General features: G+C 40.3%; 8 protein-coding genes across 19 annotated transcripts; 1 reads left to right on the forward strand and 7 right to left on the reverse strand.

The window, feature by feature from the left end:
* Nucleotides 1-14,110: 14,110 nt before the first annotated feature.
* On the reverse strand, nt 14,111-36,331 carry ncf4 (neutrophil cytosolic factor 4). Its single transcript, XM_054779791.1, has 10 exons — nt 35,684-36,331; nt 35,266-35,350; nt 35,008-35,167; nt 31,218-31,288; nt 30,642-30,769; nt 28,703-28,751; nt 21,246-21,344; nt 18,778-18,929; nt 17,339-17,404; nt 14,111-14,744 (listed from the first exon to the last, which is right to left on the reverse strand). Exons 1-10 carry the CDS (start codon nt 35,863-35,865, stop codon nt 14,537-14,539), a joined length of 1,200 nt encoding a protein of 399 aa, XP_054635766.1. The 5' UTR covers nt 35,866-36,331; the 3' UTR covers nt 14,111-14,536.
* Nucleotides 21,850-45,714, forward strand: pvalb7 (parvalbumin 7). The gene is made up of 5 exons (XM_054779792.1): nt 21,850-22,014; nt 39,705-39,773; nt 39,895-40,024; nt 41,212-41,321; nt 45,258-45,714. The coding sequence occupies exons 1-5, from the start codon at nt 22,008-22,010 to the stop codon at nt 45,281-45,283; spliced, it is 342 nt and encodes a 113-aa protein (XP_054635767.1). The 5' UTR covers nt 21,850-22,007; the 3' UTR covers nt 45,284-45,714.
* baiap2l2b (BAR/IMD domain containing adaptor protein 2 like 2b) lies at nt 45,688-58,066 on the reverse strand. Its single transcript, XM_054779790.1, has 15 exons — nt 58,013-58,066; nt 57,856-57,931; nt 53,517-53,603; nt 51,748-51,809; nt 51,572-51,643; nt 51,403-51,492; nt 51,185-51,316; nt 50,876-50,980; nt 48,608-48,710; nt 47,706-47,913; nt 47,571-47,627; nt 47,527-47,538; nt 47,165-47,480; nt 47,042-47,085; nt 45,688-46,063 (listed from the first exon to the last, which is right to left on the reverse strand). The coding sequence occupies exons 1-15, from the start codon at nt 58,064-58,066 to the stop codon at nt 45,988-45,990; spliced, it is 1,494 nt and encodes a 497-aa protein (XP_054635765.1). The 3' UTR covers nt 45,688-45,987.
* A 513-nt stretch (nt 58,067-58,579) lies between these two features.
* LOC129182708 (extracellular serine/threonine protein kinase FAM20C) lies at nt 58,580-63,268 on the reverse strand. The gene is made up of 3 exons (XM_054779147.1): nt 62,928-63,268; nt 62,780-62,839; nt 58,580-60,942 (listed from the first exon to the last, which is right to left on the reverse strand). Exons 1-3 carry the CDS (start codon nt 63,002-63,004, stop codon nt 60,687-60,689), a joined length of 393 nt encoding a protein of 130 aa, XP_054635122.1. The 5' UTR covers nt 63,005-63,268; the 3' UTR covers nt 58,580-60,686.
* Nucleotides 63,269-63,475: 207 nt separating this feature from the next.
* LOC129182705 (dynein heavy chain domain-containing protein 1-like) lies at nt 63,476-99,942 on the reverse strand. 11 transcript variants are annotated; one of them, XM_054779137.1, is made up of 47 exons: nt 99,814-99,942; nt 99,380-99,426; nt 98,821-99,265; nt 98,535-98,753; nt 98,268-98,477; nt 97,662-97,823; nt 97,381-97,584; nt 97,136-97,246; nt 95,895-96,051; nt 95,537-95,788; nt 95,326-95,469; nt 95,031-95,142; nt 94,155-94,363; nt 93,837-94,080; nt 92,439-92,596; nt 89,389-89,514; nt 89,004-89,280; nt 88,769-88,893; nt 88,484-88,682; nt 88,323-88,414; nt 88,049-88,232; nt 87,827-87,952; nt 87,642-87,739; nt 84,589-87,568; nt 84,416-84,491; nt 82,222-82,381; nt 81,416-81,698; nt 79,932-81,351; nt 79,168-79,255; nt 78,955-79,066; nt 78,654-78,843; nt 78,437-78,539; nt 78,158-78,286; nt 77,881-78,072; nt 76,810-77,229; nt 75,859-76,285; nt 75,637-75,744; nt 74,702-74,878; nt 74,444-74,622; nt 67,704-68,711; nt 67,461-67,629; nt 66,770-66,853; nt 66,429-66,654; nt 66,264-66,355; nt 66,028-66,174; nt 65,339-65,955; nt 63,476-64,536 (listed from the first exon to the last, which is right to left on the reverse strand). In XM_054779137.1, exons 3-47 carry the CDS (start codon nt 99,156-99,158, stop codon nt 64,174-64,176), a joined length of 13,497 nt encoding a protein of 4,498 aa, XP_054635112.1. In that variant the 5' UTR covers nt 99,159-99,265; nt 99,380-99,426; nt 99,814-99,942; the 3' UTR covers nt 63,476-64,173. The 11 variants fall into 11 exon arrangements, 10 of the variants coding, with proteins under 10 accessions (XP_054635112.1, XP_054635114.1, XP_054635115.1 ...); XM_054779139.1 differs by lacking the exon at nt 99,380-99,426 and having other exon boundaries at nt 78,654-78,701; nt 78,774-78,843; nt 99,814-99,939; XM_054779140.1 differs by lacking the exon at nt 99,380-99,426 and having other exon boundaries at nt 95,036-95,142; nt 95,326-95,372; nt 99,814-99,939.
* Nucleotides 99,943-100,457: 515 nt separating this feature from the next.
* Nucleotides 100,458-106,463, reverse strand: LOC129182707 (extracellular serine/threonine protein kinase FAM20C-like). The gene is made up of 8 exons (XM_054779146.1): nt 106,243-106,463; nt 105,697-106,143; nt 104,553-104,725; nt 103,282-103,360; nt 101,815-101,907; nt 101,545-101,660; nt 100,740-100,920; nt 100,458-100,671 (listed from the first exon to the last, which is right to left on the reverse strand). Exons 1-8 carry the CDS (start codon nt 106,407-106,409, stop codon nt 100,515-100,517), a joined length of 1,413 nt encoding a protein of 470 aa, XP_054635121.1. The 5' UTR covers nt 106,410-106,463; the 3' UTR covers nt 100,458-100,514.
* Nucleotides 106,464-111,378: 4,915 nt separating this feature from the next.
* Nucleotides 111,379-116,912, reverse strand: LOC129182709 (dynein axonemal light chain 4). The gene is made up of 4 exons (XM_054779148.1): nt 116,811-116,912; nt 116,343-116,422; nt 116,016-116,099; nt 111,379-112,999 (listed from the first exon to the last, which is right to left on the reverse strand). The coding sequence occupies exons 2-4, from the start codon at nt 116,412-116,414 to the stop codon at nt 112,835-112,837; spliced, it is 321 nt and encodes a 106-aa protein (XP_054635123.1). The 5' UTR covers nt 116,415-116,422; nt 116,811-116,912; the 3' UTR covers nt 111,379-112,834.
* Nucleotides 116,913-123,332: 6,420 nt separating this feature from the next.
* On the reverse strand, nt 123,333-133,865 carry nptxrb (neuronal pentraxin receptor b). Of its 2 annotated transcripts, XM_054780309.1 has the most exons (6): nt 133,463-133,787; nt 132,669-133,386; nt 130,414-130,765; nt 129,693-129,934; nt 127,961-128,140; nt 123,333-125,811 (listed from the first exon to the last, which is right to left on the reverse strand). In XM_054780309.1, the coding sequence occupies exons 2-6, from the start codon at nt 133,380-133,382 to the stop codon at nt 125,566-125,568; spliced, it is 1,734 nt and encodes a 577-aa protein (XP_054636284.1). In that variant the 5' UTR covers nt 133,383-133,386; nt 133,463-133,787; the 3' UTR covers nt 123,333-125,565. The 2 variants fall into 2 exon arrangements, with proteins under 2 accessions (XP_054636284.1, XP_054636283.1); XM_054780308.1 differs by having other exon boundaries at nt 132,669-133,865.
* Between the last annotated feature and the right edge of the window lie 2,786 nt (nt 133,866-136,651).

Below are 136,651 nucleotides of genomic sequence, written 5' to 3' on the forward strand. Positions count from 1 at the left end.
ACACTACTAGGCTTGTTATTATCATGGTTCATGGTTTTAATCCTGAACATGCATGAGTCAAACAGTAGCACATCACATAGTACAATTCACAATTTTGCATGTCCAAAAAGGAGTAGGAAGAAGCAAAGCTTATTTAATCCTACCCCTCATCAGTTTCAATACATTTATTCACCTCTTGTTCTTCCAAGTGTACTTTGTAGGTCTACATGACAATGTAGTGCAATCATAGCCAAGGTTTTTACTTACTAAAAGGAAGCGAGAGGCTTAATAATAACTGATAGAATATATCCACGACCCACAGAACAAAGCTGTGCTAGTAATGTCTTACGCTTGTTTTTAATATTTTACTTTTTATACGGCAGAGTTGTCATTAAAGCTTTAGTTCATCAGGAAGTGACGGTAAGTGACGGTGGGCGTCCCGAGCAGGAGAGCTCGGCTCAGTGCTAGCTGTGAGTTTCGAGAGAGTTGGGAAGTGTGTTTATGTTGGCGTGGATGTAAAGTCCTGCAGTGTTCTCCGCTGTTAATAAAGCCATTAAAGTGCATCGGCGACGTGAGTCTCTCCTTCCCCACAACAAGCGGCATTACAGTATTGACCAGTGTGCACCAGGAAATAAACGCTGTCATTTCTTACAGGCATTGGCTGGACAGCTATGTAGTGGAGCTTGTTTAACCTTTGCCTTGTGGGCAAGCAGGAAGGAGAAACGATGCTGAGAGATGTGTGTGTGTTCTGAGCTGCTGTCTGGTGGCCGCGTTCAAAAAATAAAGTTGGCAGAAGCAACAGGAGAAGTTTCCTTCTTTGCTTCGGAGCTGAATAACACTGACAAGTTAACAGACTAGTAGCGAACGGAAAAGAAGACGGCTTTGTTTGTGTCGAATACAGAAGATGAGGACTTTGATGGATTTGTGGATGAGGATTGATGAAAAATAACGTGAGTACATTCTAAAATACTTCAATTAAGTACAACCGAACTCAGATTTGCTCCCACTGCCGCATGCATGCTAGCATATGTTTTTTTTTTTTATTGTAGCGTCGCTGGGAGCACGTCCTGTTCCCAGCCTAATTTGCGGTAATGTTTTGGTGCAAATGCTCTTAAAGTTACATGTTTGACCAGGAAATAGCAAGCTCAAAAGAAGACGGCTTTTTTTATGTCGAACAACTGACAGTTTGTGTGGATCTTGTGAATGATTGTGACTGAGCTAGGACTCAGTAATTAAAGTCTACACACGACGGCTTCATTGATTGAAAAACGAAACTTTTTCGTGCATGAGCTTCTACTTGAGTTGGTAATTTGGCTGCTATATGCAGTCAGATATTGACCAAGGGAGACAAAATGGGTGGCTGCTGGCCGCGTTGGACAGGTGACTGCTATACACAGGGTCTATAACATGTAAATTTGCTGGGGGGATTTTTCAGCGGCTGCTATAGGTAGGTGGCCGTTCTATAAAGGTGGCCGCTAAGACAGGTTTGACTCTATTTACATTTCCTCTCATTTTAACTGTATTACTGAAAAATAATTGAACAATAAATGGCAACTGTCTTCTCTAACCACTCTGTTTCTGTCCCTAGCTTCTGGAAGGCCTATTTGGTGGCGTCATACACAACACAATGAATAAATGGCTTTACATTACTGTACATACATTATAACTTCAATACCGCCCTCTTTTCACGCAAGACAATCACAGTGGCCATTCGCTCCCAGCTCTCACACACATAGGCCTGCCTTCTTCTTCTTTGGTGTTTGTCTCCTTTTTTCTTCTTTTGGAGTTAATGTCAGCTGGCAAACCGGCTCATTTACGCACGACTGGGCTCAAGTGTGGAGAAGGAGTTTAAAAAATATTCAATAATAATCAAATTACATCTGCAAATAAAGTGGTTGCACATGCATGAGTGGATTAAAAATTCACTCGCAATGTTTCAAATTTTTGCATTTTACCATTTAATCGCAGTCTGGAGCCCTGACCTAGTAAAAAAAAAACAACCCGATTTCGACATTGGGTTTGAGATGTCAGCAAAGACTTCAGGTGAGTTAGCATCCAAAGCAGGGCTTCTCAACTGGTCTCATCCTGAGACCCACAGTTTCCCAAGCCATTAAGTGGGGACCCACTTTTACACAGGTAAAAGCAAGCTCATTTATTTTCATTTCAAAATAGCTCATTTTTATTTTTTTATTTAAAAAAAATATAATATATATTTAGATTATATACACATTTTTTGACATATTTTAGCGCACACTATTAAGAGGACGAATGTCAAGTACAAAAAAACCCCGAATAATATAAATGATAGGAAGAAGATGCCAATCCAAAATATATTTTCAAACTACGTATTTAAAAAATGGGTCAAAATGAGTCTGCGATCCACTTTTGGGTTCCGACCCACCAGTTGAGAAACAGTGATCTAAAGGATTAATTGCACAAAGTGTGTTTTGTTTTTCTGGAGGGGGCGGTTTGGCCGCTGGCGAACCCAATCTCCGTAGGTGTGGAATGAGCTAACTTTGTCCATCCATCCATCCATCCATTTTCTTCCGCTTATCCAGCTCCAGGTCGTGGGGGCAGCAGTCTCAGTAGGGAAGTCCAGACTTCTCGATCCTCGGCCACCTCTTCCAGTTCGACCGGGAGGATATCTTGGCGTTCCCAGACCAGCTGTGAGACGTAATCCCTCTAGTGGTCTGCCCCGGGGCCTTCTCCCGGCTGGGTGTGACCGGAACACCTCACCAAGGAGGCGTCCGAAGGGCATCCGGACAAGATGCCCGAGCCACCTCAACCTCAACTCAATTGGTTGTCAGCTGGGACAGGTAAAGGGACAGCTAAAGGGAAAAAAATGAAATAATAATCCCTTCAAGTTTGACAAATGTCAATTTAAAAAGTGCAGCAAGAGCGCTGAAAGCAAACATGGCCTTAGCTGCATTGGTAAGTGCATTTCAGAATGGGGAGGATTCTTGTTTTGCGCCAGCGACATAATAATCCCTAAAAAGTTGGAAGAATGGTGTAGAATTGTGACCTTTGTAGAACAGGTGGGAAACACGACCAAAGCCAGTTTAGTAAGAAAATAAATCAGAATTAAACACAATGTGAATGCAAGGTAGTTCATATTTTAAAACAGTTGGAAATGTCACGCCAGAGGTGCTTTTAGTGAAAGATGATCCTTCTGCCATCAAGTTGTTGATGGGGGACAAGTGGCGAACATAATAAGGGCTACATGACAAGAGGTGTATCTATTTCCTCCTCAGGATGTTTTGAAAGTGAAAGGTTCCTTGTGTTTACAGGGGTGTAGCCTCTTGAACGTGTCACCTCTTTAAAGATGCGCTGCAAGCAAAGCTGCGCCGTGCGTCCCATGCTGCGGCACGTAGGCCCGGAAACAACTTTGTAATACTTTCACTAGAGTCAGAACACAGAAAATGGACCGTCATGAAAAAAAAAACTCGCACAAAGTGACCTCGCTTGAAAGGCGTCCATTCGTTTGAGATGCTAACACAGCAGAAGAAGCGAGGAGGAAATGGCGAAAAAGATAACATTCATGATGCTCCAAGGGAGAGAGAGAGACATAAATGGTTGACAATGAGAGACAAGATGGAACAAAAAACGGAAGCGTGATAAGGAAATGATGGATGCCACGCGCTCGCCTCAGAGCAGCGGCAAAGACGGTGAAGACGGGCGTCAAGGTTGCACAAGGATGGAGCCTGAAGACGTTCAGGCAGATGGGAACAATGACATGGAGATAATTTCTACCTCTCAAGAGAGCCTCGTCCCACTTTCTACTTTGGGACACTTTATCAATATTTGTGTGTATGTGTGTGTGTGTGTGTGTGTGTGCGTGTGTGTGTGTGTGTGTGTGTGTGTGTGTGTGTGTGTGTGTGTGTGTGTGTGTGTGCGTGCGCTTGGCTTTCTAGCTTTGTGACATCCCATCTTTAATGTGGGGATTTTTTTTCCATCAATTATTATTAGTAGTAGTAGTAGTAGTAATAGTTATTATGATTATTAATTAGTAGCAATTATGATTATTAATACTACTACTACGACTACTACTATTAATAATTGATGGGAAAAATGTTTAATAATATTATTAGTGTTATTACAAGTACTGCCATTATCATCATTATCATTACTGTAGTCATCATCATTATTATAATAATTACTTATTATTATCATTGCCGCACGGTGGTCTAGTGGTTAGCATGTTAGCCACACAGTAACAGTATGGAGATCGGGAAGATCTGTGTTCGATTCTCCCTTGGGCATTTCTGTGTGGAGTTTGCATGTTCTCCCCTTGCGTGCGTGGGTTTTCTCCGGGTACTCCGGTTTCATCCCACATTCCAAAAATTAATAAATGAATTAATTGGTGACTCTAAATTGTCCATAGGTATGAATGTGAGTGTGAATGGTTGTTTGTCTATATGTGGCCTGCGATTGGCTGGCGACCAGTCCAGGGTGTACCCCGCCTGTCGCCCAAAGTTAGCTGGGATAGGCTCCAGGATACCCCCGCGACCCTAATGAGGAGAAGCGGCATAGAAAATTATTGACATTGTCATCATTATTATCGTCATCATAATCCTTATCTTCAAGGTCCTGCTATTATCAGTGTTAGTATTGTCATTATTATCACCATTATCATTATACAAGTAATTATCATAATTTGAGGATAAGTGGCATAGAAAATGGATGGATGGATGGATGGATGGATGGATGGATGATCATTATTATCATTATTATTATTATTAGTAGTAGTAGTAGCCATCCATCCATCCATCCATCCATCCATCCATTTTCCTTATACGAATCCGGGTCGCATTTTCAGTAGGGAAAAAATCATGCTCCATGGCCTAACCAAACTCCTCCCACACCCAAGTTTTTGCCTCGACCACTACCGAAGCCATGTGCCGCTTGACCTGCCGGTACCTTTCAGCTGCTTCAGGAGCCCCACAAGCCATTCATGTTTCATAGGACTCTTTCTTCAGCTTGACGGCATCCTAGACCTCTAGTGTCCACTATCGGGTTTGGGGTTTGCTGCCATGAATGGCACCGACTACCTTGCGGCCGCAGCTCCATTTGGCTGCCTCAGCAATGGAGGCACGGAATACGGCCCATTCGGACCTGAAACCTTCGTCCTCCCCCGGGATGCAGGCGAAACTCTACCAGACCTTCCCAGCACACCCTCACTCTGTCCAGCATCCTCAACTCCAACTGATCACCTGGTGGTGATCACTTGACAGCTCAGCCCCTCTCTTCACCTTCATGTGCAGAAGATGCAGATGGAGGTCTGGTCTGATGATACGACTACAAAGTCAATCATAGACCTGTGTCTACCTGTGTCCTGGAACCAAGTGCACTTTTGGACATGGTTCGAACATGGTGTTTGTTATGAACAAACTGTGGCACAGAAGTTTCCTAGAAGTTTCCACAGAAGTCCAATAACATTAAACCGCACGGGTTCAGATCGGGGAGGCTGTTCCTCCCAATAATGCCCCTCTGTCATTGCTGACATGGGCGTTGAAGTCTCCCAGTAGAACTAGGGAGTCACCCTGTGGTGTGCTCAACAGCACCCCTATGATAGACTCCAAGAAGGCTGGGTACTCTGAACTGCTGTTTGGTGCGTACCCACAAATCAAGACCCTTTCCCCAACCCGAAGGCGTAGGGAAGTTCACTGGGGATGGCTTCAACATGGAGGCACCGAGGCTATTAATAAGCACACAGCAGCTTGCCGCCTCTCCCCTGCAGCTACTCTAGAGTAGAACAAGGTCCAGCCTCTCTCGAGGACTTTGGTTCCAGAATCCAAACTGAGGGTCGAGGTGAGTCCAACTATGTCTAGTCTGAATGTCTCAACTTCTCGCACAAGCTTGGGCTCTTTCTCCACCACAGAAGTGACGTTCCACGTTTGAAGAACCAGATTTAGCTGCCGAAAACCACGCTCGACCGCCATCCAAAGTACATTGCACCTGACCCTTATGTTTGCCCCCACAGGTGGTGGGTCTAAGTGGGGAAGATCCTGTGTGGCTTCATTGGGCTGCCCGGCCAGGCCTGCGAGCTCCTCCCCCGGGCCTGACTCCAGAGTGAGGCCCCGGTGTCCCACGTCCGAGTGAGGTGTGGTCCCTCCTCTTTTTTTTTTTTCCTCATATGGTTTTCTGAATCACTCTGTCTGGCCATAGGAGCTCTTTGCCTTGGGGGACCCTATCAGAGGCATATAGCCCCAGACAACATAACACCTAGGATCACTCAGGCACTCAAACCTCTCCACCATGATGAGGTGGTGATTCACGAAGGAGTAGTGGTAATTATTATTATTATTATTATTAATATCATTATTATTATTCATTGTAGTCATAGTAGTAATATGAATAATAATCATTAGGACTATTAGTAGTAGTAGTAGTAGTAGCAATTATTACGATTATTAAGTAATTATAATTAATAGCCATTATTATTATTATTAATACAACTACGACTACTACTATTATTACTACAACTACTACTACTACTACTAATAATAATAATAATAATAAAAGATGGGAAAAATATATAACATGTTATTAGTGTTATTACTAGTATTGCCATTATCAACATCCTTATCATTATTGCCCTCATCATCATTATTATAATCATTATTATTATTATCATCATCATCATAATCCATATCTTCAATTCTGATCGTCATCAAAAGAGCGCCGCTCTAGTGGCAGCTTATTGCAATAGCTTTAATTGACAACTACTGTATGTATATTTTCTTTTCGTCTTCTATTTCCACTTTCTTCAAGAAACAATAGACAAAGTGTTTCATCCACCTTCCAAGCTATTTGTGTTAATGAGGTCAAGGTCATGTGATCCATTGTACCTAGAGATTGTTGGCCCATATTTGAGAAATGAATCCACAATCTCAGACAATCAGATTCAATCTGTTTTTTGAAAAAAGTTAAATAAATAAGATAATAAATAAATCTGTAATAAAAACGGTTAGTGTCATAATTTTTAAAAAGGGCAGACGCAGCAGGGGCACATCGTGGCAGTCCTATTGGAAACCCTGTATTATATTAAATAATATAAATAGTATGTTTTAGGTCATAGCAACAATCCTATTGATTTCGCTTATCATCGTACACAAAGCGGCTAAAATTACTGAGGTCAAGTTCAAGCTCCTTGGCTGAGGTAAATTATGTTTAGTGAAGTTGAATTTAGTGCATTTTCCATGTCATCTCTCTACCACTGACATTTTTAACCAGTAAACGCTTCTGTCAGAGCAAAAACCATATTGATTATCTATAGGATATCTCTCAAACAAGTATATTACCTTAAATGCTACAATTAACACCTCTGTTCAAATGATCACCGACTCTCCAAGCGTCTGCTATTACAACATTGGTTCTGTTGCTGCTGTGTTGTGTCTTTCTCACGCACCCCAAAATCATGATTAAAGTTAACTACTGTACTGTATAATGGGTGTTCACATTTAGGCAATAACAGCCTCTCAAAGCTTCCAGTAAATCACCCCCAAAGTTAAAGGTTTGTGTTCAGGTTCTGAACTGTTCACTTCACAGCATCCCCGCCCACGCTCACCTTTGAACCTCAAAGAAGATCACCAGGCTGACAAGCGGCACGACATGTTACATGTCAATCATTTGCCGGTTGCTCATCTTTAAGCTGTTTTTGATGAAAACCCTCACTGAAGTCACTTTAATCTCTACACACAATCAGAACAATAACGCATTAAAGCAGTTTACAATAAGACAAGCAAGTTAAGTGATTTTTAGTATTTTTGATCTCTTTTTTTTCTGTCAAAAGATTTTGGACGAAGAGTAAAAGTAACCATAACAGAGTCCGGAGTGTATCCTCACACTGACATCTCAAGCCAAGCTGGAGACGACAAACTGACGGCGGTCTGAGCCTCCTCCACATCGTTAGATCCGACCGTCTGTCTACCTTTTTGTATGTGTGTTTTTTCCCCACTCACATAAAAGCAATCGCCGGGGTTATACTGAGAGGCGTTCCTAATATTCTGGACATCCAGCTAATAAAGTTAGCTTTGCCTGATTAATTATGTCGTCAATTATCACCTGTATGACTCTGCAAATGGCGATAATGTCCCTTCAGAGCGGGTGCGGCCATATAGAGTAGGCCAGCAGCGCCTCATTGTGGTAAAGACACAGAAATGAAGGTAGGGGAGGGAGGCTGTAAAAGGTTAGTAACTGCCGTGAAACTAACTTTTATTATTCATTTAAAGAAATAACTAACTAGAGTAATAAGTATTTTCCTCAAGACAAGCAGTCAGTATTTTGATTTTGGTATTTAAGGTTCCAACTAATGACGTCATTTGAAAAGTGGTGTAACAGCGTCCTCTTTTGGCTAATCTAAAAACTGCACCAAAAACCCAACCTGGAAAATAAATAGAAAAGCAAAAAATAAAAATAAAAAATACATATTTAAAATGATTATTTGACTTGATAAAATTGAAGGAAATGATGTTATATGAAGATTTTTGTGTGCCTATAATGATAATAAATATAAACAAATTAAAAACGTTAATTCAGTAAAAGGTGAAATAATGTTTTAAACTGTCCATTAATTCCTTAGACTGGGCAATGTAATGAAACTGAAATTAAGAAAAGTCATTTTATGAGCCATGCATAACATTATTTGCTGACATTTATATTGTATGAAATATGAAAGCTCACCATTATTTTAGTTTTTTATGTTTCATCCATATTTTTAGACAAGTTTTTTGTCTCATTCACATTTTTTATTTTGATTTATTTGATTGTTTTTTGTTTATTACATTTTCAAATTGAATGCCCATTCCCCTAGCTTTGTTTTATTACTGTGGAAACGTGAAAATTGACTGAATTACTGCTAGAAAGGAAGATATATATTAGTAATATTTAGGTTAAAACACAAGCTACTATTCTCTTATCAAGGCTGCAAAAGGTAAGGAAGTATTTACATCGCTTCTAAAGAAAAAGGATGAAAGCTGAATTATTTCACCTTATTGACCTGTTCCACAAATCGTGGAGAGAAAAAAAAGCATAAATGTAATTCCTCCTCAGCCATTTTGAATGAGGCCATAATGCGGCTTAAGAAAGCAATCTTCACTAACGTACCACAAAGCCACTTTTAAGGCCCTGCTGTTACTGTACGGTGGTTGCAAGGTTGCGAGGGTGGATTCATAATGGCGAACGTTGCCAAAAGAGCGAGAGAAAAGTGGGAGGGAGAAGGCGGCGAGGTTAAAAGAGGGTCAGGGCGGAAAAGAGGAGGATGTGAAGACAAGAGAAATGTCTCCAGTCACGTGTTGATCAGTTTTATGCTTCATGTTTTGGGAGTTGTCACTCTACAGCGCCTCTACTGGCGTCACAGGAAACCTTAAAAAAAAAAAGAATGGAGCGACCATATTTGTTATTATTTAGTTATCTGTTTAGTTAGTTAGCAGGCTAATGGCTACCTGGTTAATGGAGGATGACCAACAGGAGGCTCAAAACAGTAAAAAGTAACTAAATCAATTACTGAATCTGCACCTTTGTCAGATTCTCACTAAAATGTAACATGCCCTTTTCCAATGTACTCCAATTAAGTCGATGGTTTATAAGTAGTTAACAATAATGTTATAAACACTTTGTAAAGCATTAAGAAACAGTAAAATGACTGACTACAATTCAATCGTATATAATAACGTATAGAAATGTATTACGCCGTTATAAAGCACTAACAAACTAGTTAATAAGCACTTTGTAAGCCCTTCATAATAGCGACTTTGTAGTTTTTGTCATTCTAATTCACTCCGTACTTACTAAATTCATCCTAATCTAATTAACTAATTGACAATTAGACAAGTGCATGCCAATGCAACAGGGGGCGCCGTAACACCTCACTACGAGACCATTTCACCTCACTGGAAGCGTCTAGTCCATTCCTGGAAGTCGCAAGTCAACGAAAAAGAGGAATAACGCATGTCGACGTGTTTGTTAATTTTGGGTTTTACTTCTTGCTTCTATACATTTATATTTTAATTGTTGATTTTTTGTAAGAGAATACCTACCCATCATTAAAACTTGTCGGAATTTTTACACAGCAAGTTGCAAAAAATAACAAAAACATTACCTCAATTTTTCTTCCAATTCCAGTTTTTGGTGTAATTTGTTGTTTTAAGATGGTAAAGCTTCTTTTTACACTTGTGTGACATACATGAGGCGCAATTTACCTTCCTCGGGCATCATTAAAGTTATTTGTTTTCTTACTGTTTTACTTGCACTGTTATTTACGTGTTCCATTCAATAGGAAAGAAATAGCATAAGCGTTCTACTACTCATGATTGTTGCACTATAAAGTACTTGGACATTGGAGGCACGTTTCATCGGAGGTATTTGGTTGATAGCTTGCAGGTAGGTCACAAGCTGACATGACTTTGGCCCTAATGACATTCATTAAGAGCTTAATTAGACCGCAATTAATTCAGGGTTGACGATGACGGACGGAGAGAATGAGTGTGAAAGTGACATTGTGGCATAAATGCGCATACATTCCAAACTGTACATTTACAATCCACTGCTAGACTACAAATGCTAACGCTGTTAGCTTACAGCTAGCTTTTAAAGCACAGTGCCACAATCCTCATTATTTCCAGTGTTCCTTGTTGAAATGCATCTTTTTGTGTGTTCTGAACCAGCTTTTTAACATTTTTATATTGTAAATTCTGGCAACATACTAATCCCTCGTTTAACGCGGGTAATTGGTGCCATAAGTGAATTCAGGGGAAGCGAAGTAGGACTCAAGAACAATAAATGGAATATGTTCGTAGTTATGGCATAGAAAACCTGTACAATCTTCTGAAGACATTTTTTAACATGATTAGCGCCCTCAAGACACGTAACACTCCTTCAGTCACCTTCATTTGTATTACCCAAAATAGTAGACATAATCAGAGAAAAATAAATAAGATAACATAGACACACGTTAGCAGTTCCTTGTTGTTTTTTCGAGACAGCGTACGTCCTTCGGCTTAAAATGGCTTTACACTTGTATAACCCAATATAGTAGACAGACTAGTCTTACTAAGAGTAAATAAGGTATGTAGGACATAAATAAAACTCCTGCTGGAGCAGCGTCACAGTTAATGTGTTCCTTAGTGAGGAGTCTCGAGCCTGTCTCATCGAACACTGACACCTAGTGGCTGATGTGGAATACAGTACCCTTCACAATTGCAACGCTTCTGCCATTTGTATTTTAGTTCATTCTGTTCGATGATTTTGCCATTTTTATGCTTGAAAATGCTTAATTTAGTGAAATACGTTTGTTTTTTACTAATAACAACATTCAACCACAAAACATAATTTATTGATCATTTATTAATTAATAGATTTTTGAAATAGCAAGGGCGCGATAATTGAACCACGGTAATAGAAAAACACGAGGTGTTGCCCTGTTAAATCAAAATATTAGCTTACCTTGCGAGCGTACTAGCTTACTTCCAACTACAACCACAGTCATACAAATATTAAAATAAGAATAGAGGTGCTGTAAATTACTCTTTTCAAGACTGCTTTTCAATCAATCAATCAATCAAAGACCATTTTTTAAAAATCTGTATTAAAAAGGATATATATATACTTAAAAAAATTTTATTTGTGTTTTCATTGATCGCCATTAGAGTAATCCCTCGTTTGTCGCGGTTAACTGGTCCCAGACTCAACCGCAATAAGTGAATTTTGAAGTAGGATTCAATATTAATAAACGGAACACGGTACAGGCATCCCTCTATAAAGATTCTTCTTTGTAAATGGGATATTTTTGTAGTTATGGCATAGAAAACCTGTTTACAATCTTCTAAATACATTTATTTAACATTATTAGAGCCTTCTAGACATGAAATAACACCCAAATGGTCTCCTTACATTGGAATTACCCAATATAGTAGATATAATCAGAGAAAATAAGCCATTTAAGACTGTTTACCTTGGAGGGGAGCACAATTGTTGGCAGACAGGAAGTGACGTAGAGACTTCAGAGTTAAGTTTTAGCTTTTAGCTAGTAAGCCGTGATATTATTATGATTAGAATTATTATTAGTGTTGTTATTATTGTACCTGTTGTGAGATAATTTCAGCCTGCAATAAAAGCCGGTTGTTGAAGTCTGGTTCTTGGTGGTGTCACCAAGCAGTTACTGGCACCTAGTGACCCACGTAGGATACTACATTCACAAACCGGTGGTCTTAATGACTTATACTGTATTTGTATGCTTGAAAGTGTTTAATTTGGGCAAAAAAAAAAAAAAACAACCTGTGATGGCGTGAGGGATCGATGTTGGAACCACGACGTAGCGAGGGATGACTGAATCTTACAATGAGCATCATAACTGTTTGAGCAAACTGAACAAACTGCGATACTTTTACCCAGCGCACCAGGTCACTGGTGTGTGTGTGTGTGTGTGTGTGTGTGACAGGAAGAAAAGCTGTTAAAAGATGCGTTGTTTAGACGGAAAGAACACTGTCTTATATGCGGGTCAATATAGTATTTCTTTTCATGATGTTTAACTGCTGTTGAATGATATCCTAAATATAACAAGAATCATCATAGTAGCCAAATATACAAATACTGTAGTAGCCAAATATACAAATAGTAGCCAAATATACAGTCACATGACTTCACCCTCCTTGCATCCAAGCGTGTGAAGCACACAAGGCAGCGCGTCATGCAAACTACCTTATCTTCTTTGTGCCGTGTGGCTAGCCAATGTGCTCGTGCCTCCTGAATATCCATGCAATTTTCACTTTCCGCGCGCACACGCTAATCGCAGCGACAGCAACGGCGCACCCACATGTGCACAACGGCATCGCATCATCCTGAATACGTGAAAAAGGCATCAATTTACGCCTCTGTGTGCCCAGGGAGTCTAGTTGACTCACTTCAAATATGATCTGCATCACAGAGAAAGCTTATACCCAAGCAAAAATGAAAATGATGCGTGATTTCCTAATAAAACATGAGCAAAATTATAAACTGAACAACCTCTGACGTGGAACATGATGCTTGGTGACTTTTAAGTTGTTTGAATTTCAAAATAATGGAAACCCTGCGTCAAATTATCGCCATCAGAAACTCTTTTTTTGTCATTTGACTTATTTTAAGTCACATTAACGTTATTACCTGCCATACACATGTAAAAAGAAGTTAACCACTGTATAATAAAACTAAAATAACGTAAAACTACACAGCCTGGTAGGTGCTTGCAGAGTGACACTGCCACCCAGTGGCGTTTTATAGGTACCGTGTGTTTGTTTTCAGTAACATTTTAACATTATTAACTGTCCATTGTACAATAAAACCAAAATAAAGTAAAACTACTCACCCCGGTAGGTGTTTACAAAGTGACACTGTCACTAAGTGTTGTTTTATATGTACTGTGCGTTTGTTTCAAGTAACATTTCAACATTATTAACTGTTATACACGGGTAAATAGATGTTCACCCCTGTTTGATAACATTTAAATAAAGTAAAACTACTCACCTCACCCTGGTAGGTGTTTGCTGGGGGATGCTGTCACCTAGTGGCATGTTTATAGGTACTGCATGTTGTGTTGTGTTTATTAAGTATTATGTTAGTACCTGTGTAAGTAATTAAAACGTAATGAACAGTATTGTTCACTTTGTAGTGAGTAGCCAGACCGTTTCCTATAGCAGCGAAGTAATTAAGTCTGATTTCTGGCTCTATGGTTATCATCACACTTTACATGTAAGCCATCTCTGGTGCCCTTCTGTGGTGGCATCGCACAAAATAACTAAGGAAAAAGCAAAGCACATAGATACTTGCAGACTTTTGCATGATGATGGTTTTCTTGGACTCATACGACGTTTTCCATGTTCTTCTTTGGAGGTTTCTCTGTATTGAATGCATATTAACGCCATAAGGCGTGTTGCCTTTTAAAGGAGCGTGTGAGAGAGTATGGCGTCCCAGTGAGTTTGTTTCGTGTCAGTAAATGTGTGAAAAGAAAGGCCGCACCCTCAAAAATCAAGAAAATTGTGATTTTTTTTTTTAAGTCACCACAATTTTAATGACTCTTGATGGAGAAATGACAAAATGTAGCGTTTTTCTTCCACAATGAAATCTTTATTCAGAAAATAACTTATCATGCCATATAACTTGACTTTTTTTTTTAACCGCCAAAAATGCAGTGTAGCCCGAGGGCTGAGAGCTAAACGTGGTTACAGTGAAACGCCAAAGCCAGCATTGAAAGCAGCTTCAGCCTGGTGATTTGTCTAAGCCTGGTTTTAGCACGTTAACACGTACAAAGCGTCTCGCGCAAGTCCGTCCAGCAGCAACAAATGCTACATGTTTGAAATGTGCAAGGCTGCTTTAGGCTGTAAACTGAATTAAGTGAGTGAAATGCATTATGCCGATATTGCTTCAAGATGTGGTGGCTTTACAAGCATTTAAATCCACAAAAATCTAGTTTTCCTTGGGGGAATGTTTGCGTGAATATCTGTATGATAATGCAGGGTACCTCACAGTCTATGTTGGTTTCACCAATCATGACTTTGGCTAAAATGAAGCCACACTGTCAAGCTTATCCATCCACATTGTACACAGAAAGGTCAGAGGCCAAAGTCACGTGAAGTTCCCACGGAAACTGATTGACAGGCCTCTGGACCGCCACCGGCTGACCTCTGCTCTCTTTGATCATCAGCAGCACGTCCTCGTCGTCCAGGATGCGGATCAAGTCACCCTCTGGGTCGCGGTAATTTACTGCAATGTCGTCCACCTTGAAGACGTCCCTGAGTGAGACATGCACATGCGTCACAGTCAGTGGTTGCCATGGTGATATGAACACGTAAATGCAAAGGCATTTATTGTAAGCTTCATTTTTAAAGGTTGGATGAAAATGTTATTGGGTTTGTCACTGTGAGAATTGGTTATACTCCGAGACCTGCACACACTGCAAATTACAGTAAAATATTGTATGTTGACAGTTAATTTGATTGTGTTCAGTGCATCCATACATCCATTTTCTATGCCACTTCTCTTTAGGGTCGCGGGGGCATGCTGGAGCCTATCCCAGCTTACTTTGGGTGACAGGCGGGGTACACCCTGGACTGGTCGCCAGCCAATCTCAGGGCACATATAGACAAACAACCATTCACACTCACATTCATACCTATGGACAATTTAGAGTCGCCAATTAACCTAACATGCATGTTTTTGGATGTGAAACCCACGTACACACGGGGAGAACATGCAAACTCCACACAGAAATGCCCAACGGAGATTCAAACCCAGATCTTCCCGATCTGTGACTGTGTGGCCAACATGCTAAGCACTAGACCACCCTGTGTTCAGTGCAAATTTAGATAAATATTTAAGACTAATTATCACATAATATGGTATTAATAAACACTTTCAGAATTTTATTTTTTTTGCTTACTGCTATTTTAAATCTTCTATTTTTTTCTTGTTTAATTCAGTATTTTTATTACATATTTTATGACATATTCATTTATTTCAGTTTTTAATTCTGTATTTTCATTATGTATTTATTTACTTTATGTTTTTAATGCTGTGTGTTTATTACGTATTTATTTATTTGATTATTTAATAATATTGTTTTAATTATGTATTGATTGATTTCATTTGTCATGCTGTATTTTTATTATTTATTTCATAATTTTCAGAATATTTATTTCTCCAAATTGTTGTGAATGCACCTCGATTGCTCCACCTAATAAACATCCAGCGTTGTTAGTTGAGGAAAACAATAGTTATAACGTCAAGCATTTTTAAGTCATTTGCACAAAATTCATGCATTTTTGTGGTCTTGAAAAAGCAACGTTGTTCAACATAATCCACCACAGGGTACAATGGATACACACAGAAAAAACTAGAACAGAAGACACAAGAGTGATGATGGTGGGGTCAGGCTAATCACGTTAGCACAGCGCTTGTCGTCTAAAACGAGCCGCTAACGAGCTAGGAACAGATATGCAGTGCAGTAATAAGCATTTGCATGCGGCCATGTTGGCGCACTGCTAGATGGGGGGGGGTCAGAGGGTGTAGAAGGTCACTCGGGGGCTCATTTGATGATTGGCAATCTCCAATTTACGAGCTCAAGGTGAGTGTGTGGCAGTACGATGGAGAATTAATGGACTTCTGTGCATATTTTTATATTTTTAAGTTTTTTCAGCCTCAACAACAACAGTTGTACATTTCATAGGTATTCAAATATATACTCCAGTAAAAGTGGCAATGAAAGTGGCTTCGATATGGGAACCATATTTGGTAACTTCAGTTCATTTAGTGGCAGTACAAACACAACATTAAACCCAGCCAATCAGTAAAGACATTTATGATAATATTTTTTAAAAACCCATCGTAATTATACATTTCTAAAGATATTCGAACTTTATGAAAGCAGTTTTGATATATTATCATATTTGGTAACTTAAGCTCACTGTAAAGCAGTAGAAACATGTGACTAATCTCATCCAATCAGTAAAGAAGGTTAAAATAGTATTGAAAAGATACATTATTACGTACAGTGGTGTGAATGAGTGTTTTCCCCCTTCTTGATTTCTGTTTTTTTTGTGCGTTTGTCACACTTAAATGTTTCAGATCATCAAACAAATTGAAATATTAGTCAATGACAACACAACTGAACACAAAATGCAGTTTTTAAATGTAACTTTTTATTATTAAGGGGACAAATCTACATGGCCCTGTGTGAATTCTGCAAAGATGAAACTCATTGCAACGCTCGATTGCATTTGCTGCTGCTAAGGTTGGCCCAACCAGTTATTAGTAGGGGCCAATCACTTTTTCACACGGGGGTCATGTAAACTTTGGATTTTTTTCTCCCTTAATAATAAAAAGATTCATTTAAAAACTGCATTTTGTGTTCAGTTGTGTTGTCATTGACTAATATTTCAATTTGTTTGATGATCTGAAACATTTAAGTGTGACAAACATGCAAAAGAAATCAGGAAGGGGGCAAACACTTTTTCACACCACAGTACAGTAATTATATAACAGTTCGGTGTTGCAACAGAAAAAGAGCAACAAATGCAAGGAAAACATTATGCACAAATGTATGCACCTACGGTATATTATATTTTATATATAATTTTATATATATTTGATATATATTTTATTCCCTCATCCTTATAGGTCTGCTATTTTTCCACTGATCTGCACAAATGTAACTGGATTATGTGTGGCAGTTTGTGGAATAATAGTGGAACAGTTGCATTCAAGCGCTCGTCACTTTCACGCTCCATTACTCTGCACAGGTTGCAATTATTCCTGGTTTGCCCCCAAAATCTAATCTTTCTTTGTAAACCTTCTTCCAACAGACATAAAGACAGTGATTGACACCCACCTCATTCGAGACACCAGGTCCTTGTGTGTTGGCTGGATGCTGAGGTCCTCTTGAACACACACGTCTCTGCACACAACACACATAATTCAAACAACACGACAGGGAAGAAGGCGCAACATTAGGTACACCTGCACAATCTAACCAACTAACCAATCAATAGATATGTTTTTACAAAGATAATCATGCAATAATCATTTAAAAAAAGATATATCTATGTTAATTATTGTGGTTGTAGTTTGCAGTGGTGTACAACTGAAGGCACTCTCAGAATGTTCTTAAATTTGATTTATTTATTTATTTATTTATTGTTGTTTTAAGCAAGCGATTTAGAGATGTATTAAATTATGCGTTTATTTATTTTTGTATTTTAATTCCCAAGGTTCAAAACAAATAGAGACCTGCATCTACTGCAATAAATAAATAAATAAATAAATAAACACAGAAATAAATACATGCTGCTTTCATGTATTTTGTCAGTTACACTAATATAATGTGTACAGTATATGTGCATTCCTCTTCAAAATAAAAATATACTAAATACAAAATATAATGCCATATTTTCTCATTTAAAAAAAATTGTATTTTGTCTTCTGACACTTTCATAAGAATAAATATAATTATAATAATAATAACAACAGCAAAAGACCTCAAGTTAAATAATAATAATACAATAACTAATGAATAAGCTAACCAACATATTAGAAAAATCTTGTAGTGGAGCTGTACACCACTGCAAACTACATCCACAATAAAAAACATCTTAAATAAATATCAAAACTATGCAATATTGTCGTTGTAAAGGCTGAATTCTTATATTGGATTTTATTGGATTCTGCAGGTGTAAACCGCCTTTCCACCCGGACTAAAACCAGGTTCCGTAGAAAGAGAGTCGAGAGCGCTAGCCATGGAGCTAAAAGCCTGAGCTGTCACCTCGATGTCCAGCACAGCTCTCGAGGCTGTACAGTGCGAGCATTTCACTCACAGTGCCTAGAAATGGATGTGCAAGGATGTGCACCCCGCTCGTTTTAACCATCAAAAGACATTCTCAACACACACAACAAACTTCCGGCCTTCAAAATAAGAACGCTGATTACCACATCCTGTCTAATTGTGTAAAAAAAATAAAGGTGAGCCAAAAAAAAAAAAAAAAGAATAAAATAATTTTAAAAATGGTGAGAGAAAATGTGAATCTGGGATAACTGACAGTGTGGTGCAAGAGGAGATGGCAACAGCTAGCGTTAGCACTGGTGTTACCGACAGTGCTAGTAACGGTGTTAGAGATTTTGTTCCTAAATGTTTTCTGTGTTGAGGAGCACCTGCCCAGCCCTGCCTCTTAAGACGTCAGGGAGTGAGGTTTACCAACGTTCTCTTGTATAGCTGCACCAGCTGGCATCCCTGCACAGATGTACCTAATAAATTGCTCAGAAACTTATAAACACCTGGTGTCGACTCCGTTGGGGGTGAGCAGGTAGCATCGCAGACAGCTGTAGGTGTAGCCTTCACCTTCTCCCTCAGATTCACTCTCTGGGAGGGGCTTGATGATCTTCACAAAGGATTCTGGGAAAATACCCGTCTGGTCGTTGGTGGTGCCCTACAAGGAAATAAGAGGTGAGGGATGTGCAACTGGATACCCCTTTTGACTACCGCAATTTCCGGATTATAAAGCACATCGGTATATAAGCCGTGTCCACGTCGTAACATGGGATATTTAGTACACAGGAAGATGTTACACTGAAAGATGTTTTAAACTTTTAATTAAATAAATGCTTTTACAAACAGCGCCAAACAGTGCACGTAACACGGCTAGTTAAACAGTAGCCTACCAGAAATGTCATTCATCGGCGTCTTCTTCATAAAACCACTATAGTCAACTTCTTCAGCATCACAATTGAACAACCTCATAATTCCTTCATCACACACTTTGTCAGTCCCGCTCTGTCTTTTTTAGTCGCAATCGGTGTCACTTTCGCCTCGAGGCAAATTAGCCCTTTAGCTTGAGCTTTCCTCTTCATCGTGCAGTAGTCCAGCCTTTCAAAAAACGTCGGTGATCGTGGATTTTTTGACACACTATAAACCTTGGAATCCTACCTCTACTCGATGTTCGCACTGTCACTTGTTCCAACTCATTAGCTCCGATGATGAGACAAGACATTTTTTTCATGGGAGTTCAACATCTGCCGCGGTCCTAGCAGTCCAAACAGAAGCTGTAGTAATTCTACACTTGATCAAACTTACTTAAGATTAGTCAGAACACTGCATAAGACTTCAAAATGTGATATTAGCGTCCACTTCATCCGTCCAATTTACTACTTCCTGAAGCTGCACCTTAAGCATCATGGGAACTGTAGTTCCTTTAGCCATAAATTAACCGCATCACTGGAAAAGCCATAACGTTCAAAGCATGAGAAAAAATTATCAGCTTATACAACATCGACATACATGCACTTATGTCAAAATTCCCCCGTTCATGTCGACATTTATTGTAATATTGTCATATAGCGTGAAACAACATCAACATAACTACTGTCCAGTTACACGGCATTAAAACATGCTGACTTCCTGGCAGCATTAACCTGGATTCCACAACAGCAACTAACAAAATGCACCCATTGATTTTATTTTAAGATTTTTTTTTTTTTTAGATTAGCCACCGAAATGCATTAGTGCATTAGTGATGGTAAACTCGATTCCTTTAAATGACTTTTTATGAGTCACTCACCAAAGTGAATCGAGTACTCGATTAGCACTCAATGCGGCGTCTACGTCACCCAAGAAACTCGTACATGCGCAACAAGTCCACCAACCCAACTTTCTAAACCAATGGACCAACGTCAGGTTCACGGTTCACTTGTCGGCCCCCTCATGCCGGCATTGGCGAGTGAGTCTAGGTTTGTGAGTGCCCGGGTTCCTCGAGTGCTCGGCTCGGCGTTAGCAAGCGAGCAGCTCGGACAGCAACAGGAAGTGGAAAGTAGAGTTGAGTTGAGGCAAGGAGCAAATCTGTTACTCTTTTCACCACATCAATACATTTATACAAATGCAGTTAGAGCAGTGCTTCTCAAACAGTGGGGCGGGCCCCCCTGGCGGGGGCGTGGAAGGCAGGGAGTACTTTCAGTGTTAGTGCAGACCTGCCAACGTGTACAAATGTATTGGATTCACCATGCAATTTGACTATGCTTCACTGCTCTCCATTTTGTTGCGTTTCGGTGGTTTCAGTTTCAAGTTCAGTCTGTACTGTACAGATAAATAAAATTATCCATTTCTCAGTTGTGTTTCAAATCAGGGGGCGTGAATACATTTCTGTCCTATGGGGGGGCATGACCGAAAATAACTGACAACCACTGAGTTGGAGTTGTTTCCTTTTTAATTAAGCTCGCGGCAGCAGGGTAAGTGAACAAATTTAACAGATACCCGCGAGAATACCCGCGAGTCCCAGTTCAATTAAAAAAAAAGTGCAAGTTTTGAACAACTCGGTCAATACTCGATTATCTCAAATTTGCATCATTGTCATTGTAGTCAAGACAGCAGCTGTTAGACAGAGAGCATTACATATTATAAGGAAACAAAAGAATCTCAATAAAAATATGCACAAATGAAAGAAAACAATGTCAACAAATGTTTATCACCCATTCTCCTTATGTTTCTGGGCAAAGTCACAAATAAATGTGCAAGCAATGGATAGTTCTTACTTACGTCGACTTCAGCCGGCCAACCCGAGGGTCATCTGCATAAATGGGGTTTCTCTGTATTACACGCCAGTGTGTGTTGGCATTAACACTATGGAAAAGGTGTGTAACTGTACATGTATTCTAATGGGATTTTTCAGTATTGAAAATTCAGTACCAAGTTCCCACACACCGAGAGAACACCTTCCTTTCAGGTGTGGAACCGTCCTGACCGTCAGTCCTACCTCCAGCCAGTCGGCGTTGACTCGACGCAGCAGGAAGATCAAGTCTCCTCTCTTTACGTTCAGCTCCGCCTTGCTGCTGCCGCAAAAGTCAAACATCGCCTGAAGAGAAAGACATTTAGGTGATCACTTTTTTTCGACTGTTTTCACAGTGGTTAACTTCTTTTTACACTTGTATGACAAGAAAGAATGTTAAAAAAAAAATGGGATACATGAGGCACAGTGTCAACCATCTCTGCATTGTTTTTGTTATTAAAGTAAAACCTGACATTTTGATTGCTTTTACGCCCTCTAATATTAGAAGTGGTTAATTACATTATTAAAGACAGTGTTGCTGTTTTTAACCTGCTACTATTAAGAAAGGTTAACTTCTTTTTACACTTGCATGACTGCTATTTCTATCTTTATTATTTCCTATGGGAGAAGTTGTGTTTCGGTTCGGATCACTGATGAAAAGCGTGCATGTGAGCAGCTTCTCTCATCAGGACCACCCTTTTAAAGATGAGAGCGCAAAGGGAGCTAATGAGTGTCGTCGGGCTGGCGATGCAAGGCGCATCATCATCACATCAGGTGCAATGAGCGCAACAGAGGCAGAGGCAGAGCGACGGCCAAAAAAAGAACAAGGAGCCAGTAGGAGGGAGGTGAAGAAGAGGAGGAGTATAGTGAAATTTTTACGCAGAGGTGCAAGGCTGACAGATCACTGCTGCCTTTGCTGTCCGCTTGGATCGCAGCAAGTGAGGAGATTGGGATCAACTTCACGGGACGATGTGTGGTGAGTGACCGCAGGAGAGTATGTTATATTCATTTCATTAAGAAAAACACTTCTTTAACAGGATGTTATTGTCTGTGTGCCAGTATCTGCTATAGACAATTAATGATACTTTTCATATGTTTTCGTTCCCTCTCCTTATGTGGAAGCGGAAATTCTGATGAACCTAAATACAGCATCAAATGGCCTGAAACTTGGGGGTGCAGTGAGGCAAAAACCCAAAAAAAAAGAGTTAAATAATAGATTTTATTCAACAGGTGGGAGCCGATGAATACTTTCTGTCGCTCTGTAACCACTGAGGGTGAAAGTAGGCAACATTTGATGAATATAATGACCATATCAAGGTTTCAAATGGACAATTTATGGCTGATTTTGGGGCTGCAGCTTTAGAGCAAATGCATGCAAACATGTGCTTTGTTCAATATTTAATTTTAATGTAATTAAAATACTATGACTGAAAAACACTGCACACACAAGGACTTAAAAATAGCCAAAATATCTTTTGAATTGTTAAAAATTGCAATTATTCTCTGTGTATATGAAAACAGAGACAAAATATGCACGGTTTATCCTGTTATTGAATGCACATCTGGGTAGTTTCAGGTAACAAAGTTTGCACACACGGCAAATTAAGGGTGTGTTCAAAGAAACTGGTATTGGAACAGTGGCCACTAGATGTCAGTAATGTTACTGTAATGATCAGAGCCACACACACACACATACACACACACACACACCAGACTTGATCGCCGGAACAACAGGCTTTTATAGCAGGTTTGACTATATCACACAACAGGCTACTGTTGCTGCAGTCCACGCCAAGCTAAAACTTAACTCCGAACCCCCGACATCACTTCCTGTCCGCCTGCCCCTCCGGTCCCCTAGGGAACATATACATAGCAACACACACGAGCACAAGTTTTTGTGTCTTAAATGGCTTATTTACTCTTATTATGTCTACTATATTGTGTAATACGCGTGTATGTGACTATAGGGATGTTAGTTAATTTCTAGAGGGCTCTAATAATGTAAAAAAACTGTATTTAGAAGGTCGACAACAGGTTTTCTATGTTCTATTGTACCTACAAAACTATTCCACTTACAAATAAGGAATCCGACTTCATGGAAATTCACTTATCACAGTCAGGTCTACAACCAATGAACTGGGATAAATGAGGGATTACTGTATTTTAGAAGCGTTTAAGGAAATATGAAAATAAATGTATTCAACACAGCAGATGACACTTTGGTTTGGAATATTTGAATTACGTCACGTAATATGTCACAAAAGCCGCCCAATTAAGTCCTTGCTTCATGCATATGTTCTTTATTGTGTAGCCTTTGGTCCCGTGACAAAAATGCCAGTGTGAACACTAAACGAACCACACCAAAGTCCGCATGAAGTACTGTATCTCTTTTAACATTATTGGAACACAGCCTAAAAGAATAAGGATAAATAGATAGAAATTCAGGCTGGATTAACAATCCTTGCAGATAATCTTGACTGTGTCAACACAACACACAATACACGTCAACACACAATAAATTAAGAATGTACGACTTCGGGCATACATTTTGTTGTGGTGTGGACTTGTGAGCGGCCATGTAGTAATGTGGAAGTGTTGAGAAGGAGAATGAGCACAGGCGACACTTAAGTGAATAATCCTTCTCCTCTTGGTTGTTTTGCTTTGTTCTGTTGTGTATGAATCTGTGAATGATGATACACATGCTTAATATTGTGTTTCTATTTTTAATTGAAATAAAAAGACTGCAAATTATACGTACTGCATAATACGTACGTATTACACGTCCCCGCACCCTAATCACAGTTTAGGGCTTGCGGGCTATGCTGTGATCAGGGTTCAAGCTAGTTAAAACAACAAAAACAATTTTGTTAGGAATGGTAATGGTTTAGAAGTACATCATATTTTTACACTTGCACAATTCAACATACCCGAAAAGGTGTAGGAAGAACCAGAGTTTATTTAATAATACCCCTTCTCCATGTCTTAGCAGTCACTGATCGCTTCTACACTTCCTGTGTTTAACATATACCAGGTTAAAGAATGTCTTATAGCAAAGTTAATGGAGTTTGTAAATAGCTTATTCAGCAATAAATAATAATAAACAAATACATTTGTAAAATAGGAGGCAAGTTGAACACAATAAGAGATAAGCAGCACAATACATTAAATACTTAAAACACATAAACAAATACTACTGCATCAATTCGTACAAGTGGATGGTCTAGAAGAGAAAGAGGCAAAATGATGAAAAGGATCACATTAAATAGCAAATGATGTGGAGAAATGATGATTCCAGATTCAGAGAGCACACGCATGGGCCATGTGATTGTGATGGTGTCCACATTACACACAGGTCTTATGCCAGTGTAGCTGATAACACGGGAGGAGAACAAGATGATATTGCTTCAACAGAGCAACGGGTGGCCATCTTTCTGTCATCCATCAAGGGGATCGGATGTGGATTTCAACATCAATTGCAAATGCATTCCAAAATCAACACCAAACGTGTCATCATCATAAAGACAAACAAACAAAAAAACAAGGTAGCTGTGCTGGGGCAGAGAAGCAAGCTGAAAGTAACAAATGTCTACTTGAATGAGCATCTGACAAAACGCAACACCGACATTGCCAAGAAAGTGTGTGACTTAAAGGGATAGTTACGATTTTTGGACATGAAGTTGTTTGACATCCCCATCAGCAGTGTAGTACATCAGCAGTGAAGGCATTTTTGTGATGCAAATGTTTACTCTTTTAAAGGCACATTGTTTTGAGAAGCCAAACTCTTAAACTAAATGACCCAGCAACTGAGCGGAACTACGTTCCTCATCACAGAAATCCGACCAGAACTGGACTCGCGGCACTGAGTGGGGGGTAAGTCACTGTTCATGTGCTACACTGCTGATGGGGATGTCATACAACTTCATGTCAAACAATCTGAACTATCCCTTTAAGATAGCAGGGGAAAATCCAATGCAGTTGGAGTGCCAACTTAAAAATCTATTGTATATCAAGTTAAATGAAGGACCAGAGAAAGTCAAAGTACTTGTTGTCAAAGACATCGAGGACCTGGACAAACATTGTAGATGACATCATCTCGACTACAAGGAAAAGAAAACTCACAGACTTGATGCAGCCTGAAGTCATCAACAATCGACATTAACTCTACAATAATAATATAGATGATGCCAAATTCAACCATATTAAACCCATTTATTCTAATGTATTCATTTTCTATTTATTTAATTATCTTCATTTATTTTTATTTGACTAAAAATACATTTATTTGAACTTGAAAACAAAATGCATTCTTATTTTATTACTTTTATTAAATTTTAATCTTATTTTATCCTTATTTTTAACATTTGAACCCCTTCCTGCACCTTCCTTCTTTGCACATAGGAAGTGGACACAATTTTATATGACAAAATGTAAGCAAACTAAATACTGTAAGTGTCAACATGTAAAAGATATGGTGTGAATGAATTACCAGTAAGCTCTGCTTCTTCGTACTCCTTTTCAGAGATGTTGAATTGTGCAAATGTAAACACATGATGCTCCTTAAAGTAACTTGTTAAGCATGTCTGAAACAAACCATACCATGCCACACCAAATGACAGTGTGGAAGTTATGCAATACAGGAAATCAGATGCCTTATGCTGTAAATGAGCCAGACTGTAACAAGATCAGTTTAGACATAATTGACTACAAAGGAGTTTATATACAGTTGTGTGCAGCTCGTTTGCATACGTAAAAACTCTAAATGACCCCTGGGTTCAGCCCTGCAGGTGCAATCATCCTGTGCAATTAGATGACCCGACCTTAACGAGCTTGTAACAGCCTCCGTCAGTTGATGAGCAGGAGCAAAAAGGAGGGGGGAGGAGGAGTGCCCTTGGTGAAAAGCAGCATACTGTACTATCACACAGGCTCTCAACTGGAGCTTTGTCTACAGCTGGATTGTTGGGCCCCAACTACCTTCAGGCCAGCTTGAAACGGTGAGCCAGGTTACCATGGTTACAGCACCAAGTGAAAAGAATTCTCACACTTTTGACGTTGTTAAAAGGATGTGCAGGGAGGGAGCAGCAATAGCATTTTTACAGAGGCAGGAATCTATTGAAAATAAATAAATGTAAAATACAACAGGAGGAGGTAATGAGACCCCTGGGATTCCAAACACCTTGGTGGTTTCCATATTCTGAGTGACACACAGTGACAGAAAGATCAGACCAACAAGGAGACCAACTATCTTGTGAACCACTACACTAAGACTTTGCTTAAAAAGAAGCTCCTAATGTATTACTGTTGCTGCCAAGGCCACTGATTCCTGCCCAGACTACCTCAGATCTTAGGGTCAGCATACCCTGGTAGGGCACATGAGTTTTCTGGGTCCATCATTGTCCTGCCCCCAGAACACATCAAGTCCTAGGGCCACTTGCAGTCCCTAGGATCATCACCCCTTTCCAGACTGATCCAAATCCTTGAGGCCATTAGGTGTGCCCGGCCACCTGAGGTCCCTGCCTGAGCCACAGACTGCTTCAAGCCCTAGAATGAATTTTCCCATGCCAGGCGACCTGAGGTCCATGGGTGCATCATCCCTACCTGCTGGCTGCCTGAAAATTAGCCCTACCAGGCCACCTGAGGTACCTGGAATCATCGCCCCTGCCTCGACCACTTCAATTGCTAGGTTCCAGGCACCCAGACCACACCAAGCCTTATTGGCCAGGCCAGCTGGGAGTTCTGGTATCATCAGACCACCTCAAGTCCGAGAGTTAATTTGCCCTGCCACCATGTCTAGCCTGCAGAAGTCCTAGGGCCACATCAGCTCCCTGGGTTCATCACTCATGGCCTGCCGCAAGAATCCGTCAAGTGAAAGGTTTCATTAGTACTAGTTGGCCTCCCTAAGTTGTATGACATCCCCAACAGCAGTGTAGTCCATCAACAGTAACTTGGTCCCAGAATCTTCATCCGCTGTGGAACACATGCATAAACATGATGGCTGCGACGCTCGCGGCGGATGCATCTTCATCACATACACAACAATCGACAGCCAATCCGACCAGAACTGGGCTCACGGGACAAAGTGGGGGGTAAGTCACTGTTGATGGACTGCACTGCTGATGGGGATGTCATAAAACGTCCATGTCAAAAAATCCAACTATCCCTTTAATACAAGAGTTTACCACAATGAAACGTAGTGAAACAAAGTAGTGCTTGGCTCAAGTGCAAACGCTCACCCTTGCACCATCTTGAGGCGACAAGTACCTCTTCCCTGTTCTCCTCAGCTTATTCAACGTCTGTTTCCCATAATTGAGAGAACACGACGCAAGACGAGCACTAACACAGAGAAGCCCGCTGAGGAGCACTCAGTTCTCCGAGCTAAAATAAAATGTTGAGTAGGCTGGCAGCATCGTGGGTAGATTACACTGCTGTGTGGGAGGGAGAGAGGCTGAGCTTAGTTTGCCCATGAAAGACAACTAGAGTGTGCAGACGCTTGGGTGTTGGAGCGCATTCATTTCTGTGCCGCAACGGTTTGAGAGAAGTGCTTCTCCTACGAGGGAATAAGGCAGGAGTAGCTCAAAAGCTGCAGAAACACTTCACCTGCAGACACAAAGTCAGTCTGTGCACAGTGTCACACTTACGTCCACAACTGAGCATCACTCACAGTGTCAATGAAGTCATTTTTGGCAATAACGGTGGCCTAAAATGGTAAAAAAAAGGCCTCAGAGATAATAATAATAATACAAATATGCAATGATTTTGTTCTGCTTTTATTGACCATAACAGATTCAACAATATGTTTATTATACTGAGCTTTGAGTACCAAGTACCTGTAATACACGGCTAGGTGTAATACTGTTGTTTTATCATTTGGAACGATTTGGCATACAATTTTGGACATAAACCAAAAAGTGAGCATTACTGTCTAATATTATGTTGCTCGATGAAATGACTTTACGAAAATAACAATAAGATCTAATTGATTCAACAGCATGTTTATTATACTCAGCGTTGAGTACAACCTCAAAGGACTAAAAATATCTAGTTTTTTATTTTTAGTACATTTTGTAAATTTTCTAAAATAACATTTTCAGTGTGGTCATAGTGGAGTATTTTGTGTAAAATTTTGAGGAAAAATCTTCATTTAATACATTTTGGAATAAGGCTGTAAGATGTAGGAAAAGTGAAGCGCTAGGATTACGTTGCCAAACATGAACCTCACTGACTACTACACTGCCTTTGTAAAGACCACATTTGTGATGCCAATCTTGTATTGGATCTCGTTAGACTTTAGATAATAATGCATGCACAGATAATAATATGCAAAGATAATAATAAGGCTCAATTTTGATTCAGCCTAATTGACTCAACAATTTACTCCATGTAATAATGGGTTTCAGTACATGGCTAGGTGTAAATATGTCGCCTTTTTCCATGAATTCATGCAGGACAAAGAGGAGGAAACACTTAATATTATTATATTTAACCGACAAAAATATTTGTAATGAGTATTGTGTTATTGCGTGTGTGTGCATGCATGTGTGAGTTGTAGTCACGGCATGCAGTGTTGTGCATATGCATTTTGCATGGTTGCTGGCCAAAAATGGAGATTTGTAACCATAGCAACAATAAAAAAAACAACAACAAAAAGTGAAGTAAAGTACACATACCTCTGCCCGGGGGGAAGAGAAGAGGTCCGTCTTTGGTTTGACTGTCTTCCTAAAAGACAACAAAAACATGACAATGAACTACTACTACTGGAACTGCTAAAAGAAGCCCATTGTATTGTGGGTATTGTAGTTTTTAGGCTAAGAATACACACCGCAACGCAAAAGCAACATCTCTTTTTAAAAATACAGAAAAAAGCTTAAGAGTGAAAAGACACTCTTATAACTCCTTGTAAAACCAGCTTAGTATTGAGGGGCACAATAATTACAGTAATTGGTTTAAATTGATTGTTTTGAAGCAGTGGAGTGCAAAACAGAGTGCACTACTTGGCTGCAACCCGCAGGGGTGCTGTTGATTCAGTCTCAAATAGCTTGCTGTCTAATGACGTAGTACATGACAGCATGAGAAGCTGAGCTCCCTCCATGCAGGCCTTTGCCATGGAAAATCATTGTAATCAATATATATAACTAATAAATAATACTGTAATAATACATCTAAAATAAGACAGAGTCCCTTCAACGGCTAAAAAAACACGATGCAGCGTTAAAAAAAAGAGGAACAGTGAGAATTTCTTGTGATATAACAACACTGGAAAGGTCCATGTGAATAAAGGCATGCTTGAGAAAGGGGAAGTAATGAGAGTCAATTTTTGCATAATTTCCTCTTCCCCCTTCCCTGCTTTCGACATGTGGTCCTGGTGAAACACAAATGAGCTAATCAGGCGGCTTGTGAGGTCATCATCAAAGAGGAACTTACATCTCAACGCCTCTGCGACTTATAAATGAAGAGTTTTGAGATGGCATCAGGTCAAAAAACAAAATCAGTCTGAACTACAGCACTGTTTATACTGTATTAAGGTTAGAAACTGCAGGGGCTGTTGGAGGACCAAAAAAACTGGTCAAAACTGGTAAACCACACTGGTACGACCAGGTCTGTGCATGCATTCAAATGAGGAAACCTTGTGATGGAACATAGGTGATCATTTAGATCTCACTATATTGTACCTAGTTTTATGGTGTTTATTGGCTAGCGTTAGGGCTACTGGAACTGCATAAACCTTTGACTTGTATATAATTTATGAATTCATCCATTTATGAATGAATAGAGCATTGATTGGGAGTTGAGCCTAGCTGCATCAAGGTCATCTATGTGAACCACGACACTACAGATGGTCCATCCGTCAATCCATTTTCTATACTGCTTATACTATTCAGGGTCGGGACAAGAGCTGGAGCCTATCCCAGCTGACTTCAGAGTGAAAGGTGGACCACACCAATTCATAAAAATACTTTAAAAGTTAAACTTTAAACATGAAGGTTTTCGTATAATTTCAAAGTTGATCACATTTTTTCCCAAAAATGCGCCTCTGAAGTCACATAAGCTAAAAAGAGTTTGAAATGCCCACCATCGTGTGTGTCATAGCTTGTACCACACAGCAATTAACTCTTTTCTTTGGCTTTTTGTTGCTTTTTTTTGAGTGACAGTAAGCGGACTTACATTCTAAGTCGATCATCATTTATTTCATTTTTTTGTTACTTTTTATTATAAGGGTGTTAACTTCTTTTTTACACTTAAGTGACACGACTCAAAATGTAGAGTGACTGATTCTATGGTGTTTTAGGCTCTGGTTTGCACAGGTGGTTGGGCTAACTTTTCTAGACCAGGGGTTGTCAAAGTCTGGAACAGTGATCCACCCTTTGGAGAACGACTGGTTCCTCTGCTCGTCCTCCATTTACTGATTTTCTGAAGTATATTTTTTGGAATTTTATGCTCACCCCAGACTCTGTTTACTCTTTAAACATAGCTGAAATTATTTTAGCAGATTTAAAAAAAAAAAAAAAATGTATTTCTTGATTTTTCTCAAGCTGCTAACACTTTGAAAACCCCTGATTGATACCAGTGGTGCTTACTTAACAAACATGGCAACAAGGCGGGGCTTACACTTTGCGGGTGGGTGGGCGTAGACGCCTGAGAGCTCGAGGCTGCTGTTGGCTGTCCATCTCTGTCTGGTAGAAGAACATCCTGAGGTCTTCGTCCAGCAGCAACCACGTCGGCAGACCCAACAGCCTCTGCAGGAGAGAGTAGGGAGCAGTAGGACAGGGATAGACCCATGGGGAATGGAGGAAAATGAGGTGGTCAGCAGGGACGAGAGAGGTGGAAAGAGATGGCGAAGACATGTTACAAGAACGTAGGTTGCGGCAAAAGCGAGGCAAGCGAGTGGGAGCAGGGCTGAGAGATGGTGGTGTGCTTTTTGGCTGCAGCACAACACTTTCTGCTTGCAACATGTCAAAAGTCCCACAACTACAATATACTGTCAGTCAGACAGTGATGTGGGCAACAGGCGCAGAAGCAGAGAAGAGAAGAGAAGAGGCGACGCCTACGTGAGCAGCAGCTTCATCTGCAAACTGCTGCTCAAATAAACGTCCAAGTCAGGGCTCCATCCACCTACAGCATCACTCAGCCCACTTAGGCTCCATGTTAGAGCGAGCGCATGAAGACTTTGCTTTAGAGGATTACCTTCATGTACGTGTTGAGCTCCGGGATTCTGCTCTCCGCAATCTCCCGCTTGTTGCCGATGAACACTTTACCTGGAGACACAGGAGAAGCACTTCAGCTCACATTCCGATGGAAACCGATGGCCATGAAAAGGCAATTAATACCTCTCTGAGAGTGTCAATCGCAGCTGTTTCAATAGCTCTTACAGTGGATGTTCTACAGATGTACCACAACTAGCTATTGCCCCTTTTCTACAGCACACAGCTCCAAAGCAGGTACTACTAGCTATCGCTGGATTCCAAGCATCCTGCCTCGATACCAGATGGGTGATGTAAAATACTACTGCTGGTCACTCATTGGTCGTGCAGAATCATCATTGTAATATTTGGGCACAGTACACAGCCAAAAAATAAACACGCATGCTAACATTTTCTTGTTGCCCTTAGTCTCCTCTTGGACAAAGTTTGCCTCGATTGTTGTTGCGTTTCTCATGACAACTGATTTCGTCATTGTAGCATTTGAGGATACATAGCACGTGCTAACGTTTTCCTGCTGCCCTAAGTCTCCTTTTGGATAAAATTTGCCTGTATTGTTGCATTTCTCATGAGGACTGAATTTCTCTTGTAGCATTAGAGGATACACAGCTGTAAACAACCAAAAAACATATACTAATGCTTTCTTGCTGCCCCCAGTCTCCTGTTGTATAAAATTAGCCTCCATTGTTGTTGTATTTCTCCTTCCGACTGATTTTGTCATTGTAGCATTTGAGGATACATGGCTATTAAACAACAAAATATAAATAAACATGCTAACACTGTCCTGCTGCCCTCAGTTTCCTTTTGGATAAAAATTAGGGATATCCGATATTGGCTTTTTTGTCGTATTTTCCAACTCTATCCATCCATCCATCTATGACTGATTTTGTCAGCGTTTGTGGACACAGGGCTAGAAATGACAAGTAAAATCCCACGCCTGCTAACATCAGCTGTCACTGTGCCTTACAGTATCTCCATACACTGCAGTATCAGACTCCACAGTCTCCACTTGGCTGCAGCAGCCTGTTATCTAGTTGCCCTCAGTCTCCTCTTGGATCAAATGTGTCTTATGACTTAAAAGTAAATTTCTCCCCCATTGTTGTTGTTTGTTAGAGTGCCTCGATCAGAGCCTGGTAACTGTAAACCCAGGAATGCAAAGATATTGACGTGCTAACTTTGTGAAGGTCTTTTAAATCACGCTCATGACTGAATGTTCCGCACTCCTGTTTCTGTGCTAGTGTTGAATTGAGTAACTGGAAGAGTTTTGCCATAGCAGAGCTGCGTGTGGATGTAGGCCTTAGCTGACGTCATGTTTGGTCAGCATACTAGCTGGATTTAATTCATCAACAAATCAACCAAAATATACCGCAAAAAAGGTTCCTGACATCCAACTGAGTTGTGGAGTGTGAGTGTGAGTGTGCTGTATTTTGCAGGTCTAGATTTACTGTCTTCTGTCAACCATGTAGGACTCCTAAGTCGAGAAAGGATGAGGCGCTGTCTAAATCAGTCCACAATTCATCCAAGACCATCTAATGCTGTTGTGAAATCAAATTTAGCACAGCCTTAATGACCCTTAGCCCTACTCTCACTTATTATTCCTCCTGCTCTCGTTCCCTTCAAACCAATAACTAACTTAGATGCAAGCTCACTCATTTGAATTGAATCAAACTGTCCCCTTGCTTTCCATATTATATTTGTGTAATATCCCAAGAAAAAATCTAATATGATATGATGTGAACCAAGCAAATGACTTGTTTCAAAGTGTCCTCAGAAGACCATGCTGTATGTCTTTTTTGTCTTCTTTCTCCCCCCCTACAGTCTCCTATTTCTGTCTCCCATCACTTCCCTCTCCATCTTGATGAGCTCTGGCGCCGCAATTACACCCATCAGCTCCAATATTATCCAGCACATTCCTCCGTGGCAGATGCTAAATCATAAGTTTGTAGGAAACTTTTTCTTTTTTCGTTCAGCAAGATAATGTAGTCAATGTCGGTGAACAGGAACATGGTGGTGAGGTAGAATGCGCTCAATAAAGAAGATGCATACAATCTGTAAAATAAAAAATAACGTCCCTTTTTTTTTTTTTACCATGTGGATGCACAAATCAGCATGTAATGTAATAGCAGGATGAGATAATGAAGATGAGTCATGTTACATATAAACCCACGCTGGTGAATAAACCAACAGCAATGTTTAAAATAGCTTTATAATCATGTGTGAACCGCAAAACTTTGAAAGATGTGACTTATCCGGTAAAAAAAGCCTTACAAAAATAAACAACATACCATACCATACATGCCATAAATGTAACCTAATATAATGCTTCGGAGTTCATGAGAAAGTGAAATGAAAGCTCATTTATTAACAGGTATATTGCACAACACAGCAGCAACAGAACCACTCTTGTAGCGGTAAGGGGCAAACTGCTCAGCCAGCTTTAGTACCGCTGAGGAGTTAATTGCAAACAACAGTACGGCAAGTGTAACACGCACGGGTTTCACACCAACAGCGGAGCAGTGCTTTAAAGAGCATGCAGAGGTAGATAAACAATAAGGTTTCGTACAGCTGTTAATTTTTGACTGTTGGATTTTGCTTTTAAAGACCACGCACCCAGCAAATATAGAAGCCTCAGCGGTCAATGGAAGAGAGGAGTTAATTGATGCATTTACAGTATGCAATTTGTTACCAGCTTCAACAAATCCACTCGTTATAAATGTCATACAAAAGCTACCTTAGCATGGATGCGACTGAATCATTATGCGCTAATGCTAACAAGAATAGGCGGCATTTCGGCTAAGGGGGTTAACTCATGTTGGTATTATTGTACATTAATTGGAATTTAAAACAAAAAACTACATTATGGAGGTCAAATACAGCGTCTACCTCTATAGTTAGTAAGCCAATTCAATGAAAACAACACAGCGATAGCTACGACTAATTAGCTAGCAGTAATACAATTTAATTAAATGTAACTAAAATGTTTATTATATGTTATTGAATACAAATGTTCATTTCATTAAATGTAATTAGATTTAATCAAATTCAATACAAATTTAAATGGAATAAAAATTTTATTGAAAAAATGTTATGTAATTAATTTTAATTACCCATCCATCCATTTTCTATGCCGCTTATCCCAATTAGGGTCTCAGGGGTATGCTGGAGCCTATCCCAGCTAACTTTGGGCAAGGGGTGGGGTCCACCTTGGACGGGTCCGTTTTAATTACATTTAATTTAATTTAATTTAAATCTAACTAACATTTTTATTTACAATTTTTATTACATTTACATTTGTATTCAATTTAATAAAATGTAATTAGATATAATTAAATTGAATACAAATGTCAATTGAATACAAATTTCAAGAAAAAATTAAATATAATTAACATTTTATTTAATGTAAATTACATTTAAATTTGTATTTACATTTGTATGAAATCAAATTAAATTAAATTACATTTCACCACCTTTGACAATAGAAACACTACAGAATGACTCGAAATATGCCACAAAGTCAGGAAAATTGCCTCATACGTCAGTGTATTGGCTGAAACCCAAACGCTGCAGAGCAGTGTGAATGCAGTTATTGCATGAGCAGAACACAACATGATTTAGAAATGCTGGTGAAACATGTGACAACATGTGGTGTTTCTGTTCCGTCAGTAGCTTGTCTCCAGTCGGAGTCTTTTTAAAGCAACAGATTCCCCATTATTTTCTGTTTTTCTTACACACAAGCACCTCTACCAGGTGCGCCTTGTCTAGAAAAGGTTGCTTACCTGGAAGCGAGGGCATCACGCAGGTGTTGGGTGAAGGTCTGTCCGGGTCCTCCGGAGAGTATCTGGACTCCAGGATCTGATGGAGGCTGAAGAACTCTCGGTAGCGCCGGTAGATTAGATACCTGCTCCATCCTTTGGTCTTCACCTCGATGACAAACCTCTGTTGACAGAAGACATTTAGTTTTACTGCACAGTGTTATCAGACATATAATAATTCTAATTTGTGAGAATATTGATAATAATAATATAATAACTTACAAAATAGTCAATGAAGCCCTTTTTCTCCTCAATATCCGCAATGGTGGCGCTGATGGGGACGTTATGAGGCAGCTGGTCAAAGTCACTGCACAGGGAATAGTTGAGTTTGACCCCACTGAGCTCACACATTCTTAATCACATACCTATTTCTTTTTCTAAAAACCTCTAATAAGCTACTAAAATGTCACAAAATTAAATAGTATTTAGAGAAATATTGAAAAATATTTTTGCAACAATATCTTTGGACGAAAGCAGTGTGTTATGACAAATACAACACTTAACAAAAGACATTTTTGTGACAAGTCCGAGCAAAGCAAGATACTGTAAAATCCAATTCCACCCAATTCAATAAAACCATCATTCTGTGTTGTTTTTTTTTTGGTGGAACTTTTAAAAGAGCATATTTGAACAAACTCACCTCTTGGAACGAAGTTGCTGTGGTAGAGTCATGACTGGAGTTGGGATCAAATGTTTGAAAGACAACGAAATAGCAACCAAACAACGGTACCAGAGAGAGACGAACTCTGCAGAAGAAAGAAGCACCAGGAAGTGAGAGTTCCTTAAAACATGACCAGGGAAGTCCCGCGTGCGTCTGGCCATGTGGGTGGAGGGGTTAGATGGAGGGTGGCAACCAATGTTGATAACAAACAAAAAAAGAATAAATGTTAGTATGAATATAATATTTTTAACTCATATTAAGTGAACTTATCATTTACTTTCAATATACTTGTCAAAAGTATATATTGTGGTTAACTTTTGTACTCGTCAGATGGAGATTTGCATCCTTTTTGGTTGAAGTACGCTATTTAGTGTATGTCAATATGCATCATTATTATGGCAAAGGTACACTACGCTATTGTTGCAGTTAACGTTTACAACTTTGTAGCATAGTTATAAAAATGTCGCAATCTATAACTTTAGTAAGTAGTTCGTAAACATAATCAAATTTATGTGACTAAGTCTATATAGACTAAGTAAATGTAACAAAACACATAACAGCATAGCATAGCATAGCATAACATCATTAGATATATAGATACTGTAGATGAGAAGAGAAATTCATTAATCATTTCCAGCAGCTCTGGAAAAATGTCACGATAATCTTAAACACTCGAAAAATAAAAACAAAGCAAGATAGGGGAGATATGATAAGAATGAATAAATAAATAAATAGTAAGTAAATAAATAAATAAGTACAGAACAGATCACTTCAAATTCTGTCCAGCCTTGTGTGTGTTTTTTTATTGCTCCCCATCAGTTGTGTTGAAAAGCGGCACGGCGAGGGGAAGGAATGATCTGCTCAGTTTTCAGTGGATCAGGACAGTGATAGTAATCTGCCACTGAAACTGCTCTTCTGTTGGAAGAGCAGCATGTATAAAATTAACAAACTTCAGCATATTCTGAGTAACTGACTTAAAAAATCTGCCATTATTCGCACATTTAAATTAAAATCCTGAGCATAGAATCTCTGACAAAATAATATATATTTGCTGTAGAGCAAAGTCAAAAACAGCTTTCATACAAAATATAGATTTTTGTACCAGCGACGCTCATACAAGAATAAGACGTCAGTATATTATGAATAACCAAAAAACTAGGCTGCCCTTATTCAATTGCAGTGTCAGTGAAATAACGTTGTGATGGGACGTTGTATCTGGGTTCCAAATTGCACAACAAAGCACAATCGAATATGGCCAAAAATCCTTTGCAATAAAAGTTGCAATTGACTTTGTGATTCGTTTCGCCTTTTCCGAATTGGGTGGAAAATTAGTTATCACCTGCTCCATGGTTCTCTGGTCAGCAGCAACTTCAGCTGGCTGTTTTTCCTCCTGGTTCGGGAGGAACTTGTATGACAAAGCTTGCATATTGTCTGGCTCTTGTCCAGCTAATTTTTACCTTCAACTACGTGAAAGTCAAAGTGCTTCCAGACGCTCGCTTAAAATCCAGCGTGTTCAGGTAGGAGTTTAAGCTCAGCCATTCAGGTAGCATCTTACACTTAGTGTAGCTCTTACACTTAACTGTCAGGGCAGCACTTCCACTTTCAGTCTTTTTGTTCCGTTAGCATCAATTATTGACATTTATGAATAATCGTCAATGTCCGCATCACGATGCATCTAAGAATCGATGATTTCCCCCAACCCTACAGTCATGTGGAGAAAAGCATACAAATAAATGCTATAAATGCATCAGAACTGAAGGAAACACCATTGCTGTGTATATACAGTGAGTTAGCTATGTGCGAGAACCGCTTCATTGTAGTAGATTACACTCAAGTTATTGGTGTCCAGTCAGTCAGTCAATGCAGAGATGCAAACAACGAGATGCAAAGCAAAGGACAAACGTGACTGAAAAAAATATTTGTCTGTGTTGTGTGACAGTGCAAGAAAACATTTGACACAAGCAAAGAGCACATTTTGAGACGAGTTGATTTCTTGAAGCTTGCAAACGCCTCTTGCTGTGAATGGTAGTAACAAGTCTATTCATTCATTGTCAAGGACGAGAGATTTCTATGGCCTCCCGAGCTTGTTTGTGCAAGTGAAATAATTGAATAAATGAAGTGTGTGATGCATTGCGGCAAAATACAACAATAAAAATATTGTTCATTGACTGTCTCACCTTAAAGAAGCGCCTGGAAAATAGTTTAGAATAAAATAACACACATCTTTCAATTACAAAAACAACACTGGATGAATCTAGTTGAAAGAAAAAACGTGTCAGATTTGCAGTGTCATTACATAATAAGAGGCCGGCTGCGTAACAGGCCAAACAGCCAACATAACTTGGTGGATTTGTTTTTTAAAATTCGCCATTCGCCCACACACGCCCTCACATGCAAAGCCTTAACGTGCGTGCACACTAAATATACCAGCCTGGGCGATTGTGCATATTTGGCAAACTGGTGGGGGCCTTCCTTCTCCTACTCAAGTTGCTAATGAGTCTGCAATCTCAGAAATGTTCAAAGTAAATGCAGTTTTTTTTCCTATGGTATTTAATAACATAATATTTGCTACAGTCAAGATGATTTTTTTTATCAGTTAATTACATTATGTACAGTATATACTGTATGTATCTGTACATTTATAATCATATGCTTTAATGACCATATATAGAAGTAATGCAATTGGAAAATTACATCTAAATTAATTCTATGAATTTATTATAATAAATAATTAATTCATGAATGAATGATGTTAACTCTCCTGTCCTGTAGATGGCAGTAATGCACATTACAAAGTGCAAGCACGTTGTTTTGGGGTCTGGTGGATCACTGCCCCCTTGGCCCCAGTGTGGAACATAACTGCAAAACCTGAAAAGATAAGATGAACATCTGCGTTTACAGTAATCCCTCGTGTATCGCGGTTAATTGCTTACAAGTGAATTTCCACAAGGTTTCCTTCTTTATACTGGTAATATTTTCAGAGTTATGGCATAGAAAACCTGTTTACAATCTTCTAAATACACGTTCTGTTCTCTTGACATGAAATAGCCATTTTTATGCTTGACATTTAGGTTTGCTTCACATTATTTGACTAAAAACAGGCCGGATTCAACCACAAAACAGCATGATTTATTAATAAATATACTTGAAAAACCCTGAAGCCGCGAAATTGAAACCGCAATGATGACTGTACATCTGTCTGAATTATTGCAAATAATTATTTTCAAAATGTACATTATATGTTTTTATATAGAAATATCACTAGCATAGCAATATACGATTTTTACTATATAGATTTTTGAAATCCAGAATTTCCAGCACCGTCGTCTAGTGGTTAGCATGTTGGCCACACAGTCACAGTCAGGAGATTGGGAACACCAGGGTTCGAATCTCCGTTGGGCATCTCTGTGTGGAGTTTGCATGTTCTCCCCGTGCGTGTGTGGGTTCTCTCCGGGTACTCCGGTTTCCTCCCACATTCCAAAAACATGCATGCTAGGTTCATTGGCGACTCTAAATTGTCCATAGGTATGAATGTGAGTGTGAATGGTTGTTTGTCTATATGTGCCCTGCCATTAGCTGGCGACCACTCCAGGGTGTACCCCGCCTGTCGTCTGAAGTCAGCTGGGATAGGCTCCAGCATACCCCGCGACTCTAATGAGGAGAAGTGGCATAGAAAATGGATGGATGGATGGATGGATGGAATATCATAGGGCCCACACATACCCTTATTACTGTATACCCAATAACACACTTATACCTAGTAGTAAGGAGACCTTGCCAAGGCTGCATCAGGTGAGTCACTACCCCACTTGGCCCCGGTGCAAGTGGTACATATACTGATATATATATATATATATATATATATATATATATATATACAGTAGCAAAGTTTAATGGACTTAAGTAATGTAGTTTTTTGCATAATCTCAACTAAACAACCATCAAAACATAATCTCACACTTTTTTTAACAATTGTGTTCCCCTGTGTCCTGACTTTCAGCTGACAGGATGGTGATGACGGACCTGTTGAAAGCGGAGGAGATCAAGAAAGCTCTTGATGCCTTTGCAGGTTGGATTTTTGTGCTACCTAGGGTTGTTTGGGAAAGAGCTGACAGAAACTAACTGGAGGAGGCAGGCATCTAGTGACTAAACACTGAACTTCTTTTTCCTGCTTATTTTTCATTTTGCAGCAGAGACGTTCAACCCTAAAAAGTTCTTCGACTTGGTGGGAATGACGGCCATGTCAGCCGAAAGCGTCAAGCAGGTCTTCCGGGTCCTGGATGTGGATGGAAGCGGGTTCATAGAAGAAGAAGAACTCAAGTAAGAATAAAACCAGAAATTTGTGTTTCTTACATAGAGCGGACACTTAAATGTTTCAGATCAAACACATTTAAATGTTAGTCAATGACAACACAAGTGAACACAAAATGTACTTTTTAAATGAAACTTTTTATTATTAAGGGAGAAAAAATGCTTCCCCTCTTAAAACATAATTTAATTGAGATTAATTGAGATCGATCAGTATGGAAAAGGTTATAAAGCCATTTCTAAAGCTTTGGGACTCCAGTGAACCACAGTGAGAGCCATTATCCGCAAATGCCGAAAACATGGAACAGTGGTGAACCTGCCCAGGAGTGGCCGGCCGACCAAAATTAACCTAAAGGCGCAGCAACGACTCATCCAAGGGGTCACAAAAGACCCCACAACAACATCCAAAGAACTGCAGGCCTCACTTGCCTCAGGTCAGTGTTCATGACTCCACCATAAGAAAGACACTGGGCAAAAATGGCCTGCATGGCAGAGTTCCAAGACAAAAAACACTACTGAACAAAAGAACATTAAGCCTTGTCTCAATGTTGCCAGGTAACATCTTGATGATCCCCAACACCTTTGGGAAAATATGAGACAAAAGTTGAACTTGAAGGTGTGTGTCCCATTACATTCAGCATAAAAGTAACACCGCATTTCAGGAAAAGAACATCATACGAGCAGTAAAATATATTGGTGGTAGTGTAATGATCTGTAATGATAAAAAACATTTTGGAGTGGCCTGACCTGAATCCTATTGAGATGCTGTGGCATGACCTTAAAAAGGCGCTTCATGCTGGAAAACCCTCCAATGTGGCTGAATTATAACAATTCTGCAAAGATGAGTGGGCCAAAATTCCTCCACAGCTCAGTAAGAGACTCATTGCAAGTTATCGCTTGATTGTTGCTGCTAAGCGTGGCCCAAACAGTTATTGGGTTAAGGGGGCGATCATTTTTTCACACAGTGTCATGTAGGTTTGGATTTTTTTTCCTCCCTTAATAATAAAAAGTTTCATTCAAAAACTGCATTTTGTGTTCAGTTGTGTTGTCATTGACTAGTAGTTTAATTTGTTTGATGATCTGAAACATTTAAGGGTGACAAACATGCAAAGAAAAAAGAAATCAGGAAGGGGGAAACACTTTTTCATACCACCGTAAACCTGTGTCCACAGAGACATTACTTAGCTGTGCCTCTGTAGGTTCGTCTTAAAGGGATTTTCTGAGGATGGCAGAGACTTGACAGACGACGAGACAAGAGCATTCCTCAAAGCAGGCGACAAAGATGGTGATGGCAAGATCGGGATTGACGGTGAGTTGCTCGATTTGATCCCAAATTTCTTGCCCCAAAAGCTGCAAATTTCCAGTATTAAACTTCCAATTTTACACAGTACAGCTCAACAGTTTTAAGGCACTTTCTCATGCAATAGCATGACAAAGTGTCTCCAACCCTTTGAGTGGCCTGTCACGATGACAAATTTTGCAGGTCGCTAATTGTGCTACAAATTATCGTCGGTGATCGATATTATCGACAATATTGTGAGACCATTTTTTTCATTTTTGTCATGAGACGTGTAAGTCACATTTGACCCACTAGGTGGTAGTATGGAAGGATAGTGTACCTGTGTGAGCCACATTAGCTTGACACAGAAGATGCCTGTATGTACTGTACGTTGTTGGCTGGGTTGCAAGCTGTTGACAGTAAAAGACGTACGAGATCAACCACATTGTTTTTCTTAATGTTTCACAGGAACATCACAATTATATGGCATAAAATATATGCCATATAACCGCATTGAATGGTTGCATTTCTTTTGTAATGCAGCGAGCGACACTGTCTGTGACCGCACACCATTTTGCACTGTTTTGTTTATATTTACTTTGCCTCATTAAGCACTGACTGTCGGGACAAAGTCTCCGCTGCCCAAGGCACCTCCATCAACAGTTTTTTCTTCCAATTGAGAAAACTGTCCGTGTCGGTCGTTGGTGTTCATGCGCTCACCTTGTTCATTCTGTTTAAAACCAAAATATTCCCACACTGGGGCTGTGGGCTGCGGCATTCGCCTAAGAAACCATCGCTTCTGTGGCTTCATTCAGGTTAGCGTATGCTGCCTCACGAGGCTAACTGCTGTCTAACTATGTCTAATCACTACAACACACGATTAACTCTTCATTCCTTTTTGAGTTCATAGTCTATACTCACCCATTATCCAACTACGTTCTGTTATGTCTGTTTTATTTGTGAATGCTATGTCTAATCACTACTACACTTATCAACTCTTCATTCCTTTGTGAGTACAGTGTTCCCTCATTTATCGCGGGCATTGATCTCCAAAATAGCCCAAAATAAGTGAAATCCGCTAAGTTGTCAACTATATTTTTGTACGTGTTTGTTTTAAGGCTGTAAAACCTCTCACCATACACTTTTTACACTTTTCTCAGACAGACATTAACATTTTATCACATTTTTCTCTTGTTTAAACACTCTCAAAGTTCAAATTTCGTTTGAATTTTAATGATCAATTTAAGAGATTTGACACAAGAAATTAAGATTGGACACAAGAAATCATCCTCCATGAACTAATGATTCATTTACAGTATTCCATGCGCCCTACAGCCGCGTAACGTCTGCCTTCATTCAGCATGTATAATGGCTAGCAGCTAAAGATCATACAACAGGAAATATGTGTCCTGCACGAAGAAGATTGATTGACAATGGTCTACAGCCAATCAAAACTCAGAACACAATGGGCCAATCAGGACTGTTATGGCTCAATGAGTATACAACACCCTCTACTGGTAGCAGTAGTAAATACAATAACAGACACATGCAACAGAGCACTGATAGATCACTCCAATACAGGGGTGCTCACACTTTTTTAGCCTGCAAGCTACTTTTAAAATGACCAAGTTCCAAAGATCTACCTACTACTATAAATACAAAAAGTATATATATTTACTATATTTATTTAAAAAAAATATGAGTAGGTATTTATGTATGTTATACATGTATGTCAGGAGTGCACGCACTTTCTCAGCATGCAAGTACAAGTCAAAATGATCTACCTCTTTCTATAAAACATATAACATATACAAAATGTAACCAGTAAACTCTGAAATTGTATTGTAAATATTTATGATTAGTATTTCACATTCACATTTTCAAAGTTTACAGGTAATCAAAGTAGTTAATATCATAACTCACTTCAATATGGAAATAAAGATAATTACACATAACTCCTAAATAGTTGTGTTCATAACCTGAGTACTGGTAATATGTCAGTCAAATTATGTAACATTCATTAGGGCACACAGTTCATGTATTACATCCAGTTAGCATTTGCTATCAAACATTAGCGATATACAAGAATTTAAAATGATTATGCAAAAGACAAAGCAGCCGAAGTCAAGGCAACATATTGAAAATGTTTCACCAATGGGCACATTTGTAATTTCGTCATGAAATAATAGTTTAAGAAGCGAACGTGTAGAAAACACTGATTTCTGTAGTAGAGTTCATGATGCGAAACAAAGCCAGTAAACGATGCACTTTTTTTCTACGTACCTAGCCGCTACAAGTGAACAGATAACTTTTGTTATAGATATAGACATCTTACCGCAGATTAGTTCATCCATAATCACAATAATAAAGATGAAAGTTGCATATTCATGTGTAGCAAGTGGGGGAGCAAGTGCGAATCAGGAGGGGAGCTTAATGTGATGTCATATGACAACTACAAAGTGACGTTTATGCGATCGACCCAAACTACCTTGGTGATGTACTGGTAGCTCGCGATCGACGTAATGGCCACCCCTGCTCTAATACAACAGGAGGACAGAACACAATGCGCGTTCATATGCTGTTAGAAAAAGAACCGCGGAAGTGCGAATCCTTGAAAGGTGAACCACGATGTAGCGAGGGAACACTGTACATAGTCTATACTCACCCATTATCTAACTAGGTTCTGTTCTACCTTATTGTCAATGCTGTTTATTCACTACTACACTTATTAACTCTTCATTCTTGTGAGTTCATTGTCAGTACTCGCCATTCTCCAACTATGTTCTGTTTATGTCTATTTGTATTATTATTTATATATGATTTATTATTTTATAGTTATTATTTATTATGATTGTCATATGAAGTAGTTATGGTGACAAGAGACTACTATTTTACCACATTATTACATTACCTTACCATTTTCCGATGTATTTTAAACCAGCCAAAGCGCATTTGGAATACAGGAAGTGAACAAATATATTGTAATTGATGTGAAACGGATGGGGGGTAGGAGTAAATAAGCTTTGCTTCTTCCTACTCCTTTTGGACATGTGGACCTGTGAATTGTAATATGTGATGTATTCCAATGTAACTTGTGTGTCCAAATAAATTAAAACACAACCATAACCATTAAACCATAACTGCTAGCGCTCTGTACCCACTCACTAGTAGCCCTGCCTCCACAAAGAGGCTGAATGAGATTAGGGTTCACTCTCTCTGTTAATTCCACTATAGAACCAATGCGAATAGACAGATGCAGAGTGAACCCTGTTGTCATCCAGACTGTGTGGTACAGAGAGACGAGTAGTTGAAACACACAAGCATACATGCACATTTGAATTTATCGAGGGTGTCATAATTACCGACCTGTTTTTTTTTTTATGGTTCAATTAATCGATTATCGTGACAGGCCTAGGTACCGTCCATTGCACTAGAGGATTGGGGATCACACATGTAAGGGCACACAATAGCCTGCTTCACTGGGTTCTCTGTCAAAGCCACAGGCAAATAAATGCATGGCTCTAATGCAAAAGAGGTAATCTATTTACAAATGAAATTAGGGAAAACATAGCAAATTAACACAAGGTTTGTGTACAGTACTGTGCACAAGTCTAGTTTTATCGTTTTAAGGGCCTTTTTCACAGCAGTAATTTTAACATACTGTAAAACAATAAATATGATACAAAGTTAGCCAGATTATGCCCCAAAAATATGCATGGAGAACCCATAACATTTTGGTGAGTATGTGGATAAAGATGTGTGCATTGTCCACACTGCTGATCTATTTGTCTTCCGCATGAACCAGGAAGTAGCTTGCTCAGTAACAAACAAAACAAAAGTGTGACACTCCACATTTTGGTTGATCGTCTTGGTGGAGGTCTAGGTTGTACTGTAATCTCATTGTGGCCTTTTGCACATTACTGTATGTGCTCCCTATTTTGTTTCATTCAATATCTTCCTCAACAGAGTTTGAAGCGATGGTGCATGAGTAGGAGACAGCAGGGCATCCTTCACCTCCTCTTCATCCTCCCTGCATCCATAGTTTGTACCAGTCACCATCAAACTCCTCTCATCTCATCTCCCCGGGGGGAAGCCTACGCATGGAGTACGACCGGCCTACCCGCCTCCCTGCCTGCTCGCCCGCTACAACAGGCAGCGTCCCACAGGAGGAACGTTACCGGATTTTAATTTAATGTTACATTCAGTATGAAATCTGTATGCTGTGTCAGGGTCCACAATCCTCCTTGATGAGCGCATAAAGATAGCTTGGTGCTAGTGATGTTGTATCCCAGCTCGTGCTTTCTTGGGTTCTTTTGTCATGTTTATTTAATGTTTTGTTCAGTCTTCCTACCCTCATCCACCATCCACACAACAGTGAAATGAGAAAAGACTGTAAGAACTGGTAATAAAAAGTATGGAGTAATGTTTTTTTTTTACTAGTTGTTTACTCACATTCAAAACAAACTCTTCAAATATTACAACACATGATCACCCCTGAAATGACAAAGGAGGATGACAAATGTCTGAAACACTGTGGATGACAAAAATTTGGGCCTACAAGTTGCCGCTAAAATAGAAATACAGTGTTGATATCCCACAAAATTGTCCTCCATGTGTCAACGTTCACATTACAAAGGGTGGTTTTTCCCCTGATAATGTTGCCTCACTTACAAACCCTGGGACCTGGCATAGTGCATCAGTGGATCCGAGGGGCCGACCTGTCATTGGTCTTGGTAGGGCGAAGCTTCACGGTGGCGAATGGGTTTGTGCCTCTGAAACGAGAGTGTGACGGAAAATGTCACACAATCCCTCACAAGCTTTTGGTGTTCACTACATAGACACACACACACACACACACACACACACACCTGTGAGGAAAAGTAACACCATACACTGGGTTTGCATGCCAACTCAAAGGTCTGTTTTGTTTCAACTCAAACAACTGCTGCCACACACAAGCAGATACACCGGAGTAAATATAAACACATGAAGGATTTATATACACTATACAGACAAAACTACACAAACAGTATTAGTTTGTGGAAGCTAACCCTTCTACACCTGGACCGAAAATTTGTTAAAACATGCACCCCTCCTGTATTGCTGGTACTATAAAATTTTTGTGGCAAATATACCACATGGTGGCACTGTTAATAAACCCCAGAAATCGGATTTACTTTCAAGTTTGTGTCAAACACCCTCTTTAACTTTAGGGTGTTTATCTGAATCACCACAAATGTTGGTATGCACTTATAGGGGACTGACAAGCACATGTGTGTAAAATTCGAGCAACTTTGGTTGAAAAACATGGCCGCCATCAAGGAAAATGTCTGCCGGAGCACAAGTGGGACTAATTTGGTTTTTGGTTTCGGTTCTCGTTTTTCTTATCAGGTATTGCCCATCTTTTGTCCATAAGCATTTGTGGAATGATTGTACAACCTTGAGGATATTTGTATAACATGTATGCAAGAATGTCTTCCAGAGCATTTTGAGCACAACCCATTGGGGGTGCCACATATGTCATTTACAGTGTGTATAACAGTTTTCTGGGAATACTTTCTATAGGATTTGGGACCGTGTCTGTGGGAGTTTTTGTCAATTATGTTCAGCCATGTCTTTAAGGTCTTGCTTTGTGTTCCCACTACATAGAAAAACAGATAATTGTCAATAATATGATAGTAAAATGAAGAATTAAGATTTAGGATTTTGTCCATACAGTGTACTGGGAAGGTGAATGAAACAAGAGCTACCTTGGAAAAAGAGGATTCTCAGGTGGGCCATTGGGTGATAAACCCTATAAAAATGATTAGAATTATATTGATATTATATTGAAGAGAATAGTGAACATTGTTGATCTCAGTGTCATTTAGCACCTGTGCGTCACCCTCACTCTTCCTGTCAGGGGTGGAAGAAAGCGGTCGCAGTTCAGCGGACCCCCTTTGGAGATTGAGACTTTTAGGAGGAGGGGGAGGTGGAGGTGGAGGAGGAGGAGAAGGTTTTGTCTCCATCGTCGCAGATTCCGCCTTCCGCTCTGGGAGCGGAGAGACCGACCGGATGTCCACAGATGCTCTGCGGTTAGGCGAGGCCGGCGGCGCGACATCACCATAGCTCCTGACATCTGATTGGTCGTTGTGTGTGTCGCCGGAGTCTAGCAAGTTGTTCATGCTGCTACTTCTCAGAGAAGTGCCACTGAGGAGTGAAAGGTGGTGTCAGTAGATGCAAATACAGCATGCACATCAAGAGAGTGCTAGAGAATATAAGCATGTACAATTATGTCACCTGCTTGTGTCTAAATCGTCAATTGGGCCCACGTAAGCAGCAGGGAACCAGCCCTGCCTGGGGGAAAGCAAATGAATAAAACACATCAGACAAACAAAAGAAGCTCAACAATTCCGTTGTAGTCCAGAAACATACCGCAGGCTGCTGTCGGTGCGCCCGTACAGCCAACCGTTGCGTGGCTCCTGGACCAGCACAGTGATCATCTCCCCCTTGTTGAAAGGCAGCAGCTTCGGGTTGGATGAGGAGGGATGAGACACCAAGGCCCTCATGGGTCTGCCTCCACCCAGACCCAGGGACTCTCCCACAGACCCGGAGCGAGAGCGGCTGGGGAGGGGCGACGGAGCTGGAGGATGGTGCAAGAACAGAGAATATTAGGAATGAGTAGAGGACCTTCTTCAGAAGCCTCGAGTGATCCAGTCATGAGAACACATGCTCATCTAGTTTGACCAGCAGGAGGCAGCAGTGTACCTCCTGTGCCAGCAATAAACAGACTTGGTGTAGTTGATACCAAAAAGACCTCACACAGCACCAGCTGTTGTCAAGTGGCATAGTGTTGGCTGGTTGAGGGTGCAAAATTTCATATTTACTTAGACATAGAAGCAGAAATAGCCGTGGTCATAATTTAAATCCTAACGTCAGAGTTGCAACGGGTTGAACCCCCTGCCCCTCTGGTGTCAATGGCATGATGTGATGTCAAAAATAAACACTATAAATGGTATTGCCGAACAAGCGAGAAATACGGTGCCCCTTAAGGGTCAAAAATAAGCATGGACATCGTAATAGATTAATCGAGTATCTTGAAGCAATTGACACAAAATGGAGTGCACAACTTGGCTACAACCAGCAGAGGTGCTGTCGCTGATTACTGTGGGATGATGGATGTACATTAAAGATAAATCTGCCTGGAAACAAGAGTTCAGAACATTCAGAGTATTGTCCATAGGTTAGGGTACCAGCAACCCACCCTAAAGCATTATGACTCAAGCATGAATATTCTACCAAACAACTGCAGATCATGGTCAGAGGTGGAGGCCCACCTCTCGAGGGAACTTTGCCCAGTGCCTGTTGCTCCCGCCTGGCCCAAGACATGTCATCATCTCTGGCTACCGTCTGCAGCAGGGAGCTCACAGAGCCTCGCAGCTGCCGAGACAGGATATGATGATGTCACACATTTTGCCATATACCGTAATAACGCAAATATATAAGACGACAACTCTTTATTTCTGCAAATATATTTCTAAGACAAAATAATAACTAAAATAAATCCATATATCCATCCATGTTCTACTGCTTATCCTGTTCAGGGTCGCAGGGAGCTGGAGCCTATGAGGTGATTTCAGGTGAAAGACAGACTACACCCTGGGCAGGTTGCAAGTCAATCACAGGGTACAAAGACAGACAACTGTTCACACACCATCACTGAGTAAGTTCTGAACCCACGGTGCCTACAATTGTCAGTCAGGCGAGTCAACCACAAGACTGTCAGTGATTACTAAAAGAACATTGTTTTTTAATAATGATAACAATAAAATAAATAGTGACTCACTTGGAGAGACTGTGTTTGATGCCGCGACGTGGTTTGCATATCGAGACCCCAAAAAGAATGAGTTGACTCATCTTTTCAAACCTTTTTTTCACGGAAAAATCGTTTTGGTTTATATTGATTGTTCTTGGGATTTCTTGGATAGTTTGGACGATTGCATTTTTAAGTTACAATATATAATAATATATTACATTTTAAGATTTTAAGGTCACATGAAGTTTAATATTTTTGGCTTTAAGATGTTCAAATGACTGAGATGAAACAATCTTGTCTGATAGTCGTAAGTACCAACTAATAACGCCTTTCTGCGGCCTTCAAAACCAGCCCCTGAATTGGGAGACAGTTTCTGTTTCACTTTTCCCAAATCTTTCTTTCTGTACTTCTCTAGTCTGTGATTTACAGTATACAGTATATTAACAGTATCGGTCAGTGATTTGCAACTTGTGGGGAGCTGTTTTCAGTGGGTCGCGGGGTCGTTGCCAAAAAAATAACATAATGACTCTGATGAATGCAACTCGCGGTGGTGCTATTTGCTTGCTACGCCTGCATGCTATGTTTATGGGAGACTTGGTCAAGCTTGAGCAGGAGGGGAAGGATATTGAATAATGCGGCGTTCGTCTGACACACAGCTCGCCTGTAGAAGGGCATGGCACAAAGCAAAAGCTCACATTGTGTTGCATGGGGGGTTTCCACCCACGACTACCAGGCACATTATGACGGTACTGGGAGGCATTCAATGCCAATTTCGATGTATTTACCCAAGAAGAAGGGTGGCCTACAGAAGAAATGGTCCTTCTATTACTATTAAACTTCCCTATTGAGTGTTGAATCAGAGCAACTGAACTCACTTGATTTCTCACTTGATGTTTCACTTCTCATCCAGATGCATGCGCAAACGCTGATTCACCTCTCCAGAAGACATACTATCCACTAACTTTTTCTACTACTAATTTTTTAATTTGTGGATAGAAACATATTGTTGCTAAAGTGATCATAAAAATTGTTTGTGCTAGCCATGTTATTTTGCACTACCTCGAAATCAAACTGCACTTTAATGTCTTTTTATTAAAGGCACTGTTTGCAACTGGCTCAATGCTTGCAACACGTTCAAAAGTTAGCGCCCTCTAAGCAGCTGGCTACCCGTTGCAAACCATCCCTTTAAATTTCAAATTTAAACAAATTAGTGTAATTTATGACCAGATTGTGGGTTCGTATTTCCATTGAAACATCTGTGTGTGGAGTTTTCCTATTCTCCCCGTGACTGAGTGGGTTCTCTCCAGGGACTCCGGCTTCTTCCCACATTCCAAAAATATGCATGCTAGGTTAATTGGAGACTCTAAATTGTACATGGGTGTGAATGTTTGAGCGAATGGTTGTTGTTGAATGTTGTCTATACTGTATGTGTCATGCTATAGGCTGGGGACCAGTGCAAGGTGTACCCCGCCTCGTTGTCAAGGACATCTGGGATAGGCTCCAGCATTCCCGTGGCCCGAATGAGGACAAGCGGTATAGAAAATGGATGGATGGAAATGTAATTTATTAAGTAAATAAGATATCTGAAAAGTTTGCATTCAAAAATGCATCCAATTTAGATTGCCGCTTGTAATTGAAGGGTGATGTTGGGTCCCTCAGCCAAACCAGTTGAGAACCACTGGTATAGATGGTATAAAGCAAGAAAAAAAATCACTGCAACTAAGAGGGCAGAGAAAGCGAACCATAGCTATGTCTCATACCAGTGCTGAGAATAATTAATAACTTGTACCTGTGCCTCTTGGTCCAAATTAGTAGGGGTTCGAGATCCAGACCCTCTGGTCTCATTGACTTTCTCCTTCCATCCGTCTGCTTTTTGCTGAAGAGACATGCCTGTCTGAATGCAGATGAAGAAGGTGCTCACCTCATTAAATGGTGACCTGGATCAGGCAGCTAAAACATCAGCAGATAATTAAAAAAGGCCTGCAGCATTTCGCTTATTTATGCAATGGCCCTCGCTTGTTTGTGACTTTGACGAATTGCTTCTTGAAATACATTCGATTAAGTTTCTAATGAGCAAGCAAGAGCTGTGCTCGTATACCTTGTTAACCAAGAAGAGCAGCGACTGAGTGAGACCACAGTGTTTCTCTGCCAGGAAACGATACCTCCTTTCCTCCTCCTTCAGGATCTCCTGCTGGCTCTGCCTCAAGTATTGCATGTAGTCACTGCTCTCCTAACAACACACAAACACGTTTTGATTAACGTGTGTACGTGTCCAAACCCGATTCATGATAATGTGCATGGGTTTGTTTTGCGGACCAGAGAGTCCCTGTAGGCGCCTCGTCTTAGCTGTTTTTCCAAAGCCTCCGCCTGGTTCCTCACCTCCAGTTCATACACTCGCCGGCTTCCCTGCATTGACACAAAGCGACTACATGACCCTCCGAAAAAAGAATTTTTAGTTGAGCTGAAAAGTATTTTTGGGCCTCACGTCGATATACTCCTCATCCAACTTGACGTTCTTCTCCATGGCTTGCAACACCTCCACCTGGAACCATCGAAACTGCACCAGGAATAGTGGAAATAAATCTACAGTATATCCAAACATAATTTTGATCCAAATGGGAATTATTTAAGCATTTTGTACATGTAGTAGTGTGTACTAACCACTCCCTCCATCTCAGCAGTGAGTCTCCTTTGCGTCTCAGATATCTGGATGAGAACTTCCCCTAAAAAGGACAGCTTTTAATATTACAATGTAAAAAACTCCTGATTTTAATTTTAAAAAAGCGTCTAATGCAGGTGTAATTTTTTTATGTTCTTCATTTTCACATATAAATAAGTTAAATACTGCAAAACACAAAAAACACACATTTACATTAACTTTGATAATGAAGGTATGGTGAAAATTAGAGCATAATAATCCATTGATTTGTAAGAATTATGTTGTTGGTGTGTGCAATTGATTGTTTACTAATTGTGTATTGAAGCTAACACGATGCAGTACTTGGTTGCAACCAGCACTACGGTCAGTCGAAAGAAGAACATGATGACATCTGTTAAACATTTAAATAAAGGGTGTTTGACTTCAGACGTTTGATATTTTCTTAGATTTTATGTCATTATATCATAGCCACGGCTGCTGATCCAATGTAATTCACAAAAAAAAGATATGCATTTTAAAAAATTGATAAAATGGATAACAATGTTATCCATTTAAGTCATTTTGCAGCTGGCATACAGTAGTCATGCATGGATTGTGAATGATTGAGCACCTCTGAAAAATGTCCCCATACCCTATCAATAATTTAGAGTGCCATTCTATATGGCCACTAGTCAAACTGCGCCGCTCCAACCTTCTCAAGTTCTCTCCACCAACAAGAGGAATAATTGTGTGCCTTACAAAACACATGGAATTGAACACAACAAAGTCCCAGAGGCCAGAGTGAAAGTGACACTAGTGGAAAAAGGCACATAAAGTCTAAAGTGGGTTCGCAATTTTGACAAGAAATTAGGGGTGTAACGATTCATTCACTACATCGATTTATATTCCTACGATTGAACTACATCAATCTGGGTTCTCAAGTTTCCATTCAGGACGACACACACACATATATACAGTATATATATATATATATATATATATATACATACATATGTATATATATATATATATATACACATATATATACATATATATACATATACACATATATATATATATATATATATATATATATATACATATATATACACATATATATACATACTGTATATATATATACATATATATACATATATACATATATATACACATATATATACATATATATATATATATACATACAGTATATACATATACATATATATACATATATATATACATATATACATATATATATATACATATACACATATATATACATATATACAGTACATATATATACACATATATATATATATATACATATATATATACATATACATATATATATATATACATATACATATACATATATATATACACTGTATATTATATGTATATTTATTTGCTGAGGAATTTGTATAATGTCCCTCACCTTTGGGTGCAAAGTGCAGGTTTGGAGTGCATTATTTAAAGTAAATAATTAATCATGGCAAGCTATACCAACCTCTGTTCATCCTGATTATGTACTGCATTTGTAACTATTTTTCTGTATTCAATGATAATTTATTCTTAAGTATGTTGGCATTATTAATAATTTATACCTGATTCCCTTACAAAAAACAATGGGATACTAGGAAACGTCACCTGCACTGTCCAGTATCCAGGTCACAGTCACACTGGTTTAAATTTTGGCTAACAAGTTACTGAATCGTTTCGGATCATATCTTTAAACGTTACACCCCTACAAGAAACCTGTTTTTTTTGTTGACGCACTATATCAAAAACTTACCAAGAGAGCGAGATGATAGTGTGTGAAGCGCCTGGTCGCCCATCTTGGCTACAGCACTGAAGTAGGCCTCACTACAACCTGCTAATGCTGTAAACACACAAAAAATAGTATATAAAACACCTGTTTGCATGTCAAGTAGATTCATACAGTATAGAAGAAGTACACACAAAACACCCTACTACAACAAAACACTTTGACGACAATAATTTTATACAACTGGCCCAAAAATCTAATAAAATACACACTTTTAGCTTTACTTAAGGAGATTTCACAAAAATGTGGCATTTGTCATTTAGGAATTAGGGGCTCAAAAAATTGACCTTTTATACTACAGTAATCACTCCTTTATCTCTCGATTTTTAATATTATTAGAACACTCTAGATATGAAATAACACTATAGTCACCTTTACACTCATATTACCCAATATAGTAGATATAATCAGAGAAAATAAGCCATTTAAGACCAAATAAGACTCCTGTTATTGTGTGTTGCAATAAATGTCTTCAAGACGTGTAGACAGGAAGTTACGTTGGGGATTCAGAGTAGAGTTTCAGCTGGAGTACAGCTATTACAGCAGCCCGTGTTATTATTATGATGATGATGATTATTATTATTATCATTATGTTCTTATTGTGCCTGTTGCGAGATAATTCAAACCTGCAATAAAAGCCTATTGTTCCGACGATTACGTCTGGTGTTTGTGTTACTAGTGACACCTAGTGGCCAGTGTGGACGACAGTTCATCAAGGTAATTTAATGCCTTAAAATGCATTTGTATTATAGTTAATTTTGCCATTTTTATGCTTGAAAATCCTTAATTTAGGTCAAGAATACATAGAATTTGTTTAAATTTGCATATTTTTTGACTAATAGTAGGCCGTAGTCAGCCACAAAACAGCAACCATTTATTAATTAATACATTTTTGAAAAACGCGATAGAGTGAGGGTCCGATGTTCGAACCGGTCACGAAAGGCCTAAAGTTAGTATTATTTGCACATAATACTACTTCATTTTGTTCTGGAGAAAGCACACAATAGCAAATAAAAAAAGTCACAGTTGAAATGACTATACTAAAAGGATGGTTTGACAAAAAATCCAATATCGTCCTTGAATCGTATCGGCAACCATGAATTGTGATAAGAATCAAATCGTTAAAATGAATCGTTACATCCCTAGTGAACGACTCTAAAAACTTTCAGCATATCAGTATGTGGAATTAATTAATGGAAAAGATTGAGTAAAGAACTCAAACAATGTACTAAAATGAGCAATTTCAAGAAACAGTACAAGCAGTTGATGTTTACAATCTTGAACCAAAGGGTAAATACCTAAACAATGCTATGTCAAGTGACTACTGCACTTACTCCTTAGCCTTCATTGCTTAGGACAGGAGTCGGCAACCTTTACCATCAAAAGAGCCATTTTGCCTCCTCTTCCAGTAAAAAAAATATTCTGGAGCTGCAAAACATTACACGGCTTATAAACTTAAATGTTACCTGATATAACCACAAAATTCAACCAACAAGTGCGCCTACATGTGTAGGCCTACTCTGAAATAATTTCAACACTGTAAGTCTTTGAGTGTTTCCCATATTTGTGTAAAATTAAAACAAAAAGTCGCCAACCTTAACATAAAAAGTCCATCAGAGCTCACATCTCAGTGTTTGCACAATACCATTTATATCTGCGCTGAATTGTCATCAATAACCATTCTATTGGTCCTGTCCTTGACTGACTTTGCAAAGCATTTTTTTATTTTCTGAATTTCCGGTTTATTTTCTTAATTCGGAGGATAGATGCTCTGATATTTTTATGAACAATTCTCCATCTGTGAATGGCTTCCGCCTCCTCAGTGCTGCGAACTTGACCAGACCATTTTCTCGCTAAATCTGACGACTTTCCAAAACCTCTTGGTGACTAATATTTTCTCAAAAGCAACTAGCGACAAATGTATGGACGTCGTTGGGAGATTTTTCTGGTATTTGGAGACGGAGAAGTGAAAGAACATATTGTTCCTCCCGCTATGTGCCTCTCCTAGAGCCACCACCTCGGCGATTAGCGTGTCACAGGTTCCGAGAACAGACCTACAGCGCGCTTTTCTTTATGAAACTATATTTCTATGCTTTCGTTCCTGCGCAGTAACTTGCTTCAGACTCAACTCAAAACTCCCTCACCTTTTTTTCTCCCCCGCGCAATGAGACTCACTGCATACACTAGCCTACCTCACCCTCTCTTGCTCACCCAATCAGCAGTCAGAACGCAATCTATATGCATTCATGGACTTGCAGTGAGTCGGATATTTGACATTCTTTTCGAAAATGCACATGTAAAAAATCACCGTGCTCAGTAAAGGGAGTCGCAACAAGAAGGTTTAAGAGCCGGGGGTTGCTGACCCCCGGCTTAGGACAAATTAAAGTATTACATTGTCTATATGCACTCATCATCCAACGATGTTTCTGACAACTATTGACTTCTTCATTACTTATTACATATTTATTATTTATTTATTCTGAACGCTATATCATTTATTTATATTGATTTACAAACATTAACTCCGTTGTAACACATTGTTATACTGTCTTTATATTTTGTTTATTTTTATTTCAGAATTGGTAAAGGGTATAATTTGAATACAGGAAGTGACCAAATGTACTAGCAATTGATGTGAAATGAGAAGGGATAGGATTAAATAAGCTTTGCTTCTTCCTACTCCTCTTCGGACATGTGGAATTGCATTCCAATGTAACATGTATGCATGTTCAAAATAAATTAAACCATAACCATACTTGGACAGACATGACCAAAGTCTGTCATTTTGTCTTTGCTGGTTAAAACAATGCTCCATGAGATAAGATGACTGGATTAGTCATTATATAATATTCTATATTTATTCTATATATAATTCCATGGTATATTTATATGTATTTATAACTTATTTGTTGTTATCAATGAGATTGTAGAACCGTTAACATATATTAATAACTTATTTCAGACTGGAATATTTCCTAACAAAATGAAAATAGCTAAAGTGATTCCAATTTTCAAAAATGGAGACAAACATCAATTTACAATTTACCTTGAACTTAAGTAAAACTAAAATAAGGCTATTTGGAAATAGCAGAAAGGATACGTACGATCAAATACAAATAAACAGAGTGGACATTGAAAGAGTGAAAGAAAATACATTTCTGGGGATCATAATAGATTAAAAAATAGTTGGGAATCTCATATCAGAAATATACAACAAAAGGTGGCGAGAAATACTTCAATATTGATTAAAGCAAAATTTGTTCTTGATCAAAAATCACTCCACACTCTTTACTGTTCTTTGGTATTACCATATCTAACTTATTGTGTGGAGATATGTGGCAATAATTATAAAAGCAACCTTCACTCACTCAATGTACTGCAAAAAAGATCAGTGAGGATAATTCATAATGCAGTGTATAGAGAACATACAAACCCTTTATTTTTACAATCACAGATATCAAAATTTGCTGATTTAGTACATTTTCAAACTGCTAAAATAATGCATAAAGTTAACAATAACTTGCTACCCAAAAATGTCATACAGTATTTCTCTATAAGAGAGGAGAAATATGATCTTACAGAAAAATGTAACCTGAAACACTTATATGCGAGAACAATGCTGAAAAGCCTCAGCATTTCAGTGTGTGGAATTCAATTATGGAACAGATTGAGCAAGGAACTCAAACAATGTACGGAGACGAGCAAATTCAAAAAACAATACAAGCAGTTGATGTTTGCTAAATGCAAGAGTCTTGAACCTGCTTTATCATGCTTGTCTTCATCTTATTTATTATTATTATATTGATTATTATATTTATTGTCATGTCGTGCTTGTTTTTATTATTATTTATTATTACACTGATTATTATATGGAATAATATATGAAATACAGGAAGTGAATAATGTACTACACAAGATGTGGAATGGATGGGGAGTGGGGTAGGTTGCTTCTTCCTACTTCTTTCGGACATGTGGAACTGTGAAATGATTCATGAGATGTATTCCATTGTAACCTGAATGCATGTTCAAATAAAATTAAACCAAACCAAACCAAATCGGTAATGGCCATACAATAATTCCTAAATGGTCATGCAAAACCTCTTCACTTAAAGCTAAAATTCTAGACTTATAGACCAAACTGCACATTACATACTAATCAGTGGCCACTAATATTTAATTACAAAAAATAGAAAATAACATTCATTAGAACTGTTTTTTTTTTCTGCTAAAGTCTCTGTTGCATTCATTCACTTACAGAGACACACACTACACACTACTAATTTTACATGTACTTAGAGTCCATTACCTTGGAAAGCTTTGACGTAGCTGTTTCCCAGAGCAACAAGCTTCTGGAGGCCCGGGTTGAAGTGCTCCATCAGGTTCTGCAGTAACACACAAATATGCATAATTCTAATGATGTTAAACTGAAATGTGTGAAGGAGACTCAAAATGTTGCTACTCACTGAATAGACAGATAGGGTTGATCTGTGCAACTGGTCACTGCTGGTTCCTGACATGGTGCTCGATGGGGAAGCAAGTACGAAAGTCAAAAAGAAACGCTTGAAGAAAGAACGGCAAAGAGAGAACAGGGAAAAGGAGTCCGTATTCACATTCAAACTTGTGAAATGAAGTTTCTGGAGGTGTCCTCTAGAGATGACCTTTACTTCAATTATGAGAAAACCCGTGTCTGACACAGTGAGGCCCTCTTTATCCCTTTTCACCCCCTGTCCTTTAGCAGGTTCTCTTGTGATCAGAAGTTCAGTGTATGGAATTGGCGAGCGAGCAGTGAAGGACAAGGACAAAAGAGAGCAGCTGCAATTGATCGGGGATGCCAGGTGAATTATTGATTAGGAAGGTTGAAAGGAAAGGAGACTGAGGACAGCCAGACGGCCAACGACGTACACTCATTATGTTTTGGCTTTAATATATGTTTGCACACACAGAAAGGCTTTGAAGTACACACAAAAAAACGTAAATTCAAAATAATCGTGACTTTTTATGATTGATGAAAACATTTAAAATTAAGCTAGACTACCGGTCCAAAGTTTTAGAACACCCCCATTTTTCTAGTTATTTATTGAAGTTCAAGTCGTTCAAGTCCAACAAATAGCTTTAAATGGTACAAAGGTAAGTTGTGAAGTGTCAGAGGTTAAAAAAAACAACAAAAAGGCCCATTTCATGGACCACAAAATGGGTCAACAATTTAAAGCTGTTCTGCAGAAATGGAGGTTGATCAAGCCTCGGCAGGTGGTAAAACTAATTCCTGCTAATTAATAAGTTCTGGAGTACTTACTACTTCCTCTGTCTGCATAAAAACAGTGCTCAAAACACACTGTGGTACTACAGTATACCCTTGTGGACATCAGTTGAATAGGACTGTACTGGAGAAAGTAACTTGTTGCTATAAAAATGGAAAGAAAAAAGGAATTCACAATGGAAGAGAGGCAGATCATCTTACCACTTAAAAATGTAGGTTTTTCCTCCAGAGAAATTGGAGTATTGTAAAACTTTTGACCGGTAGAGTATATCAGCATCAATCATTAGCTTTTCTCACTGATTGGCTGAGAGTAATCATATGGTTACACAACCTTATAATGAGGCATCCGGACTCCATTTCAGCTTACGTTACCAAATATTTAACATATAAAGGGCTGCACAAGCACTTTAATGTCAAATCCTCTCATATATTATTGATACTTTTCACACATGGATACACACTTGTTTTGTAATCATTTTTCTTAGCGATAAAAACAATATGACATTGACACAAAATGATGAATAGATCACTTCCAATGAATGAAACACCTAATTCCTTATTTTTTGCATGTTTGTCACACTTAAATGTTTCAGATAAAAAAATACATTTAAATATTATTCAATGACAACAAAAAATGCAGTTTTTAAATTAAACTTTTTATTATTAAGGGAGAAATAAATCCAAACCTACATAGCCCTGTGTGAAAAAGTGATTGCATAACTTAACTGTGGTTTATCACACCCAGGCCTGATTACTGCCACACCTGCTCTCAATGAAAAAATCACTTAAAATAGGACCTGCCTGTCAAAGTGAAGTAGACCAAAAGATCCTCAGAAGCTAGACATCATGCTGAGATGTAAAGAAATTCAGGAACAAATTAAAAAGAAAGTATTTGACATCTGTCAGTGTTGAAAAGGTTATAAAGCCATTTCTAAAGCTTTGGGACTCTAGTGAACCACAGTGGGAGCCATTATCGACAAATGGTGAAAACATGGTACAGTGGTGAACCTTCCCAGGAGCGGCCAGCCAAATAAAATGACCCCAAGAGCGCAGCGACGACACATCCAAGAGGTCACATAAGACCCCACAACAACATCCCAAGAACTGCAGTCCTCTCTTGCCTCAGCTAAGGTCAGTGTTCATGACTCCACCATAAGAAAGACACTGGGCAAAAACGGCCTGCATGGCAGAATTCCAAGATGACAACCACTGCTGAATAAAAAGAACATTAAGGCTTGTCTCAATTTTGCCAGAAAACGTGCTGTGGCATGACCTTAAAAAGGCGGTTTATGCCGGAAAACCCTCCGATGTGGCTGAAAAACAATTCTACAAAAAGGAGTGGGCAAACATTCCTCCACAGCAAGAGACTCATTGCAAGTTATCGCAAACGCTTGACTGCGGTTGTTGCTGGTAAGGGTGGCCAACCAGTTATTAGATTTAGGGGACAATCACTTTTTCAAACAGGGCTATGTACGTTTGGATTTTTTTTTTCTCCCTTAATAATAAAAAATTTCATTTAAAAACTGCATTTTGTGTTCAGGTGTGTTGTCATTGACTAATATTTAAATTTGTTTGAATATGTGAAACATTTGAGCGTGACGAACAAGCAAAAAATATATATATATTTCACACCACTGTATTTACTGTATGCGATATAATTGGTATACAATATGAACTGGTTGTTATGCAGTGAAACTCCCTTTTCAAAATCATAACAGCCCTCAAAACACCTTTTGAACAAAGAATGGCCTGGTGTCCCATTACTTTTATGCATAAGTGTAAACATGAAATGCAAAAAATTTAATGCAAATGATGCCTCACTAAGCAAATATAATTACTTCCATATCATATAAGGTGTGACTGCTCAACATAGTGGGAGTTTACATGTCCATGAGAAGGTTGAAGTCGTCGTAGAAGACCCCATCACTGCTCCCCTCACTCTGTTGCTTCACACAATGACTTACGGTCTCAAGCACGGTTTTCAAGCGCCGATCCAGAGCAGCCAAGTGGGGCTCGGACAGCAGAGGGGCAACGCCATGCAGGGGGTCGTGGGAGAGCGAGGCCCGCATGACGTCACTAAGGCGATACTGCGGCAGTGACAGGAGGCGCAGGCGCAGCCACGTGGAACGGCGAACTCTAGGGGAAAAAAAACACATGGTAAATGGTAACTTTGGCTGGGGTGTTTATTTATCTAAACCGCAAAGAGGATGGGAGCATTAATTGGAAACAGGCGATAATTGGAGAGTTTAAAAACTCATATATAATCACCTTAATTTTCAAACTTTAATAATGATTTGTAGTGTGTGTGATGTAGCTCATTTAGTAAGTATATTGCACAACACAGCAGCAACAGAACCAATGTAATAGCAGTAAGGAGCAAACTACTCAGCCAACATTAATAGCGCTGATGAGTTCTAGCTGCTGGATGCTGACCACTCATGATACTCTAAATGCAGCTACTGCCATCTTGTGGAGTTAATAAAAAAAACAGAAAACTTTTGACCCCGCACTAATTAAGAGACCCTGACGGTTACTCAAACATGCATCAAATTAAATTCAGGTATGTGTGAAATACTGTAGTACAAAAATCACTTCACACAAATGAGGGCAAAAAAATCAAAAAAGACAATCCAATAAAGTTTATTTTTTTCATAATTTGCCAGGGGCCCTTGGAATTGTCGGTGGCCCTGGCCAACAGCGCTCATCATAAATACATTTAAAAAGCTACAGTTAATCCATGTGATCGGTATCGGTATTGACCGATCTCACACATACATGATCGGTATCGGAATCGGCAGCAAAAAACCCTGATCGGAGCATCCCTATTAAGAATAATAGTGTAAAGGTGACTGTAGGGATGTTATTACATGTCTACAGGGCTCTAATAATGGTAATGGTAAAGATTGTATTTATCAGCCACAAACAGGTTTTCTATGCTCTAACTACAAAAATGTTGAATTTATTATTGAATCCTACTTTGCAGAAGTTCTTCATGGACCACGCCATGTGTGTTGCAGCTTGAGACTTTATGTGTGTGAGTTTCTCCGACGCCGCACAGACCAACGTGTATTTTCCATTCCTCCATTCACCTCATGTACTACACCTCATGTAGTTCTCTATTTCACCTCCAGATGTTTCTTCCTCCTCAAGAACTATTGACACATTGCTTAAATCTTTGTTATAACTACTGTAAACATATTCTGTCTCGTCCGTTTGTTTACTGCGCCTTCACCGACGTCACTTCCGGAAACTGCCCTTTTCAAGGACAGATATTAGAAATGTTTCCCGCCGCTTACTTTAAATGTAATTTTTATTAATTTACCGTTTGCTTTCAAAAGACTAACAACGTAGAACATAAAGGCAAACAATATAGCACATATTTAAGCAAAGTTGATAAATCATGCCAGTGACCCTTTCAAGTTTTTATTGATTTCACGTTTTGCTGATAGCAGTGGTTAACTTGTTTTACACTTGTATGACAGTTAAGAACGTCAAAATATCCCCTAATGTGTTACCTGTACTGTTATTAAAGTAATATTGTTTTTACAATTAATTATGAAGAACTATCTACTTATTTTTACACCTTTATGACAGGTAAAAATGAAGGCTGATTAATCATCTTTCAAATTCATTAATCATGATTAATCCTTTTCACTGTATTTTGTATGTTAAGATAAATGACAGGGTGTGGTTTTACATACAGTATTTTATGTATTGACAGCTACAAATGAACTGAAAATGTCAATCAAGCTAAAAGACAGAACACATAACTGAAAATCTAGCTGCCTCACATTACTCTTAATAGTGTCAGAACATTTGATCACACTTTAACGGCGTTATTATGAGCAATGTTCAAAAACACCACATAATAGAGTTTAATAGAAGAGTTGAATGCTTATGTTTTACATAAGCAGAGGTGATGGAGGTTTTTACAGCAAAAGAAAAAAAAAATCTATAATTTATTGTGTTGTACCTGCAACACTGCTCCAAAGGTACTAGGATCGAAGGCTCGTCCTTGGAGTGACGACCGAATCTGCAGTGTGAAAAGTGTGGACACAGTAATGAGAGAATAAACTCACAGACAAAAACACAACACACATACATAAACAAGAAATACTCACGCTCGTCCGTTGTCAAGGTGCAACAGGAAAGTGTTGTTGCCAAACTTCTCGAAGGTTTCATAGTGATGTCTGTCCATGTTGCCTAGGGGAGGAGAGAGAAGAAACTCCTTAATGAGGCATACCAACTGTTATAGTGCACATTGGAATTAGTTTTTTGATTAAGCAATTTACTGCAGACAAACACTGAAGAGAAATGGGCTGTTCATCAGCTGACCAAAAGTTTAAAACCACAGCCTTTATAAGCTAAAATCATGGCAAAAATGTGGATTCAGTGTCATTTCTGTCAGGTATTCACACTGTCATGACCTCTTGACGGCAAAAGCAAAAAAAAAATGTTCTCTTTGAACGCAGTTGGATAAGCAAGGACTCTCACTGCTGAGGTTGGACGCAGTAAGACATTTTAAGTCATTTTAAACTTTTTCATTTCTAAGTTTTGTTTTGAAAATTGTATTTGTATTTTGAGGGGGTTTTGTTTGTTTTGTTTTTTTTAGCTATGGTCTTTTGATCAGCTGATGAACAGCCCATCCATCCATTTTCTATACCGCTTCATCCTCATTAGGGTCGCGGGGGCATGCTGGAGCCTATCCCAGCTGACTTCGGGCGACAGGCGGGGTACACCCTGGACTGGTCGCAGGGCAACCATTCACACTCACATTCATACCTATGGACAATTTAGAGTCGCCAATTAACCCCACCTGCATGTTTTTGGGAATGTGGGAGGAAGCCGGAGTGCCCGGAGAAAACCCACGCACACACGGGGAGAATCGAACCCAGGTCTTCCCGATCGCCAGGCTGTTCCTGTATTGGCCAACGTGCTAATTACTAGACCACCGTGCAGCCATGAACAGCCAATCAATTTTTTTCCCTCACTCCCATTTCTTCTTTTTGCATTTTGAAGCTCTACTTTGAACCTCCTTAAGATCTAACAGTGCAAAATGTAAATTCTTGCATTTTTTCATCTAGTCTTAAATTTATTGATCAGGAATGTGTGTCCTCAACTAACCTCTAGAAACCCCTGAAAGACAAACGAACAACTTTTAAGGCAGTAAGTCCAAAAAAGTTGAGTTGTTTGGAATAGAGAAACAATAGAGGTACAGAGGAGAAACAGACATTTTATTCTCTACTAATTATCACCATGACAGGACAACAATTTTAATGAAAAAAACAATGCAATATAAAGATCTATTATGCCAACATCATGTCTTCAAGGTGAATACAAAACATTGTTCAGCAAATCAATGTGGGTCTAGCTGTCACACAGCTTACTCACTAACCGAACCACCCTTAAACTACACAAGGAAGGGTCTGAATTGCAGGGAAGTGGAACGGTTGCGACTGAGCTAAAGTCAGCTAGTCCCTCCTCTCCCGTGTTTAAGTCTTCCACATAAATTGGGCACTGGTAGATGGGAAGAGCGCTCCTGGAAGGCAGGAAGTTAAGTTCTTTCACTCTGGCCATAACGCAAATGAGAGGCATGGAGCAGGGCTGAGGGGAGAGAGTGTTTTCTAACGCTCCAATCTGTGCCTCCCATGATGCTCCTCTCAGCTGCAGCCCGCACAAGTACACAGCATCCCTTGGAGGAATTTGAAAGAATGCATCCTCACGATGGACCTGGATGGACAAGATGAAAAGTTATCTTCTAAAGATGTGAAAACGCATGGCTAGGCTATGCTTGGGCAAGAATAGGTAGACATCAAGGATTGCTGTTTTATGTTTAAGCAAGGCCACTGTAGTTGAAATTAACAAGGTCACGCCATAAAACCCTTTGCAACATACAGGAAGCTTCTAGTAAAAGAAAACTATTAAGAGATATCCAAGTATATGTCCTGCATGCTGTAGCTGGACTGCAAGGATATATCAGTACACAGTGAAACCTCTAATGTAATGTTTTTTGCTTTTTCTTTGGCTTTTTTCTATTTATTGCAAAAGAAGCACCAGCCTCAACAAGGAATGTGAAGCATAAAAAGACACATACAAGAAGTTACGTGAAGTAAGTATACTTCACTTAGTTTTTTTTTTTTTTGGTGGAGCCCTAAATCATTGGCAGCACCCCAAATATATGACATCCTCACCTTCACATGATGCCTTCTTCATTCGTTATCAAGTGTTTTATTGTTTTCAGGTTTTTACCATCAACCATAGTAAACTTCTTTTTCCACTGTAATGATGTTAAGAATGTTCAGTTGTTACTTAATATGCCTGCAGTTAATAATGGCTTTATAATGGTGACAGTTTGGCACTGCAATAAATGATTTCTATTTCCATTATTTCCCATGGGGAAAATTGTTATGTTCAACCTTAGTGGTCCCACTGTATTTGTTTATAAGCAGGCTATGTGTTGCAATTTAAATAATTCCCCACTGCTAGTAAATAAATTCAGTTTGAGGACAATTTGATCTGGAATAAGCATTACCTCAAAATGCAGAGTAATATCGCTGATGTACTTGTGATGTAGTTGAGCGGCCCTTCTCATCAAGGCCACCAGAAGGCCCCTGGCATTAGTGAAAGCAGACAGCCTGTAGGCGCTACGTGGAGCGGAAGTGTTGTCACGCCACAGGTAAGCACTGAGCAACTCTGCCCGCCGCTCCAAACGAGACAGTGCGGTGAGGTCAGGGAAGGAAAGGATGATCGCCGCCATGTATCGAAGTGGCTGTCTGAGCTGAGACAGCAGCGAAGACACTAAGCCACTGAGCGCATTCCACTCAGCCAGGAGGAAGTCATAAAGGGGGCTTTGGAAAACAGGGCCCGCATTTCTTGTGCGGATGTTATTTTCGTGTGTGAGGTAGTCCTGTAGAGCCTGAAGTCGCTCTCTGGCATGGCTAAGTTTTGGCAGAGTCGCTATGTCCCTGCTGGAAGATGTGGTTATTCCTCCAGGCGCCTGGGAGACCTGCAGCAGCGTGATCAGTTTGTGACTATTGATCTTGATGATTTCAGCTGGCACATCAGCACTGTAACCCAACAGAGCAGGATCACTGATGTCCAGAGAATTCAAGAGATGTCGATTCAGGACTTGTATCAGTTTGGACAAATCTGAATGAAAGAAACAGGTAGAAATGAACAGACTGAGGATGCGCAAAAAAGAATAATTGCAAACTGCGTTACCACGGTGCTCAGCGCTGCTGATGATATTTGCAAGCATTTGCGGCCCACTGTCCAGGAGTGGCTCTGTGCTGAAGCAGGTATCAACATTACTCCGGACCACCTCTGAATCTATAGACTCCAGAACATGGCCACCATACACAAGGTTGACTATAAATGTGTTTAAAAAAAAAAAAACTTAGTAAACAATGAAACTGGGTGAACATGCAGCAGAGCTTGAAGTGTTCATGTTGTATCACCTGCTATATATTGTAACGCTTTAGTCTTGTCGTGGCAGAGACTGGCAATGGAAATGAGAGCATGCGCCAAAGCTAGAAGGTCTGCTTGGTTCCTTTTAAGTACAAAAAAGCCATATGCATCAGAATGAAATTCTAGTGATGTTGTCCACAGTTACAAGGTCTTACCAGCTGTACATTCTGGCCTGGCTCAAGTATTTGTAGGCCTCTCTCTGTATTAAAACCGTATGGAAAGTTGCACAGCGCAGAAGGAGCTCCATGTTGTCAGCCATGATGCCTGCAGGCGTCTGACGCTGTACAATAGATGACAAAAGTTGCAAAGAGCAGCTCAGCTCTTCCTTCACATCCCAGGAAGTGTCACAAACCAGAGGCAGGGCACGCATTCGCACTGATGCTGGTACACATTGACATCAAGACCATACATGTATCATTTTAGATTTTTTTACTCAAATAAATCAGGACAGTGAAAAAAAAATTGCTTGAAGTACCATTTAAAATGAAAAACCTACCGGGTATGGAGGAGGAGGAGGAAGTTTCTTCAGTTAAAAACCACATTCGGAAGTTTGGGTGAGGATTTTTCATGTGTCCTCTTCCTGTGTGGTGGATGAAAGGCTCAAGTAAATATACTGTATGTACTGGAACCTCTAAAGTCGAAATACCCCTTGGGCACTATACAGAATTTCACTGACATTTTGAGGATAAATATGTGTAAATAAGTGTTAAATTAAGAGCGGGTAACTTATTTTTACACTTGTTTATACAGAATTTTATACACTGCAGCAAAAATCAGCATCACATTACACCTTCATCATTCCTAAAAGTTACCACAGAATGTTTTACTGTTTTAAGTCTTACATAGTCGTAAGTCTTAATATTACAGTGGTTAACTTCTTTTTACACTTGTACGGCCAGAGCCATCATTTTAAAATGTCACTTAATAATATTTAGTAACAGTTAATAAAGATTTTATGATGGTGACCGCTTGATCCTATCTGATTTCGATTTACATTGTTTCCTAAAATGGATTACTTTCCTGTGTAGTCAAATGCAGCAATATAACAACCTTCACTGACTCTGAGTTTTGCATTCAGAGGCAGGAAGTGCATCATGGGAATCGTAGGCTTTGGCTTTACAGGTAAATTGCTTTTAGCTCACACAATAAAAACCTCTGTTAGTCTTAACAATCTTATGTCATCTTACCCATGGAAGGAGATACCAGCTGATTAAGGTGTGCCACTACGTTAGCATCCCATTGCTCCAGCAGGTGGCAGTCATTGAAAACCAACCAATGGCCGTCTCTAACTGCTTTACCTAAAGTTGAGATGGTGACCTCGCTGTCACAACACCCTCCTGTAAAAATCACTTTCACCTGTATAAAAACATTGTTACAGTATTTTTCCAATAAAAACACACAATGCATTTTCTTTGATACAAAAGCAGTACCTCCTTTGTGTCTGCTGCAATGCAGGCCAACTGCTTCACCAAGAGGAGAGGTTGAATGCTTGTCCACTTATCCTTAGATAGGCAGGGCCATATTAGTATGATGGGTCCCTCATGGTTGACAAGAAATGGATGAAGAGCCTTAGGGTTCCCGCAGTGGGGTGCATTAATCGCTGCTGTATGGAGAGGCGGGCAGGGCTGGCAGGTAGCCATGGCCTTGGCAAGTTCCTCCATGCAGTGTGGGCTAAGGGTCTTCAAGAGGAGAGCCCGCTGCATCAAGGACAAATGGGAGTGAGAGTCACAGGGAACTGGTCCTGTAACAACAGAGGAAGGGGACCGCAGGTACTCTTGCCACAGCTCATGTGAAGAGGCCAGAGAGTCAGTCAGTCCTCTAAAAGATGACATCTTCTCCAAACAGATGATGTCTGGGTGAACATGAGGAGATATCCAACTAGGTATCTCTGTCGAGGATGGTGAAGCATGAGTTGCAAGCTTTTGAATATCATTGATTCCCTTGAGGAAGGCTGTCCTCTCAGGTGGAGAGCAGAGCTGGTTGTGTTGCATCACGGCCAAAGTTAGCAACAGTTTGAGAACAGCACTGTGACTTTTAAACAGACGCGGCCTGTAGTGGAACAGCAAACTGCCAACCATTTTGTTCCTGATCTCTGGTATGACTCCCCCCAAAACCTGCCCGGTGGCATACGATACAAGCGTTCTGCCCTTCTCAACAAAGGCCTCGTGCATCACTGCCAGGAAGCCAGATAAGGGAAAGTAATAGGCTGGGGAGAGGCGAGACACCTGCTGCAAAGCCTGATAAAAGAGCACAGCCAGCTTGACAAGCTGGTGAGGAGCATCCAACAGGGGCTCGAGGTATTCCTTCACCTCATTCACCAGTTGGATCTCAGTCTGCGTGTATGTCATTGATTCTTGGACCACAGCCACATGTGAGAGGAAGCCGGACTCCTGCATCAGTGTGGCATTAGACTGCAGGATGGCGTCCAATACGGAGTCCTACAAAAACATAGTGTACAGTCAGTCACATTTACAATTCACTAATTAGGATTTTTACACAGTAATCTGTTTTAGTTAACTGAATTAGAAACTGATTCCGGGAAAGTGCATCTGTCAGTGGCTTTCATAGTGAAAGGCACACTTCTTTCATGGGGGGTGCCACAGGACAACAAGAGAGACGCTGCAGCTAGAGAAAGATAAAGAACATATTCTTTAACCCACTTAGCTAACTTAAGTTAAAGGGATAGTTTGGATTTTTGGACATGAAGTTGTATGACATCCAAATCAGCAGTGTAGTGCATCAATAGTGACTTAACCCCCACTTGAAGTTCTGTTCGGATTTCAGTGATGAGGAAAGTAGTTCCGGTTAGTTGGTGAGGCCAGGTAAAGAGTTTGGCTTCTCAAAACAATATGTGTTCAAAAGAGTAATACATTTGCGTTACAAAAATGCCTCCTCGAAAAAAATCAAACCTCACAATCGCTTGGCGTTACTCTCTCTCCCGTCAAGTCACTGCGTGCTGTGGCCTTCATTTTTGTGATGCAAATGTATTACTCTTTTGAACACATATTGTTTTGAGAAGTCAAAGTCTTTACTTAAGTGGTCCCACCAACTAACCGAAATTACGTTCCTCATCACCGAAATCCGACCACAACTTAACTCATGGGATCAAGTGGGGAGTAAGTCACCGCTGATGCACTACATTGCTGAGGGGGGTGTCATCCAACTTCATGTAAAAAAAATCCAACCTATCCCTTTAAGTTAAAGGTAAACTGGATCAATATGTTCCAACTGCAAGTATTGATTTAGTTTATTATTTATTTAACAGGGACAATGTGCAAACACTAGAGATCAACCGATATGTTTTTTTCAAAGCCGATACCGATACCAATTTTTAGTAGTCAAGGAAGCCGGTAATCGATATTTGGAGCAGACATTCATTTGTGAAAATACTGGCGACTAAATTTTAAATAATACAAACTCCTACTTTTAACTTACTTGAACTCAAATTATTTTGCTTATTCCATGCAGTAAAATTCATTACAGTACAGTAATAACCAGACAAAGCATAAATTAATACATACCAAGCATTTTTACTCTAGATCATTTACTGCAAGTGAACAGAGCTAACTTATGTTTCTAAAACGTTATTGGGCTTACAGTAACGTTACCAGTAGTTGTGAATTGGGATGGAATGGTTATTACACTTTTAAGAGAGTCTGATTCCTTAAAGGTCATCCCAAATTGTCAAAAACACAAAGTGAGGAATTAGAACACATTTTTTGCATAAAATACATATACATTTCATAGATGCAAGTCAAGTAATTTCAATATAATAAACTTTAAAGACAAGAAATTTTGGAGAGAATGCCAGTACGTTGTGTTGTGGGAGGGTGCGTAATGTAATGGCACGGACTAAGCTTCTTCCCTCGTAAAAGTTTTTCTCCTCTCCACCGTGTCTGTAAGCACAGTGCATGCAGAGCTTTCACTGCTGATTGGCTGCTACCCCGTGATGTGGCTTTGCGTGGAACCAATCAGATGTGGTGCTGTGGGTGGGTCAGTGCTGGAGACAGAACTGAAGTTCGGCTGCATCAGAGCCAAAATAACCCAAAATTAATATCTCATTGAAAAAAATAAGACCAATGCCAATATGTGCCTAAATGCCGAATATCGTCTGATAATATCGGCCGGCCCGATTATTGGTCGATCACTAGCAAACACATTAATCTTTACAAAAAGAAGAAATGGTTTACAACAGATTTGGCTACTGCTACTTTCCATCTGCAGTCCCTGGGCAGGTAGGTTCAAACAATAAAATACAATCAATATCAATAAAATCAATCAATTACAATTAATAAAATACACTCAACATTCATACAGTGTATCCAACCATATAGCCTACCCATAACAGCCATTCACACAACACCTCATGGGGTTTCCCCTAGGATTTTTTGAAGCTGTGATGGTGGGCTGCATGGGAGGCAGACTGCCGCCGCTATGTCGCTCTGATAGGATATTTTTTTTTTTTTTTTTTTTTACTGTCGGTAATGTCAACAACAAATGCATTAATTAACTTTAAATACCTTTCTCTTGGCCTTTTCTCCTACTCCTTATCTGTCAAGTGCCAACAGGGCAGAAATGTGATTACGGTCGGTGTAAGTTTTTCAAAATAAAGTGTAGTGAAACGATTTTATGATATTTGATAGATATTTTATTTCAGATTAATTGTTGTCAATATGTAAATAATAGGCTATACATGTATCTATATTGCACAGGGGTGCTCACACTTTTTCAGCCTGTGGGCTACTTTGTCCCAAAGACCTACCTCCTACTATAAACATAGAGAATACATATATTTATTTATTTTTATTTATTACGTACATTGTACATGTATATCAGGGGTGCACACAAAATGATCTACCTCTTATTATAAAACATACAGCAAATATAAAATCTACCCGGTAAACTTTGCCACTACTATACTAAATAATAATTAGTATTTCACATTCACAGTTTCAAAGTTTGCAGGTCATCAAAATAGTTAATATAGGTCAAAATAGTTAATATAGGTCAATAATTCACAATTCAAATCAATAGGAAAGGAAAGGAAGGAAGAAAGGAAAATAAATTGGGCCAATTTGACCGAGCAAGACTTTCACCTTTACCGTATCCAGTCTGATATTTTATTGAGTAAAATTGAATTGCCAAAAAGTACAGTTACATGTCGTGATATGAATTGTAAGAATGCGCAACATGGCCTTGAGTTGTGCTCCCTGTATGAGACAATTGTAAAATCTCTTATTATCTCAAGTAAGTCTCTCAATGGAACGAAAAAATATAAAGCCAGGCCAGGCTGGAATGAATATGCAGAAGAGCTTCATGCTGAGGCCAGAAGAGCTTTCAAACTGTGGGTTGAAGCACGAAAACCTAAGCATGGTACCTTATTTGACTATAAGAAACAGGCAAATGCAAATTTTAAATATATCTTACGACTTATTAAGAGGAATGAAAATACATTGAGATCAGACTCACTCGCAAAAAAACTACAAAACAATAGTCTTATTGACTTTTGGAGAGAAATCAAAAGATTGAACACTTCTAAAACATCTTTACCAACAAATATTGGTGGGGCAAACGGACCAGACGAAATCACTCAGTTATGGCAGAAACATTACTATGAGCTGTTTAATTGTGTCAAAAGTAATTCCTTTGTGGTGGACAATGTAGACAAAGATGAAGATGTGACTATTTCTGTACAAGAAGTCAATGAGATTGTGATGAAGCTCAGTACTAATAAGGCCTGTGGTGTAGACAAGATATCCACTGAGCATTTAAAATTCGCCAGCAGAAAACTCTATCCTCTGCTAGCAATATGTTTTACTGGGTTTCTAATTCATGGTACCTTACCAAAGTCTATACTGTCTGTTATTTTAGTGCCCATTGTGAAAAATAAAGCTGGAAAAATAAATAGTAAAGATAATTATCGTCCTATAGCTCTGACAAGTACCTTATCAAAGGTCTTGGAAAGGGCTATGTTGAATAGAATGGAGAAGTTTATCATGACATCTGATAATCAGTTTGGCTTCAAATCCAAGCTTGGCACAGATATGTGCATTTTTGCCTTAAAGGAGATTATGGATCTGTACAACAGACACAATACTACCATTTTTGTTTGCTTTATTGACGCCTCAAAGGCTTTTGACCATATAAATCATGAAAAGTTATTTCACAAATTGTATAATAGGGGTGTCCCAAAATATTTAATAAGAATGTTAGTGTTTTGGTATGCTCAACAATCTATATCTGTTAAGTGGGGAAACTCTGTATCATCCCCCTTTCATGTTGGTAACGGCGTGCGACAAGGCAGCATTTTGTCTCCCTGTCTTTTTAATTTGTATATGGATGATTTATCTAAGCTGCTGAATGAATGTAGGACTGGCTGCCGGGTTGGTGATACTACCATAAACCACCTGATGTATGCTGACGATTTAGTGATCTTTTGTCCATACAGTGCTGGTCTACAGCAGCTGTTAAGGGTTTGTTCACAGTATGGCCTAGACTTTGATATTAAATATAATTCAGAAAAGAGTAACATCATGATTGTCAGGAGTAAAGAGGATATGAAATTAATTTTCCCTGACTTCTCACTGGCAGATAACATGTTAAAAGTCTATGATGAGGTGAAATATTTGGGCCATTATATATCCGCTGACCTGACAGATGATAGAGACATTTATAGACAGTGTTGTATGCAATATGCACAAGCTAATATGCTTGTTCGTAAGTTCTCTATGTGTTCAGTATCTGTTAAAACTGCACTTTTTAAAGCATATTGTACTCCTATGTATACTGCCCACTTGTGGCAGCATTATAAAAAAAGCAGTATACATAAGCTTCAGGTGGCATACAATGATGGCATGAGGATGCTGCTTAAGGTGCCCCGCTGGACTAGTGCCAGTCAAATGTTTGTCCAGGCTGCTGTGCCAACTTGTGCTGCTGTGTTACGAAACCTCATGTACAGATGTATGTGTAGGTTAACATCCTCTGCAAACAGCATCATATGTGTACTGACCAACCCTGTACAAAGCTCAGTCAGGTTCTTTTCTAGCTTGTGGAAACACTGGCGCCTTAATTTATATAGCAAGAGATAGCCATTTTTAATTTTTCTTTTTTGTTTGTGTGTTTCTGTCTTGTTTTTCATTGTTCTATGGACCATGCATGTGTCTGAAATAAAGTTGATGATGATGATGATGATGATGATGAATAGGGAAATAAAGATAATTACATATAATTCCTCAACAGTTGTGTACATAAAATCAGGAAAATAGATGCATACCATTCATCATGTATTCCGTCCAAATTAGCATTTGCTATAGAACATTACAGGTACTGTATACGAGAATTTAGGCAACATATTAAAAAGCTTGGAGCAGAAACCCTGCCTCAGACAGTAATTTAAAATGATTATATCACTGTACTTCAAGTACACAAATTACCATAAATACAGTTAATGTTGACATTGCTGGTTTCCTAGTAATACTTTTCTGATGTTTCGAGAGAAATCATACAGGCCTATCTGGAAGATTATTCCATTCTTTGATGACTCTAAATGAAAAGGCTGTCTGTGCAAAGGTGCAATACAGTATATTCGGGTACATACTGTATGAAAGGCACTTATTGTACATAAAATGTTGAGACAGTAAATTAAAAGCACTGATAAAATTCGCTGAATATGGATGGATGTGTAGCATCACACATTTTAAGCATAAATATTTAAAAATGTGTAATATTGTGTTTTTTGTATTGTTTTAAATTTCTAATTGCATTATTATATTTTATTTGGGTTTTGCTGAGTGTTTTATTATATACTTTAAATATTTATTGCTTTATGTTTAATTATTTATATTTTAATTGCCCTTATTTTATTTAATTGTATTATTATTTCATTTGATGCCATCCAAAGCCAGGACATTCTAAATACTCAATTGAGTCCAATATTACATCTGTGATCGCATTATTTGCTCATTCTGGCAAGACTTTATTGAGCAAACAAACTGACTTGCCCATTGGCATTGGCGGCTACCAAAGTTGCAAAAAATGGAGTGAAGCCAACATCTAAAAATTAAATTATTAAAGAGCAAAATGAGAAATTACAGTAAGGGTAGCAACATATGATGAGGAAGTTAGGCTTGTGAGATGAATACTAGTCATGATAAATGCCAGCCTGACTCACCTCCTCTGTGGCCAGTTTCTTCTGCAGCAGCTGCTTGTCATTCTGTATCCGCAGGTGCTGAATCAGCATTGCTTTAAACTCCGACTGCAGTAGCTGTGTCAGCATGAGCTCCTGGATCTGATCCGAGCTTGGCGAGAGGTCAACCACGAACACCTGAGCCAGTATGGATGGATGCACAGCTGAGCAGGAAGAAAGCACCATCAGGCTTCGACTTGGCAGAATAGCTTATTTGAAAATCCTGCAGTTGTTGCTTCTTACCGCTGCTGAGCAGTCGGGCAGGTAGGTGGGTGCTGAGGAAGAGGCAAAAATCACGGTGTGTCTGGTGGGGGGTCTGTTTTAACCCAGGAGGGCAACACCCACCGGAACGGGACAGTCTAGCAAGGAAATGTGGACTGGCCGTTGCACGTTCTACATGAGTAACCAGGACTTTCAAACCTGCAAACGGAAAGGATTGACCTGAAATTTCAACACAATTACTAAACACAGCTCAAACAAAAGTGAGTTCAGGCCTCACATTTCAGCAACCACTAGTACTATCTTCTCAAGGAACAATAATATAGAACTGAAGCTTAAATATAACTTCAAGTTGTCCATATACTGCTTGGAAAGTAGTATAGATTTGCTGTCCTCTGAAAATAAGTCAACACACAGTCAGTCAGGATTGTATAAATAGCTGGCATCCCTCCATCACTTCCACCTTCCTCTGCAAGGCACTTGTCCTCTTAGTGGTGTGTTTGGGCTCCTTATCAAGTTGGAAAACTGCCATGCAGTGCAGCTTCTTCAGAATGTCACAGTACATATGCCGGCAGCACTCATGCAGCCCCAAACCATGACAGGACTACCACCATGTTTGATTGTAGGCAGGACAATTATCATGCTACTCACATGTGTTGCCAGCTATTTATATAATAAATAAATTTTATCTATACAGCTGCACATTAATTACTCTATAGTAGTAAAGTTTCAGAATATAGAACATATGCTTAAAAATGGTTGCTGAAATGTGTAGGCTGTACTCACTTTTGTGATAAAATATGAAAATTGAAATTTGAAATAATTATTTCCTCATATAGTGGCCAGAGGCATTTAATGTTTCACACCTGACGAACTGTAACGTTTGGTGGAAAAAGTGGCCAAAGTAAAGGTTGACACTACTTGGAGAGTTATGGTATGTTTAATTACAGCTAACAAACCTTTCTCAGCAGCCAAGCTCAAGTGGACCAATAGCCTCGGATCATCAGCACTAACCACTATTTCACACTCTAATTCTTTCCCAAGACTGGTATCGTCTCCTGTTTCGCCTGTAAAAGACACAGATAGTGCTTTTAGTGCTGTTTCTACTGTATTAATTAAAGTTGCTACACTGAAGATATGCATTGATGGAAAATAAAGGAACAAATGGGCAAAGCATTAACCTGTGATGACCCCATTATGAGAGCTGATCTCTAGATGATGCTGTGTATCGGCCAAGAGTGGCCAGTGTTTAACCCAGCTCCTCCTGCAGCCCCACAGCAGCAGCTTCATCTCCAATCTGGTGGATGAGGTATCTTGTAGTGGCCAGTCATGCTTAATTCCCAACGCCCGACACAGAGGCTGCCGCAGCATCTCAGACAGGGCGACCGGAAAACTAGTGATGGACTCAGTAGGTGTGATATCAGGCGAGGCAATCAGGGAACTTCTGGGGTCTTTGGGGTTTGTGTCGATGCTTCCTGTCTGACACAACTCCTTCCACTTGCTCAGCAATTCAGTGCGTACATCAGCCGCAAAGGGACCCAAATATGACATAATGGCAGCCAGGATCATAGCGTCTCCTGGTAATCTTTGTCTCTCAAGCAGTGATTCCTGAAAGAAAGAAATAATAAACATTAAAATTAAGTTGTAGGTCATTTTATATAACGTACCATAAACGCCTCAATTAAATGCAGTCTCTTTTCATTGCTGGGTCCATGGTCTACAAAAGCAAACAACCAGCGGGTCAAAAAACACTGGCATTAACCACTAGTTTTTTTTAATTAACTTCACAAGGTATCAGTCGGTGCATTTGAAGTATCGAGAATGGTCAGCATCCAGCAGCTTTATCTCCCGCTACATGGTGTTGGTGTGAAACTCTGAAAGCTGTGTTGTGCAATATTAACAGTTAATTAATGACCATGTGGTCAGAGAGCTATGCTTTCCTTTCCACTTTCTCATGCACTCCAAATCATTATTAAACTTAAAGCATGAAGTTATTATATAAATGAGCGTTCACAGTTCAGAAATTTTAACAATCATTACCTGCTCCCACATAACAGTAATTACCAGGAATTTAGGAAAATAAATTTAGGGCTACAATTACAGCATTTAAGGTTTTTAACTTTCAGTGTTACCTGAGCTGCAGCTCTCCATACTTCAGCGTGTCTCGCCAACAACTCTACAGCATAAGCGGCCTTTCTCTCCAAGTCCTCAGCTTCGTGTAACAGCAGCAATTGCTCGTTCAGCAACTTTTGCACAGGCTGCAGCTTAACTCGGAGATCTTTGAGACGGTGATTTATGTCCTCCATGTAACTCTTGATCTGCTGCAGTCGAGCTTCCGCCTCCTTCGCCCGCCCATCCAGCTGCTTCCTGATTACCAGCTGGTGCCTCATACAGCCACATCTATACACGGCCAGAACCCAGCGGGACAAAGCCTCGCAGGCCCTGCTAACCTCGCGCACACACTCTGGCACAAACGTGGGGTTTGTAATTAACTGACCTAGTTGTCGCATCTGTCTGTCTGTAATGCCGTAAAAGTCAAACAATTCCAGGCACTGAGGACATAGAAAGAGCGGGATCATTGCAAGTAACAAGCAAAGAAAGTGCATCTGTAAAAAACTGACATATTTAAAAAGTATATGGTGGAACCTCTAAAGTCGAACAATTCCAAATTCAAACAAGTTTTGAGGGGCAAATATGTCTTGCGCAAACTGCTGTTCTGCGAGACGTCACAGCACGCTCAGAGTTCAGCATGCAACATGTTTTGCTTTTTCTGTGACGTTTTGTAACCATCTTCAACAAAATGTAAGACGGGAACATGCAAATAAGAGAATATATGTCAGAAGTTACATGAGGTAAGAAAGAATATTAACAATTCTAAGACTTTTAGATTATATTGATGTTTAAATTTTCCCCCAGACTTGTCAAACTTTAATTATACCCTTTGAACATGCCCTTTAATCGCTTCCCATTAATGTTAACAGTGTTTTACTATTTTAATATTACAGTGGTCAAGTTATGGATTCATTCAATTTCCATTACTTCAGATGGGAAAATGTCCAGCATCTTCAAATATGTATTGTGTGTAACCTTGGAGATTACACTGTAGTACCTTGCCAACACTGACGGTATTAGTCATGCATCAAGACAAACAATGTAATTGAATCTTTGAGTTCTGAATGAAACTTGAAAAAAAAAAAACATACCTTATACAAGTTGCATTGCCCAAAAAGTCTTTTTGCATTGTCCCAGCCAGGTGGGCGGTCAAAGAGCACACAAATGGCATCCATGACCATCACCACGCCATCGGGTGGCTCTCTGTAGTGGCGCACCTCCTCTAGGTCTAACGGGTCCAGACTTTCTAGCACGGTGAGGGCTGCCACAAAAAACGGTCTCAGCTGAGAAGAGGGAAAATAATTTCTTAGCAACTGGCATTGTCTCATTGTACACAGGTATTTCCATGTGTTTTTCTTTCATGTTCACCACTTTCTCAGATGCAGCAATCTTAGCCTCAAGAATCTCTATCTTTCTCTCCTGTGCGGCACATTTTTTTTCAGTTTTCTTAAGTAGGCTGTTCTGATGGTCTATAGCTCCTTGGAGCTCATTAGCACGCTGCAAAAAGACATACAAAGGGGCGAATGCCCATCTATAAAATACTGACATGAGTAATGCAATTTAACCATGAAGAATATTCCAGAACAAAAGACAATAACAGAATTTCAACTTTTAAGTATTATGCATTATGTTGTGCTTATACATTACCTGCTGTATCTCAGCAACCTTTCTCTGTACTCTGATTAAATCTTGTTTGTACTTCATGGCGATTATGTCCAGAGCATCCAAATGAGATAGACCAGCGTTCAGTCTATGAACATAAAATATTTATTATAGATTTTACACATCAGAACATATAAAACAGATAACACGTTTGCCTGTTAACTCAACACAAATAACATACATGCATTGACAAATAACTTACCTGTTGGTACGATCATCCAATTCCTTGTGCAGGACTTTGCAGATGTAACTAAAGTGGGAAATGAACTCCATATAGGTGTAAGGGCTGAAAGGCTGTGTCATTAGAAGGACAGATGCATACTGATATGCAGACTGATGGATGCCTGCCATTACTGCAGCCATGCCAGCCTGTGAGGAGCCTTGTATCTTGACTGAAATAATGGGGAGATACACTTATCTTACAATCATTAGTTGTTAATACAAAACACTTATCTTACAATCATTAGTTGTTAATACAAATAAATAACACTTTGGCAGTTTACCATTTTGGCCAATTTTTGTCAGGAACTGAGCTGCAACTTCCACTAAAGACTGGTTGTACCAAGGCTTATACAGCTCAACACAGCAGAGGCCCAGTGCTTTGGTCATTTGTGCCTTGATGGCAAATCACAGGAAGCTTTGATTAGAAGTCTGCTAATGGTAAACAGTATGTATTGAACATAAAACCTTTCAATGAAGTGCAACAATTTAGAAACCTTGCATTCATGGTTCCCACTGTTGGCTGTTGCAACAAAAGGCATCAACAGGAATACATGCACATCTCTGAGGTTTTGACACAAGGACCTGTGTTTAAAAAGAACGAATGCAGTTAAATAAATTTGAAAAAGCAGGTAACAATTTGCTTTCCCCTATAATTGTGTTTTATAACATAATACATTCACAGATAATCACTGCAGTACTTATAATTATACAGTAATACATTTATAAAATACAGCGGAACCTCTAAAATCGGACAGGCCAAATGTGGTTTAACAAATACTTTCTGGAAAAATGTTCCTCAAAAGTCAAACAAAGACTTAGTTCAAACCATTATCGTCAAGAAATTTGTTTTATCATATCCACAGAGCTGAAACTTATTGTGACATAGAAAAGGGTGCTGGCTGCACAGCAAAATATGATCAATGCAATCATTACATATCACAAGGCTTTATTGATTCCAGCTATATCTATAAGAAATCTTATTTTCCATTATCTGTCAGGCGACTTCAAAGGGTGAGCAGTTTTCCTTTTTTTAAATTTATTAAACAGTGATATACTTCTCTTTAAATGTCTAAGACAGTCAGGATTGTTTTTACAATGTTAGACTGTCAAGATTGTTGACTGATTGTTAAAACACTTCTAGAAAAAAATAACCAGGAAGGCAACCAGCTTCACAGAAGGGATTTGTTTGACTTTCAGGTTCCACTTACACAAACTAATGGCACGACTCAATATATAACGTACAAAATTCAACTCTTACTTGTCAAAAATCCAGCTGTCCAAGAGGAATTTTTTTGTTTTATTCACAGCAGTCACTCGAGAAACAAGCTTGGCCAGCTCCTGGTCTGTGTATAGCCCCGGGTAGGCTCTGAGGGCCACCAGTAGCTCATCCCTGACAGAGGAGCTTATATTCTCATGGACCAGGATGACAGTATAAACTTCACTGACCTGAGTTCGATTCCCGGCATCTTTTAAAATTGTGTGCAACTGGTTCTCGTTACCGGCGTGTACCTCAATCAGATGGCAGCCCGTGACATACGCAGCAAGACGCACAGTTGTCTTACGTCCTGTGTTTCTGTCGGAGGCCATTAGCACTCCATGACCTCCAGGTATGAGCAGAGCCCTAATGATATGCAACAGCTGATGCATCCGTTGTCTGTGTACAACGTATTTGGACGTAAGGGTGACGTCAATCTCCTGTTCTTTGTTGTCCTCTTTCATGTCTATGAGAGCAGACAGGTCCTGCACGAGTGCATCGATATCTCGTGGCTGATAAGAACAGTTACATTTGAATATAGAATCCTCAAAATGCTGTGGGCCATATGTCAGTTTAGCGGTAACTTCCTGCAAGTGCTTAATAAACTGGGATTGTCGTCTTGGAACTTCACAGGAATTTTTTTCCAAAAGAATGGACAATGGTTCTGTCGATGCAGTCGGTTTTGGTTCTGAAGCTGGGTCTAAGTGTGCAGTATGACTAGCAGAGCTTTGCAAAAAGATGGTGTCAAGGTAGGACTCATTAGGCAACTGCAATCTAAACTGTGCACTAGCTTCCTTGGTAATGAGTGATTCCAGTGTTTTGTTTTCGTCCTCTGAGCTGATCCGGTCACCAAATGTACGTTTGCACTCGTGCATCCACAGATGCGCAATGTAAAGCTCTGTTACTAAAGGGTCCTGACAGATAGGGGAACATTTAGATTGTAAATTTGCATCTTGTGTTTCAGTTTTTGGAAGATCAGGCCGCCACAAGCACAGTCCCTGAAACACTTTCTGCAGGTCAATATGGGAAAACATAAAACATGGCTTCTGTGGAGTGGGTTGGAAATGGTTGCAAACATCTTCATACAAGTTTTTAGTGGCTGTGATGATACAGTTCACCATATCAGTCACACTTGGGATGAGCGACATATCCTTGAGCCAGAGTTTTAGCTGAGGCGAATGAATGGACAGTATCAACTCAGTGGTTAAGCTTGGGAGCACAAAGATGGAGAACAGACGTGACAGCCTGGAGGATATCACGTTAACGTGGGGATTGTCCAGTTCAAAGATGCAACAGGTGGCCAAGTAGGTAATGGTTCCAGGACTAAGCACCTTGAAGTGGTGAGTATCACATGCAATAACCCCCGATTTTGAAATACTTTGTCGTAGAGTCTCTAAGATCTTGGAAATCTTCCCAGTCACATCTGTTAACAAGAAAATCCGATTGAACTTGTTTAGACTTCCTAAAAGGTACTGTTTCTTACTTACCACATGGCGCTTCATGCAAGTCATCCACATAAAGCAACAGCCCAGGATGGTTGCTCATCACACCCTTGGTGTTTTGACAGGTCCTCTGGTGGCTAATTCCGCACAGCAAATGCCGCAAGTCTGTGGGACCCCGCATAGAACTAGCAGGTAGTTTAATGTGCGGCTTATCAAAACGCAGCAGGGTGTTACACACGGTAGTTTTTCCTGAACCTGGCTCTCCTGCAAGCAACACTGGCTGGTTTGCCTCCAACATGACGGTCAGCAGACAGGTATACTTCCAATACTGTGTAAAAACATGGATATTCTAGTTAGCACATTCCCATTTGATATTGTATTGACCTGAATATATATATATATATATAACTATTATTCCCATGAAAAAAATCTGAAAAAGACTGGTTGCCCTATATTTGGATTCTAGGAATTTATACATGGCACCAAACAACCCCAAGCGAGTCAGAGCTTTTCTACTAACACACCAGTGATATGGAGAGATGTGGACACGACACAGAGACACACTTGAAAAAAGTGGCTCAAAGATTGGGCAAGTTAGTTTGGCAGCGTTACGATGCCAATTTTAAGATAATGGTGGTCGATAAAACAGAGTCATCAAACAACTGTCCAGTAGATAACAAAATATTATATTACCAAATGAGTCTGACATACTGCACTGGAATAGACTGATGCCCCGATATTTTGGACTGTTGTTCACCCAGGTAAGCGAGGGGTCATCTTATATTCAAAGACATCTTACATCTGCGTTAATACGGTAAATGTCTTTCATCGACAGAATGAAAAGAACAAACCTTGGGAGTGATGGACTTTGTCAACATTGTGTTGTTGGAGTATATCCTGCTGTCAATGCTAAAGAAGAACTCAAACACAGTCCCTTCATCTGGAAACACAACCTTATATCGACAATTAACAAGCTCTTGGCGGGCAACAACGTCAAATTGTGGCCAGAGTCTGAAGACAAACAAACAAAATATGTTAAAGACAATTAGTACCGTAATTTCCGGTCTGTAGGCTGCTACTATTTGATGCCTGTGGCTTATACAGTGATGCTGGTAATTAATTGCTAAAACAACTACAGTTCCCATCATGCTTAGATTGGTGCTTCAGGAAGTAGTGAATTAGATGAGTTAAGTGGATGCTCATATCATGTTTTACAGTCTTATGCAGTGACTGTGTTTTGACCTGAAGAATCTTAAGTTTGATCAAGAGTAGAATTACTACAGCTTTCCGACTGCTTGGACAGTGGCAGATGAAAAAAAGAATCACATCTCACCATAGGAGCTAACAAGTGATGCTGGGAACATTGAGTGGAGGTAGGATTGCAAGGTTTATAGTGTCTCAAAAACTCCACTATCACCAACGGGTTTCGAAAGGCTGGACTACTGTGTGATCAAGAGGACAGCTTAAGCTAAACAGATCATTTGCCTGGAGACGTAAGTGACACGGAGAGTGACAACAGGGGGACTCCGATCGGTCAGCCACTTATCAGTATCGACCAATTTCCGTGAAAAATCACGAGATCGGCATATGCCGATAAATGCCTTTCAACACCGATCACAAAAGCCAATCACCTGTAGCTAGCACTATTGCATTCTGCAGCAATCCTTCGTGCAGTGTAGTGTCTTGTCTTTGGCAGCGTCATCCTCCCATTTTCCCCTCCCACAAAACAATAACAATCATGTCTGCTTTGTGGAACTTAACTGCCAACACATGCCACGGAAATTATCTTGCGGGGGTGTAGCATGTTAAAAAGCCTTAATACGGCATTTGAAGAATGAATAATTGACGGAGTATGGTGAGTTTTGGAGGCTCACGTTGTGATCATCATTCAAACGGCAGCCAACGCAGCCATGTAGCTAACATTCATGCGTATGTGTGTGACAGTCAGAAGGCTAAGCTAATAACCCGAAAAATAATTGAATTCATCTGCCGAGATGACCAGCCTTTCTCAGCAGTCGAAGACACAGAGTTCGCCAAGTGCTTTCTCACATACTTGGAAGTTCCACCAATGTAGTCTCACATCCAAAGTCCTTAAAGAAGGCGTGTCATCCGCTGGAAATTTCAGCAGTGACATATGTTCTCTTCAAAAAGAAAGTCGAATATGTTTTTGTCTACATTAAGGTGATTTTATGGTTCCTTTTTTCATATCATATAGCCAGTAGCTGGGGTGCAGCTAGGAATTCTGTGTCCCTTGGAAAAAAAAAAAATCACATTTGACTTATTTTTAGACAAGACATGTCACTGAAACATCAGGTGACCACTCTTGAAGAAGATTGCTAGTCAGCAGTCGAAACTGTCCGGTATGAAAAACCAGCCAAATCTGGTCTGTAAAAAGAACTGTTTAGAATGAATGAATGAATGAATGTTTTCAGTGTATTTTCCAGCACACTTAAATGTAGCAAATTGTACATTTAAATTAGAATTACTAAGTGAGTGATAATAATATCCACTTCATGTTTTATCTTCCTGTTTATTTACACACACACACACATTATTGTGATGTTCGGAGTGTCCCTGAATGCATCTTGCGTTCTTGTAATGAGAATGAGGACGTGTTCTTCCCAGGATCAACGGACTAGAGATGTGTGTGAGTTGGAGATATATAAAGTATATGGTGTTGGAATTGTACTGCTGTTAATGTGTTGAGGTCAGAATCAAGTTATAAAAGAGCATCGGACTGTGTGTGACTGTGTGGGGAAACTCCACTGTGTCTCTCTCTCGTATGTCTGCCGTCATAACAGAAGCCTGTTTGCTTTGGTGCGCATGTGTTAATTAAATTAAATTAACAATTAACGAGTTATTTTTGACAACCCTAACCAAAAATCTTCTTGTTTAACATCTTTCTTTGTACTATATATTCCATGTTACAACGTGGACACCTGTGGGTTATATACACTGGTGCGCTCTATAGTCCGGAAATTATGGTATATGGCAAGAAACATTAGCATAGTTCACAGAATGATCTATAAAAAAAAGATGATCTACCTTGAATGAAGATTCCCACCGAATCCCCAAACATAAGCCAGGAGAAAAATCTCTTTGTTTATTGTGAAATCTGCACCTGGAGAGTCATCAAAGGCATATCTGCTGGTAACAATGATTTACAATATTTCTAATTATAACTGCATATACAGTATTTTTAAAGCTGGCCACTATACCTCCTGAGTCTTTTTGCTCTTCATCCTTTTTCAGCTCCTTGGAAAAATGCTGCAGGAGCGCACGCAGGATTCGAATGAACGACATGATTTCCGTCAGCCCATATGTGTAGGATTGTCCTTTAGTAGAAATCCCATTCTTCTTCAGTGCCCTGAGAGTGCTTGAGAAAAGATCTTCTGCCAACTCAGTCCACATTTTCAAAGTCTCTTGATCCAGAATGTGTCTGTAATAGAGCAAATCCATTTCGCTCTTCCACACGTCTTTCCAAAGATCAGTGCCGGCGAAATGAATGAGGCTGCAGTGGGTCATTGCAGAGGGGCTTGCGTGACTAAGGTCAGTGGTTTCCACGAGTAACTTGAAGTGTGACTGGGATGGCACCAGTGTTTCACCAGATGGTAGGGTTAAAGATGGTTCCTCATAATTGCTCAGTATGCCCATGTGATCAAGCCAGCCGGGTTGACCCACTGGCTTACCATCCATTACAAGCCATTTCTCTGCTTTGGTTTTATGATTTAGACTCTTTCCATCTAAATTTCCAGGCTTATGTCTTCCTGAATCTCTCAATGCCTTGGCCATTGCTCCATCTTGCCACCCTATTTTGTCAGAGAACCTGCCAAATAGCTCCTCGTGAGACAAGGCATTTGGAAATAGAACCACAGTGTTGACAAAGCTCCAGTTTATAGCAGAGATTTGCTCTATACATGGGTTATCCGTTTTAAGCATGCTCTTACCAGAGATATGATCTGTTTTGTCTGCCAGTTTACTGAGGGCTCCCGCCAGAGTATTGTAACAAGTTGTTTTTCCACTCCCAGAGGGTCCGACAAGTATAACTGCCTGAGAGAATCTCAAGGTTTGGTAGAGTGTAAAAACCTGGCAAATTATTTCTGAGTTAGACTGACACAACTGCTGTTCTAATTCGTCTTTCACTGCCTCTTTAAGTCCATAGTCTTGTTCTTCCTTTGTATATTGTAGGATGAAGGGAAGCTGACAAGCTATTGGAAACATGTCTTTGAAAATGGAGTTGAATTGTGATGCTTTCTCAGGTACGTAAATAATTTGCGACAAGACTGAATGAATCGCTTTGACAAAAGCTATCTCCTCCAATAATCTGGGTATAATTGCTTGTTGTTGATCCTCGTTAAACTCCTCCACATTGTCATTTTCTGGAGATGTAAGAACAGCTTGTATGACCAGAGACTGTCTACTCTTACCTGAAAATTTTGGATCCAGAATGATTTCTTTTAATTGTTTTTTAGAAGCAGACAAGATACTCTGCAAAAGAACAAGGTGACCACCCTGGCCTTGTGCATTGAAGTCAGGCAGACAAAGGCAGTCCTTGGTGAAGCTGATAAGAGACACCAGACGCTGGCTTAAAGACTTTGCCTCTGTAAAACCAAAGGAAGTCAACATTACCTCTGTAATGATCCCATAATTGGGATGGATTAATGCCACGGGTCTTGTTGAAAATCGCAGACTTTGTGAAATCTCAGAGGTGTGTTCCTTTGATGATATGAGAACACATCCATAGTTAGGGCTAGCAGTAATGTTTACCCCTGAAAATACGATTTCTAGATCAGTCTTTTCCTGCTTTTTCACCCCTTGTTTCTTCTGTCTTGACAATCCAGAAAGACTCTGGTAAATTTCTTCTAGCTGTTGAGCCAATGATGCTTGGACACCTTGAGGCAATAGGTCCACAGAATCCAGCACAAACCACGCTCCAGTCAAAAGAGCACCGAGCAACATCTTTTGAAAAATATCACGCGCCATGTTTGGACAACAGTGTAGCATCACAACGAGCCGCCCCAGTGCTTTCCCTAAATGGACTACAGTCTTTGTCTTTCCTGACATGCGAGGTCCACTTACAAATCCACACCGATAACACATCACAGCGAGGAGAATCCCCATCATCCCCTGATCTGTGCAGGGGGTATGCACCATTCTCCAGCACTCTGGACCAAAATACTCATAACCATATTGGAGTCTATAGTCCATAACATGCACATAACATTGTGGCTCATCAGTTTCTTTTAGACCTGGATCTTTTGAGGTGGTACAATACTTGAGGGAACTTAGCCACTCAAAAGAGGACTCTGGAGGACATTGTACCTGCATGAGTTGTGTTAGCTGCTGTGCATGCTTGATTGTAAGGAGCACTAACATACGCAAGCATGTCATTGTATACTTTGAAGACCCTGTATCTCTAAGATACTGACACAGATTTTCCAGTTGTGCACAGTTTAATCTTTTGATAGTACTCAGCTTTACTGCGTTTGATTCCTGAAACGCCAGATGAAGGACACGGTACCATGTTATTTCCACCACCACAAGAAGACACTGAAGGGGATATTTAGAAGTCAGATCCAGCAAAGGTAATCCATTCCCATGACCTACTTGGCTATCATCACATGCAGAGTTTTCGATGGATGGATCCAGTAGTTTTTGTTCATCAGCACATTGCTTCATGAGTTGTTTCATGGTGAACTTGAGTTGTTCCTCAAACATACTGAGCCAAAGCAAGGGATTGGTATTCAGTTCCAAAGGAGAGAGAAAAGTAATGTGCTCCTGGAGACTGCCAAAAACCCCAAGTACCCTCTTCTGCTTGTGGCAATCACATATTGCCTTCAGATCTGTTGTATTAGATGTTTCTTCCACTTCAAGACACTGTACCCCTTTAAAGAATTTCCGCACAAAAGGTAACAGAGAGGTAGGTGTCACTTTTACAGACAGCAGTTGCACTACTTCCCCGTCGCTTAAGAAGAAGAGTCTTGGATAGGCGCTGCAGAGAGAATGAAGGTAATTGGCTATCTGGTTGGAAATAGCCTCCATTATCGAAAGGCCATCAATGAGAATTTGGCTAAGGCTTGCACCATGGAATTTGTCGTTGGTCGTTTTGGGACGAACAAGGTTCAAGACATTGGGGTGATTTGAGATACAATGCAGCATAGTCTTGAAAGTCTTATCCACTGATTTAAATTGTGCCAGCTATGAAAAAAGAGAGAAGCATCTTAATTAAAGACAAGCTACCGTTGTATCTTGTAATCACACTGGCACATACCAGATCCCATCTTTGAACACCCAAGGATGTCTCTTCAAAGGTATTTGACAAGAAGATCCATTTTTGCTGATAGATTTCAAAAAAATGCAACAACTTCTCTGTAGAATGGAAAGCAGATGTTAATTCTTAATATTCACTCTTTACTAGTATAGATTCTGCTATCTATTGTTGTTGTGGATACTTACCAAGATCTTGTAGTGAGTGCATCCACTCTTCTACCTGCAGTCTGAAGTCAGCACTGTGCCGGGACTTTTGCATGTTTGTCAAAGTCATCAAATCATGTTCTATGTCAGTGAAGATAATTTCCAAACCTGATTGTCGTGAAGCATAATAAACAAATCAAGTTAGCATGTGGTGGCTTTTACTTTCAGTACTGCATTATGAATTTCCTACCAATGAAGTCTTACCAATGAAGATTTTGACATCACAATAGGTGTCAGAAGTGAGATCCTCTTCTGATACCTCCCGTTCACCATTATGACGACAAGGACCTGTTAAGTTATGCAGCTGGAACATTCTGTTTATCCATTCCTCTTGAATTTTTTGGAAGGTCTGTTCCATTTCATACTCATGTTGTGCATCGCTGCATATCTGAAAGATTTTAGAAGAACAGTACTTTGATCTATTATGATATTTGTCAAAGACTTCTTAAACTACTGACTTCATTAAACTCTCTCCCACCTTGTTGATAAATTTCTGGTGTACGTCAAACCGCTGATAAATCAGCTGAGCAACAGTCACGTTTTTATCAGAAGCACGCATTAGCCCAACGCCTGTCACATAGAATGAATATTATCCTTTTCACAGAGCGGTTCTACAATGCAATTTTGGTTCCAACTGACCTTGGAAAAAACTGTTCCTGTGTTTTGGTTTGATTGGAGGGCTCAGAAACCTGGCCAAGACATTAAACTGACGGTTTAAATTTTCAAGATTTTCTGAAGTCTCCTGCAGCACTGCATCGTCAGCAGGTATGGTGTTTGTCAGAGTTGCAACTTGCTGCTGCCACTGGGAAATGTTCTCTTGAGATTGTGATACATCAAGCTGATAGAAGAATAGTTTTAAATGAGTTTTAACAGTCATGCACAAAACAGAAATATTGGCTTTTATGGTTGCTGCCTTGCTTTTACCTTGATGAAGAGCACCTTTTTCCATCCATGTAAACGTCGTCTATATAGCGCTATCAGCTCCCAAAGCTCCTTACGGGCGGTCAGCTTATTAATGTCTGTCAGATCCGTCAAGTCCACTGGATTTTCTAATGAGATGTGGAAAAACATGCATGTCTTTTTTCTCCACATACATTGCGAGAATGTTGTATAATGCCAACCATTATACTGAGTAGTACAGCGATTCATTTTTCCTGACCTTGGATGACTTCTCCAGTCTGGCAAAGTTGCTCCAGATTTGCTGTGATAGTCTCCACACGCAGACACATGTAGTTCAATTCGGAGGCCAGCTTGTCAGCGTTTTGCCTTGGATCAAGGAATGGCCCAGAAGTAGCCTTACAGACCATACTTTTGAGATCAGAAGCCAACAATGGGAACATTGTGTCCAACGCATTAGCCACAGTAGGAACACGGGAGAACACATTGCTTTCTGCTTGGTTTAAGTGGGAGTAATAGCTATTCCATATGTCCACCATCTAAATAGAAAGCATATGATACACATTGTATTATAAAAGTACGAAACGTCCATGATAAATACAGTATGTACAATTGATTGCACTGTCTTCACTTTAATGCCAACAGACCTTTTGCTCCAAATTCAGCCCCTGGGTAGTCATTGCTCTATAATTCTGGCATATATTGTCCCGAAGAGACTGAACATATTCCAAACGTTTCTGAGTTTCTGCCAGCATGTTCATAGACTTCCACACCTGTGGACATATTTGGTTATGAAACATCTTTTAGCCATTACACATGTTAAAAGTATAATCCATTTTTGGTGATCCAAATAGGGAAGGTTTATTGTTGGTAATGTACTATACACACCTGATATAAATTTTAAGACCAGTTGAAAAATTACAAGAATTTACATTTGTAGAGCTTCAAAATGCAAAATGAAGAAATCGGAGTGAGTAATAGGCTGAAATAGGCTCTTCATCAGTTGATCAAAAGTTTAAGGCCATAGCTCAAAAACAAAAAACAAAACCCCCCTAAAATATAAATACATTTTTTAATCACCTAAAACATTTGTTTCGGCATGCTTGATGCCAGTGTTTCTAGGAAACTAGTGGGAATGTTGTTCCAGGTGGTGAAGATGGCTTCATGGATGGTATTCACTGTCTGGAACTGATGTCCATTTTTGTAAACTTCCCTTGCCATCCATTCTCAAATGTTCTCAGTTGGATTCAGATCAGCGGAACACACAGGATGGTCCAAAAGAGTGAGGTTATTCCTCTGGAAGAAGTCCTTTGTCAGGTGGGTATTTTTAACTGCAGCGTTGTCCTGATGAAAAACCCAGTCATTACCACACAGATGAGGGCCTTCAGTCATGAGGGATGCCCCCTGCAACATCATCACATATGCATCTGCCGTTTGACGCCCATGCACAAGTTGAAGTTCCATTGTTCTATTGAAGGAAAAAGGACCCTAGATCATGATGGCGCCCCCTCCACTGTGCTGTGTGGAAAATATCTCAGGTGGGCTCACCTTCTCATGCCAGTAACGTTGGAAGCCATCAGGACCGTCAGGGTAACATTTTTTCTCATCAGAGAATAAAATGTTCTTCCACCTTTCAATGTCCCATGTTTGGTGCTCTCATGCAATTTCCAAACTGGTAACTTTGTGAAAGTGACAAAGACAAAAGAGACGTTTTTGTTCTTAATAAATTGCTTAGTCAAAAAATGTTTTGTCTCACTCCCATTTCTTCTTTTTGCATTTTGACGCTCTACTTAGAACCTCCTTAACTCATTCAATACCAAAGATGTACAGTCAAACCTGTCTTAGCAGCCACCTGTCTATAACGGCCACCTGCCTATAGCGGCCACTGAAAAATCCCCCGCATAAAATTTGCGTGTTGGAGACCCTGTGTATAGCGGTCACCTGTCTAAAGTGGCCAGCGGCCACCTATTTTGTATCCCTTGGTCAATATCTGACCGCATATAGCGGCCAAAATAACGACTCAAGCAGAAGCTTTATGTGACGGTCACCTGCTGCTGCGCCCCGTTTTCTCGCTCTTTCTCTCTCTCTCTCTCTCTCCCACAGCTAGGCGTGCAGCAGAAGCAGGGACAACTGGACACACCGGCAGCTAATTAATCCTTCCCCTACTTAACTCGGAGTAGGGGCAGCTGTGAGACGCCAGTTTCTTCCATGACAACTCGGTCTACGCACTCGCGGCACACCAAATCGCTCAAGCCCTTCCAGATTCGGCGTCTCCACAGCTGGGTATTCCAGTTGTCCCTTGACCTAGCCTTTTGCAAATTCTCTTGTGTTTTTGAACCTTTTACCCTGGGGCTCCACAAGCTGCGGACCCCAGCGCCTTCAGTTCACTCCTGTGATTACCTCCACGCTGAAAAGCAATTAAAGAACTGCCATCCACTTACCTTCCTTCGGCATTCTGTGGTCCTCCGCACACGCATCCGTAACACTTTATGCACGAAAAATAATAAACTCATATTTGAAAAACGAAACATGTAATAATGTTTTAAATGTGAAAAGATTATATTAAAACTTTTTTTATTAAAACTAAAATTTTCTTCAAAAAAGTTTAAGATCAGCCAACCAAATCCAAATTCAAAAACAAAATATTAAAAACAAACATAACAAAAGACAATACTAGCACAGCTTCTAATCACAGACATGTCTATTGTGGCCACTTTTGCCGTTTCCCTTCAGCGGCCGCTATAGACAGGTTTGACTGTATTTATACGTTTTCATAAACCCGAACGCCCGATCCCAATGACGTAATTATACGTTAAGAGGCAAAAAGAGGTGATGACTGCAACTGCACACTAATGGATGTCACATTTAGAGCAGTTTAAAGCCATAAAAACGGCCACAAGGTGGAACTTGGCATGTGAATTTGAATGGAAAAAAAATACATGACAGCAAGGAGGAAGTGGAAGAATGTGGAGGAGTGTACTCATTTGAGCCAGAGTAAACATATAAGATAAGTTTACGTTCATTTAAACAGATATTTATGTAAGTTTATCTTCAATTATAGCAAGATCCGGTACTCGCGAGAGTACCGTGGGAGACTCGTACAATTCGCTCTGGATGTGAATGCGTCGCTCGCCAGTGTAGCTGGTCACAGCCGCTCGTCGCCACCCGTGTGCAGGGTTTACTACGCGTTGGCAATGAGTCTTCGGCAATCGCAGTTGTTTGTTGCCTCCCATGTGCGGCACCCATTACACCTAGGTGCACCACCATAAACTACCCGGGCGGCACTTCCGCTTTCCGTTTTTTTTTTTTTTTTGGTCCGTCAGCATTGATTATTGACATTTATGAATCGATTAATAATCGTCAATATCCGCACTGCGATGCATCTAAGAATTGATTATTTCCCCTACCCCTATGTTCTACTGCTGATTACTAAAGAACGGAAAAAGGTAGAAACAAACTTTTTTTCTGACAGGAGTCTAACCTTTCCTTGGTAGGTTCCATGTTTATATAGCCATAGAACATAATATTTTGTATGCCTTGATAGATCAGTCAAAATTGTCTAAAATGGCCGGTACTGAAGGGGTTGTCGTTGGCTGGGATTAAATGAGTTAAGATCCAACTGTGCAAAATGTAAATTCTTGAAATTTTTCAACTGGTCTTAAATATCGGAGTGTATAGATACAGGTAGCGTCCATACCATATCGGCGTATTTTGCGAAGTCATGCAAGTCTTTGGGCTCCATCCTGAGATCGGTAATAGCTTCCTCCAAGTCACACAAGAAACTTTCTGAATGCAGTTTCATTTGCTCAAATACCTGTTCCTGTACTTCCGTTTCAATCAAAGTCAACTGCTGCCCTGGGAAGCAAAAACAGTAAAGGATGCAGGAAAAATGTTGGTTATAGGATTTCCTCAAATTGTCACTTCCACTCTAATAAAATCCATGGCCCAATTAATAGCCTAGTGTGTCCTCCACTTAAATAAACACCTCACCCTAAATAGATGCCTCTATTTTTTTCTCAGAAAAAAACAAACTTTATTTTACACTGGTTGACAGCCTATACAGAAAAGATGGCATCTGTAAAGGTGAATGCTGCTGTATGTAGGGCGAAACATTCAGACTGAAAAACTGCTAAATATTTCAACACTGACCTGAAAAAAAGAGACTTCATAAAAGAACAATATAGTATTTATATTTTACGATACATTTAATATGGTAATACATGTAATTTTAATTAAGTGCCACCACTTTACTTTTTAATTTTTTTTTTTCAAGAATTATATTGTTTGTCATTTAATATTACAGTGTTCCCTTACTGCATCGCAGTACACCTTTCCCAGAATTTTTTTTGCGCTTCTTTTGTTTTTTTTATTACAGCGTATGAACGCTGCTGCTGGCCGAGGCTGGTGCTTTAAGAAGAACTGCATTCTAGGAAGTTGAGTGACTCTCTCTTTCTCTCTCTTCCCTGTCTCATCTGTCTGCACCGCCCATTGTTTTCTCCGTCCTGACTCGCTGTCGACCATTGTCAATCAATTTTGCACTGCCGTGTCTCCTGTGTCATCGCTACAGTACAGTGGAACAGCGCCAGGACAAAGAGGCACTGTTACAAGAGTGAAATACGCATGAGTGAAATTTGAGTGTAATTTCTTGTGTCGGACCTGCAGGTTGATCACTAAATTCAAACTAAGGTTTTAACTTTTTTGAGTGTTTAAACAAGAGAGAAATCTGAGAAAATATTATTGCCTGTCTGAGAAAAGTGTATAAAGCCTATGGTGAGGGGTTTTACAGCCTTAAAACATATATAATAATTGTAAAAAAAAAAAAAAAAATGAAGTTGGCTACTTTGCAGATTTCACTTATTGCGCGCTATTTTGGGAACCTATCCCGCAATAAATGAGGAAACACTGTATACTAAAACTAATTGTATACAAATACGGCCACCTCCCTAATAATAATTGCCCTAATAGTCACCCTGTGCTCTCTGAAGTTGAGTACATACCAAAGCTGAATATATGATTAATCTAGCTATTCATGTGAACCAGTGTCTGTTTGATCAAATATTCATATCTGTCAAGGAAGTGGGTTTCATTTGCTTACCTAGATGTTCCTTCAAACGGGAGCAGTGGATGATAAATAGTTGGTTGGAAGTCGAGATCAGTGAGGGGACTGTGTGAACTCTTTCCATCCAGTGGCGTAGCTTTTCAATCAGCTCCTGATACAGTGTAGCAGGTTGACCTTTCATGTTCTCCAGAGAGGTTGGACTCCACTGGGTGAGGAACACATGGACGTCCACCAACCACTTGTTACACTCTAACTGCTGCTGCATCTCTGACTCTGCTTCCTGTCCAAAAGGGAAACAATGCTAAAATGTGTTCATTCTGGAAAGAGAAATGGAGACATTATTTTATTGCTTGCCTGCATCAGCTCAGCCTGCTCTCTGCAGACGTGTTTGGAAACATCATTTATGGCGATGTGCCACACAAGTTGTTCTTTGGATAGACGGTAGAAGGAACCAGGTATCCTATGGCCCCGCAGAGCCATCCTGGTCCAGTTAGGGCGCTGTTCTCTGATCCACTGACAGCAGCTATAATGTGTGTGACCAGGCATTGTGTCCTGTATTTCACCTGGGAATGTGAGACACATTAGGAGACTAAAGCAAACTGGAAATTACAAACATTTGTGCACGCTTCACACCATCAGCCGACGCATTGACAATCAAGACACTAATGAAGTGAATACTAGTTGTAATACTAGTTGTAAAGTTGCATAGTACAGCATCTTATAGCATATACAGGAGAGTGCAGTACATGTGTTGCTATAGCAATTCTATAATGAACAAATACGGACAACCATCACATAATAGCATGAGAAAGTGGGTATTGTCATTCTAGGTCAGACCTGCACCAAGGCCGAAATGTTGATGACGAAAAGTCAGACGGTACCATTACAATTCTGGATAGTTCTTTTGACCTAACCTCTAAAGGTTATGAGCACCTATTATAGCAATGTGATGTAACTAACAATCATTGCGTTCTTTCCATGACATTGCCTTTGAAGAAGAAAATCCCAGATTCTGACAGTGTTTGAAGAAAAATAATTCCCTTCCCAAAATTAGCTGCATTTTGTTTCTTGCCCAAAGCCTGAGCCCTTCCCAAAACTAGCTGCATTTCGTTCTCGCACAAAGTCTGAGATGCTATCACAGGCTGTAAAAATGTGTTTTATTACTTTTTACTGTTGAATAACATTAATGTGAATAACACCCAACATGTTTTGTGGGACAGAAAAAGATACCTAACGAGTCACTGAAAACAGGAGATGGACTACAGCTGAGGTCAGGTGTTTTGTCCTGACAACCAAGGCTGCTGCTGTTGACCTCCAGGAAAAATCCACAAGTGTCACACATCTAAAAGAGAGAGCATGAGATTTTTTATGAACTTTGTGTATGTTTTCATTTACATTAATGTAATAATGTCAGATAGTGTCAGTTTCCATTAGATTTACAAACTGGGGGACTTGAACAGAAGCCACAAAACATGACGTCAGCATTGATCACTGTTTATTATTTTGATTTAAACATGCACGGCACCTGGCATATGGAGTCAGCAACACTCTGAAGTGCCTGACTGACGGTTTCTTGGAAGAGATGTAAAGGTGGGTCAAGAGACAGCTGACTGTCATCACTGAAACACAAGTCAGTTTGGAAAAGGCATCCATCCAGAGATGTTTCTCTCTGACAAATACGAAAAGATTCCTTCATCATTCTGTCCCACTGAAATGAACCAACTCTCGCTATTCACCTTCAGAACGTCAAGGAAGGACGTGGTGTTATGTAGGATGATGGTAATGAGACTCTGCACGATGATTTGATCGATGAGGGTGGCAAAGTTCCCCAGCTTCTGCATGATGCTCTCGGCGCGCGCAAACTCCCTCTGCAGCTCATGCAGGTGAGCCTGATGTAGGTGAATGGGTTTGCAGCAATGGTGTTGCTTGTCGGCATACTCCAGGTGCAGCTGCAGCTCCTGCTGGGCCTTGAAACTCTCCTCTTTGGCCTGGAGTAAACATTTGGAACAACATATGCCACAACTTAATGGACTCTCTCCATCATGCATTCTTTCCAGCCCACTTTACACGGGCTTGAGAGCTTAATAAAACTACCTTACTAAGGATGGCGACACGACACTGTGATAACCTCCTCAGGCTGTGCAGAACATCTTGCATACTGGTGAGCAGAACTTTCTGAAATTCCAACAATGTGTATGTTTTTGACTCTTCCAGAGGCAGCAAGTGTGTCGCTTTGAGTTCCTCTAGGGTTCTGCAGAAAGGTATTTTACCATTATTATAAGAGAGTGATGTGAACATTGTGTGTCCTATTCAGATGTTCTGTAGCAGCGGCTTTCAAAGTGTGTGGCAGACCTCTACCGAAGAGGCTCCAGTACACTTCAAGGGAGGTGCAGAAGGCTCGAGAAAAATAAAGATAAACATATTTTAGGGACATCCGATACCGGCCGGTATTGGCCTAAAAATCTGTTTTAAGTTCATTAATTTTCCAAGTTTTGCTTTTGGACTGTTAAAGTGCAATTTGCCGTGAAATCGCTGGCTGGTTACGGGTGGGGGGAGTAAGGCGTCTTCCCTATACTTCTAATCTCTTTTGTTTTTGCTGCGTTCAAGTCGCGTTCACATGTGCCATGCTGAATGAGCCCAGTTTATAATTTTACTGATTGCATTAGTCCAGAGTTTCATACTTTGCACTTTATTTAGTTCTTATATAGATGTCTGTGGCACATAGAAATGTGCAGCTTTCCAAATTGTATTGTTGCCAGCATTACGTGTTGATAGTAGGACATGTTATTTCTGTCATTTTTTGTCATGACTATTCTGTTGAGACAAAATGTTGAAAAAATAATTGTCACTTTTTCTACATTGTATGTTGCAGTATTTGTCTGACTTTGCACAGAGTGTTTATTTATAAAATCCAGTGGCATCACAGTGTGTTCATTCATTACATGAGATATGACCTGACATTAGTTTGAGGGAAGAGCTGCTGCCAATTGGTTAAGATCGGTATCAGAAATTAAGTGCTGGACAATAACGGTTAGCTAACTTCAATCATGTGTAAGGCAAAATGATTGTTTTTAGTTCGTACGGTGAGCGAGTAAACATAGTCTGGGGTGAGCAGAACATATGCTCCAGATAATCTATTTTTGGTGGATTAGGGAGACCCTACCCGTATTATGTTCTCTGAGAGGAACCTTTGAAAGCCCCTGATCCAAAAAAAATTACGAGAAAAGTATATCAACCTTTGTGACTCATCGTTTGCACAAACTCGAGTCTTCACTTAATATTAGAACAGACCTCACACAGTACTCGAAGCATGGACTATAGAAATAAAGACTTACTTGGATAAAAGCAGGAGGCCATTTCTATACTGAGGGATGTTTGGAAGCAGTTGTGCCTGCACTTGCTCAAAATTTCGATTAAAAACAGTCTCACGGACATTTTTATACCACCTAGTACAATAAAGAAAAGTGGGGTTACAAAAAAACATTGCATAACCTCACTGGCCACAACTCGGTATATAACCTAATAAAACAGCAAGTAATACAACTGTACTCAAAATACTAATCTGATGAGTGTCACCTACCGAGTGAACGCATTTCTCAATCTGAATGCCCTAAAAAAGGGGAATGCCTGCAAAGCTGCCCACAGCACCGACTCCCTGTACCACTCTTCCAAACTGATGAGTCCACCGTAACCTTTCTGTGTCACATGCAGCACCGTGCTGGCGGTGAAGACATAGTGCTCGGGACCAGCCTCGCTAGCTGGCACCACTTGTAGGTCATAGGGTCTAGAAAAGAAGGGAGATCAAAAAACAAATTCAATGCTGCACATTCGGTACTTGACCCGTTTGCTGTTTGTGTGTACCTGTATGTGTCACTCTCTGGTTCTTTCAAGTAGAACAGCTTCAGCTCTCCCACATCTCTATTCTTGACAAACATCTGAACGATCTCCATGCCAGTGACAGGAACCTTCTCAACAAGGCTCGCCTTTTTATGTTGTTTTTTAAAATCATCCGTCTCTGTTAAACTGAAACAATCATCATTTTTTTAGTCAATCAGCTGCTACAGGCCACTAGAATCGGAGCCAGGCGGGACATTGACCCACCAGAACCAGCAGATGGAGCTACACTGAAAAATTTTGCCCTATGTGGCAGGAAAAGTCCACATTGTAATGTGAATTACTGCCCCCTACAGGAGTGGTGTGAAACTGTATCACACAGCACATGGACATATTTGGACTGTGCTTCACTGCATGCAACTCTACTTGTTTATTTCATGTATTAATGTACATTAATTGTTATTTGCATGTGGTAAATATGCCCTTTAACTCATAAAGATACATATCATTAATTTTTTTTTCAATTTTGTACTACAAGGAGAGTAAAAAAAGAAAGAAAAAGCCCAAAAAAGGATAATGTGACATTAAAATTCCTGTTTAAAAATTTCAAGCACCCGATATTATTGTAAATACCTCTGTGCTGCCACATCATCAGCTGCGGTGACAGGGATGTCAGCACATGATAAAGAGGACTTGGCTCTGTTTTTTTCTGTCCATTTTATCTCAATGATTCCTTTCCGCGATGCTGCGAGACGAGGGCTGCCGGAGGAAATACTTGGAGCGATAAAGGGAAGATTGAGAAAATCTCTTCTTGCAACTCTTGTGTCGTCTTTTTCTGTAAAACTGAAACAAATAACAGTGAATCGTGATGACAATGTGAATGTATGCCAAAAATCACACCTGCTGTAACTCTGTGCTGCTGCTTCATCAGCAGTCGCAGCAGGGATGTCCGTGCACGATGCCGAGGCCTTCCTTGGTGGTTTTTCTGTCCATTTTGGCTCTAGGATGGTGTTCACTGAGCCTACACTCACAGCAGAACGAGGACTTTCAGGTGGCACGATGGCGGGAAGACTGAATAAGTGGTTTATGGTGACTCTGGAGTCATCTTTCTCCGTAAAACTGAAACAATGATTACAAATACATATAAATGAAGCACAATTTTCAAAATCAGACGTGTATTGTGTACCTCTGTGCTCCTGCTGCTACATCAGCAGTTGTATCAGGATTGTCCGTGCATGATTTCACAGAGGCTCTTGATCGAAGCCTTTCAATCCATTTTGTCTCTGTGAGGACTTTCCCTGATTCTGTTTGAGCCACAGGACCAGACGTGTCAGAGGGGACATCAAAAACAATGGCGGAGGGATCGAAAAGGTTCCTGCGCAGCGAGGATGCCGAGAGGCAATACGGCACGGGCCACAGTGGCGGTAAAGTGGCTTGACTGTTAGCAACAACAGGAGAGGGGTCCTTTTTTTTTGGCTTACAGGTTGGCTTTCCTAAGTTTGCTGTGCGTCTCGGAGGTTCCATGGTGGGACCTTAGCTGGGAAGTGGCAGCAAGCATGCTGCAGTAATATTGTCAGCAAAACTCCCAAAATGTGTCTTCATGGTGTACTACAAGCATTTTCGCTGCTCTTCTGAAGGGAAAGCACATTAATTAGTGATTAGTCCAAGTCCCCATCATTAGCAATAACAGTGTTTAACCATGTATAATAACACGATCTTGTATTTATCCATTAATGGCTTGTTACCTTATACTCTGTTGCATACAGTAGTAGTGTATGAAGGCTACAACCACCTGACACAGTAAGTGGAGAATAACATTGAGGACACTCTAGTTTAATTAGTCATCTCTCGCCAATACATATATGCAACATGACAGTCAATTAAACATTGATAATACACAATTTGGTTAATGTAGGCCAAGCTTGCACATGAATTTGCTTGTAGAGTGTAGCAAAAATGTCATCACGTGTTCTATTTAACATTTGCTGAGATTGATAAGATCACAGGGAGTTTGAGCGAGTATGATCAACGGAATCTAACTAAATAACCCTTGAACGTTACTTTCAAAAACTTTTTAAGCTAAATTAGGTGAAGCTTGTTAGCTAGCCAAGCTACCTAACGCGTTGCCTTATGACGGCACTACCACTTGGAACAATCTATAGAGTAAAGCACAACTTACCGTCTTTAATAACAGCTGTTCTGTATATCCGGCGACGTGATTCGAATGAGCAAAAGTCGTCGTTTGAGTGTTTATTAAATGTGTGTATACGTCACGAAAGCGTCCTCGCTGCTTCATTTGAAGGGAAAGTTGAACACTTTTTTCTTACCTGCTCTGCGGTTGCCACGGGAACACGCACAACTTGCAATTCCGTAGCTGGCCGTGAACGTCACTTTATGACGCCAGGAGCTTTGCGCTTGAACTGTATAAACTTGGACAGAATTCTTGTTTGGATGTACGACGGGACATAACACAACAGCAAACCCACTAAGAGGACAAACACCAAAGTAAGTCAAGCCATTTAAGTGATTTACCTGCCGTTTGTTATTTTATAGAAGTCATTCCACCAATTGTGTCCATATTTTAAAGACTAGTTTTAGTTTTATTATGTAAAAATCAAGTATGCCACCATTAACAAGCTACATAACACTAGCTATGCATGGTTATAGACGACCACAATGTATACCACTAGACATCAACTGGGTTTTCATTCATTCAAATGGATGAAAGCCCAAGAGTCTAGAGAGTTGGTATATTTCTAAACCATTGTCCATCAATTATTGGCACTATTTTGAGGCCATGCAGCTGTCCACAATAATATATATTGTCAACCTTAGGGGGACCTCTGGGTACCAAACATGTATATCCTTCTTTTTTTATTCTCAATACTGTATAGTTTTAAAAATAATCATTTTAATTATGAACTTACTCATGAGGAAGTCCAGTATGACCATATCCATGAAATCCACCAGTCTGCTGCCCTTGTTGTACGGTGGTGTTTTTTTAATGGTGGAACAATAATCTGGTTCTGTCTCCCATCTGTAAAGTACACCAGATATTGTGACCCGACATCCCTGTTTATATGAAACAACAATCCAGCCACTCACTTTGCCAGCTTGCTGCGGCTGTAGGAGCGTCGCCAGGGGGACCTCCAGCTCCTCCGGGTGGCCAGGGAGAGGTCGGGCAACATAAGGGCCAAGGAGGCCTCCAGGTTCCTTGGCCGGCCACATATGGCGTGCTCTGTTGAACAGTAGTAAGAGCACTGGCCGTAGAAGCACACGTTCCCCACTAGGGGGAGCCGCAAGTGCACAGAGAGGAGAGATGACGTTTCTGGATGAACATGCAAAATATGCAATCTACATCAGTGGTCCCCAACGTTTTTGAGCCCACTGAGTTTGTATCTGTTTTTTTTCTGTCAAACTACTGTAGAGACTTGTTTTGATAGAGGTTGGCGCCCAAAAATCTTTGTAATTGAATGGGGACATTAATTCGGGATCAATGAAGTGTCCATTGGGGAAAGTTTTGAATAGTTCCTTTTAAATTTAATACAAAACGGATGCCAAAACGGACATATCCCTGCCCACAAAACATCAGGGATTTGCCGCGTTAGCTGCTGGCATACTTTCGGTCAAACTTTGCTTTTTCTCCCCTTTATCTCCATTGGACTGGGGAGGGTTTTTTTTCCAATCTTCATGCATACACTGGCCCACTTTGACCCAGAGGTGACAGCAAAGTAAAATAAATTATTAATTTTTTAAAAGGTGTGTGTGTTGATTTTTCTATTGCGTCTGAATTTTTATTTTTTGCGGCCTGACTCGGCTCTTCCCAAAGTCAGATACTGGGCAGCGGCCCAGTGGTTGGGGACCCGTACTTAACTACTGCTTGGTGTTAAATGCAAAAACTAAGAACTACCGGGGGAGTTAAAAAACGTCCGGGCCAGCTTGTGATCAGTTGTGATGTCTTTGATCTCTTTGACCACATCCACTTGCCTCCCGACAACAGGAGGAACTCTTCTGTAACCTAAAATCCTGCAGAGAATAGAAAAGGGTGAGATGAAGTGACAGAATGAGCACACAAGAGAAAAGAAGGGGCGTCATGACGAAATGACAGCGGGGTGTTGTGTAACACGCAACGCTCCACTGTGCAATTGTCGCTTTCATGCCCAAGCGAGTGACTTTATACCTGTCCAAGTGAAAGGCTGCAATTTCAGCATTGTGTCGCTCAAAGTCAGAGAAGTAGTAGAGGTTGTAATCGGTTTCCTCATCTCTCTGCTGCCTGCAAGCACAGAGAAGATATTTACTTCAAGAGGAATTCAGAGGGATTTCTTGTATTCAAAACGTTTTTTTTCAAGCAGACTATTGGCAATGGTAGGAAAGTATTTTTGGCCTGTAATTGGTATTTTTACTTACCGGTAAATATCCTTGGCTTTGATAATTTTGTATGCTTTAGTTCAGTGATTCCTGACCACTGCGCTGCAGCATATTTTATTTAATTAGTCTGAGAATATTTTATTTCCTACAAATAATGCACCTTTTTAAATCTGTGCTAGTGACGTAGTGACAAGCAGAACATTTAAATGCTTTTCCACTATATGGCAGAAAGTACATCATTAACCTGTGTATCCACCTGTTGCCATTCATACTAGAGAATAAATCATGGCACTGTGATGGAAATGTTATATTTTAGCATTAGGCCAATTGATTTGAACAAATACAGTATTTCTGCTAATACATAATATGACTAACTGTCTTCCCCTTCTGCAGAATAAATACGACAAAAAACAAATTTGTCGTTGAGCAGTATGTTTCTTCTCTTCACCGGTGCTAACGGAATGTTTCCATCACAGCACACTTGGTAAAATATGTGCCTTGGCTAAGTAAATGTTAAGAGAGCCAGCCCTACCCAGTGAGGCGCCCTAAACAGGATTTTGTGTCGGCCCCCTACAACACTTAAATAAAGAAATTCAATGGCATTGTTTTTACTGTTGAGTTTAATTTATAATGTAAATTTTATGGAAGCTTTTATGAATGGTCGTTTCCGCCACTAAAAGAAACAAAAAATATCTCAATGAAAAGTCCCAATTATGAGATAAAATGTCACAATTATGAGATAATTAGTCATAATTAGATTAAAAGGTCAAAATTACGAGCTAAAAAGTCATAATTATGAGATAAAAATTCAAAATTATGAGATACAAGCTGCGCATGTCCCGCCTTCTGCACTTCAGCCTTCGTCACATGGCACTCGGTTGTACAAAACATCATAAGGCATGCTAGATGTAAGCCTATCGTGCAAGGCCTCAGTCAGCTGGCATACAATTTTTCTGTTTTTATGGCTCTTTTTTACACTTCTTCCAAAAGATGGAGCCTTGTCTTACATGACGCAAGCAGTAAATGATTAACTTTGTGAATCTTTTGCTTTTTCTTTGGCCTTGTGAGGCGCACCTTTGCATTATGCCGTCTCATTCATCATTACAGCCGAGCGCCTTGTTATTTTCAAGTGATAGTCGTTTCACGCTTAGACAAGTCTGTTGAGGTGCCCTTAAGCAAAACATCAAACCCCTGGAACGGTGTGGATTTTGAACATAATTTTTTTACAGGGTTAGTTTCACATGCTCTGTCAAATCTCAATTTTCCAGAATCAACATACTTCATGGGTTTGAACATGGCCTGCCCATAGTTTGGGAATGACATCACCAGCTTCAGCTGTGTACCTCCACTCTTCTGCACTGGAAAAACAAGGATGAGAGTGATGTTACTAAAATAGACAAAAAAAAACACTCAGGCTTTTTCTCCCCTAACACAACACCCCACAAGGCCCAATGTGAAAGATACATGCGTCATCCCCATGATCTGACTCACAACTTGCGAACCTAACCCACATATGATCATATTTGAAAGATCTGACTCATACCTTGCTAACCTAAGCCACGTATGATCACCTTCGAAAAATTTGACTCACATCTTGCAAACCTAACCTACATATGATCATATTTGTAAGATCTGACTCATACCTTGCTAACATGACCTATATATGATCATATAGTTGACGTGAGATGTCACGGACGAGCCAAAGAAAATGGGCAAACAGTCACCTCAATCAATTCCATTTAAGTGTGGTGTTCAGAGGCAGATGATAGATTTGGCAATGTTCTTCCCAGTCCATCGACTGATAGTGGTCTACTTCCGAGTCTTGTGCTTGTGAGAGAAACTGTGTAGCATTCGTAGATTTGTTGTACACAGTTGGATGGTGCATTCAATCGCTTTGTAATCACCTTATCAAGGCATGTAACAAGATTCATTTTGGTACCATTTCAGTCTGGAAACTTCATATCAGTTTCAGTCTGACTAAATAAATATTTCTTTTAGTCCATGTTTTCATACCAAAGCAAAACAGGTAGATTAATTTCACCACGGTACGGTTTGACAAGCCCCTGATCAGGCTTGTGTTTCCACCGCGGAGCGTGTAGACTGTAAATGGTATTTGTTGAGTAAATAGAATGTGCATAATTCCAAACTGCCGACCAACAACAAGCGAACTGAAACATACTGAAAAGTGTGACAATTCAGGTTGAATATTTTAGTATCTAACTGAAACAATGATGCAAGTAGCATCAAACATGAATGCCTCTGCATTGGAAAGTGTCAAAACAGCAACAACTAGCAAACCAAAACATACAATTCCAATCCAACCAAGGGGTACTGAAAAGTGCAACAGTAGGGTTTGGATATTCTATTACCCTTGACAATAAAAATGATGCACGACCCAGCTCTCCATTCTGCCTTGGCCCTCCAAGAACACTCAAACACCCTTGACCTCCACTGTGCTGGTTCTGGTCGCTCATTTTATTAAAAAGACTTTTGAGTCACCAAGTCATCGTGACGCCCCTTTCACTTGAGAGTCAAGGGGACCTGTCGCACCTGCACTAACGATGTGGTGAGTGGCGAGCTGTTGGATCACAGAGTCCATGTTGGGGTCCTGATGGGGGTAGAGTTGCCAGCGGGAGATGCCCAGGTGAAAGCGCAGCCAGGGGGGGTGGCTGTTGCTGCTGCTGTTCCAGTGGACGTCGTAGCCTTCTTCACTCGCACTTACCCTGCAAACATTGAGTTATGCAATTTAGATTCACCACTCATAGATTGCAATGGTAAAAGGTCATCTAGACCAGTGGGTCTCAACTGGTTTGACTGTGGGACCCACCATCACCCCTCGCAGCAAGCGAATAGCACAGATAAGAACACTCGGTGCAGTCACGGACATTGGGTCATTACATTATTATGTAATGTATTATGTATGCAGAATTACTATTGCAACAACACATCATCAGTAGGGTAAAACTAACCTGTCTCATGACAGTCTAACTCCAGCCCACGTTCCTTATTAGTGGGTGAACAGTCCAACACTTGGTGAATTGTGTTTCACAATGATGGCAAGAGCCAACATCGAAAGCTCAAAAAGTGATATCACTATGAACGCTTGGCTGCCACAAGCCAGTTATCTCTGTGGTACCTTTTCTAACACCTCCTGCTTGAAACCCAAAAAGTCACAAGGATCGCGATGCCCTGCTTTCACAGTCTGTACTCATACTGAAAATCAAGATCAAGCGAGCTTTTGCCCTTCTGCTCCCCGGAAGGATTCTGTACTCTGTGAGACCCGTGACCCACTTTTGTGTCATGAACCACCAGTTGAAAATAAAGCTGACGAGTATCACGGTAAATGTGCCTGGTTTTTCAAAAGGTGTGACTAACAGGAAGAAAACTTCTGACTTGCTTGGGGACAAGTGGCTTAGTGCCACATGTTGTATAAATTGCTAGCTTAGGGGTCACCAACTGGTGGACCGGGGTCAAGTCCGTACCCTGACGCTATCCTACACGGCCCTGGAGCTATATTCAAGAAATTATTATTTCAAGTTTTGATGAGGCACTTACATTTTGACTGATGTAGTTTTTCTAGAATTTACAGTACTGGTTGATTAGATCAGGAAAGCAACTTTTTGTAGGGAAAATAATACGGTCTTAAGTTCGGGTCAGTACGGTAATTAAATGCCCTCGCTATGTGACTACTGACCATATCTGAGAGCTCCTTTCAGACTTCATCTTTGGTTTGACTTTCAACAGCCAGTCATCTTCAGGTATGGCCGAGATGGGAACATTGTAAAGGGGATGGTCAAACAGCGCCGCTAGTTTCGACAGGCCAGCCGCCACTGGTTCAACAAGGGCCTCTTTCACTGGTGTAATACCTCCACCTTGAGCTGACAGGAGTTTGTCACGAAGCATTCCAACACGGTCCTTGGTATCAGCTGGTAACTTGGTTGGATGGTCGATAACCATAGAGTCGCCGCTTTTGTTGAGCAGGTGTTGTGAGACACGTGGCCCTGGGGCCAGCAGGAGGTCACAGGGCTGGCGGTACAAGGAAAGTGAGGCAAGCGCCAGCAGGAGGTGCAGGACAATGGAGAAAAGCGCCAAGGACAAACAGATTGTCCGGGAGCGACGGCGTAGTCGCCACATCATCCTCCTGTAAAGGAGGGAGAAGACATAGAAAGTCTGAAGGGAGGACGAAAGGGAACAGAGGGTGTTTTTTTGCAAAGACAAAAGTAGGAAAGTAGGAACTTACTTTGTCAGTAGAACCTTCTGCTGCTGCAGTCGAATAGGAGCATTGAGTATCAGCTGCCAGTCAGCCTTTAGCCAGTTGTTTGTACTTTTCTCAACAAGTGCATACTGGACACAGTGCCAGGTTAAAGTGATCTCAGTACCAGTCAATTGGTTGGTCTGAACTGGCATTTGGTCAACACTCAATTTACTAAGAACAAGTTATCATGAATAATATCTGTATGAGTTGCTTTACATGCTTCACAGCTAAAAACCCTTGTTGCATATCATGAACAGAAAGTAGTGCTGCAACAATTAATCGAACGATGATTGATCGATTATCCAGTTAATCAACTATAACAGTGTTCAATTACTCTTTTTTTTAAATGTAAAAATGTAAATATCCTCTGATTTCAGTCCCTGAAATGTGTTTTTTAATTTCCTTAGGTCAGCCATGTAATCATACCTATTATCTTTGTGTTTTGGGAAAACATGATATCCCCAAACATCAGCTTTAACTTTGGAAAACAGCGATCAACATTTTTGCTTCTTTTCTGATATGTTGCAGACCAAACCGCTAACTGTTAAGTGTTTTGTTCATGGCCTAACAGAGGACATGATTAAGATACTAAAAATAAATAAATCATGAGTTCCAGCGCTAAACGGAAGTATTTACCACAATATAAGATGACGCTGAATATAAGACGAACCCTCTTTTTCAAAAACTTTTTGGAAAAATATTGCCCACAAAAACATTTAATTAATATATTTTTTTAATGTTTTCAATATTTTATCAGTGACGTGTGGTCAGGTTCATGGCTGGTGAGGCACTGACTCCTTTGGAGTTTTTTAATGTTAATACAGGTTGCACATTACGTGAATAACCAAAAAAAGAGAAGAATAATTCACTTTGGTCTTATACATTGTTGTAAAAGTCTGATGCCTCCTGGTGAGTTTGGCTATATAATCCTCCATCTTGGCAGCCAAATTCATTTATTCATTCAGCAGAGCATAAGAATATATCGAGTGCATTTGATTTCTGCTAGCTAGGGCTGCTGTTTCTGCAACATTATATTATCGGCAACGTGACAAACAGAAACTGGCAGGCACCATGTGCCAATTCTGTGTGCACTCAAGACGGGAGGCAGGGTTTTCTCACTAAGCCGAGAAGTCACGCTCGCCTGTATTTGATCAGAAAATATGCAAATTCAGTGATTTTTTTTCTTAAGAAAACGTTAAAAACGATAGTAATGTATCTTCTGGATGATTCCAAATACAGATCAAATATTACAATTTATTTTATGTTTTTTGCCTCCCCTGACCGCACATCGCTGTAATTTATTAATCATATTTCTTAACGGCTCGACAGTTATTTGATGCTTCGTTGATCCCCATTATCTTAAAATTAGTATCATATAGTAACGCCTCTGTTGTTTGCTAACTTTCCCAACATTTTGTGGCACTTTTCCTCCCCCTACTGGCGGGCTTCATGTCACTGTTGTTTTGCATGTACTGTATACATTTCTAGACACTGAATATAAAACAGTCTTTCTTTCGAAAAAATACTTGTTTTCACTCTACTTTGTGGTTGAACTCTATGGCACTTGCTGCGTATTGAATCACAATAACCTCTTGGTTAACCCTCGAAGAGGATGGAAATCCATATTTGATGAGCCTCAAGCTTGTTAGACTCCAATTAAAGCACACATCCTTGTCAAAATCCAGTTTGTATTTGCCTCTGTCATGCTCCCAATCTCACATTTTACAGGACTAGTTTCATTTCTTTAGGTTTTGGGCGTCGCAGCAGGAAGCTGTCGTCTTCACATCTCTCTCCTGCGCTAATGATTTGTTTTTCCCTTCACATGCCCTGTGCACATCTTAGATTTTTGTCTTTTTGTGGAACATCCTCCTCTTGTGTCCCTTGCTGGTGTATTGTAAACAAGCTCGTTAAAGCCTTGAGTCATCCGCCCGGCAGCTTTCATCCCTTCACTCTCATCTCCAAAAACTACTGCAGTCTTTCAATCTTCACCATGAAAGACACAGGCTCTAATGGTCAGAACGGAAGACGCACAGACATATTAATATTAAATTGTGTTTCTCTGCACCACAAAAGAAAGCAATCCAGAGATGTTCAGATAAAAAATGTATCTCTGTTCTGGTCTGATGCTCTTTTTTTCACGCTATACTCATATCTTGAGGTGACTTTTGGGACTTTTGCTCCAGTTCTTCCCCTCCAGAACCAGACCTTGGATCATGTTAAGTTGTTTTCTTTGTACCATCTGTGTTTTTTTGTCAGCCCCATGCACTCAGCAAACACTCTGTGGCTGCTGAGACTTTCCTTCCTTCTGCTCACTATCTCAGGTGCTAAGAGTTGCTAAGATACAGCACTAAGAGAGAGGCTTGGAATGAAGACGCAGTATGTAAGGACACTGAACTCATAAGTCATATTAAGTGGAAGAAAGTGGGGTCTGGCCATGATTTTGAAATCAGGAGACATTTATGCCCTTGTACTCCGCCTGGTTCAGCTAGCCCCACATTCCGCAGAATGAGAGTTGAGCGCAGGCAGCCATCAACCTAAAAGCTTGGTCTGTCAACTCATTGTCCAACACTACTCATAAAGCATTAGAGAGTGAGATTTACCAACATACATCGGCACAGCCACACTGGTTGGCATCCGCTACACCCTTCACGGGACCAGGTACCATTGGCAAAATCAGTTACTGTACTACCAAGAATTAGTTGCAGTACCTACCTTAGTAACAGTAATCAGAGGTTAGATTTGCCATTGTAGAATTGTAGGATACAAGGCTCAAAAATGGAGTAATGTACTTCACCGTCTCCACTTGGCTGCTGCTGCTGCCCGTTGTCTTGTTGCCTTCAGTCTACACTTGGATAAAGTGTGTCTGCTTACTGAGAAGTAAATACAGGAGGCCCTCATTTTCTTCAGTTGTTGTTGTTTGGTAGCGTGTCTCTTACTGGCTTATGTGCTCAATGTGATAGGGCTTTCGCAGTTTACTCCATACATTTTCAAAGTGGGAAAAAAAAAACAACAGGCGCAACTAGAGCGGGGTAGAGCCTAGTCGGTGTTGTAAAGAAATTTTGTTGTGTTTTTTGAAAGTTCCACGTAAAGATAACATTATTACATGACATATTAGAAAGATCAACTCTACAGTAGGGGTGTCACAAGATCTCGTGAGATTGAAACATGACAAGATTTCTTATTCAGAAAAAAAAAAACTGTCTTGTGAGCACTAGGCCTGGGACGATTATAAATCAATTAATCACACAATAAATGAAAACTAACTCCATTATTTTGCCGGCCTCGATACATTGCCATGTGTATGCGTGTCTGTTTTCCTTGTGTCTTGCCTCCAAACTGACAGGAAGAGAGTTCACTCTGTGCATTGGTTTCAGCACCTTGGCATGTTTGTTCCATAGAATGACATGAACGGAGACAGTCCTTTTGTCTGTCATACAGTCTTGTTGTCTCTGTGGGTGGAGGCGGAGCCGGTAGCATACACACAGTGCAGAAGAGTGTATCACATAATAAAAATTACATTACTACATTGAAATATCTGTCGTATATTTTTTAGGTTCTTTCATTGTACTTTTCTTGAAAGTAAAGTAAAAATCTTGTCTCATTTTGTTCTCATAGACCCGACCCAATCTTGTGCATTGTCTCGTCTAGTGACATCCCTACTCTGCAGTAGTGCCATCATCTGCCATTACTGTTTTGACTATGATGTACTGTACTCATGTATGTCTAAAATATATCCTCCATTTTCCCCCGGTGACTATTTTCGGACATATTAGTGATATTTTCCAAACTTCTAAGATTGTTTTCAGGCTCCAAAATGCAATTTTCATTGGCCAAAATCAGTTGTTTAAATGGTAGCTCCATTGTTGTGCAATTTTGGTCCAAAGCAAGTAACGTTTGTCAGACAGAATAAGTGGTCTTAATTTGCATAACACCCCTCTTCCCCACCCCCACCAAGTTGCCACTTAAGAACTAACTTTGCATCCTGGTAAAGTTTTTTTTCCTCCACTAGCGGTAATATGTCCCCTAACGTAACCTGTCAGCGTCAGCGCAGTGTGCAAGAGGATGGTGTTTTCACTGCAAACCAGCAGAGCTTTGAGTGTGACTCCCAAGTATGAATATTTAACAGTGATGCGATAAAAGACGGTGGGAGGAGATATTTAAAGAGGGGAGGATATGAATTATGAATGAGGTGTGTCAAATTGTCGGCGGGTTAACGGGGGCGGGAGTGGACAGGGCTTATGTTTACCATCACAGGACTTATTGGAATCAGAGAGTTGTGATACATAGTAAAGACCAACTATTGGACCAAAGACCAACACCAAAAACAGCCTTAAGGTACAGATGCAGTGCAGTTCTCCAGTCATAATAATAAATCTACACAAGTGGGAGAGTAATGTCAACAGGATGTGTGTTCTTTGTAGAGTGCATAATAAGACCCGACTTAGGGTTGTATCATGTTTGAGTACACAATATTGATTCTGTAAACATTAGTGCCCCTCCGCCCCAGTACTGGGTCACAATGCCATTCTGACTGGCATGATGCAAGACAATTTTCTTTCTGCAAACAACCAGAGACTGACACTTGTTTGTTCTAAGTCAAAATCAATGCATATTACACTGCTTTTGTAGATACCCTGCATGTAGTTGTTTGTGGCCCTGGAAAAAGTACATCAGTTCAATACGAGTTTAATATGAAAAAGCCCAATGTGTTCCCATTATGCATTTCATTTGAGAAAACCATTTCATTGGAGCATAGAAAGCATAGAAAATGGCGCTGCAATGCTGCTTCTGTCCACCATAGAGAGCCAGAGGACCCAGAGCCCAAAGCCCAGAGGGAAGGTGACGTCATTGCAGCACCCCAATGAAGGCGTTGCTCAGACACAATGGCTTATGGGAAAACTTAAAAATGCTTAACTCATATTGGGACATGTTTTTATATTTGTATATACACCTTTTGAGTATTAAGTTGCTGTGTGATGAATTTTGTGTTGTTAGTAAATTGTTCTTGGAAAGATGACACTGACTCAGACTGTTACGTTGTTTTACTGGTCTACTGTATATACTGACATGCAATGGGTTGACAAGCTTATGAGTGCACTGATAGCTCGTGATTGGCTCCTACCAAAGAAAGAGCTATCTTTTCCTCACTGCCTGACTCGTCTGACTCAATTTTGGGCAAAATTGTTGGGGGGGGGGAGGGAGAGATAGGTAATCATCGCTAATAGTAATACAAAAAGCAAGGTGCACAACACTATTTGGTGTCAAAACCCATTGCAATAGCTCAGGGGGTTTTTCAAAGTGCAGCACACTGAGCCACCCCCGCCAAACATTGTATATTGACTCGAAAAAAAGATTTGGTAGGAAATTTTGCGGAATTTTCCTCTCAACTACAAATAAATTAAATTCATTTCACCTTTAAAAAAAATCTTTATTTGTCCTCAAGCTGCTAAACCTACACTGGTCTCACACAGTTAATATACTGTGACTTTTAAAGTTGGTGGTTAAAAAAATATACATTATATAATCTTTTTAAAAAGTTAATTTTTGACAATGTTGGGGTGAGAACTGAAGGTGAACTTAAGATGACAGCAAAGTTCTTTGCCACTAATTATCAAACCGTTACTGAACATTTCACTACTGTCAGGTACTTTGATCATTGGCGGGTTTCATCTTGTTTGGTCTTCGTAAGCCTTTGCTGGTTATTCCTGGGTGGTAAGTACATGCGCTCGTTAATTTTTCAAAATGCAGACAGTAGATAACAAACATGCTCAATGCAATGACTAATGACCGCCGTGGTTGTGTAACTGCTTTTTCATCCCCACAACCATGCACCTTCTCCATCATTTTTTTCCCTGCAGTGCTAGAAAAACTATTCATTTTTAATAGAGCAAGTAAATAGAAGGATCTGAAAAATGCTGTTTTTCAGAGTTTATTATCTGTCCTTGTGTTATATCAGTTCTCTCTCTTATATAGTTGCATTGCACTGACTCACATGGCAAGTGTCCTCCAGTGCACACACACATACAGTACACACAGGTTATAACAAACACCTTTATACAGCAAGAAAAAAAAAGGTAGATCAGGTCGTTTGTAAGAAGATGACACGTTAAAAGTCTCATCAAACTATGTACACATTTAAAAAATATCAAAAGGTCGTATTAAAGGACAAGTGTACAAAAAGACATGACATGGAGATTTTACTGTTGCAGAAAAGGTGGCGATGTTTGGTAAGGTAAAAAGAAAAAAAACTGTGTGCGTTTGTGTGCGAGTGTCCAGCACACACACACAAACACCCAAACATGCCCACTAGACACTCCCTGCAGAGGAAAGAGGAGAAAGGAGTTTGGAGACCCTGGCCGGCTGTAAAAGTTGAAACCAAGGAAACGGCTAAAAGGAAGATAAGGCAGGAAGCTATTGAGATGTAACACTTCTTCTCTACTAGTCCAACAAGGTGAGATGCTGTGTCATCCACCTCAGCATGTCACCCACGATAGCCAGAGTCTAACGAGAAGCTGGTGTTCTTTCTCCTAAATTGGCGCCCAGAGAGGTGTCTGTGTGTGTGTGTGTGTGTGTTGTGCTAGGAGCACTTCCAAACGCACACTGCCAAACTCCCGCCAAAGAACATGTAGAGCAGGTTCTTCACCTCATGCGTCACTTCAAAGCCGAAGCCTTCGCCAATCACCACATGCCACGAGTTGCCAAATTTCTTGTCCATGGACTCCTTGATCATTTTGGCAGCGCTCTGGAGGGCGCCGGGCGAGAAGTAAAAAAAAAAAACAAAAAACACCAATATTACATTTAATCATTTTGCACACAGTTCTCCTGTGCTGCTCATTTCTGCATATGAGAGTCATGCATTGGTGGCTGACGGATAGTAGAACTAAAAATAAAGACTATCCTAGAATTTCATTAAGTCTTCCTAAATTATCTTCATGGGATAACTTGCGCTTTTATTCAGAAGGGAATTTTTTTGTCTATTAATATTCCTATAGGTGGCGACGACGCCGATATGTTAAACATCTAAGCCCTCTCTCTTGTCAGCCTGTGTTGAGTGTTGGCCTGTAGGCTTATTATATATATCAGCTGTTTCAGTGCAATTTACATCTAAGTTGTCTATTTGTCATATTTAGAGGTGTTGGAAATCGGCATGTAAAATTGCTAATGCAAATCACTAGCGTGTAGATAGGATATCTGATGTAAAATTAGCATCAACCTAGTGCAGGGAACCTTTACCATTAAAAGAACCATTTTTGCCTCCTTTTTATCCAACTTTAGGATAAAAAAAGTCCAGAGTTCACATATCTGCACATCAGTGTTGTTTGCTCAATAACCTTTATGCCATTTTCTGAATCATTTCCTGTTTATTTTTTTTATTCGGAGAATAGATGCTCTGATATTTTCATGAACAATTCTTTCATGTATTCATCTGTGAACGGCTTCCCCCTGTCATGTGCAGCCCAGTGTTGCCAACTTGGCGATTTTCTCGCTAAATCTGGCGACTTTCCAAACCCTCTTGGTGACTTATTTTCTCAAAAGCAACTAGCAACAAATATAAAGACTTTTCCTGATGTTGTTGGGAGATTTTTCTTGTACAGTCAAACTTGTCTATAGCGGCCACTAGAGGGAGTCTGCAAAAGTGGCCGCTATAGACAGGTGGCCTCTATAGACAGGTTGGCGTCCAGTTTGAATGTTGACCAGTAGAGAAAAAAAAGAAAAAAAAGGGAAAAAATAATAATACTGACAAGTAGAGGGCACTGTGGACTGCGGATAAAAGTTGTACAGCACTACTAGGCTTGTTATTATCATGGTTCATGGTTTTAATTCATCCTGAACATGCATATGAGTCAAACAGTAGCACATCACATAGTACAATTCACAATTTTGCATGTCCAAAAAGGAGTAGGAAGAAGCAAAGCTTATTTAATCCTACCCCTCATCAGTTTCACATCAGTTGCAATACATTTATTCACCTCTTGTTCTTCCAAGTGTACTTTGTAGGTCTACATGACAATGTAGTGCAATCATAGCCAAGGTTTTTACTTACTAAAAGGAAGCTACAGGCTTAATAATAACTGATAGAATATATCCACGACCCACAGAACAAAGCTGTGCTAGTAATGTCTTACGCTTGTTTTTTATATTTTACTTTTTATACGGCAGTGTCATTACAGCTTTAGTTCATCAGGAAGTGACGGTGGGCGTCCCGAGCAGGAGAGCTAGGCTCAGTGCTAGCTGTGAGTTTCGAGAGAGTTGGGAAGTGTGTTTATGTTGGCGTGGATGTAAAATCCTGCAGTGTTCTCCGTTGTTAATAAAGCCATTAAAGTGCATCGGCGACGTGAGTCTCTCCTTCCCCACAACAAGCGGCATTACAGTATTGACCAGTGCACACCAGGAAATAAACGGTGTCATTTCTTACAGGCATTGGCTGGACAGCTATGTAGTGGGGCTTGGTTAACCTTTGCCTTGTGGGCAAGCAGGAAGGAGAAACGATGCTGAGAGATGTGTGTGCGTTCTGAGCTGCTGTCTGGTGGCCGCGTTCAATAAATAAAGTTGGCAGAAGCAACAGGAGAAGTTTCCTTCTTTGCTTCGGAGCTGAATAACACTGACAAGTTAACAGACTAGTAGCGAACGGAAAAGAAGACGGCTTTTTTTGTGTCGAATACAGAAGATGAGGACTTTGATGGATTTGTGGATGAGGATTGACCAAAAATAACGTGAGTACATTCTAAAATACTTCAATTAAGTACAACCCAACTCAGTTTTGCTCCCGCTGCCGCATGCATGCTAGCGTATGTTTTTTTTTTTATTGTAGCATCGCTGGGAGCATGTCCTGTTCCCAGTCTACTTTGCGGTAATGTTTTGGTGCAAATGCTCTTAAAGTTACATGTTTGACCAGGAAATAGCAAGTTCAAAAGAAGACAGCTTTTTTATGTGGAACAACTGACAGTTTGTGTGGATCTTGTGAATGATTGTGACTGAGCTAGGACTCAGTAATTAAAGTCTACACAAGACGGCTTCATTGATTGAAAAACAAAACTTTTTCGTGCATGAAGCTTCTACTTGAGTTGGTAATTTGGCCGCTATATGCAGTCAGATATTGACCAAGGGAGACAAAATGGGTGGCCGCTGGCTGCGTTAGACAGGTGACTGCTATACACAGGGTCTATAACATGTAAATTTGCTGGGGGGGATTTTTCAGTGGCTGCTATAGGCAGGTGGCCGTTCTATACAGGTGGCCGCTAAGACAGGTTTGACTGTATTTGGAGTCGTGAACGTGGAAGCACATATTGTTCTGAGAGGTGAGTGTACAGTCAGCTGCCGTGGCACACTATCTGCCTCTCCTGGAGTCACCATCTTGGCAATTAGTGTGTCACGGGCTCCGAGCACATAGCTACAGCGCGCTTCTTGTTATAAAACATATTGCTATGCTCCCATTAATTACACTGGCCCGTTAATTACATTGTTTTATTTAACAGCGCAGTAACTTGCTTAAGACTCAACTCAAAAATCCCTCACCTGTCTTTTCCCTCTCCTGCACAGACATGCACATTTCCCCACTTCGGTGTTAAAAAGAAAATCACCGCACCTGGCGAAGGGAACTGCAACAAGTAGGCTGAATAGCCGCAGCCTGCCGACCCCTGACCGGGTGCATTTACTTAAATCCATGTAATTTATGTTGTATCTTATGAAAGCCATAAGTTACTTGCTAACTAAGACTAAGCTGCATTAAAAAAAAAAAAAAAACAGAACACACATACCTCATTGTTGGTGGCGAACTTTTCGCAGGCTGTCACACACAGCTCCATCGTCTCCACCCTCATTTCCTCGGGCATGTCCGTGTGCTAAGGACAAATCAATATATTCTTATAGGAGATGACCGAAGCCATTGCAGACATAAAACTTGAGACCAGTTTTGATGACACAGTGTTTCTTGTGTAGTGAAACCATAGCAAGTACTAAGTTACGGTATTTCACATGTACAGTATATACTGTAGCATCACTAGCAGGGGTGTTTTTATCCCATTGTACTCACTTTAAAGAGACAGTGCAACATCCATCCATCTACTGTAAATTGTGTGTCCTACCCTGATGAGAGGAAAGCTGTGGAGTCTTTTGTAGTCGGCTTCTTCTTTCTTTCCCTCGCCGGTTCCTGCCATCCCGTTTCCTGCAAATAAATGAAATTAAACCTCCACAATGTACATTTGTTATAATGGCAGAGGAAGCCTCCAAATGCACCTAATAACACTTAACACCACACGATGGGAGTAAACTAACCTAGCTAGCTAGCTACAGCAATAAGTGTACCTATCTGGAAATAAATGTCATTAATTACCACACGAATAGCACGTTTGTTTTAAAAATGTAACACACCAGTTTGTAAACAAGAGGCGGTTACTAGCTAGAACATTGTATACAAGCTACCCAGATAGCTTAGCTTGTAGCTCCATAGCAAAATGCTTGACGTTTTCGTTGTCGCAAACGCTTGGTAGCAGCTCACGGTTTGATAATGTCAGTTAAAAACTGCTGCGCTGGGTGACACCGGCGCGACATACTTAGGATCCGTTTGGACCGCTCAAGTTCCAGTTCCAGGTCGGTTGTTACGGTGACATTTTAAACAGAGCAACACGTTCGGAGGAAGTCCCGCCCACTGAGACACGCCGCTTTGCTATTGGTTCTTTTGTCTAGTCAATCAGCATTTCGGCATCTACTTTTTTGTTGTATTTTTATTAAAAATATATTTTGTATACTTTTTTTTACACGCAGCTTTGGAAATATCTAAGAAACCACCTCACATTTTGACTGCCAAGACGCCTGAAAGCATCCTTATAAACAGTACATATTAATACATTTTATATATTGATATTTTTATTTCTGAGTCATATTTTAATTTTGTTGACTTATTAACATTATGATTATTATAATTTTTAAATCCATGTTGTATTTTTTACAAGTATATTTCATAAATTTGATGTTTTTACACATTTACACATACTTTTTATAAATAAAAAATAAAGTTAGCATTTTTTTAGCATTATTATTGTATTCCTCTCTACCATTTACTATAATTTTTCTCCTTCACAACGCTGTAATAATTCCCCATTGCTGAAAGTGACCAACATTCTGTAGGAATCTTTTATTTTTGTTTTGTCATTTAATGATTTATATCATACTTATTTGTATACATTATTTATTATATAAATACATGTTTTAATATATTTCTACTTAGATTGTATATATTGATGTGCATTATTATTTTATTCGTCTTTACATATAATTTATTATTATCCATTGTACTATAAATATATATATATTACTATAGTATAGGATCATTTCTATGTACTGAAAATGCCATCACTACGACGCGTGTGTCTACCCTACTTGGACATCCCTGTTACTAAATGTGACTGATATTCTGCAGGAAACATCTGGATGGAATCCCCAGGTGGATCTATTCTGACCCAGAATTCCAATCTTACTAGTGCAGGCATTCAGCCTCACACATTCGTTCTGTATTCATTTTAATCTGAAACAAGTCCTCCCCCCCTGTGGATTAGAGTGGATTATCAATCCCTGGACAGGCAGGCAAAGAGATCACATACTGTAATGATATTCCTTCATTTAATGAACGGGCTGTCTGTCTGCAACGCCAATGATGCAACCTGGAGTTGTCAACAGGTCAAATAAAGTATACATACACAGTACCGTATGATAATTGCACAGCATCAGCAGACTATGTCATTATGGAGTTAAATGGGTTAAATCCAAATGACCCAGTTTGGCTGCAGCACAAGACAAAGAAGAAAGGCCGAGTGTCAATCTGGAATAATTACGGTTAAAATGCGTTGCTTTGCTGTATCCATCCATCCATTTTCTATGCCGCTTCTCCTGTTTAGGGTATGCTGGAGCCTATCTCAGCTGACTTCGGGCGAGAGGCGGGGTACACCAGCCAGCCAATCGCAGGGCACAAATAGACAAACAACCATTCACACCTATGGACAATTTAGAGTCACCAATTAACCTAACGTGCATGTTTTTGGAATGTGGGAGGAAACCGGAGTACCCGGAGAAAACCCACGCACGCACGGGGAGAACATGCAAACAGAAACAGAAATGCCCAGGGGAGAATCAAACCCAGGCCTTCCCGATTTACAGACTGTGACTTTGTGGCCAACGTGCTAACCACTAGACCACCATGCGGCCCTTGTTGTATCCAATATTCTACTTTTTTCCATCGATTTAAAATGGGTCACAAAGGTCCCACAACAGTCCCACAAAGTTAGCAACACTAGCATAGCTATGTGAGCTACAGTGCTAACATTATGCTGAAGAAAAATCCGTCTGTGGCTGACTGACGGACAGTTGGCAGAGTTTTTAAGATGTTTTTGTTTTGTTTTTAGAAAGAATTGTGAAGAAGGGCCCTGGATCAGAGGTGGTATCACGTCCACGAGGAAGGAGGTTCTTGTCACATGAATATGAAAATCAACCTTTTGAGTGCCTCTTCTGTCAAAAGCGGAGCGAACAAGTGAAGGAGATGATGGGCTCTAGGCTGTAGTGACACATTGCTGTTAGAAAAGGGTGTGTCCAAAGTGTGGCACAGGGGCCATTTGCGGCCCGCGGCACAAGCTGAAAATGTAATTTAACAAGAAAACTAAAAAGAATAAAAATAAAAATGAGCAGTAATTTTGCAAGAATAACGTCAAAATATTAAGAGAAATAAGATGTAATCTAATGAGAAAAAGAAACTAACATAATATTATAGGAAAAAAGTTTAGTAGCATAAAGTTGAAATATTAAAGACACTAATTTTTTTTAACTTGTAATATTGTCAAGAACAAACAAAACAACGTAATTTTTGGAAAACTGGCTTGTGGAAAAAGTTATGTTACGAGAATAAAGTGAAAATATTATGGAACTAAAGTCATAATTACAACACGTTTAAATTGTTGGGGGTAAAAAAAACAACAAAAAATAGCAGAACTGAACAAAAACAGCTGTAATTTTACGAGAATAAAGTCAAAATGAGGAAAAACATAATTTTAGTAGCATAGCGTTGACATTAAAATACTCCTTTTTAAAAAAAAAAAAAAAAAAGGAAGTTGTAATATTTTGGAAAATTTGGTTGGGACAAAGTTATAATATTATGGGAATAAAGTCATAATATTATGAGAAGAAAATTTACAAAGATTATTTAAGAAGGAAATGAAAGTATTTATAAATACAGGTATTAATAAATATAAATAAATATTTGGAAAATTTAAAAAACAAAAGCAATAATGGGAAAAATAGAGCAAAGATTGACGTTCATACTAATAATGTGCTTTTTCACCTTTCAAGAAAAAAACTGCATCTCAGCGTTGAGTTACAGGTGAAAATCTTTATGAACTTGTTAGCATTACAAAATATCAAAGTGGCCCTTGCATCCTTTCATTTCTCAGTATGTGGCCCTCGCTGGAAAAGGTTTGGATACGCTTGTGTTAGAACAAAAAGGTCAATTTTGAGAGAATTTGACTTCCAAAGCTGCAGACTTGTGTGTTGAGGTGACATAAGAATGCAGTATTCAGTGTGTTTATTGGTGAATGCAGCAGCAGAGACAGAAAGGTCAAACAAAAGCTTGTGTAATGTTTGCCTGCTTTCAGGAGAGCCAATTAGCGAGAATCTATAATTCATGAGTGACGGACGTAGCCTCCCCTCCCCACAATGTGACAAACATGGGGGACAAACAATGTTGTCTACTTAGTAGACTTATTATTCCCTTCTGTTGTATATGATTTATCAGCCAGAACACACGTGCAAATACAGTGGTGTATTTCCCGATTTCTTGTTTTTTTGCATGTTTGTCACACTTAAATGTTTCAGATAATCAAACTAATTTAAATATAAGTCAATGACAACACAACTGAACACAAAATGCAGTTTTTAAGTGAAACTTTTTAGTATTAAGGGAGAAAAAGTGGTGGCCCCTCAACCTAATAACTGGTTGGGCAGCAACAACTGCAATCAAGCGTTTGCAATAACTTGCAATGAATGCAATGAATGAATGAATGGAATTTTGGCCAACTCATCTTTGCAGAATTGTTGTAATTCAGCCACATTGGAGGGTTTTCCAGCATAAAGCGCCTTTTTAAGGTCATGCCACAGCATCTCAATAGTATTCAGGTCAGGACTTTGACTAGGCCACTCCAAAGTCTTCATTTTGTTTTCTTTCAGTGGACTTGCTGGTGTGTTTTACTTTCTCCTTCAGGATTTTTTGGTAGGCAGCAAAATTCATGGTTCCATTTATCATAGCAAGTCTTCCAGGTCCTGAAGCAGCCCCAGACCATCACACTACCACCACCATATTTTACTGTTGGTATGATGTTCTTGGGGGACACACCTTCCAAAAAGTTCAACTTTTGTCTCGTCAGACCACAACAGCATTTTACCAAAGGTCTTGGGGGATGAAAAAGATATTTTCTGGCAAAGTTGAGACAAGCCCCTTCTGCTGGGCTTCTACTGACTTTTACTCCACTCCCACGTAAAAACAAAGTGCATGATATGTCATGTTTTTATATGTTTTTTATGTGCACACCAGTGGACGCCAGGATAATATGGCTGTAACATGTCATTCACCAGGTCATTCACCAGGTTTATACTGAACATTTCCAAAAATGAACAGCATGAACGTGCATTTCCTGGAGTAAAACCTGACAGGTGATCACCACAAGGATGACGAACAGCAGTGGTCAAAACCAGGAGATCCACAGCCTGCAAAAAGAAAAGGTAATGATATGATGCAATCTTGAGCATGCACACCATTGCTGGAGACCGTAGCTTTGCCATCAATACATTTTGTAAGTTCCAACACATAACCATACTTTTTTATAGTAGGCAGAGCAGCAGTTCCGGTTCAGCACAAAGCACAGGTGGATGTTGCCCTTGTCACATAAGACGTGCGTTTTCCGTTATCAGTCTCGCATCTTGCATCTTGCATCTCGCATTAGGTCATGCTGCGCATCAGGTGGAGGCCAAAGATCAGAAACTTGTTTGTGAGCTGGTCTGTGGTGCACATGTGGTGGTTCTGGAGACATGGTCTTGGTCTTGGTCATCCATGCTTTTTTGTCACTGTCACTGATTGACTCTTACCAGACATTTGGCAACATCCAATTTGAAATTGAGAACATTCATGAATTTGGGTTTGGCCATCTTGGTGTCCAGCTTGTAGTCCAACCATCTGTTAACCACAACGATGTCCTTGTCCTTTGTCTTTGTCCTTTGCCCTTGTCCTACAATGTCCTGTCTGGTTACTGTCATCTCCTCCTGTCCTCCACGGTCCACACCTGCTATAATGTTGTCCTCCACTCTGTCATTACACTGCATTTGCTCATTCTCAACAACCTTTTCAGGCGTGCTCGGAACCTCATCATCTTCTGTGTGTGAATCGAGTTGGCAAACAATCACATTATCACTCTTGACCTCTTATGTATTACTTACATATAAAACACAACATTTATGAAAACTACATACAAAGAAGTAAACAATACATTTATAAACTTATCGCTTATTTCATCAAGCTCCTTATTTTCTGAACCCAAGGAGTCGAGTTGGGATAACTCCCCACCACCCACTCAATATAACAACATTTTGTACAAAAATATATAATTAAAATCTATTAGTGTGAATACATAAACTGTGACATAACATGCCTAAGAAAAACGTACACAAAGCTTGTTTCATTATATAATGACAGTAAACAGCTGACTAGATGTCCACTGTGGGGCACACTCGACTTTGAAAAAAGTCCTCTAAAAGTAATTAGATGATGTATTTTCAAAATAAGGGCCGCACGGTGGCCTAGTGTTGGCCACACAGTCAGGAGATCGGGAAAATCTGGGTTCGAATCTCCGCTGGGCATCTCTGTGGAGTTTGCATGTTCTCCGTGTGCGTGGGTTTTCCCCGGGTGTACCCCGCCTCTCACCCGAAGTCAGCTGGGATAGGTTCCAGCGTACCCGCGGCCCTAGTGAGGATAAGCGGCATAGAAAATTGTTGGATGGATTTTCCAAATAACTGCCCTACTTGTAACCCTTAAAATTACATTGAAAGCAAGTTTGGTTACCATCAACATACATATGCATTTTTGATCAGAAATTAGTACGTTTGCACGTTTCAATCCATTTCGCCATGATCGTCTTGCAGGCTTTCATGCAATCAAGGGACAGATGTGAAACGTCATTTCTTGACTGTAGTTGGTTCATTAGGAGCCTGAGATCATTACCTGAGACAAGTAAGGCCTGCGGTTCTTTGGACGCTGTTGTGCGGTCTTTTGCGAGCTCTTGGATGAGTCCTCGCTGCGCTCTTGGGATCATTTTGGTTGGGAAGGTTCACCGCTGTTCCACATTTTCACCATTTTTGGATACTGGCTCTCACTGTGGTTCGCTGGAGTCCGTAATCTTTAGAAATGGCTTTATAACCTTTTCCAGACTGATATCTCAAACTCAGTTATGTTTTAATGGGGGGGGCGTTCTCCCATAGTTACATTTAAAACTGCATTTTGTGTTTGGTCGTGTTGTCAGTGACTAACATTTAAATTTGTTTGATGTTCTGAAACATTTAAGTGTGACAAACATGCAATAAAAATAAGAAATCAGGAAGGGGGCAAACAGTTTTTCACGCCACTGTACATGTGTATCAATTACAACGCACTCTTCATTTCTATGTTCCCCTCTCGCTTTAATCCAAGAGCAGGAATTGTACTTTTCATTTGCATTTTATAGCATCTTTTGTAGCACTTTAATTAATGCAATAATCACTGCCTCTGCCTCCCAAGTGCATGTGTCTATGCTGATCATTATCTCTGAGCTTGTGTTCTGCCTGTGGTTTGTGTGTGTCTGTGTCCATCTGTTAGACATTAAGCAAAAAGCTAACTTTAAAAGTAGATTTTTGTTGTTTGCCGTCCATCTGCTTTGTCACTGCTGGTTATTATTAAATATATCTTTGGCAATAAGGAGGTCGAGAAAATAAGGAAAGAAAGATGGCAGCAACTGTAGCGTGTGGGCAGATTAGTGAATAATGCCCGACTTCGCATCATCAACGCGACATTGTCATCATTATGCAGTTTTATTAAGTTTCATCCACCTAGTTCACAATATCAAATGCATTAAAGGTGCAAAAAAAGAACACTTGAAACAAACTCAAGTAGGAGAAATAGAAGAAAACAATACAAATATTTTAGATGACCAATGTGGGCGTTTGAGGCCCAAACAGGCACTTTAAAAAACAAAAAGGAACCAACGAGTATTACAGGACACACTGAATGGAAAAGGGAAAAAAAAAACATTGTAAAAGCTGAGAGTTGAAAAGTCACAAGAGGAAAGCCGTAGTGTTACAAGAATTCAAGTTGAAATATTACATGAAAAATGTTGTAATTTATGACAAAATCAGATTTGTTGAATAAAAAGCGTATGGTAAAGTATTTTAAAATTGCAATATTACAAGAAAAAAATGTTCAATTACTGTTAGAAAAATGTATTAACATAGTCATAAAAATCATAAAATTAAGGGAAAAAAGTTGCAACGTTACAAGAGCAATCAACTTGTAATATTACGAGGAAAAATATAAAGTTCTAGCTTTTCCCGGCAAACAGCCAAAATATTCCAAGAAAAAATATGTCATATATGAATACAGGTGTATGTTTTTATATTAAATTTGGATTATTATGAGAAAAAATGCTAAATTACCTGCGATTGGCTGGCAAACCAGTCCAGGGTGTACCATGCCTCTTGCCCAAAGTCAGCTGGGATAGGCTCCAGCATACCCCAGCGACCCTAATTAGGATAAGCGGCATTGAAAACGAATGGATGGATGGAATGAATGCTAAATTACTTTTTAGTCGCATATTTAAAAAAAAAATCATAAAATTCATGAAAATAGTTGTAACGTTACAACAACTAAGCAAAATAACTTGTAATATTATGTGAGAAAAAGTGCAATACTATGAGTTGTTAGTATTTGACATTATTCAACTTTTTTTATTGTATTTGTTGGTGTAATATTTTGACCTAATTCTCGTGATAGCGTGACTTCCCCTTTGGAGCAAAGTACACTTGACTGCGCAGTGTTCTGGGAATTAAGTCAATCACCACTTGTACATTGCCACTTCTTTAGCTTCTTTAGATGTTGGTTCTCATAATTCAAATAAGTCCATCACGGAAAAAACTAAATGGCTGCTGTCTTGTTGGAAACAACAACGGCTAGCTAGCTATGAATAAACTAGCAGTGCTAGTGGGCTAAAATACTGAGTGAAATATAAAGATTTTAAAGTTTTACAAGCAAAATGAAGATGAGTTTCAATGTGATAAGGTGCCTTGGTGCTAATGCTGCTAATTTAGCTGTAGCACCTATGGCTTAACTGCAATTCTCAGACAAAAATAACGTGACAACTTTAGCACAAAATGCTAATGAATTACAGGCTCTAACCTTTCCAAAAGGGGATGAACCTAGATTTTAGCTTTCTTTGGCCACATGGGTTGTTTATTAGATAGAAATAGAAAAGAGAAATTCACCATGCAACAGAATCATCGCAATTTCAACATATTATTTGTTTGGATTTACAGTTAATTGTGACTGGGTTGTATCTCTGAATAAATATATGAATACTAAAGTCCTCGTTGGTCATCATATGTTAGACGTACATTGCACTAAATTTGGCAAGTGGGGGCACAAAGAGCACACTAACGCTGAAAATATACTTTACATGCAAAGACAAACATTCTAGTTTTATACAGTTTCATTTTATGGAGCTGTTTTTTGTTTAGGTGTACAGTTTGACATGAAGTGTTTATTTCGAGACTGGTTATTACTGTAAGTGGCGCTTCTGCAGGGCTACAGATTGTGTTAGCAAGGCTACATGACACAATAATACACGTTTACTGTGTTATAGCGAACAAAAGGAGGAACTTTTACCATATAAAAGCTACACATACGCAAAGTTGAAAATGTTGTCTTTTCAAAGAACACCATCTCAGTTTCAGCACAAGCAACAGCAAATTAAGAAACTCTTCCTTAGCTATTTCCTAGCTAGACCTGCTAAGACCCGACTAGTCGGGTACAGTTGGCTCACTCGGCACTTTTAAAGCAATCAACGAGGTTGACTTTTGGCATGTTTTGTTGCTTCCACTAACTAACCTCACCTAACCTCATTCTTACTGCAGAACTAAATACACTGACATCGACACAAAAAACTCGAAAGATCCAATTAGCTCCATCCTGTTAGCGTGCTAAACCCAAACAAGCAACCTTCCTTGTTGCATGACTTAAACGTGACCACTGTCTCACTGTTTAGGGCCAGAGGGATTGGATCTCTGAGCGGCGTGGCACGGATCTAAAGACTCCTTGGTGGCACCGCCGTAGACGTCGACGTCCAGGTCGGTCCAGGGAGCAATGTTGCCGAGTACGGAGGAGCTGCACTCGGCCAGGGCGGCGACTTCGGCGGGCTTCAACACACGATCCCACAGGTTGAACTGGGAGAGCTCCCCCACCAGGGCTTGGGAGGCATCAAAACGTCCGCCCAGGGTGTCCTGTGGTCGGGGAGAAGATGGTAAACGTGAGCAGCTTTCATACAGAGACTCTACTTGCATCAGTTTGAGGGGATTGGTTTTCCATTCTAAAACTGCATCAATGGAAACTGAAATCCACACAACACATGGAATATAACGAGACGAACAATCTCAAAAAATAGAGATGAATTTTATCCAAGAGGAGACTGCGGGCAGCAAGAAAACAGCCGATTAATGTGGGTAGCCAGTATTTACTACTTGCCTGTTGGGGGGACAAGAAGTTTACCAAGAACTTCCTTTATAATGTGACTGAAATAACACACCTAGATGAGAACTTCATTTGCTCTACAATCCTGTAAATCTGCAAACGCTGCTCCCCTGACGACGCCTACTCTGTTGCGATTGGTTGGGTCACAGGCAGGCTCCGGAAGAATTGGATCTAATTGGATAAATGTTGGAGAGTCCGGCGTAGAACTGTTGGTCTTTAACTCCCCTTCTCATTGCCTTGCTCCAGTTTAGATACACAATTCTTACATCCAAAAAACACTTTCTGGCTGCCATTATCAAGAAAAAGCAACAAACAGTACAAAGTAGCTACTACTGCTGGACAAATTGCCATACATGGACTTCCTAAAGTACCGAAATCTCGTGGAAATCTCATGAAGTTCCTATACGGACAAGATTTAGGAGTAGCATGAAAATTAAATCAGGTATAACTTAAAAACACACCAACCTCATGATATTGCACTTCCATATCATGTAGAACAAGAGTACAACATTGGAAAACATATACAGTCAAACCTCGGGTTTTGTATGATCTAGTTTTTCGATTCGGTTTTCGTCAAAAATCTTCGATGAAAGTCCATACAGTTTTCAGTTTCCATATGCTTTGTTTTTGGGTTTTGTCTAAAAAGTTGGAAATGTTCTTGGCCCTTTAACTCAATCAATACCAAAGACGTAGTTAGACGTTTTTATAAACCTGAATGCCCGATCCCAACAACGTATACATATACTGTACGTCTTTTGCGTTTTTTTTCTCGAGAGGCAAAAAGTGGTGATGACGCAACTCTCAACTAATGGATTTCACCTCAGAGCAATTTTAAGCCATAAAAACGGCAGAAGCGCATTTGATAAGCGCTCGGCAGAGGTCATGTGAACAGAAAAATCACGTGACAGGAAGGAGGAAGTGAGAGGAGTGTAGCGTACAGAATGTTACGCATTGTACGGACATTGTATGGAAATTTTAAGGCATGCACACGTGCGCACACAGTTCACTTCCAAATGTGAAAATTGTAAATAGTTTCTGGTGCCATATTTGTCAATAAATTGTTATTTTCATGTAAACCAACCCCTTTTTTGTGCTGTTTATGTGGTTAGACTTGTTTAGATATTTGAGCTGTCACAAATATTTGTGTGAAAGTGAAAGTTATGCTTGAAATGTATCGTTTCACAAAAAGCTGTTTTTCTTCCCTTTCTAGTTGAGAACTGATATTTTCCCGAAACTTGTACTGTATGTTCTACTGCTGATTACTAAAGAGCAGATTTTTTCTGATCAGATGGGAGTAATCTTTCTTTTGGTAGGATCCATGTTTATATAGCCATAGGAGAGTGTTCTGTGTGCCATGAAAAATTAGTCAAAATTGTTAAAAAAATGGTCAGTACTGGAGGGGTTGCATTTTAGCTGGGATTGAATGAGTTAAGAATGTACGCTGTTTTGCACAGAAGCTCCTGTGAAAACGAAGGTGTGAGTTGCCATGCATAACGTTTAGGACTTTCATTCTGAGCTCTTAGTCACGTTGCGATCCCTCCAAACCGTTGGCTTTCCTCCGTTACATTCACAGTTTCCCCGCACAAAGATGTCCTAGATAATAACAATCAACCGGAAGAATGCACCAAGTGTGAAAGTCTGTTTTCATTGATCGTCTTTCAGTGAACGTATGGGGATGCAGATGCACATGGCTTGAATAGAAGTGAAAACAAAAGGGCAAAAATAGAAAGTCTCTTGAAATGGTAGATCTGAGAAATCTATTCATGCAATAATAAATCATTCAGCAGAGATTATTAATGAACTCACTGGCTTTGTTTTCTCAGAACGGACAGTTCTGACAGCTGTTTATGCTAATTGAATAAACTGTAAAAGACATCCATCTCCGTCTAAGCCTTGTCTCACCTGCTCCTGGCCCAGGATGAGTACTCCCCCTGGCTTGATAGGGTGCCAGGCAGCCAGGCCTTCACCCCTCCCCTTCATCTTGCCACCCTGGTAGGCCTTCCACACGCCGTCCCTCAGAGTCCAACTGACACAGATGTGCTGCCACTCGTCTTGAGGCAGAGACAGGGGTAACTGTGCTACCTGCCAGCAAAGGATTGAAGCAGTTTAGTGGGACAAAACGGTCAGTCCTTCGCCTAAAGGTAGGTGTAGGCCATCAGTTGACACTGGGTAGGACATAGAGCTTGTCACATGACTGGACAAATGAGGCAGTCACCTGGCACAGGGCGGCAGAAAGGGGATGCTACTTGATTCTAGGCGGAACAAATGGCGTAATACTTGGGGGCGATGAGTACTTGACACTAGGCGGACAAAAGGGCGGTCACTTGACATTTGGCAGCACGAATGGGAGTGGTCACTTGACACTACTGTAGAAGGGACGAACGGGATGTCACCTGACACTAAGCGGGACACTACACTAAACTGAATAATTTGGGTGGTTATGACACCCAGCAGGACAGTTTAGGCTAAGCAGGACAATTCGGGTGGTTACATGACACTCGGCAGGACTAAAAGGCCGGTCACTTGACAAGTGAGGGACGGACAAGAGGGACAAACTGTCACGCTTTGCAGGACAGGAGCGTATACTTCCTGTCCTGCGCCATTATTCTGGCAAGCGATGCTTCCGGGGTGGCGGAAGGAACTGCCGCTCCACGCCTGGTGGCCGCACAGCTGCGGTCAATACTAATCAGTGACAGTTAAAAGACCAGCGCCGTCGTATGATTTTCCAGTGCTGTCACCTGTTTATAATTTGTATTTTTTTCCCACAGAGCTTTTCCTCTGTCACTTTTAGTTTTTTCTTGTCTTTTGCAATAAAATTACTTCGCCGCCTTCTCTCTGCACCCTGGGGGTCAGTCTTCCGACAGCTTCAACCAGAACGTGAGACAAACAGGGCAGCACGAGGCAGCAAAAATTGGGTGGTCACTTGACATTAGGCGGGACAAATGGGTTGGTCGCTTGATGTCAGCAGGACAAACGGGACCCTAGGCAGGACAAATAGGCGTTGACTTGATACTGGGGGGACAACGCGGGTGGTCACTTGGTACTAGATTGAAAGTTGAGGTATTACGACACTCAGGACAAAGGGAGCGGCAAGAAGGAGGATAAATTGGGTGGTCACTTGACACTAGGCGGGCCAAACAGGCATTAACTTGACACTAGGGCTAACATAGAGGGTGGTCACTTGTTACTAGATAGGAACATCTGGGTATTGCAACACTCGGGACAAAAGGGGCAGCACAAGGTAGGATAAATCGGGTGGCCACTTAACACAGTGGCACAAATGGGATAGTCACTTGACGTCAGCAGGACAAACTGGGCACTAGGCTGGCCTAACAGGCGTTGACACTGGGGGGGAACAGAGAGGGTAGATACTAGATAGGAAAATTGGGATATTACGACACTCGGTACAAAAGGCGGCACAAGGTAGAACAAATTGGGCGGTTACTTGACACAACCAGTTGGGGAAATATCGAACGGTCACTGGACACTAAGTGGGGGAAACTGGGTGGTCACTTGACAGGAAAAACGGGTGGTTAGGTGACACTAGGCGGGACAAAAAGGGCAGTCTTTTGGTGTCAGGCGAGAGAAAGGGTGCAGACACTTGACACTAGGTGGCTTGAGTGAAAAACATTACCTTGTCGTTGATCAGCAGCTCCACAGGGTTGTGGACCCCCTGCAGCAGCACCAGCTCATTGGGCTGCCCGGGCACAGAGTAAGAGAAGGGGGTTCCTATGCCCCCTTCTTTAGCCTTCAGCCACACACAGGCGGTGAAGGCGTACATCTCTGTGATCTCCTTCCTCACCAACCCATACATGTAGTTGGTCCGCATTGGGAAGGACAGGACAAAGCCGTCTGGGAAGGATGGCTCCGTGAGCGCTTATGAGGAAAAAGAGGGACAAAGTGGGAAAAAGATTAAGTCAAAACTGCAGCGAAAGCATCGATCATCAATTCCGCAACAGTGGTGCAAGTAGTGCTAGTCAGGTAAGCAACACCAGACTATTTTAAAACTAAAATAAATCTCCGTACATTCGCAATTCAGCATTTGCAACCTCTCAGATTTGCAGGTTTGTGTTCAAAAGATTCATTTTAATAAATTAATTTTATAAATTATATAGAATATTTTTGTCAAACTGAACTCACCACAATTACCTGCAAGCACAAGCCACATTTTTGAAGTTAAACCGTATGGTAAGCAGAGGTTTGAGAACCAATGAACATTAAATGAGGTCTAAATATGGAACAACTTCATTAATGAATCCTAATTTACAGCTAATTTCAACACTGAGGCAACCTAGTTACACACTGATTTACTGTATATCGTTAGGCCGCCGCTGCCTTTAAAAGGGGCCACTCACTGTGCTCCAGCTCGGTGACACGGTGGTTGGCTGTGTCGATGCCCTGGTTGATCTTCTCGTACTCGCCCTGCGTCTCCTTCCTCATAGCCTGCCGCTCCTTCTCTAACATCTTTATCTTCCTCTCCAGCTCACCCTCAAGGTCCTCCACTCTCCAGGGGCCCCTGCTGCGGCCAGGTGACCCCTTGGTGGAGGGCTTGGAGGCAGGTCGACGAGCCCCGGAGCCTGGTGCTGCTGCTGCGGGTGCGGGGGAGACGCCTCCAGTGGGTGGAGTGGGAGGCTTGGCTGCTGCCTGGCTGCTGCTCGCTGCTGTAGATGTGTCAGTGAGATTCAAGGCAGCTGGGCCTATCTCTGCCTGCAGGCCGAGAAATATATGAGAAGAGGACTTTATATTCACAAAATATTGGGACACTTGGCCATTGCGCATACAGGACGTTAAAATGAAAGCTACGGAGGTCCCGTTGCATCTTCTACTCCTCTAGGAAGACTTTCTATAAGCATTTGTGAGGTCCGGGGTCAGATCAGGGATGTAGTACATCCTAAAAGGTGTTTGATGGACTTCCAAAGTCATCCAAATGTGCCCTTAAGGACCATGCTTTGTGCGACACGCCTTAGGAAACATACAGTACAAAATGTGTTGCTAAGAGGAACAATTATGATTTTAGGACAAAATGTGTCCATCTAATAGCCCTGTGGTGATGGAGCGGTACACGCTGCAACCTTTCATGCACAATGCCTGGTTTTGATTCCCAGAAAGTCTCAATGTTCAACCATTGGAGATGTGTGCTGGGCCCAATCATGTGTCCATATAATGCAAAGATGTGCAACCTATAGCCTGGGGGCAGCACACATTCCACAAGATCAATTGATCTGGCCCGCCATACAATTGTAAAAAGCGTAAAACCTTGAATCAGCCCACAGGCCAATTGCAATGGATATTAAAAAGAAAATAACATCAAGGATTGCAGTTATATTTTCCCATCCACCAGAAAAAAGTTAATCAATAGCATTGGCTCAATGATGAGCAAAGTTTCTTTGAACATAGTAGGACTTGTCCCTGAGTGCCAAAGAAAAACAAACCAGGAGTATCAAGGTGGAATGTTAAGAGTGGGAGGTGAATAACATCCACAGAGTTGCTGAGGCAAGGATTGTGCATCCAGGATGTAAATTGACGTCGAGAAGCATAACCTTGAAAGTGTTTATTTCTAAGCCCATTCTTTGTCTCAACATCTCAGTCCACACACACAACTGTGAGAAGTTGACCTATCTCTTCTCCTCTCAACCTGGCCAGCTTCATCTTTTATTTATGCCCTTCTCTCTGCATGCAGAGAGAGCCACGGAGAGAGAGACGATGCTGTCACAGTGGGGTGAAGGGTGTGGGTGGCAACCAATTCCTCTATGACTGGTGTCATAAGCTGGTTGCAGTGGAGGGTTTGTGTGGCACAGCAACTGAACTATTTGTTATTTTCAGTTTAGTCAGTCACATTTGAAATGTAATGCCCTCAAAACCAATAGACACACACTGGTCACCCCACACCTGCAATTGAAAGCCAATACATAAAAAATGTGGCTTTAGAAAATAATGCTAAAAAAGGATTATTTATTAACATCGTTTTATGCATCACACAGAGAATTGCTCTAATGTTTTTGTTGGATATTTCCCTCACGAGAGGGCCAAAATGCAAAAGATATTGTTAAAACATGTATTCCTGGTAGAAAAAGAAATCCTATTTTGAGTGAACATTCATAGATTCCCACATCCAGGATGCTATGCTTGACTTTGTTATAAGGCACACATTCTTTTGCTGCTCAAGACAAAAAATAGCAATTTGGGTCTTTGTCATGGCCCGTATTGTTTATAACATACAAGAAACATGTTGCATAATTAGTAAAGTTCAGCAAATCACTACCAGTTTACCTTATTAGTGGCAAAGACTAATGCATTATTTGTTGCCACAAAACCCCTCCATAATGTAATACTAATGCTAACAATAACAGGAAAAAATATTGATGCACATCTTTAAAAAAAAGTTGACCTTCTCAAAAGTAAAAACCAAGCAAAAAAAAAACCCACTTTGAGATGCACTTAAACACCACTACAACAATAAACACATTATTAAATAATACCTATCTAAACTGAGCTACAATAATACACACCTTGGTTAAATAATACTTCTCTAAAAACTGAGCGTTACAATAGTATTTTGACAAGCGGGTGTACCGTAGTAGAACCAACAGGTCATACCAAGGTGGCTTACCTCCAGCTTTTCAATGCGGTCTTTCAGGTCCATGATGGCCCGGGCCAGCTCCTCCACAGCGCGGGCCGTCAGGAGCTGAGAGGCCGACGAGGAGCTCACATCATCCCCGGCCATGACCCTCCGGTTGCCGCTCCATATCCCGATGCTCCGCTCAGGGCCGGGCCTCTCATCCTCCAAGCCGCTCTCGCACTCGCTCAACTTCCCTGTGAGCTCCCGGATGGTCCTCTGGTCCATGAGAATCTGATCGTTCTGCTGCATGACCATCTGCCGGAGCTCCTCCGCCGTGGTGCGGAGAAACGTCCAGTCGTCATCCGCAAGAGGGTCGTCTGCCAGCGGCTGCTGCCGCTCATCTTTACCCTTACAATCACCGAGAGGAACTGGTGTGCAGATCAAGCGGCTGTAGCTGAACGTCTTCCCCGAGCCTCTGCCGGTCTCCTCACCGAGGTTGAGCTCGTTCAGACTGGGTACCCCCAAGCCTATACCGCCGAGCCCATTCTCTCCATCGTAGGAGTCGGCGCCGTGTAAAGCACCGAGCGGTCCCGCGTGGGCGACCGAGCTGGGCTCCAGTGGCTGGAGGAGCGTCTCCGATGTCAGGGTGCCGTTGTCGCCGAGAGAAGCGGCGCGTTTGCGGGGGTAAACGCTGGCGAAGATGCAGATGACGGCACCGAGGAAGGCCAGGGAGCCGGCACCAACCAGAACCACCATGAACTTCATGATGCTGTGGAGATGGAGCGCAATGGCTACATGAACGTACGCAAATACAAAAACTGACTTTATAAAAAACTGACACTTACAGAATAATCTTTCAGGGATGTTGTGTATGGTACCCAACTGTCTGCACCAGAGATGTTCACTCGCTGGCGGTGTTGCTAAGCTGCTCTCTCCTCCGTGTGTTTCCATGGAGACCACTCGACGAAGAGGAGGAGCGAAGCTGTCCCTATGCGTCAGTCGCAGCAAGCAGGCTGGCTGGGATGAACTTCCAGCAGCAGTGTGAACAAACAAGGCAGCGATGGATCAATGTGTGTGTGTGTGTGTGTGTGTGTGTAATAGGATACGGAGTGTAGAAAAGGTGAGGATGAACTGTAAACATGTTCTATTTGTGGTGACACCGTTGCTTTCCTCTTAATAACATCCCTTATGAAATGAACGGAAATGCCTATGTAAGCAAAACAAATGTATGGTCGCTCTACTTCAACAAGACCAGCGTTGTTTTCTTTACTAAAACTCCCAAGCAAGGCATCATTAAACATTGATAAGCCACATTCACTGTTCACAAACATAATGAAACTGAATAAATCAATTGCTCTCTACCTGCAGAAAAACAAACTGTAGAGGGGAAAGCAAAGAAGAAACAAAGGAAAAATTTGACACGCTCAGCCTATCATAAATTTATGAAAGGCAATTGGGCATGATAAACTTAAGCACTGACCCAGAGGTCTTGATTGATTCTAAGAACACTGGGGAGTCATTGGGGACATAGTATATGATGGGGTTGTCATGGTGACATATTAGAGTCTCAAGACTGTTGTAAGCGGTTAATGTATGAACACTTCAGACACAGGTGCCTTCTTAGTAATGGTTCCATCAGAGTTGTTTTGTCTGGATTATGGTTAGGATCAGTAAATCCTATTCACGGGCTTGGTTTTCCACCAGCCCTACCACTAGTATTCCAAAAACAGTACAGTGAGACCTCTGTTTTCATTACGAATTTATTCCAAAAGGCCAGACGAAAACCAAAATGTACCGAAGAAATTGTTCCCATATTAATAAATAGCAAGTGAAATGGACAAATGAACCATAAACATCATTTTCACCTTTGCTGAAGACATTATGGCAAAGACAGTGAGGAACGGAGAGGGACGAGGGAGGGGACGGTATCCTCATACTTTGCGGTGAGCTCTTTCTTGAATTCATTAGCGTTTCTCAATCGCTGGCAACTTCCTTTCGCATCCATAGCGGGTTATTTAGCAGTCACCCTCAATAAAAAAAAAAATGAATGGATGGTGAGTCAGCAATAGGGTGCTTTGTGGGCATTCAATTCCACGGAATGACAGTACAGGGCAAATGGAATAGTTGCTCGCAATATCTTACAAAAACCGAGACAGTACAAAAACAGAGTAAACACTTTGGGCAAAATTTTTGTCGAAACAGAATCATACAAAAACTGCGTCGTTCGAAAACCGAGGTTTGACTTTGTAGAAAAGTGGCATGGTAGAAGTTGGATATTTTGGGGCTCTTTCGAACTTAGGGTGAGGAGCTCAGTCATCCGGAAGACGCTCAGAGTAAAATCGCTGCTCCTTCACATCAAGAGAAGATAGTTGAGGTGGCTCGGGCATCTAGTCCGAATGCCTCCCGGAGGACTCCCTGGTGAGGTGTTCCGGCATGCCCAGCCGGGATGTGGCAAGGCTAGGACACGCTGGAGGGATTATGTCCCACAGCTGGCCTTGGTGTCTTCCCGGTGGAACTGGAAGAGGTGGCCGGGGATTGGCAAATCTGGGCTTCCCTACTGAGACTGTTGTCTTCATGACCCGGACCCAGATAAGCGGAAGAAAATGGATGGCTGGATGGCATATTGAACTGAACCAAACTGGCTTTATCAGAACTTTTGACAAGGGAAAAGCACACATTTATGCTGAAAACTGAATCATATGAAAATTGGGTCATTCAAAAACCAAGGTTTGACTGTACAGTCCTCTGTCTCTCTATCGCGGTTTTTAAAAAATGAATAAATGGTTGCTGTTTTGTGGTTGACTACGGCCTAGTAGTCAAAAAATCTTGAAAAACAATTCATGTGTTGTATTCTGGTCATGAGCCGCACGGTGGTCTAGGGGTTAGCACGTTGGCCAACACAGTAACAGCCTGGAGATCGGGAAGACCTGGGTTCGATTCTCCCTTGGGCATTTCTGTGTGGAGTTTGCATGTTCTCCCCGTGTGCGTGCGGGTTCCTCCCGCCTTCCAAAAACATGCATGTTAGGTTAATTGGAGACTCTAAATTGTTCATAGGTATGAATGTGAGTGTGAATGATTGTTTGTCTGTATGTGCCCTGCGATTGGCTGGCGACCAGTCCAGGGTGTACCCCGCCTGTCACCCAAAGTCAGCTGGGATAGGCTCTAGCATGCCCCCGTGACCCTAATGAGGAGAAGCGGTCTAGAAAATGGATGGATGGATATTCTGGTCACTAGGCATCAGTAATGTTACATTGATGAGACATTAGCTTACATTACATTACCATCACACTGCATGGAGTCTGTCATGCCTGACATGATAGAGTGAAAAGTTCTAGTCCCATTCCATGTGGAAGTGGTAAATTTTTGTCTTCTTGCAATGTCCTTCTTCCCCACTCCCTTTCTTAAATTTAGAAAGAATAAAATGGAGGCTAACTTGTTAGCATGCTATGCTTAAAGAGGGAGCCGTCTCACACAATGAAAGCGTGTCCACAGAAAAAAAAAAAAAAAGTGTGACTGGGTTTTTTACAAATCAAAATTGCACCAAACCGTATTGACTATGGAAAGAGATAAAATTACACTTTTGTGCTGAACAAAATCAAAACCCATATTTTCACTACTCGGGACAGTTCAGTTGATCAGAGTAGCGCTAAAACCAGTACCATACTGAAAGAAATGGAACAGCACTGCAAGGTGAAAACTGTCAGGGTACGGTTCAGATTGGTAAATCTTATTTCGATCAATGGTACAGTACTATAGCAAATGATAGCCCAACAGAGTGTGCTGAAAAATGTTGACGGTGCGGTTTGGATATTTTTGAAGCCTTTGGAAACTTTGAATAGTATGCACCAATACCTTTTCAAACCAAACTGAATCACACTATACTGCTTAGTGGAAACATGGTTTAAAACGTTAAAACTTTGGAGTAAAACTGTCTGAAATGATGTTTTCAAAAAAAAATTAAGCCCAAGCGCTCATTATGGTGTGACCTGCAGCCTAGATTGCAGTTTAATCTCCAGAGGTGGCTGACATTGCAT

This window comes from Dunckerocampus dactyliophorus, chromosome 6 (assembly GCF_027744805.1).
Source record: "Dunckerocampus dactyliophorus isolate RoL2022-P2 chromosome 6, RoL_Ddac_1.1, whole genome shotgun sequence".
Classification (NCBI taxonomy): domain Eukaryota; kingdom Metazoa; phylum Chordata; class Actinopteri; order Syngnathiformes; family Syngnathidae; genus Dunckerocampus; species Dunckerocampus dactyliophorus.

Coding starts and splice junctions, on each gene's coding strand:
- LOC129182709 (XM_054779148.1), bottom strand. CDS start 116,414: ATGGCAGGAACCGGCGAGGGAAAGAAAGAAGAAGCCGACTACAAAAGA. Junction 116,100..116,342: donor ACAGCTTTCCTCTCATCAGG/GTAGGACACACA, acceptor ATTTGTCCTTAG/CACACGGACATGCCCGAGGA. Junction 113,000..116,015: donor AGTTCGCCACCAACAATGAG/GTATGTGTGTTC, acceptor GGCGCCCTCCAG/AGCGCTGCCAAAATGATCAA.
- LOC129182708 (XM_054779147.1), bottom strand. CDS start 63,004: ATGGACAGACATCACTATGAAACCTTCGAGAAGTTTGGCAACAACACT. Junction 62,840..62,927: donor CACCTTGACAACGGACGAGC/GTGAGTATTTCT, acceptor TTCACACTGCAG/ATTCGGTCGTCACTCCAAGG. Junction 60,943..62,779: donor CCTTTGGAGCAGTGTTGCAG/GTACAACACAAT, acceptor TTTTTCCCCTAG/AGTTCGCCGTTCCACGTGGC.
- ncf4 (XM_054779791.1), bottom strand. CDS start 35,865: ATGGCCAGACGCACGCGGGACTTCCCTGGTCATGTTTTAAGGAACTCT. Junction 18,930..21,245: donor TCAACGCCGACTGGCTGGAG/GTAGGACTGACG, acceptor ATTTCCTTGTAG/GGCACCACCAACGACCAGAC. Junction 17,405..18,777: donor CCCAACGGAGTCGACACCAG/GTGTTTATAAGT, acceptor TGTTGTGTGCAG/AGACGTGTGTGTTCAAGAGG.
- pvalb7 (XM_054779792.1), top strand. Junction 39,774..39,894: donor AGCTCTTGATGCCTTTGCAG/GTTGGATTTTTG, acceptor TTCATTTTGCAG/CAGAGACGTTCAACCCTAAA. Junction 40,025..41,211: donor ATAGAAGAAGAAGAACTCAA/GTAAGAATAAAA, acceptor GTGCCTCTGTAG/GTTCGTCTTAAAGGGATTTT.
- nptxrb (XM_054780308.1), bottom strand. CDS start 133,568: ATGGAAACACACGGAGGAGAGAGCAGCTTAGCAACACCGCCAGCGAGT. Junction 130,766..132,668: donor ACCGCATTGAAAAGCTGGAG/GTAAGCCACCTT, acceptor CTCGGCCTGCAG/GCAGAGATAGGCCCAGCTGC. Junction 129,935..130,413: donor TGTCACCGAGCTGGAGCACA/GTGAGTGGCCCC, acceptor TTTCCTCATAAG/CGCTCACGGAGCCATCCTTC.
- baiap2l2b (XM_054779790.1), bottom strand. CDS start 58,066: ATGTCAGGAACCAGCAGTGACCAGTTGCACAGATCAACCCTATCTGTC. Junction 48,711..50,875: donor ATTTGGACCAAGAGGCACAG/GTACAAGTTATT, acceptor CTGTCTCGGCAG/CTGCGAGGCTCTGTGAGCTC. Junction 46,064..47,041: donor GAGAATCCTCTTTTTCCAAG/GTAGCTCTTGTT, acceptor CTCTCGTTTCAG/AGGCACAAACCCATTCGCCA.
- LOC129182707 (XM_054779146.1), bottom strand. CDS start 106,409: ATGCCAGTTCAGACCAACCAATTGACTGGTACTGAGATCACTTTAACC. Junction 103,361..104,552: donor TCACCACATCGTTAGTGCAG/GTGCGACAGGTC, acceptor TTGTTTTTCCAG/TGCAGAAGAGTGGAGGTACA. Junction 100,921..101,544: donor GACGTTTTTTAACTCCCCCG/GTAGTTCTTAGT, acceptor GGCTCCCCCTAG/TGGGGAACGTGTGCTTCTAC.
- LOC129182705 (XM_054779137.1), bottom strand. CDS start 99,158: ATGGAACCTCCGAGACGCACAGCAAACTTAGGAAAGCCAACCTGTAAG. Junction 97,585..97,661: donor CCAGAGAGTGACACATACAG/GTACACACAAAC, acceptor CTTCTTTTCTAG/ACCCTATGACCTACAAGTGG. Junction 76,286..76,809: donor TATGGAGAGCTGCAGCTCAG/GTAACACTGAAA, acceptor TCTTTCTTTCAG/GAATCACTGCTTGAGAGACA.